Source organism: Falco cherrug, chromosome 10, assembly GCF_023634085.1.
Source record: "Falco cherrug isolate bFalChe1 chromosome 10, bFalChe1.pri, whole genome shotgun sequence".
NCBI lineage: Eukaryota > Metazoa > Chordata > Aves > Falconiformes > Falconidae > Falco > Falco cherrug.
Window position 1 is genome coordinate 38,284,351 of NC_073706.1, and position 121,896 is coordinate 38,406,246.

General features: G+C 49.4%; 3 protein-coding genes and 1 pseudogene across 3 annotated transcripts; all 4 read right to left on the reverse strand.

The window, feature by feature from the left end:
- Nucleotides 1-14,261: 14,261 nt before the first annotated feature.
- Nucleotides 14,262-17,039, reverse strand: LOC129736959 (E3 ubiquitin-protein ligase RBBP6-like). The gene is made up of 3 exons (XM_055722581.1): nt 16,710-17,039; nt 14,380-14,479; nt 14,262-14,271 (listed from the first exon to the last, which is right to left on the reverse strand). Exons 1-3 carry the CDS (start codon nt 16,873-16,875, stop codon nt 14,262-14,264), a joined length of 276 nt encoding a protein of 91 aa, XP_055578556.1. The 5' UTR covers nt 16,876-17,039.
- Nucleotides 17,040-22,283: 5,244 nt separating this feature from the next.
- LOC129736960 (E3 ubiquitin-protein ligase RBBP6-like) lies at nt 22,284-28,396 on the reverse strand. Its single transcript, XM_055722582.1, has 9 exons — nt 28,367-28,396; nt 26,331-26,419; nt 26,135-26,222; nt 25,147-25,286; nt 24,064-24,233; nt 23,176-23,279; nt 22,562-22,726; nt 22,390-22,449; nt 22,284-22,295 (listed from the first exon to the last, which is right to left on the reverse strand). The coding sequence occupies exons 1-9, from the start codon at nt 28,394-28,396 to the stop codon at nt 22,284-22,286; spliced, it is 858 nt and encodes a 285-aa protein (XP_055578557.1).
- A 1,499-nt stretch (nt 28,397-29,895) lies between these two features.
- LOC129737010 (E3 ubiquitin-protein ligase RBBP6-like) lies at nt 29,896-35,156 on the reverse strand. Its single transcript, XM_055723040.1, has 3 exons — nt 34,827-35,156; nt 32,497-32,596; nt 29,896-29,953 (listed from the first exon to the last, which is right to left on the reverse strand). Exons 1-3 carry the CDS (start codon nt 34,990-34,992, stop codon nt 29,896-29,898), a joined length of 324 nt encoding a protein of 107 aa, XP_055579015.1. The 5' UTR covers nt 34,993-35,156.
- Nucleotides 35,157-51,011: 15,855 nt separating this feature from the next.
- Nucleotides 51,012-118,836, reverse strand: LOC129736961 (hydrocephalus-inducing protein homolog; annotated as a pseudogene).
- Nucleotides 118,837-121,896: the final 3,060 nt, after the last annotated feature.

A 121,896-nucleotide genomic window follows, 5' to 3' on the forward strand; every position in this document is an offset into this window, starting at 1 on the left:
ACGTGTTTATCCGTACTCTCTGTTCCTGTCCATGCTGATAGATATTAGTAGATGATTCTGATGAAAGCAGTACAAGGTTAAGTGGCATAGTAGTATATAAATAAGCTGTGTTGATCTGTAGCCCCCAGACAAATATCAAAGAAACGGAGCCAAAGCCATAATGACCCTGATAAATGTAATGACCTTTTCATACCAGGCCCATAAGTAGCATGTCTCAAGTAGCAGTGGTCAGTAGGTGCAAGGTACATGCATGTACTACTATACAAGGAGAGAAATGGTGCCACCTTTTAGTTAGAGCGTGGAAAATTACGCGCATCGATCAGGCCCAAACTATCCCAGGAAGCAGCCGTACCACCGATATGGACGACTTAAGGCAAATGTATTTCCATGGGGAAAAAATCACAGGCCAAGTCATCAAGGATGTCAACATTCTGTATTTCCTAGATCCAGGAGTGAAGCACAAGCCAGAAATCCTTAAGGGGACGTGTAAGATACACACGTCTGTTTACCACTGCCATAGGTGTTCTGCTGCAAATTATGGATAGTACAGATAATTAAAAAAATTAATTTCAGTAGTCATAACAATTTCTGTTACTGCCAAGGAAATACAGTTCTGCAGGAGACTTTTTCTTCCATTAGTGTCACAGGTATAAAAGCCCAAATGAGGCAGATCTGAGTTGAAACACAGGTTAATGGGGAATCACCATTCATTGTTGGAAAAAGCAGGAAACGTGCTTTTCCAAACCCAGTCGTGAACCACGATGAAACAAAAGCCTTCAGATCCTTTCCAGCTTTGAGGTAAAAGTCTTTGCCCCTCCTTTCTCCAAATCATTCTGCACACTGGACTTTGCTTTGCTAAATCTTGTATTCTGCTAGAGGAGCAGGTTGCAGCTCATTCACTGGAGACAGTATAGAGTACTAATGACAGTTTTGGCATAAGAAAATCGGGGATACTGACAACCTTGCAAAAAAAGCAGAGCAGTGGGGAACAGCTGTGCTTACTGACTATGCCAGTTCTGTCCATTACTGGTTTAAACAGAGAGGCTTGTGTGTATGTTTGACATTATCCTTCAGCAAAGGGTGTCCCACTGGCAGAGGTTTTTTGCACCACTTAGGGCCCCTCTTCCAGATAAGCTTTGCAGATCTGACGGACCAGTGGGTCAGATCCCTGTCAAAAAAACACAAATGCATTTCAGCTTGAGAGTGATCACAGAGAAGAGGTTCCAACTGAAGCAGAAGCAGGCACTGTAGCCTTTGCCTCCGCACATGCCTCTTTATAAAAGGAATAACCATGAGCAGAGCCCCCTCAATTCAGAAGGGGCCACTGGAAAGGAATCTTTCTTTGTTTTGGAACTTCTGAGCTGCACCTCTGCACTGAACCCCCTGGCACCTGCTTGACTTCCAGTCTTACAAATCAGGTGTAGTCTCCAGGCTGCTGGCAAGTTGTCCACCTGTAGTGAAACTGGAGTGCCAAACCCCTTCATTGCAACTAAGCCCAAGACTGAATGCATCCAGCCTCTATGGGAGGTGCTATTTCAACAGCTGGCCTCAATAAGGTAAACGAATTACAAAGGCTAAACTCTGTGAGAAATAAAGTCTCTAAAAAGGGGTTAGTTTACTTCTGGTGGATAATCGGTTGTTTCTTCTGCATGTGATGGGTTTCTGGCCTAGTCTTGTATTTTCATACATTCAGCTTTGCTTTAGTGTTCTCTGTACAATACTACTGCAGCTTGCTGGTGCGGGAAGTCAGAACCTACAGTGTAAGAGGTACTAGAATGGAATTACCATCACAAAACTACAAATCTCTGTGAAGAGCAATGTCTGGCAAATATCCTCTGTTTTTTACCATTTGAAGTTTTAGGCTTGGCTTTGCAAACAGGCAGGGGATTTCAGATCCAGAATCAGTTACTGGAAATCTTACCCTGTGGATGGGTGGCCTAGAGTTTTGTTAGGCTTTAAATCTTTTGTATCAGTAGAGAGGGGAAGAGAGGTCCTTAGAGAAAGAGGAGTCTTTTCAGACAATAAAGATCCAAAGTAAAACCCTAGCATAATCTGCACAAACAATGCTCTAACAAATTAGAATTTGGAACAGACTGATAAACTTTGTCCAGCGATGTTTGCATGCCTCTGGTTGAGTAATCCCATGGTCTTAATGTAACCTCAATCAGTCATCCTCTCCCCAAACAGCTTTGTTACCTTCTATTTTGCATCGTGCAAATTTGAGATATTAGGAACTTTGGACAGAGACCATGTAGTGCATTTGTTTGAAGGCATTTGGCACATTCCTGAGAACTACAAAGCAAGCTTGCTATGCCAGGCAGCCACAGACTATGTAACAGCAAGCCCGTTTTCCTAGCACTTTTCTTCCTCAGCAATCCTGAACAGCACAAATTGAAAAAAGAATCATATTTGGAAGTACCTGCTACTGAAACGAAGCCACTTCCAAAAGGCTTTGCTTTTGCTTTGAGAAGTTTATGTTAGTTAACTAAACACCTAGAAGCAACAGCAGGAGGGATCTGGGAAAAGGTATCGAGCAAGATACAGCCACTTCTTCTCCTATGCATGCATTATATTAGTCTCTTTTGACCTTCAGTGTTACGCTAGTGCATTAGTGGAATCCCTTACATAACAACATCAGGACAGGACTCTTTAATTTCTCTTGCCTTTAATTTCACATGCAAGGGGAGTTCAGCGAGACCAAACACAGGTCCCCAGTTTGGAATCTGGCAAAGGCAGCTCCTTTGGGAGAAGCTGCAGGGGTATTAGATGGGCACGTGGGGCTCAGCCCTTCTTTTCATATTCCCCTTGCTGCAGGGGGAGGTCTGTAGCACAAGTTTTGGTATCACAAGACGGCACTTACAGTGAAAGTGGAAAAAAAAAAAATCCCCAATTGTTTTAATGCATCAGCGTGCCAAGTGCAGTTCTGGTCACGTGTCCACATGCTTATGGGAAAGTGCTCCCGCAACAATAAATGATCTCAGTGGGAGAGAAGTGAATGTGTGAATGTGAGATAGATACACATCAATGCTGTGCGCAGGTTTAGACAGACAGTGGCTTTTTAAGAAACCCCTCTGTTTCTGTGTGGGGGCTGGAAGTGCACACCCCAATTCTGCATAGGAAGGAGGATTTAGTACTGGCCTGATTTTAAAGCTTTTGTTATTTCTCTTTTGAGCAGGTCTAATGATTCAAGATTTGGCACTTTCTCTTGCTGAACCCAATGTCATGTCCTAGTGCCAGGAGAAACTGTAGGCTGTAGGAAGTGCTATCTTCCGGCAGAGATAACAGACCTGTCATCTTCCTCTTCATCAATGAAGAGTCCAGTGGTATTTTTCGTGAGAAAGTAAACCCCTGTTTATAGTATCCTGACCGAGACTGTGTGTGGAAGTCTTGTGTGTGTGTGTGTGTGTGTGTGTAAGAAACCATCTCAGTTTCCAAACTGCAGTGGAATCTCTCCTCATTTCAGACACATCTTGCTTTGTGCACATACATTGATTTGTTAGGGTATCTGAGGAGCTAGTTCTCTTGCTCATTAGGACAAGATATGTTTATTCTTTTTGTTATAATTCTTATAGCCTTTTTTTTCCTCTCTTTGAAGTGCTGAGGTGCAGTCACTCTTATTGGCTGTTTGTGGACAACGCCGTGGTTTGGTTTGTGCATTTTGCTCCAGATGAGGTCAATTTCCTTTTGGGGAAAAGTATTACTGGGAGGAAGCTTCTTGTGACACTTTATGGATGCTGTGGACCTCAACTGTTGGGATGTAATGATGTTAAATAATAACAGCAACCGTTACTCTTCCTCTGCTGATCATTTTTGGAGCAGTGCTCTGCTATTGTGCTTCTCTAGCTGTCCCTCCTCCTCTCCTGTTCCCCTCTGCCCATCCCTTGGCTTGCACCTGTACGTCCCACTTGCCCACTGTCCAGGTACCTTTGGGGAAGCACAGATATGTCTATAGTCCAAAATCCTACTGTGACTTGTTGAAAGTGTTCCAGCAGTGGTGAAAATGCTACATTTCATAGCCAACTCAACAAAAAGAAAGGGCTTTGCATGGATGACTCAGTTAATTTCCCTTTGCCTACAGCAGAAGCAGCTGAAGGATTTCCAGTTGGTTGCCCCATTAGCCAGGGTGTCTCACTGCGGGTCTATTGAAATTGCACACATAGCAGCAGCCATGGCTGTTGCACCGGTGAGCTAAAGAGGGCACTTGAGGCTTTCGAGCAGCAAAGACAGAGTCCTGAGAATAACATACGGAAATCAGGCAAACCATCCCTGGCCTGCTGGTCTTAAGTCTTAAGGTTAAGTCTTAGGGTTCAGTCTTAAGGTTAAGTCTTAGGGTTAGATCTTTAGGTTAAGACTTATGGTTAAGTCTCAGGGATAAGTCTTAAGTTTAAGTCTTAGGGTTAAGTCTTCAGGTTAATTCTTAAGGTTGAGTCTTAGGGTTAAGTCTTAAGCTTAATTCTTAAGGTTAAGTCTTAGGGTTAAGTCTTTAGGTTAAGATTTATGGTTAAGTATCAGGGATAAGTCTTAAGGGTAAGTCTTAAGGTTAAGTCTAAAGGTTGAGTCTTAGGGTTAAGTCTTCAGGTTAATTCTTAAGGTTGAGTCTTAGGCTTAAGTCTTAAGGATGAGTCTTAGAGTTAAGTCTCTAGGCTCAGCCTTAGGGTTAAGACTTAGGGTTAAGTCTTAAGGTTAAGTCCTAGGGTTAAGTCTTAAGGCTGAGTCTTAAGGTTGAGTCTTAGGGTTGAGTCTTAGGATTAGGTTATTTGGTTAAGACTTAGGGTTACATCTCAAGGTTAAGACTTAGGGTTAAATCTCCCCCAGCCGGAGGGCCTCCCCCAGCCCTCAGCAGCACAGGGGTGTGGGGGCAGGAGAGGAGAGGAGGGTCTCCCTGAAACCCCCATCTCAGCTGCTTGCCTCGCCCTGGCCTCCAGGACAGCAGGCACTGGCCCCTTCGGGGACCTGCTGGCAAGAGTCCCAGGGCACTCCCCCTTCCCCTTCTGGGGATGCATCCCATCCGCGCAGCGATGAGCAAAGCAGCAGAGAAGAAGCCAGCAGTGGCCCCTCTCCCCCAGTTCCGACACCCACATTCCTCCCTCCCTCCCGGTTCTTGAGCCATATGCCAGCCTCTTCCCCAGTTCCCAGGGCCATACCCCTCTCACTCCCCGACTTGTGCAGCGATGAGCAACCAGACACAGAAGAAACCAGGTGTGGCCCCTCTCAGCATCCCCAGTGTTTTTATTTCAGGGGGGCCCTGGGGGGCCCGGCCGCCTCACTCGGTAGCAGGGCAAGGGGAGGCGGCGCGCATGGTCCCCTGAGCCCGGCTCATCCTCCAAGAACCTGCGCAGCCACCGCAGACCTTCGCTGATGTCTGGCAAGTGGCGGAGGGGGCTGCGGTCTCTGTCCTGCGGGCTGGACATGCTGTGGACGCACTGACGGGGCACGGGGGGGCTGCGCTCCCCAGCGCTGTCAGAGAGCCTCCGGCGCCGGGGACCTCCAGGGCCCCACTGCTGCTGCTGCTGCCACCGCCCCTGCCACCGCCCCAGCTCTACCTGAGGATGGAGACGGCTGTGATGATGGCGAGCTGCCCCATTGTGGTCCACCTGTCCCTGCAGGCGGCGGATGGCCACGATGCGCCCCCGGCAGATGGGGCAGGTGGCAGCGACGGTGGTGTCAGCCCAGTGCTGGATGCAAGCGTGGCAGAATGCATGCCAGCACGGATCCACAGCAGCGGGGCCCTCAAGGGGACCCAAGCAGACGGGGCAGGTGTCCTCCCGCCGGGAGATCCTGGCGGCTCCCAGTGCTGCTGGCTCATGCCTGGACGCCTCCATCGCTGGTGCTGGAAGTTGGTGCCCTGTCAGCTGCTGGCGGCACTTGCTATCTCACCTGCCACTGGCAGGGCTGGATGGGTGCCGCCAGCAGGACTCGAAGGCTCGGGTGCTGCTGGTGGGACGTGAAGGCTCGGGTTCCACGGGCAGGACTCTCTGGCTCCTCAGCTGCTGGCAGCTCTCAATGTCTGGCGTGCTGTGGCAGGACTCAATGGTTTGGGTGCTGCCCACAGGACACTCTGACGCTGGCAGTACGTGATGCTGGCAGTGTTGCTGTGCAGCCCAAGTGAAGTCAAGGGGTGACTGTGACCCTCTGGTGACATCACAGTGCTCTCAGGGGTGCACCTACAGGCGCACCCAGGTGCTCGCCCAGCCTCAGAGACAGACCCTGCGATGCAAAGCCCCTCCGGCAGCGTTGCTTCACACTTCCGTGTCTGCTCAGGCCCCTTTCAGGCGGTCCCTGCTGCCGCTGGTGGTTGTGCCAGCATCACACGCTGGTGCAGCAGTTGGGGCTGGCAGAGCCCTCTGGGGGCCACCTGGTGCCAGCCCCTGTTGAAGGAGGGCCACCCTGAGCCGCATGGATGCTGGGCACCACTGGAAAGAGCCAGGCTCCAGCTTCTTCGCACCCTGCCTTCAGATAGTGATCTATATGGAGAAGGTGCCCTGGGCCTTCTCTTCTGCAGGCTGAAGAGTCCCATCTCTCCCAGCCCCTTCTCACCGGAGAGATGTGTTGTCCAGATGGTTGGCATCAGAAAGTTTGTGAAAAAGAAATATCACGGCCCAGGCCTTCCCTAGAGCCCCACACCCACCATAGAAAGCCTTTGGAGACAATTGATGGAGAGGCACGTCCAGAACTCTCTCCTACCTCTACCGTGGGCCAGAGGCAGTGCTAGACCTCCGCCTCCCTCACTGGTGAGGGACTCCAGGACACATTTCACAAAGGTCAGAGGCTGCATCATCATTCCCATGCTAGAAAAAAAGAGCTGCCGAGATCAATCCCACTGTGGGCAGTTTCTCTTCTGTCTGTTGGCTCGCAGTTCTCACCCAAACTCTCGTGCTGTTCTGCACTGAAGCTAGGCAAGGTCTGGTCCTGACTTTCAGGACCGCCCCAAGTCCTCTCAACTCAGCTGGACGGCACCATCAGAACTGGGTCCTGTGACAGGTCTCCCGGTCCCACAGCAAGATGTAGGTGCTCCCTCCAAACATTTGAGCCGAGTTTCATTAGGCAGGAGCTGCAGTTTTCAGGGTATGTCCCTGCCACGCAAATCCATTCCTGACCCTGCTGCTGCTTGCAGCGTTATTCAGGTGGCAGAGAAGGGTCCGGGAGCTTGGATTGCAACCCAATGCCTACTAATGAACAGGCACCACAAAGCCCCTCTCTAACCACTGCCAGAGCAGAGGGATGCACAGACCACTCTGCAATCACACCCAAGGACACAGCCAGAAAAAGAAAAGCTTTTTATTTCCTTTTTTTGGGTTGGGGTTTTTTTTCTGTAAATATACAATTACAGAAACCTCTGTGTAACATTCTCAACAGGACAGGCAGCTCCGCGGTGCTGGGGGCGAGCACAGGCAGCCAGTTCCTGGCTCTGCCGAGCTGTGCTCCGGAGCTGCCCCTGCTCTCGGTGCACGACGCCCCGCTCCTCGCCCTCCACAGGGAAATCTGGCCCTCCTGCTGTCAGGGTGTTGCCTTTTTGTAGGTGACGTGGAGGTGCTGAGCCACGGGCTGCATACCGTTACAGAAACAGCAGGGAATAACTGCTGCATCCGTCACCGCATCTTTACAAATGGGACATAACAACTCCTCTGGAATGGGATCGTCTGAGGAGGAGGAGGAGGGCTCCTCTGGTAAAAAGGGAGGCTTTCCTTCTTCCCTCTAGCATAAGCTTCCCTGGAGGAGAGGGGGGTGAGGAGAGGAAAAAGACAAAATTGAAAGATGGCTAAAGGAAAACTTTTACAAGCTTTGGATTTTATCAAACTAAGGTGATAGATGGAAGCCTTCTCACGCCACATTGGCCTTCTACAACGTAGGCATTTACGCTAAATGACTTTTCTAGAGCCACAATTTCAAAAGAAGGAGGGAGGAACAGTTTTCCTTCTGCAGAACTCTCCTATCCATTGGTTCAACTACAAAATGAGCTCAGACTGGAAAAATAATTGCTTGGCAGCTAGAGAGCAGGGGAAAGGAATCCCACCTCTCCTTTGCCAGAGGGTAAATGTAAATTGCTGGATCAGGGTAAAGTTCGTCCCCAAGTAATTTCATTTTGTAAATTAAAGAAGTCTGTGCTACAGCTTCTACAAGAGGAGATCCACGATAGAAAAAGGGAAGTGCTACCGAGTGCATTTTCCAGCAGCCACTCTTGAGAGCACACAGTACGAATTTCTTAGTTTATAGCTACAGGAAAACTTCACTAAAAGTTAGAGCAGGAGAAATCTCAGTCCAACAGCTATTTATTAAATTTTGCAAGAAGCCTTTGAAACATAAACCAGAAACAAAACGAGTTTTCAAAGAGAATGATGCCAACTGGAAACGCTACTGAAATGCCTTGCAGAAATACAGGTTTTTAGCATATCCCAAGGTCAGCCAGCTTCCAGGGGCATGAACATTAAGACCACCCTATTTTAATATTGTAAAGTATTGCAGGTCTTAATGTTAAGATACGATGATAATGTTTCCTCCCTCGTAATGGCAGAGGCTGGCCACCTTGTCTACGTTGCCACTCAGACATTTTTACATGGTTTATCTCATGCACTTTTTGGTCAGGCCAATGAATTCCACACTTACACATTAATAGTTGGTATTGCATTTTTCCTAGCCTTTGTCAGCATGGCACCCTTTGTATTGGGATCTTTCACCTCCATCATGAAACTTGTTGGAATTCCTGTGCTTCTTTTAATCCCGGGAAGAGACTCAACATTTTTGCCCTGTTAAGAATGGAAATGCAGACATCTCTCATCTTAAGACCCACACTTAATATGACATTGCAGTGGTTATTTTAAGCACTGAAAGCCTTTAATCCTCCCCTTTTGCCTAGCATAAGGGTTGCTCGACTGAAATATCTACTTTCTTCGGTGAATATAGCCAGGGCGTACCACAGGTTTGAGCAGTGTTTTGGACTCAGTCATTCTTTGGCTTAACTTCAGGACCCTTCAGGGTGAAATAGCCCTTTTCTCACCATCTGTTCGGAGCAGAGACACAAACCCGCTGCCCCTCCAAAATGCTTTGCAGAGTGAGAGCTTCATTCAGGGCTCTGAATCAGTCCCTGTGGCTTATTGATGCACGGACTCTGAGAGCAGATTGAAGACTTGAAGACAATCAAAGACACCTCAGAGACACTTTACTAAAATCAAGCAAGCCTTTTTACCTTTACAGCGGGCTGACATATCAGCCTGTGATTGTGCTCAGTAATTTTTCTGTTGCAGACACAGCAACTTAGCAACTGCCTTTACCTACAAGGCCACGAGCTCTGCAGACAACTCCGTATCTTGAAGTTTCTCTTCTTGCTCCCATGACTTCCTCCCAACAAGCATAACTGTGTCTCTCTCCCAAGGTCAGTTTTTGCTCACTGATGCTGTCGAGCTAGCTCGAGAAATATCCACAAGTCCCTGGGGAAACTTATATTCACCATCTATGTTGAAGGTTAATCATAGATTAATAGCAGTATTGTCTAGGTTAAAGTAGCAAGATTAGTTGTTAGCAGCAGTGAAAACACAGGTGCAGCAATAACAATATAACCACGTCCATTGTACAATTCTTTCCGTGATTGATTTAGCCTTCAACTGAGTTAATCAGTAGATAAAAATAAATGGGTATGTTAAACAGTAAGTAATAATCAAATAAGCCTGTTAGATGATTATGATTAGATATAAATGACTTTTATGATTTTGAGTCAAGAAGAGAACAGCGTGACCTACACGGTCAACAATTGGATTGAATGACGAGGATCAGCTGATGGATGAGAATTAAAAGTACTTTTCGGCTGACCAAGAAGAACAGAACAATGGAAAACATGATGAAACTTTAAGTGGACTCTTATGACTGGACTTCAGGGATTATGTAATTGCTTTAAGAAATCTATTTAAGATGCAAAATGAAAAATTTCAAGTTGCCACTCACTGAGGTGATGCCCAACTCTGTATTGTGATTAAAAGCAAACCTAGAGAAACCCATTAGGCTTGTGGAAATTCTTTAATAATCCATCTATGAAAGCTGAATTCGTCCCTCTTGCATATACATTCAGTGACTGATGTTAAAGGGCATGAATACTCAGCCAGAGGCTTCTGGTAGTTAAAACTCACAGATATTCAATAGAGGGGGTCAACAAAAACATCTTGGTTTTATAGGAAATACTAAAAACTTTGAATGGTCATTGAACAGAGTTAGAAGCAGAAAAATTTCCAGTCCTACTGAAACAGACAAAAATAGGTGTGAAAGTTCACTGAGAAAGATCTATGGACATCTTTAATGACTATGAGCTAGAGAAAAGAAAATTTCACATTCAGAATTCCAGGCTTCCCTTGAATATGGAAGGGCTTTGCAACATTGCCATGTAACCTCAGTATTTCACTCCAAGAGAAACAATTCTTACTGGGAGTGTTCATGTCTTTGTCGCATACATGCCAAGGTAAAAACCCTAAAAGGTTCAGTAACACCAGAAGCGCCCCACAACCTTACCCATTTTGTTGGGCAGTTCTTTCTATCGTGGCCAGGTTTTCCACAACGAAAGCAAATGTTAGATGGTGGAGGTGGATCCCAGGGGTCTTTCATGTAACTAGAAGTTTTTTGAAAAGGAAAAAAAAAAAGCAAAACGTATGCATGCATCTCTCTTCTTAAAACAAACATCTCTACAATGTTCCCATAACCTTCAAGTAACATACCTGACACTTCCTTGACTGGGTTGTATTCACAGCAAGACTGTACCATCATAGCCTGTACCTTATCCTCTTTGGTAGCATTGTCTTCAGCCAGGTTGTCAGTCTGTTTAACAGGTACTGATTATTTGACACTCATGTTAGGCTACAAATAGGCTCTCTTTGTACCTTACATAAAGACTTGTTTAACCAATCCAGTTTTCTTCCAAGCGGACTGAAGCTATGTGTAGAAAAAAGCACACCACCAGCATTTTGAAGCTGGCCTTTAAGCTCCAGACTGGTTGAAGAAGCTAGCCACGGTACATTTAACTGGGATGCATGCAAGTAGCATTAGTTATGTTTTGCAGCATTAAAAGGACACACAACTTAAGAGTTGTGGCAGATGCTTTTGCTTGCTGAAATTCAGCTTCAGACCCAGAAGCACTAAAAGGAATCAAGCTTTTGATAATCCCTTAGCAAGGGATTTAAGAATTTTCTGTTGGTACTGGATTTTCTGTTGGTTTTTGTCTGCCCACAAGCTCTGCTTCTGGCCAGGAAAAGGAGTCCTTAACAGCAGCTATTGCCAAGTGCAGTGGAACTGCAGGTCCAACACGTACTCAGAAGCTGCTCTTTGTTGATCTTAAATGATTCCAAAACCATCCTCAGCACTCCTTTTCAAAACAATCGCCCTTTGACACCCAAAAGGAAACCTTTGGGATCAACGTGTCCCCAGGGAGGGCTCGACACAAAACCTCTGCGCAGACCTGCTGCCCTGTGATGCCTGCCAGCAGAGCTGGTGACGCGAGTGCTCCTTCCCCGTCTCCGTTGAGGATACTAAGGTTAGCAAAGCCCTCCTGTTTGTCTTGTTGACAGGCGTGCTCAGCCTGAAAGGCGGTGAGGGAGCGCTAACCGGCAGCCCTGCCAGCCAGCCTGAAGGGCAGGGGGGATGTGAAAAGCAGCTTGGGGCCGCCTGAGAACTAGCACAGGCATTTACGGAGGGAACGCGCGGGAGCAGGGTGTTCTCTCGCTTTCACTCGCTGGGAATGTGCAATCCATTCCTTCCCCCGGAATCTCTCACCTCTAAGTGAGAGACAGTCAACGTTTTAACTAATGTTTTACAAAATGCCTCTTTGTAAATACCTACACATACATACACATACACGTTCTGTTAAAGTCGCAAAGAGTATGTTTCCCAGAAAAGAAGTACCTGAATTTTGAGAAATTTTGAAGACTCTTTGATGGCCATCTGAATTGTGGACCGCATCATCTGATTTGTGGACCCCATTTTAAACTCTATTTAAGGAAAAGGAGGTATGGGAATGATACCACTATGGAAACAGACAGTTAGGCATTTCACAGGAGTCAGAAAATGGTGCGTCAGCCACAGCTGGTGACTACCAGCTCCAATATTTTGAAGATTAGGAAACTATTTCAAAAAACTTGTTGACAAGTCTTTCCTAGAATTGTAATGCTCTTTCTAAGAAATCGTTCACGCAGTGCATTGCAAGCGTTGAAAAGCCCCTCATTCTTCTTCCTTGCAAAAAAAGAGAAAAAAACTGTTTACAGTTCTCTTCCTCTTCATTGTACTCCTCATTGTCATCTTCACCACTGTAGATGACAGTGGTGAAGACGTGTATCAGTGCAGAGCGTGTTGGTCTTAAAATATTCTCTGGAATTCTGCGTGATTATTTATGATGGGCTGGATGCAGAATCCCTTCCTGAAGACCCCGTTGCAATGGGGCATCTACAGCAAAGAACATTCTATTTATTTGGTTAGGAGGGAACTAGAACATGAAATCCAGGTTCAGACCAGCAGGCACAGTTTTTAAATCATTATCAGGCTGAAGGAACACTTAAATGGACAGATTATGCCTTTTAGGAAAACTTGTCTGTGGTGGCTGGCAAAAACACTTCTTCCAGCTACAGAAAATCTGAAAAAAGATGGACATGACCTCCTCTGCATGGACAGGGGAGGCACTGCTGATTAAAGCCTTTAGATAGCATACAAAGCATGACTAACCCCTGATTTCTCATTTTTATAAAAAAAGGAGTAGTCTAAGGAGTTCTATAAAAAAGAAAGAAATGTTGTGGTTTATCTGTTTTTAAGCTTTTTGTGAGCTTTCCCAATCTTAATGGCTGTCCATTGCACGTCTAGTTAGAGCTCACAAAACAGAAGCCACTCTGTGTAGCTGTACCCTCAGCCCTCTGCACTACTGGCTTCTGCAGAAGCAGCAAAGGCACAAAGAAAAAAAACAAAACTCCGTTGGTGAGGGGTGTATGTATTTACCTGACACAATGTTATTATTGTCCAAGGAATTGCATTTTAAAGACCGATCTTCAGTTTTTGAAAATCACAGGCCGTCTTTACACTGCAGCACAGTGAAAATGTCACAGAGGTACCTTGGTGCCAAGAACCCAGCTCATCAGAGTGGTGGGCTTCTCCTCTGCCTCATTTAACCTGCTACCTCACAGACCTTGTGCTGGCCAAGTTCCGTGGTTCCCAGTGATGATCCCAGATTGACCGGAGCCAGATCAGGAGCTTCTACCCATTAGGTCTTAGGGTTGAGTCTTAGGGTTAAGTCTTAAGGTTAGGTCTTTAGGTTAAGACTTATGGTTATGTCTCAAGGTTAAGTCTTAGAGATAAGTCTTAGAGACACGCTGTAACTCGCCGGTATACTTTATTTATTGAGAACTAACATTAGAAAGACACGGCATAACCACAAGTCAATAATATCTACTAATGGTGGAGGAGAGGTCTGTCTTGAAGAAGGCTGGAAAACATGACCATTCAAACCATGCTGACGCAGCTGATACAGAACTGGACTGGACCAATACATCGATGACAGCAACAATGCTGTAGTCAGGCTTACATTTGAATATCTGCAATTGTAATCAGATCTCTGTCCTCCATAAATCTGAGGAATACAGCAGTAATACCTGGAGCACAGAGAGCAGCTTAGGGTGAAATCAAACTTAGAAAGGTAACTACCAACATTTGGGAATGTGCCCAACTGCTTTCTGAGCTTCAGGTTTGGAAAAGATCAACTGCTCCTTCACCGTCCTGGCACAAAAGGCAATACGCTTTAGGACGTTGCTCTTTTTCTCTTGCCCGACACAGGCATTGTCTTTAGGAAACTAATAGGAATCACTTAAGAATGAAACTTCTTGTTCGCACGGTTTGCCAGCTGGCCACTCTCAGTCTTTCCTCTGGAGACAGCATGCAGCCCCGCCACCCCCACCCCTCTGGGGTGTAAGAATACCCTGCCCCCCCGCCCCCAAACAAAGGAAGCAGTCAAACACTGGGACTCGGACTGCTGGCAGATGGGAACCAATTACCAGTTCACACTGCAATGTGTCTCTCCGTTTACTCTAAAAGCAATACAAGCAAAAGCATAAAATAAGGAATCTCTCTGCATAGAGGAAACAGGATGGAGAACTTGACTCTCAGAAAAACCAACCCCAAGAGCAAACCCAATTCAAACGTCTGAACAGCTACCACTGTTGGACTTTGAATGCCACGTCCCAGCGGGCTGAAAAATCTAAGTCTGCTTTGGGACAGATACATTCAAATCTGCCCTGTCACAACACAATTTAACAGCAGCTTTAACAAGAAAGAGACAACCGGAATGCCTCCGTAAACCAACAGCCACAAAGAAGGTGAACACACTGAAACCCCTCCCACAGAACACAACGCGTTACGGCTACTTACCCAAGGTCTGTCTTGCCGGTAGCTTTAACTCCTCTAACAGGGACTCTCCTAACAGTTACCGATGAGTGCCTTGGAATCAGGGCATTGTCATCTGTGTATTCTGAAAACAACATCAATACAGAGAAAGCATCAGTCAGTTCGTAAGAGTGATATTAATATGTCATGACATAGCACTTCAGGGAACCCTTTACGGATAGAAAAGCAACATTTTACACACAGCGTCATGCTTTTATCATGTCCACACACTCACGGTACCTTTCCAGAAATCTTCAGGTCTGATAGTCAAACACAAGCAGCAAAATCTTTTCCATTTGTTTTGAATCGTTTCAATGCCAACAGCAAAATGGTCTCTAAAGTCACTAAAGCAGAGTCTGCTAAAACATGAGGCTCTTTCCTGATCTAACTTTCATTGCTTTTGCTCCTGTTAGCTTACAAAACCCTAGAACATGTCTCTATAATAGCGAGCACGGAAGAGGACACCCCCACCCCGCCTCCCACCTTTTAAAACACATCCCAACCATCCATTTTGCCTTCCCACCATCTTCAAAAAGAGTCCACCATCTCTTTTTTTTCCCCCCAGTGATGTGTAAAATCCTGTTTACTTTTAGCTTCTATTAGCATTGCTTCTATTACGAGATTTCCGTGATCACGCGGCTCGGAAAACTCTGAACAAGTTGGCCATCTTCACTCAAGGTTCACTGAAGGGTCTTTCCAAGATCATGCCAACATTTAGTCAGGACTCCTGCACAAAGTTATAAAACCCACTACCATATCTCCACAGGGAGGATCTCCAAGAACCCCCTTTAGGCAGAGCATCCAGGCCTAGTTCTTTCCTTCATCTTCTGAAGGTGACTTTAAGCACGTAGATGCTGTCCAATAAAAACGGAAAGTCACGGTTATGTATAAAACCCCAAAATCTGGCATACACATAAATGACACCGAAATGTATTCCTTAGCTTTGCTCTGACAACCGCTGGGGAATTTTTGCATTTTCACAGGGAAAACACCCTTACAAAAGTTCCAGTAAGCATCTGTGTCACAACCTGTACGTCTGCCTCTACCTGCGTGTCTGTCTCTACTGCTGTATATGACACGCGATCCCGTAACACCCCCAAGACCCCTAACACCGTGCTGTTAAGTCTGCTCACAGATACTCTCCTGAACCTACTTTACCTATCTGTAGGTAAACAGTGTCTTTAGGTCCAACCACTTGAAAGGCTGGGGCCAAAGTTACAGTTACCGCAGCAGGCATGTTATTCTGTTTAAGTTTTAATACATCAAAGAGGAAGAGGAAAAAATCCTATGAGTACACATTGTAAAGACAAGACTGTTGTGGGAATGTCACAGAACCACAGGAAAAAAGAAAAAAAACCCCAACCGATAAAATTTGAATGTTTAAGGAATGGAGATGGTTTCCAAGTCTTTGTATTTCTGACAAGTCATATTCCAAAGTCTTTAATCACATGCAAGCTTTGCCAGACGGTAGATTACCAAACTGAAACAGCACACTAAGTAATACAAAACCATTACCGTCTCTGAGAATCAAGCACCATTTCTCAGATTCAAAAGAACTTAGGGTTTCTCTAAGAACATTTCTAGGTATATTCACCATAACTGATCTGCCATAAAACTTCAGTACTGCCCTGACACCGTTTAACACGCAGTACCACGACAAAAATGCACCGTTTGAAAGAAATGAAGAAATGATGCTCAACAGCATCTGAATGAATGTGTAGCATGGTGCAGCAAAGAAGCTGTATTAGCAAGAAATGCCAAGTATACTTTAGACAGAACACTCGTCTACAAGATGGCTTTCCAGGGTCTGCATAGATTCTCACTCACAGATACACCCTTGATCCAAAACGTTGCTACTGAGCAGTTTCTGCAGCAGCCAAGCACCGCTTTTCCAATGCGGTGGAGTAAAAGTAGCTGAAGACAAATTTCAGTCACCAAACCCACTTTTTTTTCCCCTTTAAATTAGCCACCCACTCCTTTTCTATCATGTTCAGCCTTCTCTGCCGGCTTTCAAAGAAATCTGGCAGGTCTGTGATGACAAGGCATTGTCCCACATTCCCTTATCGTTTTACCTAGAAGGGTTCCCAGAAACCAAACCTCTTCCACGTGCGGTGTCGCACACGGACCCCGTACGCTGCTGTGCCTGGCTGCGCACACAGCCCTGACGGCAGCTGCCAGCGCACAACCACGGAAGAGCAGCTCTGAGGCCCCAGCACAAGTCACCGCTGCCGGCCGTGGCCCAACCGCCTCACTGGCCGCCTGCGCCATCGCCAGCCGGCCGGTCCCCGGTCCCCGCGCCCGCCGCCCCCACGCACCTTCCATGGTCTGGGCGTTGGTGACCTGCAGGTCGCAGTGGGTCGCCTTCAGCCTCTCGCGGCCCATGATCTGGCGCCTGAGGTCGCGCAGGGAGATGTGGGGGCCGTGAAAGGTGACCACATCGGAGTTCAGCCTGGAGGAGAACTTGTAGTGGACACACGACATGGCCGGGGCCAGGCGGTGCCCGCTCCGCGATGGCACCTCACGCAGCAGCTGGCCTCGCGGCCCCCACAGCAGGTCAGGGCCCACCGAGGGGCTGGGGCCAGCAGCGCGGGCTGAGCCCGCCGGCTCCTCCTCGCAGCCCCGGTGGGAGGACGATGGGGACAGGCCCTGGCTCGGCCTCCGCTCCCTCCTCGCACCAGCGCTGCCAGGCCAAGCTGCTCGCTATGGCAACCCAGGCGGCTCCGCATTGTGACAGAGGGGCTCAGGGGGCCACTCAGCGCCCCTGGGGGAGGGGCCTTCATCAGCCCCGCCTGGGCCGCCGGTGTCCCTGCTGTCCCCCAGCCTGTCACCGCCCCGTGCCCTGTCACCCCCCAGGCTGTCACGGCCTGCTGTCCCCTCCTGTCACCCTCGATGCTGCCACTGCCTGCTGTCCCCTCCTGTCACCACGCAGGCTGTCATGGCCTGCTGTCCCCTCCTGTCACCCCCCAGGCTGTCACGGCTTGCTGTCCCCTCCTGTCACCCCCCAGGCTGTCAAAGCCTGCTGTCCCCTCCTGTCACCCCCCAGGCTGTCATGGCCTGCTGTCCCCTCCTGTCAACTCCCATGCTGCTACTGCCTGCTGTCCCCTCCTGTCACCCCCAAGCTGTCCCCAGCCGCTGACCCTTCCCGTCACCCCCAGGCTGTCCCCAACAGTTGTCCCCTCCTGTCACCCACCAGGCTGTCCCCACCAGCTGTCTCTCCCTTCACCCCCCAGGCCTGTTACTACCAGCTGTCCCCTCTTGTCACCCCCAGGCTGTCCCCACCTGCTGTCCCCTCCTGTCCCAAGGCAGCCTGGGGGAGATGCTGGGGCTCTGCCGAGTGGCACTTGGCTGCCTGCACCGCAGGGACAGCGCAGGAAGGGGACATCTCAGGGTGTCGCAGTGTTGTCCTTGTTGTACTCCTGCATGGTATTAATGATGGTTCCTTTTGTAACTGGCTTTTATTCACTCTGTCTGACGGGGCTTCCTCTGGTAGAACCAGTGCCAAGAGGAAAAAAGGGCGCAGTCCAGTCGCAACGGGCGCGGTGCACACTGTCATCTTTTGTAATGCTTCATAAAATAGCTTTTATTTAAATTCTGTATCTGCAGTATTTTTTCCAAAAATGTTCAGTTAAGGGAAGACGAGAGAAAGGGTGAGTCCACTAGCACGAGCGGGGAGAGCCATGTGACCTTGACCTTGAGCGGGGATAACCACGTGACCTTGACCTAGAATGACAGCCCCGACTCTTCTCTCTGCCTCTTCTTGGATATGGTGCTGATCGTGGGTAGGAATGAGAGGGGGCATGACTAGATGATTGAGAGCAGCAGCGAGGGTGGGAAGGACCTGATCTTGACTTGCAGTAGGTATGCGAACTTCTAGAGCGAGAAGAACTGGCATAGGGAGACCTGGACCTTAAAGAACAAAACACAACACAAAGGAAATGAATGAAGTTAATTCAAAACAGTCACTCACACCATTTTTTTTTCTCCCAAATTTGTTTGGGTTTGGGGTTTTTTCCTCTCCATACGCTTATGTCAAAGCTTCTTTCAGCTGCTGATATAATGCTGCTGCAAACCGAAGAGCATGGCGGCGTGTAAAGGTTTCTGCTTACGAGCCAGAACGGCTGCTGCTGTGGTAGTGTAAAAACACGCAGGAAGGGTAAGTCTGTTCCCACTCACTTCTATCGCATGGACTGCCCTAGCTATGGATGGATTTCAGGGGTGTCTACTGGTCTCTGCTGGTACATGGACATGCAGATGTCTCACTACCCAGCATCCACCTGCAGCGCACATCACTCTTGTTGCCGTAAGATGCAAAACAAGTGAGTCTTAATGGCTACAGCGCAGTATCAACTGTCAGGAAAGCAGGGTTTAGCCTGGAGGCAGTAAAGCTCCATTTGAAAATGCCAGCTTAGTCTATTTAACTTCACTACGTATTTGGCAATTTGTACAGCATGCAAAATGCCCCACTTCTAGCCAGTGGTAGCCAAATTCTGCACATACCTCTAGCTCCAACCAAGGCCGGTGACTGCATTTCAAGAAAAATCCTAGCTAAAAGCTTCTAAACTCAGTCTCCAGTAAGCTGACGGAATGCCACTACTCTGGGAAAGATACTGACAGCATTACTACAGAGAGCTCTTCAGATTCCTGCCCAAGGGCTTTTTAAGGACAGAAGACAGCAGCTATCTTTAGATTTTTCTTCACGAGTTATTCCACGTATGTTCATTCCTCCTCCAACTTAAGATTTCCTTACGCAAGTCTGATCTTTTAATTTGTAAGAAAAATTTAAGGATGTCAGCAGAATCTGAGCAAAAGGCGCCAGTTTGCAGTCCAGGTTGCAATCCGTCTGTGCGAGATTAGACGACAGAGGCAACAAAGGCAATTCCTCTCACGTATCTCCTCCAAAGTGCTTTGAGGTAACAGTTACAGTCAGAGCACGGAGGCACAGGAATCCACACCTGTCCAGTTTCTAGCCTCCTCAGGGCTGTCAGGAGGCGAAGGATGTCACTACAGAGAAGCTTTGGCAAAAGAGACACCTGTTCCTTCTCAACTGCTGCCCAGTTATAACTATCAGTCACCTGTAATCCCTGCCATCTTTGAGCTAGTGACCTACATGTGGAGCTCCCATCACTGCTCGTCCCTTGAACCATCCAACCCACCTCAGGATAGAGAGGTGGACTGGAACTCCTCCTGATTCTTCTAGACAATCTGCTTCTCCGTTAGGGACATGCAACGCAATTACCTGGGAAATGAATGCCTGCGCTCCTCCTGAAACTCCTCACGTGCCACCAATTCCATAGAAGAAGTGTTTGTGAACACTTCGGGTCTGGGCTTTTTCTCTTCCCTGTTAAAATCAGTTTGACCATTATTACAATTATAGTTGGATATTTATTCCAAACAGACACCAAAATACAAAACACGGCCAAGATGAGAAAATGTTTACTGCATGTAATGCCAAACACGAACATCCTAGTCAAGCAAAACGAGTTTAGAATTCCCCCAGGATTCAGGGAAAGTTCTACAACTCCATTTGTCTTGCTTGAGTTTTGCACATTTACCATCTGCAATGAAAAGGTCTGTTGGATAAAACACGATGCCATTTTTGCTTCTGCCAGATGCACTTTAGTGTAACTGCAGTCCAAGGTGCTAACGAAATACCAAAGCGCAAACCCGTGCAACTTCCTGGAGCCAAACACTTACTCCTTTTGAAGTCTCCATTGTTCCCGTAAAACTCCTCCCTAGACAAGGGAGGCCAACGGCATCCTGGCTTCTGCCTGAAATACGGTGGCCAGCAGGACCAGGGAAGGGATTGTCCCTCTGTACTCAGCCCTGGTGAGGCTGCACCTCCAACACTGGGTTCGGTTTTGGGCCCCTCACTACAAGAAAGACACTGAGGTGCTGCAGTGTGTCCAGAGAAGAGCAACAAAGCTGCTGAAGGCTCTGGAGCACAAGTCCTGTGAGGAGCAGCTGAGGGAACTGGTGTTGGTTAACCTGGGGAAAAGGAGGCTGAGGGGAGACCTCACTGCTCCCTGCAACTACCTGAGAGGCAGCTGTAGTGAGGTGGGGGTCGGTCTCTTTTTTTTCCCAGGTAACAATTGATAGGAGGAAAGGAAATGGCCTCAAGTTGCGCCACAGGAGCTTGAGATGGGATATTTGGGAAAATTCCTTCACCAAAAGGTTTGTCAAGCGCTGGAACAGGCTGCCCAAGGAAGCGGTTGGGTCACCATCCCTGGGTGTATTAAAAGAAATGTAGAGGTGGCGCTTAGGGACCTGCTGTAATGGCAGACTTTGTAGGTTTAGGTTAACTGCTGGACTCAATGATCTTAAAGGTCTTTTCCAACTAAACCTAAATGACCCTGTGATTCTATAAAGAAAGTGCTGGTGTCGCTGGGAGGGTATTTGAATGAGTCGCTGGCCGTGCTGTTGGCTGATGACATGTTTGCAGGAGCTGGGGGATATTCTGGAGCGGGGCGGGGGTATACCCAGCAGATGGAGGCTGACCAGGTGGAAACTGAGGAGGTAGTGGTGGTGGTGGTACCGCCAGCGGGAAAGGAAGCGCCTGGGGTGGGGGAGGATGCAAGGGAGGTGGCGGCACAGGTACAGAGGCTGCTGTTGATGATGGCAGTGTCGGGGCCTGAGTCCTCTGGGTACGTGTGCTACGTGGATGTCCTCCATTTGAACTCCCAGAGAAACCCAAACCCGCGTGTTATTGTCACACTCTGCCCTGATTTTAAAGAGGAATGTGAATGAAGCGGGAGCACGGTGGCGAGCCCTTCTTGTTCTCAACCTGAGCATTTTTCTGGCAGCTTCCTGTCCATTTGAGCCTACCCTCATTTCTGGATCCTCACACTTGCCTTCCACATCCTCACCCCAAGTAGTTGCCTCAGGCTTCTCCCCCTACATTCAGCTTTGTGACTGTGGGCAGAGGCTGCCCATGCTTAAAGGAGACTCCTATCTCCCAGGTGCCAGGTGCCCACGGCTCCTCTGCCACTCCTCGATACACTTCCTACTTCACACTTCCGAGCTTCAAAGTACTGCACAGATATTAACCAAGCTTCTCTCCAACTTCCTTTCAGTTCTTCCCCACAAACTTCCTAGGTTGTTGCCTCGTGATGATCTGTTTGGCCTGGTCTTGTCCCTGAACTGTTCTTTCCTTGCTTACTGAACCTGAGAATTTTAGGTATCTCTGGGACGGATTGCTGTGTTTTCTTTTGATTTATCTTTAAGATTTTATAAACACGATGCACACTTATAATCTATCCATAACAAATACATACCAAAAGGAAGAACTAACTGGTAGGGCAATAACAGCAAAAACAGATTCCTCTCTCTCCAACGGAGAGAAAGCAGCTTGGCTATTTGAGATGACTAGACTAAAGAAATTCAAAATGGTCATAAAAAAACAGCACTGACTCTTCCAACAATTTGCTCCATCACTAAGTCATTAAGAATCAAATGTTGGAGGCTGACTTCAATTGGGAAATCAGTTTCTTCAGCCCTATCCAGCCAGTAAGTAATTCGAAAGGGTGGCTTTGCACCTCATCCTGTCGTTATGTTTAATTTTGATATATACTTACGGTTTCCTCCAAAAGCGTTTCTTTTTCAGAGTCTACTTTTGGGTCACATACTGGAGTTTTATTTGTAATCGTTTTACTGCAAGCACAGATCCCCTTTGTTAGAGCCAACTCAAGCTGAGCCACTTAAAAATGAATTGCCACTTGTATTCTCCACAGCTATCTGTGCATACGCATTTCATTATAAATCAGCTACTGTAGAAGTAATGTAGGTGTTACAGCCTGGTTTAACAGGTTACAAGTCGTCAGAGACTGAATTTCTGTGAAATACTTACAGTCCCCAGCCTGGTCTGCCGCCTGCTGAGCGAACCGCACTGGCTCTCATCGGATGACCTTTTGGAGTGGGGAGAGGAAAAAGAAATAAATCCCATTCAGTTCATCTGAAGATAATTTTTTTAGAAGAAATTCTAAAGTTACGGTCACTCACCAGGTGTGGGTATTTTTTGCTCTTGGGGGCCCAGAAGACATGGTACTGCCGGTTGTCTTGCTACAGGAACCGGAAAGCCCTTGTGAATAAATGCAAACAGTTGGAAAATAAGCTCTAATAAATACTGTATTTCAAAAGCATATGTTGAAATAAAACTTAACAGACCGCTGACTGACAGAGAGGAAGATTTAGAAAGTTTGGTGGCAGTCACCTGAGCAGCAGGTGTCACAGTCACAAGTGGTCGTGCAGGCGGTGACGGCGGCTGTCGCTGCTGCTGCTGAATCTCCTTATGGAGCCCTGTTGTGTAGCCGGTTCCATTGTGGAAGTTGTTCACAGCCTAGAGGCAGAAGAACATGGACAAAAAGATCAAAGTGTCAGATTATGATGACAATAGATGAAGAAAAGCCTCCACAGGGTAAAATGACTTGTATAGTCCTGTACATGCTATCAAGCCTAGAGTAAAGCAGCACACAGAGATAGGAACACATCACATGAAACACTGCTATTAAGGACTGGTAGCTCAGAGTATCTGTAGTTAAAGGACTTCAGTGTTAACAGCGAATCTGAGAGGCAGGCAAGCGTGTTTAGACAAAAGTTTGACCTGAGTTTGCCTGATTATCTCTAAAGAGTTGTCAGCTTCTGTAACAACAGACAATGCATTTGAAAAGTAAATGCAGCCTTATTCAGTTTATCCTTCTTTAAGGAGATGTCAATAATTTCCTCCCTTTCAGCTTTTTACAAACAGACTTTCCTTACAAACAGTTGATGAAAAAGTCACCACGTTACCTGGCGCAGGAAGTTGTTGGCAACTAAAGCGTCAGGAGAAACACCTGTCTGATGACACGCCGGGCAAGTATGTTCCTCCGATTCCAGTAAAGCTGTTCTAATACCTGTGTGTAATTAGAAGCGTCAAAATAGGTTTCAGCCAAAGTAGGGAAATCTTTGGGGTTCTCATCAATTATAAGAACACACAGACGATTAATGGCTGGATATGGTCTTGAATGGAGAGCATGAAGCTATAAATGTTCATTAGTGTAAAAAATGCCCAGTATGCAGCAAATCGCTATACAGTTTTGACATTTCCCTGTTGTAACAGCTGAAGACCATAGAGTGGGCTGTGTCCTGATGTTTGGACTAGTCTTTTTTCTACTACCGAGTACAGCAAGAAGCCACCAACATCAAGGCAAATGAACAAAGCACATCTCAAAAGGCCATGAGTCGGTTCGAGTTTTGAAGGTTTAACCAACTCCTGTGGCAAAGAATGTAGATTAAATGCCCGACTGCCTGTTTGTGGCGGACCAGAGTCAGTCACCAGAGCTGGCTCTATAGTTGTGTATGAGAGAAAGAGCTGTGGACAAACTACGTGCATTCCATATCTAATACTGTATTCACCTGCACAATTATGCACTCTTCTCGTACTCGACCTTCCGCATGTGAAGAAGATTTGACTAGATACACAGAAAGGGAAAAAAGCTCTTTGGCCTTTGGGTTTGTTTTTTTTTTTCCCCCCCATTACGGAGAAGAGGCCTTTCCTACTCCGGGCGTACTGAAGTATGAAATAGACCTGGTAGCACAGGTGATCTCCTATTCCTGCTTTCAGAAGATCTGATGTGGTGTTTTGGATTAAAAAACACGGGAGGGGAGTTTACTCCTTACATTACATTACGCACTTACATTCGTCACAATAACTTGCTCCACAGCATGGAATAAGCGCTGCATCCGTCACTGGATCTTTACAAATGGGACATAACAACTCGTTTGGAACAGGCCTGTCTGCGGAGGAGGAGGAGGGCTCCTCTGGTAAAAAGGGTGGCTTTTCCTTTTTCTCTCTAGCATAAGCTTCCCTGGAGGGCAGGTGGGGAAGGAAAAAGAAAAAAGTGAAAGATGGGAAAGGAAAAATTTTCCAAGCTTTGGATTTTATCAAACAAAGGTAATAGATGGAAGTCTTCTCACTCCACGTAGGCTTTCTACAACGTAGGCATTTACGCTAAATGACTTCTCTAGAGCCACACTATCAGAAGAAGAAGGAGGGGGGAACATTTTTCCTTCTGCAGAACTCTCCCATCCGTTGGATCAACTACGAAATGAGCTCAGACTAGAAAAATAATTGCTTGACAGCTAGAGAGCAGGGGAAAGGAATCCCACCTCTCCTTTGCCAGAGGGTAAGTGCAAATTGCTGGATCAGGGTAAAGTTCGTCCCCAAGTAATTTCATTTTGTAAATGAAAGAAGTCTGTGCTACAGCTTCTACAACAGGAGATCCATGACAGAAAAAGGGAAGTGCTACCGAGTGCACTTTCCAACAGCCACTCCTGTCAGCACACAGCAGTAATTTCTTAGTTTATAGCAACAGGAACACTTCAGCCCGTTTCACACATGAGATTTGTTAAAAGTCAGAGGAGGAGGAAATCTCAGTCCAAGGGCTATTTGTTAAATTTTGCAAGAAGCCTTTGAAACATAAACCAGAAGCAAAATGAGCATTCAGAGAGAATGATGCCAGCTGGAAACACTACTGAAATGCCTTGCAGAAATACAGGTTCTTAGCATACCCCAAGGTCAGCCAGCTTCCCGGGGCATGAACAGTAGGACTACTCTATTTCAATATGGGAAAGTATTGCAGATTTTAAGGTTAAGATACGACGGTAGTGCTTCCTCCCTCGTAATTAGAGGCTGGCCACCTCGGCTGCATTGCCACTCAGACATTTACGCATGGTTGCTCTCATTCGCATTTTGGTCGGTCCGATTAATTCCATACTTACGCATTAATAGTTGGTATTGCGTATTTCCCAGCCTTTGTCAGCATGGCACCTTTTGTGTTGGGATCCTTCACCTCCACCAGGAAACTCCTTGGAATTCCGGTGCTCCTTTTAATTCTGCAAACAGGCTCCACATTTTTGTCCTGTTGAGAACAGAAATGCAGACATCTCTCCTCTTCAGACGCACACTTAAAATGACGTTTCAGAGATAATTTTAAGCAGCGAAAGCCTTTAATCCCCTCCTTTTACCTAACATAATGGCTGCTCGACTCAAACTCCTGCTTTCCCCAACGAGCATAGCCAGGACGTACCACAGGTTTGAGCAGAGTTTTGAACCCAGTCGTCATTCTTTGGCTTAACTTCAGGACCCTTCAGGGTGAAACAGCCCTTTGCTCACCGTCCGCTCAGAGCAGAGGCACAAACCTGTTCCCCCTCCAAAGCCCCTGGGCAACGTGTGAGAGCTTAATTCAGGGTCTCCAAATCAGCCCCCATGGAAACTTACATTCACATCTATATAGGAAGGCTGAATTCATCCCTCCTGCACGTACATTCAGGGACTGATGTTAAACGGCATGAATATTCAGCCAGAGGCTTCTGTAGTTAAAACTGACAGATACTCAATAGACGGGGTCGACAGAAACCTCTTGTTTTTAGAGGAAATACCAACAACTTTGAACTGTCATTAGAAAGAGTTAGAACCAGGAACATTTCCAGTACTATTGAAATAGATACAAATATGTATGAAAGTTCACTGAGAAAGATCTATGGACATCTTTAATGTCTGTGACCTAGAGAAAAAAAAAGTTTCACATTTAGAATTCCAAGTTTCCCTTGAATTTGGGAGGGCTTTGCAACATTGCCATGTAACATTTCGCCCCGAGAGAAACAATTCTTACTGGGAGTGTTCATGTCTTTGTCACATAAATGCCAAGGTAAAAAACCCTAAAAGCTCGGTAACACCAGAGGCCTGCCCCAATCTTACCCTATTTACCGGGCAGTACTTGGCATAGTGGCCAGGTTTTCCACAGCAAAAGCAACTGGATGATGGTGGAGGCAGATCCAAGGGTTCCCTCAAGTAACTAGAAGGTTTGGGGAAAAAAAGGAAAAGGTATGCATGTGTCTCTCTTCTTAAAAGAAACATCTCCATACTTTTTCCATAACCTTTGAAGATCACATTTGATACTTACTTGGATGGATCGTATTCATGGCAGGACTGTATCATCATCGCCTTTATCTTATCCTCTTCGGAAGCATTGGCTTCAGCCAGGTTGGCAGTCTGTTTAACAGGTAATGGTTATTTGACACACACATTAGGCTACAAATAGGCTCTCTTTGTACCTTACATAAAGACTTGTGAAGCCAATCCAAGTTTTGTCCAAGCGGACTGAAGCTATGTGTAGAAAAAAGCCCACCAGCCAGCATTTTGAAGCTGGTCTTTAAGCTCCAGACTAGTCAAAGAAGCTAGCCATGGTACATTTAACTGAGAAAGATGTGTGCAAGTAGCAGTATTTACATTCTGCAGTGTCAAAAGGACACACAACTTCAGAGTCGTGGCAGTTGGTTTTGCTTGCTGAAATTCAGCTTCAGACCCAGAAGCATTAAAAGGAATCAAGCTTTCTATAATCCCTCAGCAAGAGAAAAGATTCTTTTCAGCAGACATCTGACCATCATGTGCTGTAGGCAGTCCAAACCGCATGGTTCCGCCCCCTCCCCCACCGCCACTCGCTTCTTCATAGGAAGTGACTGAACTACAATTTTTTTCCAGTTGTCACTGTCCTTTTAACACGCAAATTGTAATATAAACCTTACGCAGAACTAGATCTTCGAACTATGGAAGCCAGATGGGTTTTTTTACACAGTACTTCTTCAAATGTTTCTATTACACACTAGTCCAGATACAAGCAGGGTCAAAGGGGGTGACTGTAAATTATTTGGAACTTCAAGCACCTATCCTACAGACCAACTGCTCATGTTTTCCTTTTTACATGCATTCACTCACGAAAGCAACCAACTAGTTTCCACATGTTATTTCATCTAGCTGTTCCATATACGCAGGAACATAATCCAGATCTCCATCTATGAAATCATTTCCAGTAACATTTGCAGAGAACTTTTATAGACACTTGACTGATTTGTCTGAACCCAAATGGTTTACAAAACACATCCAAAACCCACAACACATTTCTAGGAACAGACCACCATTCAAATATGGCATTCAATACATAGTCATAACAAAGCAGAAAAGTTCTTACTACACATTGCCTCCTGTGCCAGCCTGCACTAAAGAGGCTAGGGTAACAGTTCGGAGCTGCTTTGTTACCTATCTCCGTATTTCTGAAATCTTTGAATTTCTCAAAAGCTTGGACAGTTTTCCACATTTTAGAGTAAATTTCACATGACTTTACAGAACCAAGGGACAGCCCTGAGGGAGACCAATGTCTTTTGGTGGCTGCTTCCCAAACTAATTCTGCACACACCTCCACCCCCACCCCCACCCTGCCGCAAAATGTTAATTAACACAATTAAATTTATTAAGAAAATAAATAAATGCAGCGAGCGAGGGAAGACGTTCCCAGTGGGAAGGATTTCTTTCTCTTGGACATGAGCTCTGGCCTTCATTTTCAGAGGAAAGAACTAGCTCCTCTGCGTTAGGCCCTGCCTTCTCTAGTCTTTGTAACTTTAAAGACTATGCTTTTAATCACTTCTGTGGCTAGCACTACGCCTCTTCACCAAGTGCAATCACTAGTGTTTCCCGAGACAACGTTACACGTTGCTGAGCACAAAATACAAGCAGTTCCATTACAAAATATGCTTTCAGGCGGTCACGTCTGCTGATGTGCCTCGCATAAACACTGGCACAGTCCTATCAACAATTAGGTGCACTTGCACACTTTTCACAGTCTGCATGTAAACAAATTAGGTTGCGTCGTCCTCTATCTGTATGCCACAATTCAAGCAGTCCCGCACCATTCAAAGAATGGATCTGTAACTGTAATGACTAAAAATTCAAAAACAGCCATGCAATTGTCCATGTTCCAGAAACACGTCTGTTCCGGCTGTTGCAAAGGCCCTAGAAATGTCCATGACTTACAGCCAATTAAATCCTGCTGTAAAAATGGTGTTAGTTTCCAATGAACAATGAGCGGGACGTATGAAAAATGGTAAACAGCTTCTGAAGTGCTGCTTCTTTGTGTCTTGCAGATGAGTAACACTGCAGCATTACACTGAGGCCAATAAGGTGCTCCCCTTCCATCTTCCCAAGCTGGGAACTACTCTCTACAGGATAGTATCAAAGTAACATTTTAAAGTTAGGAGAAACACTCTGAATTATTAACAATTAATGTTTTGCTCATATTACAGCAGTTATCCAGCTAGAGAGCACAGTGTAAGGTTTGAAAATACAAGGATACACACCCACACCCACCCCTTTCTTTTTAACACGATTTCACAAGCAAGTACATCTAAGCATACCTTAATAAGCTGGGCCAGAGAAAGAGGTGCGGAAGGGTCGCCAATCTATTCAGAAAAATTAAACACATACTCAAGTTCTACAATCAAAACAGAGCAATAGTTCACCCCTACTGCTGTATGAAAGCCTGCGCTATATCCTCTGAGTGTCACTGGAAGAGCCACCTCCAAGCCAGTGGAATTTATACTTGTTCAAAACAAAGTCCAAACCTTAAACAGCTTAAGTATGCCTACGTTGTTAATGAGAAGAAACTAAAGCAACCAACCCCTCCTGAGATCAACCTATTGCTCAGAATACCTCAGAGGGGGACCCTTGTCAAATGCTCACAACTGCTTAAAAGACGGAGGGTTAAGGAAGCTGTCCATTTGCAGCTCGAAAGGATCTAAAAAAATTATTTCCGTTTATTTGAGTAGGAAGTGTCACTACAGGAAACATTGTCAGTGCAGTTTATAAATTAATCAGTTAATAGCTCATCATTTACTAAATGCACACAAGTATGATTCATGAATGCAGTATAGTTTTTGCGCTGTCTTTCATTTACTTTAATTAGACCCCAAGTTCACGAATTTCTAGATTAAGTTATCCTAAGAGCTTACAAAGTGATCAGATCCAGTGACCTAGAGCTCATGTAATGCCTCACTCCATTCTAGTGAAGAACAAGCAGTTATAATTACAGATGAAAACCAACCACCACCACAAAGTAATGTTTGTACTATGAGGGCTATTTTGAAATGCATCGTTGCACGTAGCATACCCCCCAAGGGCCAAGTGGAGATCTAGGCCATTACTAGTCAAGTGTCTCCTCGAGTTACTTATTCATGTCTTAGCAGCAGAACAACAGTGTTTTCTGACCGGAAGAAAAATGCTGCCCCTTTTCCAAATGTAAATTCAAAGTGGTGGCGTACTGAAGAGTGGCACCAAGTTCAGTGGTGCAAACCTTGAACCTACAAGCTCTAAAAATGAGCATACATTATCGGTACAACACACAGTCACACAAGAAATATTCTAGCCTATTCAGTACGAAATGCAATGCGTTACTAGGCACAAATACCATTATTCACATTAGAACCGCGCAAATGTTGGCATTGCTCAGTTTTCACTATGCTGAATCAAATACATTGGATTTACAGCATACACTATGTTTCACTGGAAAATATGTTTGAGATATATATATTATAAATATTATATATAAAACATATATATTTTATATATTTTTATATATATTAAAAAATTAGTACAAGGCTACATTTCTTAGACTTAGGTGCAGCATGTAGAAAAAAGTTTCAGCTTGTGTTTTTACATACCTCTTTTGATGTTCTACTCGCTGGCCCAGTTCGATTTCTAGAAGAAGAAAGAAAGATGATCAGAACTTAAAATAAAGCACTCGTAACCAACATAAAGCAGGGAAAACAGTTTATAAAACCTGAACATCAAAACATTGTGTACTGGTAGTCTTATGAATACGGAAATTTATTTCTATACATAAAGTGTGCTCTCCTGGTGCATTCAGTGCAATTGAAATAAAACCCAAAATCCCATTCCTTCTTTGCCCCCAATGACTCTAAGATACAGAATACAGCAGTGCAAGAAGAAGTCCTCAGATATTTTCTTTCTGCTCTCTAAGTACCAAAACTGTGAAGACTGTGCTACATTTTTCTGTTCTTAAATAGTCAGCCATCCAAATACAAAGGCACCTTCAGGCAATCTGTATAGCCCCACTACCACAAATAGGTACCAGATAGAGCACTTTGGTTTCTACACTCCTCTGACAAAACGAGAACAGTTGTCTGTAGAAAAGTGTTTCTTGGTGGAAGCCCAAGCACTGTGTTCAGGTACCTACCATACTTAGCCTAAAGTGACTACAAATAGCAGTAGAAACATCACCTGAAAGCAGTTCCTAGGATTTTCTGAGATCGAGGAGGCCTGTGTTAAAAAAATAAGAAAAAAAGTCTTGATTACCAGAACTTCCTTTAAGATCATCTTGAACATGCTACAATATTTTAGGGAACACTTATGACACGCAAGCCCTTGCCGAGATTCCACATACTCATTGGTCTGTACCTGCATGCTACTCATGAATCAAACATGCAACCGCCCATCTAGTTAACAAACAATTCATACCTCATCCAAAGCGTCCCACGAGCAGAGGCAACCCAAAGGCTGCTGTGCAAGTCCTGCACAAATAGAAAGGCTCATACTTCCTGCCACTGCTACACCACCACCAGGCTCGCAAGTACAGCCACGTACCTCCTGAAGATGAGGAAGCGCGAGGAAAAGCTTTAGATTACCACACCATGGTTTCTTCATCCACTTGCCTTGAGGAAGATACTACAAGGTGACTAACGCATTCCTGAAGGCCTCTCCACCATGACAGCATGCATTCACCATTCCCAAACATTAACAACTCTACCAGTTGTTTCCACAATGGTTCCAGCTGAAGGAATAGAAAGCTGACCTGCCTGATCCATTTGCAACTTTAGCAGAGCAGCGGCATTCATCCCTTATCCCCACGTGCAGGTGCTTCTTGGATCTTTGATGCTAGTGGCACCTAGCTTCTCATTTTAGGGCAGCATTCCAACACCAGGAGAGGGTGTCATCCAACCAGAAATGGAGGCTATATTGACAAGACAGCACTAAGCATCCCGATCTAAATTAACCCCCCAAACAAGGCCATGCTTAGCAGCACAGTGCTGTGGCATCCAGAAACTCTTGGTAGTGCCTGAAAGCACTAATATGCCCAAAGCTTACAGGAGAGCCACATAAATTCAGGGGGGTTTGCTTGCAGATGCTTCATGGGTACTAGGATGCTGCTGTACTGTTTGTTTGAGACACGCTGAAACTCGCCGGTATACTTTATTTATTGAGAACTAACATTAGAAAGACACGGCATAACCACAAGTCAATAATATCTACTAATGGTGGAGGAGAGGTCTGTCTTGAAGAAGGCTGGAAAACATGACCATTCAAACCATGCTGACGCAGCTGATACAGAACTGGACTGGACAAATACATCGATGACAGCAACAATGCTGTAGTCAGGCTTACATTTGAATATCTGCAATTGTAATCAGATCTCTGTCCTCCATAAATCTGAGGAATACAGCAGTAATACCTGGAGCACAGAGAGCAGCTTAGGGTGAAATCAAACTTAGAAAGGTAACTACCAACATTTGGGAATGTGCCCAACTGCTTTCTGAGCTTCAGGTTTGGAAAAGATCAACTGCTCCTTCACCGTCCTGGCACAAAAGGCAATACGCTTTAGGACGTTGCTCTTTTTCTCTTGCCCGACACAGGCATTGTCTTTAGGAAACTAATAGGAATCACTTAAGAATGAAACTTCTTGTTCGCACGGTTTGCCAGCTGGCCACTCTCAGTCTTTCCTCTGGAGACAGCATGCAGCCCCGCCACCCCCACCCCTCTGGGGTGTAAGAATACCCTGCCCCCCCGCCCCCAAACAAAGGAAGCAGTCAAACACTGGGACTCGGACTGCTGGCAGATGGGAACCAATTACCAGTTCACACTGCAATGTGTCTCTCCGTTTACTCTAAAAGCAATACAAGCAAAAGCATAAAATAAGGAATCTCTCTGCATAGAGGAAACAGGATGGAGAACTTGACTCTCAGAAAAACCAACCCCAAGAACAAACCCAATTCAAACGTCTGAACAGCTACCACTGTTGGACTTTGAATGCCACGTCCCAGCGGGCTGAAAAATCTAAGTCTGCTTTGGGACAGATACATTCAAATCTGCCCTGTCACAACACAATTTAACAGCAGCTTTAACAAGAAAGAGACAACCGGAATGCCTCCGTAAACCAACAGCCACAAAGAAGGTGAACACACTGAAACCCCTCCCAAAGAACACAACGCGTTACGGCTACTTACCCAAGGTCTGTCTTGCCGGTAGCTTTAACTCCTCTAACAGGGACTCTCCTAACAGTTACCGATGAGTGCCTTGGAATCAGGGCATTGTCATCTGTGTATTCTGAAAACAACATCAATACAGAGAAAGCATCAGTCAGTTCGTAAGAGTGATATTAATATGTCATGACATAGCACTTCAGGGAACCCTTTACGGATAGAAAAGCAACATTTTACACACAGCGTCATGCTTTTATCATGTCCACACACTCACGGTACCTTTCCAGAAATCTTCAGGTCTGATAGTCAAACACAAGCAGCAAAATCTTTTCCATTTGTTTTGAATCGTTTCAATGCCAACAGCAAAATGGTCTCTAAAGTCACTAAAGCAGAGTCTGCTAAAACATGAGGCTCTTTCCTGATCTAACTTTCATTGCTTTTGCTCCTGTTAGCTTACAAAACCCTAGAACATGTCTCTATAATAGCGAGCACGGAAGAGGACACCCCCACCCCGCCTCCCACCTTTTAAAACACATCCCAACCATCCATTTTGCCTTCCCACCATCTTCAAAAAGAGTCCACCATCTCTTTTTTTTCCCCCCAGTGATGTGTAAAATCCTGTTTACTTTTAGCTTCTATTAGCATTGCTTCTATTACGAGATTTCCGTGATCACGCGGCTCGGAAAACTCTGAACAAGTTGGCCATCTTCACTCAAGGTTCACTGAAGGGTCTTTCCAAGATCATGCCAACATTTAGTCAGGACTCCTGCACAAAGTTATAAAACCCACTACCATATCTCCACAGGGAAGATCTCCAAGAACCCCCTTTAGGCAGAGCATCCAGGCCTAGTTCTTTCCTTCATCTTCTGAAGGTGACTTTAAGCACGTAGATGCTGTTCAATAAAAACGGAAAGTCACGGTTATGTATAAAACCCCAAAATCTGGCATACACATAAATGACACCGAAATGTATTCCTTAGCTTTGCTCTGACAACCGCTGGGGAATTTTTGCATTTTCACAGGGAAAACACCCTTACAAAAGTTCCAGTAAGCATCTGTGTCACAACCTGTACGTCTGCCTCTACCTGCATGTTTGTCTCTACTGCTGTATATGACACGCGATCCCGTAACACCCCCAAGACCCCTAACACCGTGCTGTTAAGTCTGCTCACAGATACTCTCCTGAACCTACTTTACCTATCTGTAGGTAAACAGCGTGTTTAGGTCCAACCACTTGAAAGGCTGGAGCCAAAGTTACAGTTACCGCAGCAGGCATGTTATTCTGTTTAAGTTTTAATACATCAAAGAGGAAGAGGAAAAAATCCTACGAGTACACATCGTAAAGACAAGACTGTTGTGGGAATGTCACAGAACCACAAGAAAAAAGAAAAAAACCCCCAACCGATAAAATTTGAATGTTTAAGGAATGGAGATGGTTTCCAAGTCTTTGTATTTCTGACAAGTCATATTCCAAAGTCTTTAATCACATGCAAGCTTTGCCAGACGGTAGATTACCAAACTGAAACAGCACACTAAGTAATACAAAACCATTACCGTCTCTGAGAATCAAGCACCATTTCTCAGATTCAAAAGAACTTAGGGTTTCTCTAAGAACATTTCTAGGTATATTCACCATAACTGATCTGCCATAAAACTTCAGTACTGCCCTGACACCGTTTAACACGCAGTACCACGACAAAAATGCACCGTTTGAAAGAAATGAAGAAATGATGCTCAACAGCATCTGAATGAATGTGTAGCATGGTGCAGCAAAGAAGCTGTATTAGCAAGAAATGCCAAGTATACTTTAGACAGAACACTCGTCTACAAGATGGCTTTCCAGGGTCTGCATAGATTCTCACTCACAGATACACCCTTGATCCAAAACGTTGCTACTGAGCAGTTTCTGCAGCAGCCAAGCACCGCTTTTCCAATGCGGTGGAGTAAAAGTAGCTGAAGACAAATTTCAGTCACCAAACCCACTTTTTTTTCCCCTTTAAATTAGCCACCCACTCCTTTTCTATCATGTTCAGCCTTCTCTGCCGGCTTTCAAAGAAATCTGGCAGGTCTGTGATGACAAGGCATTGTCCCACATTCCCTTATCGTTTTACCTAGAAGGGTTCCCAGAAACCAAACCTCTTCCACGTGCGGTGTCGCACACGGACCCCGTACGCTGCTGTGCCTGGCTGCGCACACAGCCCTGACGGCAGCTGCCAGCGCACAACCACGGAAGAGCAGCTCTGAGGCCCCAGCACAAGTCACCGCTGCCGGCCGTGGCCCAACCGCCTCACTGGCCGCCTGCGCCATCGCCAGCCGGCCGGTCCCCGGTCCCCGCGCCCGCCGCCCCCACGCACCTTCCATGGTCTGGGCGTTGGTGACCTGCAGGTCGCAGTGGGTCGCCTTCAGCCTCTCGCGGCCCATGATCTGGCGCCTGAGGTCGCGCAGGGAGATGTGGGGGCCGTGAAAGGTGACCACATCGGAGTTCAGCCTGGAGGAGAACTTGTAGTGGACACACGACATGGCCGGGGCCAGGCGGTGCCCGCTCCGCGATGGCACCTCACGCAGCAGCTGGCCTCGCGGCCCCCACAGCAGGTCAGGGCCCACCGAGGGGCTGGGGCCAGCAGCGCGGGCTGAGCCCGCCGGCTCCTCCTCGCAGCCCCGGTGGGAGGACGATGGGGACAGGCCCTGGCTCGGCCTCCGCTCCCTCCTCGCACCAGCGCTGCCAGGCCAAGCTGCTCGCTATGGCAACCCAGGCGGCTCCGCATTGTGACAGAGGGGCTCAGGGGGCCACTCAGCGCCCCTGGGGGAGGGGCCTTCATCAGCCCCGCCTGGGCCGCCGGTGTCCCTGCTGTCCCCCAGCCTGTCACCGCCCCGTGCCCTGTCACCCCCCAGGCTGTCACGGCCTGCTGTCCCCTCCTGTCACCCTCGATGCTGCCACTGCCTGCTGTCCCCTCCTGTCACCACGCAGGCTGTCATGGCCTGCTGTCCCCTCCTGTCACCCCCATGCTGTCCCAATCTGCTGTCCCCTCCTGTCATCCCCAGGTTTTCACGGCCTGCTGTCCCCTCCTGTCACCTCCCAGGCTGTCATGGCCTGCTGTCCCCTCCTGTCACCACCCAGGCTGTCACTGCCTGCTGTCCCCTCCTGTCACCCCCAGGCCTGTCCCTGCCTACTGTCCCCTCTGGTCACACTCCACACTGCCACTGCCTGCTGTCCCCTCCTGTCATCCCCAGGCTGTCACTACCTGGTGACATAAGCTACATAAGATAAAAAAGAAAAAAAACAAAACGAAAACCTGCTTAGGTGAACACCAAAACACCCATGACTTTCTCAGACTCTTCACTACCCCACATGGGAGTCAAGGGACAGGATCTCCCAAAGGCTCTTTTGCAGGCACTTCCTGAAGACACCCCCACCCCCCACCCCACCCTGCTTTTCTACAAGTGCACAAAGAGGTGAAGAAGAGTTTCATGTTTAAGTTAAAGGAGGCAGTTTCGGAAATTAGCTTAGGTGAAAAAACCAAGGTGGTGTACTCATGGATTTTCTCCTCTGCAAAGCCATGAAGAAAACATGAACCGCACTCCCCAAAGGCAAAGGAGCAAACTGAGGGAGAGCAGCTCATCGGCGCCTTTCAGAGCTTCAGCAGTCTGGGGAAATGGGAAAAAAACCCATACAAAGAGAAACAGCAGCCAAGAAGCACTTTTATAAAATGTATATTGGGGCCTGTTCCAGACCTCAGAATGACTTTCAATATTGCTTTGCATGACTATTAGACCAAGGCCTAAAGTGGAGTGATAGCTTCTGCTTGCCGGGGCATGAGAAGATCCCTCAAATGAGCGACACAGTAACAAGTAAACACCAAAGGCAACAGCGGAGCTTACCATTTCCCTCCACTGGCGACCAGCTGTGCAGTAAACCAGCTTAACCAGCCTCCCTAAGGATGGCTCTAAAGTCACTGAAAAGGAAAAAAAGAAGGTAAGTTCCTAGCCTGGAATGCAAAGGCACCATCTTGGCTCCCAGGCAGGTGGCACTGATGGCCCAGCAGGGTCATGTCCCCACGTTCCAGGAAAGATAAAAAAAGGGCAGGACGTGTTTGTGGGGTGGGTTTGATGCATCCTTTCCGTTTGGTGAAAGCCTGAGGAAGGATGTACCCCACGGTGGGACCGGTGGCACTTTAGACCTGAGGTTAAAAAAGTGCTGCACATCAGTGACACTGCCCAAGCTGCTTTCACCACCAAACAATAAAAGATTTGCTTTCTCCAGTATGGTGGGAATGATGCCATAAAGTCGGTCATGGAGAGAAACCCTCTAAGCCTTGCTTGCAAGTTTCAGAAGGCAGGCATTCTTTATGGCAGTGCTGGGAGCACGGGGGAATGTTTCCTCTGAGCGTGCTCACCCAGTTACTCGAGGGCACGCACTATGGACAGCAGAGCACTTGCACACTCATAGCGCATTACACATGCATTTTCAGTCAGGCACGGGATGGGTTACAAGTTGCTTGCTTTAATACAAATGAGCACACACCCTCAGACAGCACTGCTGAGGTTTTTTACTAGCTCCCCATGCTCCCCAAGCGGGGCCTTGCCCTCTCTCGGGGGGCTATCTGAGTCAGAGGTCGCGATCTCCCCCCACAACAATTACCTCTGCCCGACTTCCAACCAACATTCTGCGGATCGCAGCACTCTATCGGCTTGTCTCCTCCTGTGGCCACAACGTCCTCACCCAGAGGCTCTTTCTGCATCACTGAAGAGAACGGAGATCTTTTCCCCACCCATTCTTTGTTCCCCATCCTTCCCAAGGCTGACTCCCTGGATGAGAGGTCCCTTAATTTGTCACTTCTAACAGCTTTAGAGAGTCAGCTTGGCCTAACCTTTGTGCGCAGGTGTGTTTAACGTAGAGCTAAACACCAAATCAGTGTGGTAACTGGGGAGCTCAGACATCTTGTCCCTTTGCCGAGCCAGCAGCCTTCCCTTAACAGAATCCCTGGACATAAACGTATATACAGTGGAATCTATACGGTGGCATCAAACGTCCGCCCAGACACCACATCCGTCCCTAAAATCCTTCCCCCCAAACAACCCTGAAAGACTTCCCTTGACCCCCTCCTCCACCCTGGCTGTTCCTGAAGTCATCCCCCACCTCCACCTCCCCGCCCTGTCCCTAAAACCTTTTCCCCCAGACCCTGGTCCAGTCCTCCCCCACCCTCGGCCCGTCCCTAAAATCCTTCCCCCAACCCCCCGGTTCTTCCCTAAAGGCCTCCATTAACCCCCCGTCCGTCCCTAAAACCCTTCCCCCAGGCCCCCCAATCTGTTCTCTAAATAACACACACCCTCAACCCCCCCCACGCCCCCACCCCCGGTTTATCAATACACACACACACACCTCCCCCCACCCCCCACCCCCCCCACACCCACTCCCACAAACACACATCCTTGCCCCACCCCCACACACCCCGCTCCATCCCTAAACACCTTCATCCATTCCCACCCGTCCGTCCCTAAACCCCTTCCCCCCGACCCCTCCCCTGCCCCCGTCCCTCTGTCCCTGGCACGGCCCAACTGCCCAGCACCACCAGACCACTCTGGCCCAAACACCGTAAGGCAATGGTTCCCACCTGCCAATAGCAAGTCGAGGAACATTTTTTCTTCTTAAATAGAGAGAGTTTTACTTCATACGATGCCGACTACGCCAAATTATGTTTTGCTGACTGACTGGATACACAGCAAAGCTGAACTCTACATCAAATATAATCAAATCTATCAAATATATCAAATGATGGAATATATCAAACGCAGTTTCTTATATTACAATAAAAGAAAATAGCATGCAATATGATAAAAGGAACCAGTAGCAGTTACTGTGAGCAATATGATAAAAGAGCAACAGAAGCGAAACATCCAATTGTTATTCCAAAGTGTTAACATGCCTAAGGAAAGGAGACATCACCAATTCCCACCCCAATTCCCTTCGGCTGGGAGCCCCCTTGCAGCTGGTGCCAGGAGTCTCTCGGGAACTGGGAAATTCCCCTGGAGAAGGTGCCAGGAAGGAATTCTCTTGCTGCTTCCCACCGTGCATGGCAGCCATGTGAGGCACAGCGCAAGGGTTCTGCTCCCTGCTTTCTGTGGTGAGAAAATTGACACAGCACTTTAGAACTCATACAGAAGCAAAAAACATGGCTTGGGAAAGTGCAGGGCTGCTCCCCTGGAGAGGGTTCCAGGCAGGAATTCTCTTGCTGCTTCTCACCCTGCCCTGGCAGCCATGTGAGGCACAGCACAAATGTGCTGCTCCCTGCTTTCTGTGCTGAGAAAACTGACCTCTTTTCAGTGGCAATAATGCACAGCCCAAAAAACTCACCTTGACAAAGTGCAGCAGTGCTCCCTGGAGAAGGTGCCAGGCAGGAATTCTCTTGCTGCTTCTCACCGTGCCCGGGCAGCCATGTGAGGCACAAAAGAAAATTTCTGCTCCCTGCTTTCTGTGGTCAGAAAACAGAACCATCACTTTTGAAATGGTGCAGAACCAAAAAAAAGTCACCTTGTCCAAGTGCAGCACAGCTCCCCTGGAGAAGGTGTGAGGAAGGAATTCTCTTGCTGCTTCTCACCCTGCCCGGGCAGCCATGTGAGGCACAGCACAAAAGTTCTGCTCCCTGCTTCCTGTGGTGAGAAAATCGACCAAAACCTTGTGCACTCATGCAGAACCAGAGCTCACCCTGTCAAAGTGCAGCACTGCTCCCCTGGAGAAGGTGCCATGAAGGAATTCTCTTGCTGTTTCTCACCGTGCCCGGGCAGCCATGTGAGGCGAAACACAAAAGTTTTGCTCCCTGCGTTCTGTGGTGAGAAAATGGACCTCTCACATTTGCAATCATGAAGAGCCAAAAAAACCCTCACTATGGGTAAGTGCAGCACGGCTCCCCTGGAGAAGGTGCCAGGAAGGAATTCTCTTGCTGCTTCTCGCCCTGCCCTGGCAGCCATGTGAGGCACAGCACAAATGTTCTGCTCCCTAATTTCTGTGGTGAGAAAATTAACCCCTCACATTTTCAATCATATAGAGCCAAAAAACCCTCACCTTGACAAGTGCAGCACGGCTCCCCTGGAGAAGGTGCCAGGCAGGAATTCTCTTGCTGCTTCTCACCCTGCCCTGGCAGCCATGTGAGGCACAGCACAAAAGTGCTACTCCCTGCTTTCTAAAGTTAGCAAAATTGACCGTTCACAGTTGCACTGATGTAGAGACAAGACTTTCTTACTCAAAAGCAAAACCCAAGAAACCACGTACCCCTGGGAACCCCCTTGTCCTTCCGTGTGGCTGGTGACTTCCCATGGCTCTTCCACAAGGCAGGACAGGTAATCATGAATTTGGAAGCCCACGTAAATTCACGTACACTTAGTCCTCTGACAGTCACTACTTATGGGCCAGCGGTCCTCTCACCCCTCCACAGATCTGCCTGTTAGTCCTCTAGCAGTCATTCTCCATGGAGGGACCACAAGTCCTCCACACCTACCCACCAGCTCACCAGAAATGAGTCAGACCACGCCAGAAGTGACACTGCCTGACCTGCAGGAGATCTATTAGACCACTAACGATGGTTTCAAGACAGAAAAAACACCACCATCCACCAGCACAGCAGAAAAACAACGAGAAGAAACATCATACACAAACCAAAGGCACCCATCCAAACCCCACAAAGGCAAAATAGCTGAAAAAAGGCACTCTCCACAAAAAAACCCCACCACACAGATCACAAGATAAGATAAAAATGCCATAACCCCAGGAACACAGGGCCAACAAACACAGATTCTGTCCATAACAGTAACACACTTTGACACTAACTCGCTTGACCTCTGACATACTTGACCTTGTTGCCCCCAAACCACAGCACATCGTACCCCTAAGGCAAGACAAAACGGAGCACAAAGTCCCTGAAGATCTCCGCCAGGGCAAAAGCAAAGCACAGAGCCACACAGGAGGGTGGGGTTGGAAGGGACCCGTGGAGGTCCTCTGGGCCAAGCCCTCTGCTCCAGCACGCTCGCCTCGAGCAGGTTGCTGAGAACTGTGTGCCCTTGGCCTTTGAAGATCCCCAAGGACAGAGACTGCACAACCTCCTTGGGCAACCTCTGCCAGCATTTGATCGCCCCGAGGGGGAAAATTTGCCATTTCTATCTCTCCTTTCACTGTACCGCATTCCAGAACAGCCATGAGATGACAAGCTCAGGCTTGAAAGCCAGTGCTGTGGCTGGCCTGAAATTCTGTCCCCCTTTTTTTCATCCACTAGTAGCTAAAGGAGGACAAAGAAGGATTTCTTTCAAAGGAGAACGTCTCTTTTCCTCTGTCCTTCTTCTCTACCAGTGATCTGGATTCTGAGTGCTGTGCCACTGTCCTAATGGCTGGGATAGGGATACTTCTTGTAGGACAGGGAGGAGGTGACAGTGGAGATGATCAGGCTGGGGAAGCTGAAGGAAAACGCAAGCAACTGGAGTTGCCTGGAGCAAGAGTGGCCAGCTTCCGAGCTAGGTCACCTCGTGTCCTCAGCTCCCATGCAGGAGCTGAACCACACACATGGACTGCAAAGCAGTGTGACCCATAGAAAAAAGTTTGCTTGGCTCGGGATCGCCCAGGGGCATTTAACTGCAATTCCGCCCTTGTCAGCAGGAAGGAAACATGCCCTGCAAGCACACACTGAGGCACGACACCTTGCCCGGGGCTAAAGGGTACCTCAGGAGACCTACATGGGACCCCCCAGCACCTGGATTGCTGGCTGGAGGATGGGTAGGTCAAAGGACCCTGATGGGAGCCCTGCAGGCTCTCATACATTGGACCAACGGGCACCTTCCCTTGTCATACAGAGCATCCTCTCGGATGCTCTGGACAGTTTCTGGTAGATCTCTGGAGAAGAGCTTCTCCCCAGGCCTCTCCCATGGGCTTGCTCACCCCCGGAGCCCTTCCCAAGCACAGCCCCAGCAGGTGGATGCAACCGGCGTTGCAGGGAAGAACAAGCAGCAGGCACCACAGTCAGCACTGCGGGAAAGCTGGGACCCCAGACACCCACCCAGGCTCTCCAATCCCAGCCTGGCCCACAAGAGTGCCTTTATCTCCCTTTCCCAGAAGTGCTGAATTCCCCTTCCAGCATTAGCCACTGGACCCACGCTGCTTCTTGCTGCAGTGTACAACAGCCACAAGAGAATTTGCTAGATGTCTCTGATTTCCTGCATTTTTCCTGAACAGGGCGGGTGTGTAACTCTCTGAATCACTTCTGTTTGAAGCAAGGCATTGCTTAGGGTCAACAGTGAAACGAGACACGGGCCATCAAAAGCTGACTACTTTTCCCCTTCTTTGCCATGGTCACGGCCTACCCCACAGACTCGCCCCTGGCCGTGTCGGCCACCGGCTGGGTGAAGGTCATGGCTAACAGGGCAGGGGCTCCTGTGTGGCGCTCATCCAGCCCTGATTGCCAAGGGTGAAGCCCTAGCACCCAGGTGGAATAAAGCCTTCCCAAGCAAGGGTGGTGCTCCAGGGGCACCACAATTCCTGCCGAAGCTCACCACACATTTCATTTCCCTGTGGCGCCTGGCAGGACACGAGCGGCTCTTGACTGCTGCTAGTCCCCCCGTCTTTTGGTAAAAATGGAAGTTTTTCCTCCTGCTGGGCCGGCTCCAGTTCCAGCGCCTTGGGGCCTGAGGCCTGGCACGGCCTGTGTGCCAGAGGCCTTCCGACCGCTAGGCCGGCCTCCACCAAGAGGAGTCTGCCTCAGGCCACAACGGTCACCTCTAGGAAAAACGGCTTCTTTTATCGAGCAGGACCCTGTCCAAACCCCAGGGCAAAGCGCTGGCCGCAGGCGCAGGGAGGTGGCCCTTGCCCCCTGCCCTGTCCTGCGCGGGGCTCCCCGGGGCGAGGCAGGCCCGGCCATACTGGAGAGGGCCCCAGCCCCGCCCCGCAGGCCCCGCCCACTTTCCGTTGGGCTCAGACCGTTGGTCACGGGGAGCCCACGGCCACCACAGGCAGCAGGGCAGAGCCGTGCTGGCACGCAGCGGCGCTGGCAGGAGGCAGCCTCTGGCCCAGCAGCGCTGCCACAGCACCAGCACCCCGCTTCCCAGCCTCGCCGTCGCCGGCTGGGCCCCCTCCTCGCTGCACGGCCAGGGCCCTCCTCTCCCGGGCAGGATGGGCCAGGCCAGCTGCTGCTGCGGCTCCAGGTGGGCTCCCCCCGGGCTCGGGGACACGCGGGCACAGCTGGGCCACGCAGCACTGGCGTTGCTCACGCCCGCCGCTCTCTGCTCTGCAGGGAGGCTCTCAGCGACGCCGAGCCGGTGCTGAGCGCGGACGTGCGGCTGACGCGGGGCCGCAAGAGGAGCGAGAGGCGCCTTCTGCTCCTCCACGAGGAACTGGTGGTCGCCAAGTTGCGGTAAGACCCTCAGAGCCCAGATCCTTGCCCCCAGCCCCGGCCCAGGGACACCCTGGCACCAGCCCCAGGCCCCGGCCCCTCGGTGCTGGAGGCACCAATGTCCGTCCCAAGGGCAGGTGGGGGACAGGGCTCTGCGCGTGGGGACCCAGCCCAAGGAGCCCCCCTCCAGCTCAGTGCCCGCCTCTGCTCTCTGCAGACACGGCACCAGCCTGCGCCCACAGCTCCGCCTGGCGCTGGACCAGCTGTGGGTGCTCAGCAGCGGGAAGGAGGCTGCGGGGCAGGATGGACAGGAGGAGGAGGAAGGCACCGATGAGGACAGCACCTCTGTCATCCTCGCCTGGCCCACCGGCTCCTGCATCGCCACTTTTGGGTGAGTCGTGGTCGGGCAGCAGAAGTTCCCAGCCGTGCCCACGCCATCCCATGAACACAGGCCTCTGCCTTGCGTGCAGAGCTGGGCAGGGAGCAGGCAGCCCGGTGGCAGGGAGGGAGGGATGTGGGATGTTTCCCCATCCTGCATCCCCTGGTCACCTTTTGTTCCGCAGAAGGGAAGGGCAAATGCAGCCGCTCAGGCAGGACAGAGCGACCCAGGGCTTGGACAGCACCTCTATCCTGCCCCACAGCACAGGGCTGTGCAGGCACCCACCTTTGCCCAGGGCTGGGGGCAGCACGGCCTGACGCTCTCTCTCCTCTCTATCTGCAGATCCCAGGCACTGAAGGAGCTGTGGGTGGCCACGCTGCTGGGGTAAGCCGGGGGGATGCTCCAGGAGAAGCTGGATGGACGGGGGAACACAGCCCCCAGCTGGGGAAGGTGCCCCCGTGGCTGCGAGCAGCTCTCGGGCACAGCTGCCTGACAAGAGACAAGAGACGGCTTGGGGCTCACCCAGCTCTCTCCCTCTCCCTTCCCGGTGCACAGGACACCAGAAGGACGCAAGGGAGCCCGCGTCACCCATCTGACATCCATCAAGCTCCTGGAGAGGGAGCTGAGCCGCCGCCACGCCGTGAGTGTCTCTCTGCTCTGGGCCCTGTCCCCAAGCACTGCTCCTGCAGCCGAGCAGCAGAGCCATGGCTGCTCACCTTCTTCCCCTCCTTCTCTCCTGCCCAGTGGAGGACACTGCGCGCCAGGAGCCTGGAGAGGCTGATGGGGGCACAGGCAGAGGTGAGAATGGCTGCCTTGCACCTGCCTCTGGCTGCGCCGGGATGCGCAGGGACTGGGGTGAGCTTGTGCGGGAGGGACAGAGGGTCTGATGGTGCCACTCAGGGAGCAGAGAGTTTTGGGAAGCCAGCAGCACGCCAGCACGTTCTGACTGGTGACACTGGGAGGAACCCTGCCACATGGGGAAGAGAGCCCGGGAGGGCAGAGGGTCCCAGCTCTGCCGCGCTCAGGCTGCTGGTGGCCCTTTCTGCTGCGGGGCTGCTCTCCAAGCACAGCCCGATTCTTGGTTCTTGCAGGCTCATCCCAAGCAAGGGCCTGCGACGGCCCCATCTGCAAACGCAGGGGGACTTTGCCCCGCACCAGGTGAGTTTGGGAAAGCAAGGCAACCTCCTGCAATGCTGTGCTCACTTGTCCCGAGTGTCGCCATGCAGGTTGGGCAGCCCACGGAAGGATGTCACCTGGACGGACAAGGACAACTGCTGGGCAGTGCCTGCTGGATATGCTTCTGCGGGGACACGGAGCCTCTGCTGCTGCCCGCAGCTTGCAGGAGGGCAGGGCGAAGGCTGGCACAGGCTGACCCCGTGGCACGATGGCTCTCAAGAGCCTCTAAGTCAACACCTCCGAGCCAACGCCGCGGTTCCAGCTGCTGCCTCCCTGCCCATCCTGCCGCACCACACAGCACCGTGCTGCCGGCAGGGCAGCGCAGGGCAGGGCAGGGCAGGCGCTGGGACCGCTGGCCTGGGGTCTCCATTGGTGGTGTCTTACTCTGTTTTCCTCTGCAGCAGGAGGGAGCAGCAGCGGGAGCAGCACCAGCAGGAGGAGGATGGGGCTGCCCTGGCCCTTCGCCCTGCGGCGCACCCCGGCCGCTGCCCAGGCGCCAGGGCAGGCGGGCTCCAGCTGCAGCAGGGTGCTCTTTGGGCAGCCCCTGGCAGCCCTCTGTGGGGAGGACAACACGCTGCCCCGGCCCATCCAGGTAAGCCAGCCTGGACAGACGGGGTCCCCAGCCCTCCCTCCGGCTGCTCTGGAGAGGGCCTGCGTGTCCCCAGCAGCTGCGGGGACAGGGCACTGGGCTCTGCACCCCCAGAACCTGCTTCTGGTCCCAGACCCTTTGTGGTGCTTAGGCAACCACGTCTGGGGCAGAGCTCTGGTCCTTGCCACCGCTTGGTTCTTCAGCCAAGCAAGTGGCCTCCTGCCTCTCCTGCAGGAGCTGCTGGCTGTCCTGCACCAGCAAGGACCAGCAATGGAGGGGATATTCCGCAGAGCTGCCGGTGGGACAGAACTTCGGCAGCTGCGCGAGGCCCTGGACCGCGGCAAGGACATCGATGTAGGAAGCCAGCCTGCGCTGCTGCTGGCCGTCATCTTGAAGGTGAGCACTTCTGACGTGCAGCTGGAGGAGCTCCTGGCTGGCCTGCAGCGTTCAAAGGCTCACCTGCAGCCCTTGGCATTGCAGGACTTCCTGCGAAGCATCCCCACCAAGCTCCTCGTCGTCGACCTCTACGAGGACTGGATGGCAGCCATGGAGAGGGCCAGCAAGCAGGCCAAGGTGGAGGAGCTGAAAGCGTAAGTGTGGGCAGCAGCCTGCCTGGTGAGCAGGGACCGGGAGAGTTCTGGGACCTGCCTGCAAAGGCACGGGCTCCTCAGAAAGCTGTCTTTTCGGGCAGCTGCAAAGCTGTGCAACACGGCCGCTGGCTCCCACCCGCCTGGGGCCAGCTGCGGGGACGGCTGTGGGCACCCTCTGCTTCATCAGCCTTGTCTTCCTCTTCCCTCAGGGTGGCCAACAAGTTGCCTGCGGCCAACCTCCTCCTCCTGAAGCGGCTGATGGCCCTGCTGCAGCACATCGGCCACAACGCAGCCACCAGCAGAATGAGCTGCAGCAACCTGGCCATCTGCGTCGGGCCCAACCTGCTGAGCCCACCCAACGAGGACCTGCTCCCGCTGCAGGCCATGCTGGCGGTGACCGAGAAGGTACGCCCTACCCAGCAGCCAGTGCTGCCTTCCCGGCCCATCGGAGCTTGGCTGTTGCGAGGTCCCTGGCTGCCTCCTCCCTTGGGCCAGTGCTGGTGGGCTGGGTGCCTGGAAGAGCAACCCCCAGCCGCAGCCGCCTGCGCAGACGAAGGGTCAGCAGTGGGAAAGGCTGCTTGACACGTCTGCAGGCACCTGGCTTGAGACCAAGGCTTTGATGTCTGCAGGTGAACGTGCTGGTGGAGTTCCTCATTGAAAACTGCGGGGACATCTTTGGGGAGGAGGTGGCCGGCCTCTCCCCTCCATCAGCCGAGGAGGTGCCAGCACCCATGGACCGGGGCACAGGTAGGAGGCGGGACTGAGGCTTGTCACAGACACTGGGGCTTGGGATGCCAGAAACCTCAACGCTGACGAGACAAGTGGTGTAGGGCTCGGCTGGGCTTTGCTTAGGTGTTCTTGACTTCCAAGAAGTCGCGCTGCTGCACGTGCTTTTGCTTTCCAGAGCTGCGGTGCGAAGAGCAAAGTGGCCCTGCAGGCACAGCAGAGACCCAGCATCCGGCAAAAGCCTTTCTGGATGCAGCCGCCTCTCTGCTGGGCATCGACAGCGGAGCTGGGGGAGACACAGGGGCAGGGCCCAAAGCGGCAGAGGTACGGCAGCTCCACAGACGCTGGGGCAACATGTCTCAGGTGGGACAGTAATTTCCCAGGAGGCCAAGCAGCCGCTGGGCCTCCTCCTGGCAGCCGCTCTCTTGTGCCTTTGGGGTCCCTCCTCTCCCCCCAGAGTGGTGCGTGTTAAGGAAAACTGGAAAGGCTGTTTCTGGAATGCACTTCATTAAGTGTGATCTGCTTCATCAAACAAAACATACCTACAAAATACCCACAAAAGGACAGAAAGGAGTAGCTGCCACCTTGAGAGGGCTTTTGCTCAAATCCTACTCCGTCGCAGCTTCATCAAGTCTAGGCTGCGTTGGCTGGACTGTGCAAAATGTGCACGATGCAAACCAGCATCTCCTCTGTAGAGCTCATACAGCAATTTGGCAGTCAGGCCCTCACTACCCCAGGCTGTCACTTGCCACCCGTTACCTCCCAAGTTTCTGGTTTAGGCACCTCCAGATTTGCCTCCAGGCACCCCCGAGGGCACGGCAGAGTCCCTGGCACGCCTGCCACAACTGACCAGCCTGCCCCAGGAAACCAGGTAGGAAGAGCTCCCCTTGCCTGACCTGAGAGCTCGCTGCAGGGGCTTGGGGCTTTCCCCATCTCATCACGCTGTGGGATGGAAAGGTTTGCAGGCTCCCAGCAGGAGAAGGAAAAGTCAAGGAAAAGGAAGAGAAAAGAAGCCTGGGCAGAGGAGAGGGACAGCCAAGCACAAATAAAAAGGAGAGGAGAGGAAGTGATTTTGTGGACCCAAACCTGAGAAAATGCAGGAAGCTGCAGCACCTCAGGAAGGCCAGGTGCGTACCACGCGCTGCTGCCCATCTTTCCCAGCCCTGAACACGGCCCTAAGTCAGCCCAGCTGGCTGGCAAGGGCCGGCGAGGGCTGGTGCTGAGCAGGGTTTGGGATGAGCCCCACGGCAGCTCCCCGGGGGCTCCCCGTCGAGCCCTGCTGCGCGGCACAGGGGCACTGTCAGCATCCCTGCGCACGCACAGCTCCCTAGGGACATCACCCCTGGGGAGAAGGCACCGGAGCCGGCCTCGAGTGGAGGCCAGCAAGAGCTGTCCCTTCTGGGCCATGAGGAATTCCTCGGAAACAGCGTCCCCCAAAGAGGGGGGAACCAAATCCTGCCTCTTCCTGCCTCTGGGGGCTTATCAGAGCTTTCTGACTCTGTCGTTGCAGGTGCCGACTGATTTTCACCGGCTGAACAGCTGTGACTCCTGGGCCCCTGCAGCTGCTGTTGACAATAAAAGAATCTTTTCCCTCTCCTGACTGTGTCTGCCATAGGGTCTTGTGGAGTGGGGAGCGCTTGTGCTGGGGTGGACCCTCGGGGAGGAGATTGGGATGGTCCCTTGCCCCAGCACCCTTTCCAGCGGGCATCGGGGCTGAGCTGAGGGGCTTTAGGAGGAAAAGCAAAGCACAGAGCCACACAGGAGGGGGGGGTTGGAAGGGACCCGTGGAGGTCCTCTGGGCCAAGCCCTCTGCTCCAGCACGCTCGCCTCGAGCAGGTTGCTGAGAACTGTGTGCCCTTGGCCTTTGAAGATCCCCAAGGACAGAGACTGCACAACCTCCTTGGGCAACCTCTGCCAGCATTTGACCGCCCTGGGGGGAAAAATTTGCCATTTCAGTCTCTCCTTTCACTGTACCACATTCCAGAACAGCCACGACATGACAAGCTCCCTACAGCTCTGGCAAAACCAAACTGGGTGGAAATCAGAAACTGGTACTGCTGTATAAGCAGCACAGCCTTTAAACCCAAACCAAGGGTTTAATTCTAAAGGTCAGCTGTTGGAGCACCATGAGGCTCTGGTGGGACAGCTCTGGAAAGAGTTAAGCCTACGCATCTTCAAAAGTTCTGCTCACCTTGGAAGAGGCCACATATGCAGGGCTAGCGCTGCCCGTACCCTGGAAGGTTAATTTAACCCTAATTTCTAAATAGCACTGCAGATACCATTTGAAGGGCACAGCACTGTCTGCCTCTGTCTCACTAGGAGCAAACACTGACCCGCTGGCTAATTATTCAGCTGCTTTGGGGGGGCGGGGGTGGTGGTGGTGGTGGTGGTAATTTGCAGTAGATTTAAAAACCACCCTCTTGCCAATTCAAGTCTGCTCCGACTTCAGTGAGAGCAGCTGGGGAGAACTGCAGTCAATGCTGACATGCTCTTCAAAGCCTTCACTGCCCCCAGCCTGCACGGTTTGCTCAGAGAGCAACAGAATTGCCCGTCAGCCAGAACAAGGAACAGAATCACTAAAGCAGCATCCCCTCATCGGCACTGTTTTTAAGTTTATCTCCTCCGTGTTTTGCTGTCTCTCCATATGGCCGTTTTGTTAATAAAGGCAGTGTCGCCAAAGGCTTGAGGTAATAAACAATTAAATTAGTAAATGAAAAAAATTGTGTGCTAGAGGGGAGAAGCCAGTATGGGAATGGGAACTGCGTGTTCTGCCCTTGCTTACACCACACCTGACCAAGAGCCTTTATACATTGCCTGAAAAATCAGTTATCTGCAAGTGAATCCCAGTGACAAGACAAATAGTTACAGCTTTTTTTCTTTTTTTAAAAAACAAACAAAACTTGGTCTCTTCTGCAAGGTCAGCTCCAGTTGAATGTGACAGCAGCGCATCCCTGGGAACGCCGAAGGGGATCTGCACTGAGCCACCAGGCACCCTCCTGAAGACGAAGCAGCTGGCTGTACGACCGCTGCTGGAAACCAGGCAGCAGCGAGCTTCACCTGGAGCACAGGGCTCTGGATCAGGGAGGTCAGGGACCAGGCTGAAGGAGACAGGACCCCGCATTACGACTGTCATGAGAAGAGGAAATCCCAAGGAAGGTCTTCTGCCTCCTCCCTCGTTACAAGGCGCTGGGAAACCATTTGCGCCCTGTGGCAGCACATAACAGACCCAGCACGGGGGTTATGCAGGCAGAAAAAAGCTGCCACTGATTAAGAAAACTTACACCCTAGGCCTGTCTCTTCTTTCCTGATCACAGAGACGTGACATGCAGCTGCCTTCTGTGATGCCAAGAGATGTCAGCCTTAGCAGCCACATAAAACATCTCCGAGAAGACAGCATGACAAAGAACAAGTAGGAAATGACCTAAGAATGATGCTTTTTCCTTTCTGCAGGGAGAGCAAACACTTCCATCAGTCCATAACAAGCCTTTGGCACTTGTCAATACGGCAAAAATCAGGCACTTAGGGAGGCAGGAAAAGAAGATGACAATGGAGCAAGGAGGAGAAACAGCCACTTTTGTCAGCAGGTTACATCAGCCCCCAGCTAAGCTGCAACAGCTCCTTCATGTTGACTCATTCCTCCAGTCTTTTTTTACCCAAGACAGACACAAATCCTCCCCTTGCTGGATCCAGAGGATTCCCTAACACGCTGGGCTGCCTGGCAGCTGGGAAAGCAATCTGACAGGGAAAAGCACACCCGACAGACACAGGATTTGACAGTGTGAGCACAGGACGACACACTGGTCCCAAGGGTCGCAGATCTGCAGACACCCTGGCAAGCAGGGATAAGCCAACCGAGGACGCAGGTATGCAGTCCCTACACCCCTCTTCCAACCCAAAAAGCCCCGTCTCAACACACAGATTTGGCGGGTTTTTACTTATTTTCTTCTGGTGGCAGAGATACTCCCTCCCTGCTGCTCCCTGCAACTGAGAATAGAACAGACACAACTCACCCAGCAGAGAGGAGAGGGGTACAGGGAAGCTGGTGCCTGAGGGGGACTGCAAGGAATTCCTGAAGTCACTATCCCAAAGTGAAGTTCACCACAAATCATGCTGGCTTGCTCAGGTAATGATCTTGTCTCCCACAAAGCCAGCAGCAAGCTTGCCTTAACAGGAAGAGCAATTATCACTCGAGGGTTAAGAGTACCACCGGGGTGGCAGCACGGCCACCTGCATTACAGCATTTTCCTTTTCTGTTTCAAACAAGACACCAGCCTTTCGTTTGCCCTGTTGCCGCCCCTTAAATTAACCTCATTCAGTTTGTCAGGCTGTCCGTCAGTCTGCATAACATTCCCGATGCAACGCTCCTGTGAAAATTTCAGTCGATAACTCGCCCTTTCAATTGGGGACCATGATCTCTGAGCCTCACAGCCACCGTTTGCAGATTGGCCAACAAATGGGAGACAGGGAAATGACGGCTCACCCCCCTGCAGCAACCTCCAAGCAGGAATCAGAGCAGCGGCTTTGGCGCTTTAGAGGACACAAGGCTTGGGTTCAGGGACACGGGGGAATGAAGGATGCCCGTGTCACCCATCAGCTGGGCTAAGGCACAGCGCAGCCTGCTCCGCTCTCAGGTGGACACGTGCACGTCACCCTGACACCCGACTGCATCTCAGGCTTTATCTCCACAATTATTCAGTCCCCTCTGCTTCCCGTCAAGGAGCTGCCAGGCAGCGTAAAGCAGCCAAGGGCAAAACTTCAACTGGGGCAGCAAAAGAGCGGCAGAGCAGGCAGCTGCTGAGGGCCAGGGCGCAGCTCGGGCACATCTCGCCCACGCCCGCGCTGCTCCCATCAGGCAGCCTCAGCAGCACCGTGCCCGGAGTCTGTCTGAAGAGCCTTTGGTGAAGCGGCTGATGGAGCAGGTTCCCAGGACCTGCCTCCTGGCACGTCTCCATGAGAGCAGCAGCTGCCCTGAAAAGCAGAGATGCGCACCATGGGGGAACTCAGCCCCGTGGAGTCAGCAGGGGGGATCATCACACACACAGTCACAGAGCGGCTGGGGCTGGCGAGACCTCTGGAGATCATCTGGTCCAAGCCACTGCTCAAGCAGAGCCCGTCTTTATTGCAGGGAAAGAAACCGTCCCTGAGCCGCCTCGTGTTACTGCTCTAGTGACTGATCAGCCCCAGGACTGGCAGAGATGGCGGTGAAGCACGACAGGCTTTATTGCCCAGTCCCATGGGTTAGGGCCCTGAGGCAACGGAGGGGCAGATGTACCCTGCAAGCCCCCCGGCTACACCGCGAGCTGCCCGGGGAGGAGGGAGGCATTGCACCGGGACAGCAGGACCCGAACAGCTCTGCGGGTCACTGCCTGCGACAGGCATGCAAACCCATCATTTCAACACCAGTACCAGCCATCCCTGGTGGCTTGCTCTCGCCACAGATGGAAAGCGGGTTTTCATGGCGGATTCAAAGAAAGCTGCCCTGGGAATCCCTCCCCCACTTGGAGGTTACTGTTGTCCCCCAAACAGCTGGAAAAGCAGCAAGGAGGAAATTCGCCCCCCTCCCCCTTGGCCCAGGAGGCTGAGCCTGGCCTCTCGCACGCTGCCTGATGCTTTACCCGCAGACCCAACCAAGCCCACAGAGCCAGGCCTGGGTGAACCAGCTCCACAAATCCAGCCCACCTAGCGTGGAGCAGAACAAACCTCCTCCCAACCCTGTTTTTAAGCCCCTCACAGATCCCACCTCCAGTGAGCGGCACATCCCACCCAGCGTCCGCACAGGAGCCCTCCCTGGCTGCACCAGCCCTGCCCCCCCCTGCCAGGGCAGCGACCCAACCTCCTCCTGCCACGCAGCTTGTCAGCTGCAGCCTCCATCAGTTCAACGGCCTTTCCCTGCGGCTGGCCTCCGGAGATGCTCTGCAACGCGACGGAGCCCACACGCTCTGTAGCTACACAACCCTTACCGTTATATTTTTGTGCAACACCACAGCTGGTTGGGCCCCCAGCAGGTGTGAAACTCACCTCACCACAGGCAGGCTGAGGACAAACTTCACACCCCAGACTCTGTCACAAACAGCAGTCTGACACAAAGCAAACGCAGACCTAATGGGGAAAGCGTCGGGAAATCCATGCCCGTGCAGGAGCAAAGGGCCACAGGGGCCTCTTGATCTCAGAGCTCCAAAGACACGACTCTCCGTTAAATACCGTCCAGAAAACAGAGGGAAAACTTGTAAAGATGATCCAGACTCATTTCTGCACAAACATCTATGCAAGCTGTCTATTTTACTGAGGGGTGCCCCAGCTAAAACTGCCCCCAGAGCCAGGCTCCTCTCGCTGCGTTGGGACGGAATATCTTGCTTTCTCTCCGAGACAGCAATATGGGAACGTTGCATGTAAAAATCAGGCCACAGGCTGCTACAGACCAGTCAATTTTCATTGGGAAATAGTCCCACAGATACTTACCATCTCTACACAGAAGGAAGCAGGGATGACAGCCTGATTGGAGAGGTGGAGAGTTTTGGACGCATCTTGTAGAACTTCAATACTGCTGGAATTTATCTCACTCAGATGCACGTAGACAACCCGTTCTTCTCCAATGCTCACTAAACAGATATTCTGCTCCAGGAAGCAGGTAGGAAAGAAAAAAGAAAAGCAGGGGAAGTTAAAAAATATGAGACGGCTCTAAGTGTCCTCCTCGACTGGGCGATAAGTACGGCTGTTGGAAGTTTTCAGTGTTGCAAGGCTGAAACAGAAGGCCTGGGGCAAGTGCAGGCTCGGGAGTGACCCCATCTGAAAGCCACAAGCTCCCGTTCTCAGGGGACAGAGAAACCCTGGGTCCCACGCTCTCCTTTCCAGACCTCCTCCACAGTTAGCTCTCCTTTCTCTGCCTTGTGCCTGCTCCCGCTCCTTCTGCCGCTCAGCCTTGCCCCAAACCTCCCTGACCGCTGCTGCTGCACAGCGACACTTGGACAGTTACTTCTCTGACATTCCCAAAAATGCACCTCTGAAAACCAGCACAAGCCAGAAGCGAAGCAGGCTCTTCAGAGCAGAGATCGTGCAAGTTATGGCCTCTGATGTGTGCTTATGTGTATTCCTGGTATGGCATGAATAACAGGCATTAATTATTCATTACATCATTCAAGTGGTGTTTTTTCTCTTGACAGTCAGAACCAAAAGCTTTCTCCTTGCAGAACTGGCACAGACTACTGGAGGAGGAACACAGATCCCTTTGCTAAACCACCTTCCCACATCATTAAAAACAACGAGAATTTGTGCACTCTTGCAGTGGATTTCACTGGTTCCAAACACCTCAACACTTCAACAGGATCTGAATGCATAGAACTCCCAACACTGACCAGACGCCGTAGGATTCACTGGAGGGCACAGAGTACGATTTAACCGAAAAAGAAACCAGCTTCCACGATGTAAAACCTTTAATGATGTCTGGCTCAAGGAAGTGGTATTGACCGCTGTCAGAATCACCAGCCCAACTCAGCCAGAAGCAGCAGCATCCAGAAATGCTCATCCCTTGGCAGGGCACTGCTGCGTGCAACTAAGAGCCAAAAACCTCACCTACCAAGGCTGGGGCCTCCAAAATAAGGAACTGAAGCCATGCACGATGATGCATGTCTGGGCGATGCTGCCCAAAGCTCCCGGGAAGGAGGAGCTGCAGGGAAGAGCTGCGCCTCGCCAGCCAGCTCAGCTTCCCGGTGACAGCGGGACAGCAGCAGCAAAGGCAGGGCAGAGCCCTTTGGGGATGAGCGGAACAACATCTGGAGGATGCCCAGGAGAGCTGCCTTCTGTCAGCCTGTGTACTAACACCACGCATCCTCACCACCAAGGAGAGGGCTTCAGAAACGCTACCCCTTCATCTACAGGGTTCTAAAAGGGACAAGGAAAATGCCATGCAACAGCGTTACAGGCAACATGGCACAGGGAAAGGCAGCAACAAGCGATGGCAGCTCTGCCACCAGTAACGCCAGCGCTGGGATTTACCAGCTCCTTCATGCAGATGACACACGCCAGACTGGAGCTGGCACGCGTTCACCTGCAAACAAAATACCCGACAACGGAGCTGTGGAGGGACTCTGCACAGCCTGGATGAAAGATCTGTACCACGTTCTGCCTGAAACGGTGGTAAAGACCAGGCATCGACACTGGGCACCCCAGCCTAAGGCAAGAACGAGCTTTGAAGTTCTACTGGAACACACTGCAGCGATTCCCAAGGTCAGACTTGCAGCCGTACGGGTAGGATCTGCCACCAGCGCAGGACACGTAACAAGACAGCCAGCTCTTCTGCCAGCCCAGAAAGCTTTGGGTGCGTCAGCTACCAGGGAACTACTGGAACTGCACTGCAACCAGAAGACAGACCTATAGAAAATGCAACGCATCTAGTCCTTTCTTTAGGCACAGCTACGCTTCTCCAGCTGAAATGCTCGCCCTTTGGGCAAAACATTGACACGTTCACGTCCAAACAGAAAAGATTAAGGTAAGGTCAACTTTCAATTTATAAATTGTTAGCCCAAGCGTAAAAGCTTTTCAAGGTACCTGTAGTTCAAAATCCAGCTGACATTTAAACAACTGGTTATTCCAGTGGGGAGAAACCCTCCTCTTTCGGGGAAGCATGCCTTCTGTTTGCAAGCAACTGTTTTGTCAAACGTGAGACTTCCCTGCAAAGCCTGCATTGCCTGGCCTTGCTGTTGACTGGTTTACATGCACATCCCCAGCAGCCAGGGTTGAGATGACCAGTGGCATCCAAGGGATTTGGCATCATCGTTTCAATTCGGTTTATAAAAAGTTTATATCCCTGCAATTGTTTTCAAAATGTCAGCCTTCCTTTCTGTTACAGAAAGCTTCACGTTCTCGGGAATCCTCTGATATCCCCTTCCGTGCTCAGAGAGAGGACAAGACATTTTAAAACAGCTGCTTCAAAAGTTAGTATCCTTTTAAATTAAAGTTTAATTAACTAAATTTGTTCTCGATTTCAGCCAGTGGAAGCCAGGACACCAGATACAACGTTCTCTTGCCTACACTTTGTTGTTGCTGCTGTATATGCCTGAATGCAAATGTCCTGTAGGAGCCTTTAGTCCAGGAATGCTTTGCCTCACCCCTTTTCAAGCTTGGTAGGGAAAAAAAAAGAAAAGAAAAAAAAGCTTGTGCTCCAGATGCAAGCAGTGTGGAGTCTCATGCGTCTTTGGCTGGGGCTTTTGGCAAAGAGATATGATGGATATTTCTCAGGCGGGATGGACCTGACTTTCAGGAAAGCTTAAATCCAGCTTTACAGAAATCATCATTTCAGCACGGTCTCTTACACCGCTCTTGCTTTAGTGGTATTCAGCGATGTCCCCGTGCGCTCCCGAACAAGAGTTCTAATGAAGCAGCGGTTGCTGCTCATCTCGTAACGCAGGAGAGCGAGAGACCCAGGAATTGCTCTGGGTTTCAGACTGGGCTTGTTATCCCGCCTCACACGTCCGTAATTAAACACCATCTCAGACACTTAGATTTCCACCTAAGAGGACACCACCCTTCTCTAGGCATTAGCTGCTACTTATGCCATGAATCCCTTCTTTCCGTGTCCGCACCAGCCACGTATTGTCACGTTCTCCTTTTCCCTGGCAGAACCCCTGTACACTTTATGCCCAACAAGATGAGTCACACAAAGGCACGCATCTCGCCTAGCACTCACCAGCGGGGATCTTTCATTCCCAAACACTGAGACACTAGCCACAGTGTCCTGCCTTCCTATCGCCTGGGCTTCCAGCGTCAACGGCATCTCTACCGAGCTGTGAGGCTGGATAATCCCACACGGCACAGGGCTGGAGTACCACACAGCAGCATCCTCCTTGTGCTCCTATAAGGGACAGAATCAAAGACAACTTCAGAGTGACCTCTGAGGAAACTCCAAGCTTCTTAACATCCACCACAATGGCAATTCACCCACATTTTTAAAAATCCCTAGGAGAAAGCAGAAAGGCACAACACAAGGAGCAAGATTTGTATGGGCCTAATTAGCATCCTCACAGGGTCCAAAAGCTGCTGCACTCACAAACGCCCACTCCGGTGCTGGCGGCCTCCTTGCAGCAGCTTTTCACAACCCTCCAAGTTCTCCTGCATGAAAGCACCCCAAAGACTAGAACCGAAACTGCTTTCTGAAGAGTTCAAACCGCTCCTGAAGTTCATATTCAGGTAGCTTCCCGTTCTCTCCAAAACTTTAGGTTTGAATATAAAACAGCAAGGTCTTATCCAAACCCCGTTTTTTTCCTAACAAACCCCTCGATAACGACGTTTGAGGGCAGGAGGCGAACACGACGCCAAGCCTGAGGAAGGACTCCATAGCAGCCTGGAAGATCGCTGTCGTTCACAAGGGTCAGCATCCACTCGCAAGGGAACTTCAGAAAGCACCGTCCAAATGTCAGAACAGGGCTGAGCACGTGCAGCGGAGGAACGACACATCCGGGTGAAGAGATGACCAAAGGGAATTAGAGACACTGAGAGAATGTAGAAGTTGTTTACTCCCCAAACAGCATGAAACAGACACAAGGCATTTGTCTCTGCCAGATAGACATTTCCTACCTCTACGGCAATCGATCACCTCTAACTTCTTCTTACTCAACAGCCTCTTGTAAAGGAGGGGCAGCCCCAGACTCCCGTGGCAGAGGCTGCCCAGTGCCCTGCCCCAGTGCTCTCTCATCAAGCTTTGCCCCTCCCTTGCCCCAGGAGGCCGGCAAGGACCCTCCCACAGTCCCAGCAAGGCACGAGCTCTGCGGGAGCCTTCCCGCTGAGGACCAGCGCTCCCCAAAGCTCAAGGAAAACAAGACTCCCGCATCTCAGTAAAAGCAACTCCCTCCTCTCCCGTACCGCTCTCGCCCTGCCTGAAACCTCAGCCGCTTGCCCCCGCGATGGAGGGCACCAGCACCGCCTGCCTCTCGCAGTGGGTGACCAGCCTCTCCCAGCTCCTGCAGCTGCCTGGGTCCTCCACACACCAGCCCACACACTGACTCTTCCCATGCCCACTCGTTTTACAAAATTGCAGCCCAGGCACCCAGTGGGTGACTCTGCCGGGGAGAGGGAACAGCACCAGCAACTGCGTCCCTCTCGTCATTAAACTGGCACCCGCTGCGGCGCAACGGCATTGAACGACGCTGCAGCTTTTGGCTTAAGTCTGGGAACGTTCATGCTCAAGAGAACCAGAGAAACCTGAGCTCACCTGCCACACCAAGGACTAGTTTCCCCTCACCACTCCTGCCGTAAGCCCCTTTCCCATTTGCACACGCCTTCACTAACTGAGCCAGACCCCAGCTTTCAGCAGGCTGCTCGCCGCCTTCCAAACAAATGCTGCATTTTGGGCCAACCCAGCACAAGCCCACCGCTTGCAGGGAGAAGCAGGGGCAGTCCTTTGGAGATTCATTACTCCTCACGTCCCAGACAACAGGCCAATAGTGAATATAATCACTGCTCCCTTAAAAATAAAATAAACCAAAAAAAAAAAGACAGAGGCATGGCCCTGAGCACTGAGCACAGGTGCCTCTCAACATGGGCTGCTTTCAAAGCACGGCTGTGCTCACAGCGAGCTGGGCAGAACTAGCTCGTTAAGCAACATTTCTCATTTGGAGCTGAAGCCAGGACACCCCACGCCAGGCAGCGTGCTGGGCATGGGTACGCGGGGAAAGGTGGCCAGCTGCAAGGAAAGCGCCGGTACCTGGCTGTGAGAGGCACGCCAACACCTCCTGGCCAACACCATCCACGCCCACCACCAGCGCCAGCTCGTATCGCCCCACCGTGTTGGAACACAGGGTGACCTGGTAGAGGAGAAGAGCGTCAGATACTTAATCACTGCCAGAAGCCATCAGCCACGCATGGTGTCCTCTGGCTCTCACCCACGGTCAGGAAAGGGAGCGATATTTTGCCTTAGTTCTCCTGCTGGTCCACGTGTAGACCACTGTCTTTCCGAGTAACAAAACTCTTCTGGCGATATCCGATTTATTAAGTACGCCTTGCATACCAGGGCATATGTAAGCTAAATTAAAGCACAATTCATGTTCTACTTGCCACTGGGACCAATTTTTACTCTCGACTACAACAGCATAAATCCAGAGGAAATCTGTTGACTTTCACAGAATGAGTCCAGCTTTACAGTGGGAAGCCGAGGGCAAAACGTGGCCCAGCAGCAGCTGTGCAGCTCATGGCTGCTGGAGCTTTTCCAGTCCTCGCTGCAGTGGATGCAACCATTCTGCTCCACACGAGAGGAAAGATAAGACCGGGAAGAATAGCAAACTGCTTTATGCAATGACATCTTTCTTTTAACAGTCACCTTCTGTCCCCATCCTTCCTCGGCCCACTTTAAATCAAATTGCTCTAAGCAGCTCAGACACACACGCATGGCTTCTGTGCTTCACCGTAGGGTACACGATCCTTGGCTTACAACTTTGGAAACAAAACGGTGCTCCGCCCCAGAGTACCCCAGCTCACAAAAACCTAACACGAACACCGATCTCTTACTTGCGTTATGCCCAAAGCCAGCAGCACTACAGCCCTCCTGCGCACCAGTGAAGCTTCAGCTCCACCTGCTGAAGCACGTATGGCCGGGCTCGTGCCATACCTGGATACCCAGGGCTCCTTGGGAGCGGATGGTCCCCTTGCAGGGCATTATGGTGAATTCAGTTGGCTTGATGTGATGTTGGGCTCCCTTTCTCCAGGACGGGCAAGTGTTGTCTGATATCTGAGCAAAACTGGTGACGCTGCGCTGTCCTGAGCCTTCGCCAGGGATGCGAAGGTTGAAAGTCATGGGAACCAAGGAGGTGTTAGTGAGGCGACACGGCAGGGTGCGAGGAAAGCCTGGGAAGGTGAGACAAATATCAGTCAAGTCCCCGGCTATCCCGTGATTCCTGGTGTGACTCTCCTGTTAGGATAGACCGGTGCTTGTTGTTTATCTCTTTTCAGTGTGAATGAGAGGTAATGGAGAAGCTCAGGGAGGAGTGAGTTGTGACTGAAGTTGCTTTTTCCATGGATGGCACAGCTTGCTTCCTTGGCAATGGGCAGTGCCGTTGGTGCTGAAGAGCTGTCTCTACCTGTGAGGAGCTCTCTCACCTGCCCCCAAACCAGCCCCAACTCTTTCTCACTGATCAGTGTGCACCCAGACAGAGCATTTATTCTGAAAATTCAGTCTGTAAAATCCCCCATTAACTCCATGAACATTCCCCCAGTTTTCAATATATGAAAGTAGGGCATTGTCATGTAAGGAAAAGAAAGGATGAGACCGGGCACTACAACATGATGCATTGCACTCTAATGCAGTTTCTCTAGGCAGGACCCTTAAGGCATCTCCTGTTTCTGGGCAACCAGACTGAGCACATGACAACTCGGCCCACCTCACTGCAGGCAAACCTGATGCTTCCTTAGAAATGAGCAGGAACTGTGTCTCACCTTACCTAACAAACGGGGACATCACATCCACACTGCCTTTGATTACTGCCCACAAAGCCTGACATCACTTCAGCTCTGACACTTGCTTTCCACAACGGAAAACCAGTGGTACAACCACACTGGGTGAGGGGGTGGCTGTTCTGCAGAGGCAGGACACCAGCCCGCAGCTTGGTCTGGAGCGGACACCAGCTCTGCCAGAAGACACCTCCCATGCCCTGCTTACCAAGTGCTATTTGAATAAAGACAGGGAGGAAAACCACCTGCAGACACAGCAGATAGTTCCTCTGTGCCCAGCAGCAGTGACCATTGCCCACCGCCAGCAATTACTCCGGCAGGGAGGCGGGGGTGGGGCACAGAAAGGACATGCACCGACTGACCCACTGCACAGCCCCAAATGGGACCGAAGTCACCAGATGCAGACAACAGCCAGCAGCACAGTGACAAGAAGCAAAAATACAATAGCTGCCTTCAGCTGAAAAGGCCTTGTTAATGAAATCAGATTAAAGTAGGATGAACCTCCTATTACACAACCGCATTTCTGCCGGTGCGTTTCTTGTGGGTCTATTTATTCAAAAGGAAGCAGAGAAGTGGCCGAGTGGTGATGCAGGGAGAGGGGGAAGTGGCTCAGGGAAAGTATTGAGATTTCCTAGAAAGTCCACGAACCGCATGAAACCACAGAGGCATCCTGGGCACAGAATGATCATGGCCCTTCAATCAATCCCCAATTGATTTCACATGTAAACTTTAGATCATCTCAGTACAAAGCCTTTTCTCTGAGACTCGAGATGGAGAATCAGAATCTGCATTTCAGTGGAGATGCTCTGGGTGCTCAGCCACCGGCTCCGTCAGTGGAGCAGTGCTTCGGCTGGGGAAGGAGAAGGAGCCCACATCTCTGGAGACATCACTGCCCAAACCAATGCCGAGCTACTGCCTGGCCTTATTACCGGGCAGGTGATAACGAGGAGCCCTCACAGCACAAATTAACAGCTCACACTAAAGGTCAAGTGGGTAAGTGGTGTCCTCGCCTTGCAACAGGAACGTTCACCCTGAGCAGCCACAGGCTAGCGTGTGGCTCCAACTCCCTTCTCCTGCAGCCCCATCCCCTGGGCCCTTCTGGGACAAGGGCTTTCACCATCATTCTGCCGCCAAGGATTGGGAGGTTGGGGCTGAGCAGGCTCTGAGGGCACCAGGAAAATACTGACTTTCTATTCCTTTGGTCCTGTTTGATCTCACGGCAGCAAAATACCACCTGAGCAAGCGGCAGCCCTGGTTCTAACACCCTGAAGGCTGCTGTGGAGGAACACAAGTGACAGACGCTCCCAAAGCGCTTCATTTCAGTAAGGCACAGACCTCCCCACCAGCGGTCCAAGCCCAGGGCACACTCACCAAAGGAGACGTCGCCGAATGGAGGGAAGGTACATGGAAAGGGAAAGTCGGTCCGATGACACAGCCCCTGTAAGGACAAAGGCAGAGGAGGAACTGGCTTGGTTAAAAAGAACTGCAAAGTGTTCGGCTTTCGTTACCACCGGGACGGATAGAAGCTGGTCTCAGCAGCACGGTGGGTTTCAAATCAACCCGTCACCCCTGCGCTCGGCACAGCATCCCTGTGCACAGGGGCAGCCAAAGCAACGTGGTCAGCAGGTGGCAGCTGCTGAGGTGGCTCAGGGCACCAGGGCAGGCAGGGTACACCCCCAGGTTGCTGCTGGCCCAGTGAAGGACCCTGAACAAGTGATGGCTCTGTGCCTCAGTTTCCCCACCTGTCATGTGACGGGCAGAGCTGTCCATGCAGAAGCAGGTTCATTGTAACTAGCCCTCTCAGCCACAGGTTCCCTGCTTTGGTATCTCTTTGCTGGAACTGGCCTTTCCACGGGCTAGATGGACATCTTCCTCAGACCTTATTCCACACTACCATTATGCGTGCAGGATTTTGAGGCACGAATCCACAGGAGCCCCAGACATCTACTGAGAAACGCAGCACAAGTTCTACACAGTGGATGGTGGAATCTTGGAGGAAAGTATCAGCTTGTCACCAGTGCACCGGCTGACACATCCAAGAGCAAGACTATTTGCACCACCAAACATGAGTGTCCTGAAGCCACCACACCAGCCCGCCCATCCCTAAATTCAGAGATGTTCCAAACTCCCAAACTCACCAACATCCACTGAAATCAGCACTTGAAGCTGCACAACATTCATTCATTTCATGGTTGATGCCAATCAATGCCAGCTCTGCCTCTTGGTGAAAAAAACAAATACAGATCAAGGAGCACAGTGACCCGTGCCTCCTAGTTTTATTCACAGGACTGCCACCGGGTCTCTCGTACACATGAACAGACCCCAGCCTCCCGCAGGAGGGACCTGCACTCACCCGTGGTGTCCCAGTTCCAGCATCCCTTTCTAAAGAGCAAAAGAACAAGCGTTCAGGACCTCGTCAGGTCTGTTTCCAAGCAAAGAGTGATCACCTATGGTTTGGGCATCTTCTGACTGCACAATCAAAAAGCACTCAAAATCTGACTTTCAGGAGTTTCAATCCCATGCTAATTCTCGATTCCTGGAGCTGAATCCGTTCCTGAGAACAAGTTAGGTAGCAAATCCCTTCTGGCAATGAGGTTCCCTCTCCAAGGACCTCACGTAATCAGACTTAACCTGCCAAGCCCCAGCATCCTACTCTGGATGGAGCAAAGGGAGCAGACATGCTTTCCGTAATAGCACTTGCCAAAAGACAACAGAAAACTGCCTCCAAACCAGCCACAACTGGGTCTCACACTGGGAAACTGCCAAGGGTGAGCCTTGCAGCGAGGGGGGAAATAACTGCCGTTTCTGCTGAGCACACAGGAGCTGTGCTCAAGGAAGTCAGACCTGAAGGACTGCCCAGAGGGCTCGGCCAAGCAGCCAGCCCAGAGCCCTGTGCGCTACAGCCGGTAACAGCGCAGCTTGCAAGAGAACGGGGGAAGAGGGCAGTCTTTATGGCAACAGCCACATCTTCCAATAGTGCTTCTGAAGGGAGATCGGGGTCCTCGCAGAACAGGAAGGAGCACAAGGTAGGAGAGGAACCACCTGCACTCCCACCGCTGTTCCTTCCTCTGCAGCCCCATGTCCCACCAGCCAGCTCATCTCCACTCAAAAGAACTGGGAGTTTTTCCCTCCCTGGAGAACTAAATCCAGTGCACAACCCCCCCTGAAGAGGGAGGCTCGGCTTGCCCCGGTGGGTGGGCATCTCAAAAGCATTTGAAACAAACAGCTTGAGTTGTGGGGCTGGAGAATGAGAGATAAGGGCTGGACAGGGGTCCTTGGAACAAAGGCAAGACAGAAAGCAAGGAGGCAGATGCCATCTCGAGGAGAGGAGTCTGCAGTGGGAATTACTGTGGAGGCACCCCCCAGGCTCCTGTAACCCTCCTCACCTGACGGTCAAGGTCACGGGCTCAGGGGACCCATCCACACTGAACCGGAATCCTTCTGTGAACTGCCCCAGGGCGGTGGAACTGAAGGAGATCTGGATGACTTGGAGGACATCTGGTAAAACGATGCCCTCCTGGGGGAGAAAGGAGAAGCAGGAGCCCAGAGCGGTCGCTGGAAGGACCAACTTGGAGGGGGCATCAATGACTCCTTTGTTAAACAGGATCACCTGCAGCAGCAAGAAAGCAAAATGGAAATACATGAGGAATCTTCTTTCCTTACAGAAGGCTGACTTGTTTTCTAATTAAACTTCTACAAAAGGCAGAAGATGCTGTGTGCTGCTGCTTGGCTGAAGCCAAAGAAAACACAACAGGACAGTTTCTGCCTTTGGGTTTTTGCATGCAAAAAACCCCAGTGATAACTTCACATAAACAGAGTCACTCTGGGTTTATTCCACTGACACAGAGCAGTCCGCTTGGACTTGCAGGGCTGAGGATGTGCTCAGCATCACCAAGGCGATGCAGACCTGCCCCAAAGAGCAGCAAAGGGCGGTCGCAGCATTACAGCGAATCGTCACCTAACTGCTCCCGCTCCAGATGAGCCCAGTCCTGCCAAGGGCAAAACACATTCAGCTCCCGTTACAGCCAGCAAGTTTACTGGATGTAGAAAATACCTTGGGACAGCCCCATAACCAGCTTCAGCAGCACTCCCCGACTCTGCTAGGGTACGTCAGTGAGGCGCATTTTGTTCTTTTCTTTGATCTGAGAGTCTCTTTGTCTTTGCTCAACCAGACATGTCAAGAAAGGATGAGAGTGAGGGGCATAGCAGCTCCACCTGCTCTAAAGAATCTCTTTCATAAATATTCACAGCCATCATCTACTAATTTACCATTATTTACTGTTCCAACAAGCTACACAATCCTGCAGCATTTGCTGAGATTCAGCAAGAAATGCCCACACCTGCCTGTGAGTATCAGCACACTGGTGGTCACCAAACCTACCCAAAGCAAAGCTCTACAGTTTCCGAAGGCTGCAGGTGAAATCCGGCCATTTCTGTGGACTTATCTACCTGCTTGGCAGTTATTTTCCCTAAGTTTTGTCCTCGCAAAACCTGTCAGAAAAACTGAGACAGAAGCAGAGGTACAGCCCTTATTTTTTTAATTTTGCAGCTGCTGTTGAAAACATTCCTGTATTCAAATTCTGCACTGGTAACTTGGAAACTACTCATATGTTTTACACCTTAATTACAAATTGCACTTAGGGATCCTACACTGAAGTTTACCTCCAGTCTGGCTACTTAATACAGCACTTGGAGTATCATCTACTTATTCACATTTTCTCCAGTAATGAAACCAACACATTGATATATATAGAATCAATAAAGAATCAGCATTAAAAAATGCATACATACAGTGCACAATATTTTGGCAAGAAAACACCTTAACGTGTCCTTCCCTGCAACAGTCAAGCTTTTGAAAGTGTCTGGCACCATGTACTGCCTCATTTTCTACCGCCTCCAGTTGCTGTATCTTGGGGGTTTTTTTGGTTGGTTTTTTTTTGAGAAAACTTGCCACCATCGGCGGGGGGAGGCAAATACCCAGAAAGCTCCTTTGCTTCATTTCCAGAACTGCCCTGCTCTGTTCATAGAGCCAGAGGGGCACCAGGTCTGAAGGGTGGCAGGAGGCTGCTCAGCAGGGACAGCGCTCCCGGTGCCTGCGCGGGCAGCTCTGCGCGGGGAGGCTGCCCGGCTTCCCTCCGGCGCCAGGATCCAGCAAGTTGCGCTTCACTGAAAGGTGTTTGCAACGGACTCGAGTCGGAACACAACACCTTTGTTCCAGCTGCTTTTTAACCGCCAGGGTACCAGGGCGCAGTGCATCTAGGGCTGAAACAAAAGCCTCTGGATCCTGACCTTTTTGACCCGGTGTTGCTATCATGTGTCAAGGGCTGGATTTTCTGCATGAAGCCTCCCAGCTGGTCTCAAAGGGAGGTTGCCAAAACGCAGGGATCGGGGCTTTGTGGACAACATACACACCTTTCAGACCCCATCAAAACTATCCAGATTCTGCAAAAACTCCCACATTTAACTTACATCAAATAATGCGTGCACATAACTGCCTGTGTTGCCAGAAATCCAGCAGGTGCACAAAGCTCACTGCTGCCCCAGGGGCCATCAGGATCCACCCCAACCCCAGCAAGCCCCACTGCTCACCTCGTAGCTGGGGGCTGATGCAACAAAAACCTTCCCGATGTCCAGCTGGCCAAAGCTGAAGCGCAGCTGGGGCCCTATGCCGCTCCCTTTGATGCGCAGGGGCAGCCTGGTCTCACGGCCTGGGGAGAGGTTGCCATGTCAGTACAGAATTCCTTCGGTTCGCCTGGATTTTCCAGGCAGCCTCAGAGCCAGTCCCTGACTCCGGGCTGGGTGGCACCAGCACTAGATGCTCCGCGAGAAGATACGGGACCCTTCTCTTCCCTCAGCACATCAACTTTGCGGCTGGTTTCTAACTTCTGACGGAGCCCTTGGGCTGGTTTGTAACTTAGCAATCAGTTTGCACCCTCAGAAAGTGATGCTGCATATAAAACATGATTTCTGAATTCCTTCCCATGCACTTAAACGAGCTTTGAAATCCATTCAGAGAAGGCACAAAGCTCACAAAACAGAGCCGGAGAGAAAAATCTGCTGTCTGTATCGCTGCAATCGGAGACGACCGCACGGGAGCTGAGAAGTATGAGCCCAAGCAAGGCAGAGCAGCCTGCTGACAGCGATACCCCAGCAGCCTGCTGACAGCGACACGCGCACCCGAGCGCTGCCTCAAGCAGGCAGAGCATCTCAGCCACCACCTGCGCCTAACGTAGGGCTCCGTACCAGGGTGCTCCAGGGCTCACCGCCTGCAGCAGCGCCTTGTTAAGACGGGGCTTTACGGTCTCCAGAGAGCAGCACTCACCTGTTCCCACCATCAAACCAAGAGCTCAGCTTTGTAAAGACGCCCCACCTGAAGCATACTGAGCAGTTACGGAAAACCAGCCTCCTCGCTACTGAAACCAGATAAGCTCTAAGTGTACTGCTAACACACATATCCCTTGCTGCAAAGGCAACTGAGACCACAAGGCTTACAGCTGAACTCCAGGATGCTGAGTTTCTTCCTTAAGTCTGCTAAGATGGCATAGTGCGGGATCTTTCAGTCTGAAGCCTTTCTTGAACCACTGGAGCAGCCTAAAGTGCCTGAATTCTAGCTCAGATTTTGGCTTAGGTCCCCCTGCTGTTATAGATTTGCTAATAAGTTAAGATTGATTGACTTTATTTGATTGATTATTTGATTTTATAAAATCAATCATGTAATAGAAATATAAGAGGATAAGAAAATATATTTTAATGAAACTTACAGTTATAGTAAAAAGCGGCTATAGAAAACCCTCTGTACAGCCCCGTACCAAGGCCGGAGGAATTGGTCAGAATCACCTAGTAGGAATGTTTAGAACTTAGATAACAGACTTAAGATTTGAGATGATTGTTTATATGTAACCTAGGAGGATGTACTAAAATGTCAAAATGAGATTTTATGTGAACTGGGAAGAGTTGAGTGAAGCAACCCATAGTTGCCGGCCAAGAAACAGTTACCTCAAGTGGCAGGTAATTCCGGCAGGGGGAGATCGAGACCACCGACTCACATACCACCTACCCAAATCGTACCCCAGACCCATTTCCGGACCTTTCTAACCTTTACTGCGCAGAATCGGGTACGAGAGGAGAGTATGTTAATGATTTATGGGAAATCTTACGATTATGCATGGATATTTAATGAATATGTATGAATGAGTTCTATACAAGGTGTATGATTTTGAACCATGGTGTGCGTCGATCGTGAGGGGACTCACTCACGCACCCGGCCGTCCATAAAGAAATGTCTGCTTATCTACATCACATTGGTGTCGGTAAGTTCTTCATTCCGAGATTTCGGTAACAGTTTTGGCGACCCAGATGGGACCTCGCTGAAGGAGACCGGAGGAGTCGGGGACCTGATCGGTTCCAGCCGGCACCGAGGATTTCTCGGGGATACCCATCGATCCCCGATCCGTAAGGCTCTTCGCGACGTTCCCTGGATTTTGGTAAGACACTTCTTCTTGTAATTGTAGTAAGTGGGTAGGAGTCCCACTATAATAAGTGTATGGTAAGGAGTGGGTTGGAGACCCACCAGTGGGTTTGAGTCTCACTGAGTAAGTCTGCCTGTCAGACGCGGTGAGAGCTGCGCAGGGTTGGACTATAAGGATCCTTGTGGAAGAGGAAGCCTAGGCGCCTGCCCGTAAGACATAAGCGAAAGCTATTGCAGGGTTGGACAAAAGTGGAAACAAGAGAACCTACATGCTCTAGTGTTCTCTAAGGTAGTGCCTCTAACAAGAAGTTAGGAGGGGTTTTTCTTCTGATACAGAATTGTTTATTGTGTCTGTGTATCGAGAAGAAAATTAAGAAGTGTATAATATTGTGTTTTATGTCTTTGTTTAAAGTAACAATTGTGGAAAAGTGTGAGTGTGGCTGTAAGGGTGAGACGTGCAATTAAGCACGAAAGCGAGTGTGCAGCATGGATCCGCGGATCGGGGAGACAGAGTTGAATAATTGTGTATTGTACTGTGAGTGATTATACCATGGCATCTAAGTTAACTCGGTTGTTTAAAAGTAAAAGCATGCGTAATCTTGCTGTAAATGATAAAATCCCGAAAAATTCTCCATTGGGATGTTCATTGGCACATTGGGGAGATTTATATGAGGATTTGCCAAAAAGCCAGATGATTGAGTATTGTAATAATTGGTGGCCTCTGTATACATTGGAAAATCAGGAAAAGTGGCCCATAAATGGAACACTGAATTATAATACTATTCTGCAGTTAATGTTATACTGTAAAAGGGAAGGGAAATGGAGTGAAATGCCATATGTGGATTTGTTCTTTTACCTGAGACAGAGAAAAGACTGGCAGGATGAATGCAAGTTAACTGATGGAGATAATTTTGTGATGGCTGTAACTGCTGATAACAAGAAAGTAAAAAGGTGTTGCTCAACTTGTGAGATCGGGAAAGGTTGTTTAAAGAAAAAGATTGTCACTGAGAGTGATGATGGACCAGAATTAGATATATCCCCTCTTAGGAGAGAAAGGAATCAGGGTCGAGAATCTAGGGCACGAGAACAGGCGATTGAACCGGATAGCAGTGGAACAGGAGATGTGGAAGAGAGATTATCGGAGATTGTAATTCATACTCCTGTTTCACGGAGAACTCGGCAACAGACACAGACTATAGCTCCCCTGCGACAGGGAGTTGGTAGTGATGGACCGGTCTATGTGAAAGTACCTTTTACAGCTATGGATTTGATGACTTGGAAGCAGGCAGCAGGAAATTATAGAGAAGATCCTGAAAAAGTGGGCAAGGTGGCAGATACTATAACTAGAACACAGAATCCAGACTGGAATGATTTACAGGTGATCCTGGATAATGTGTTAGATGATACAGAGAAGCAAACGGTATTAAAAGCTGGTAAAGCTCAGGCAGAGTTGGATGTGATGAGTGGAATTACAGGTGGAACAATAGAACAGAATTTTCCATCTGGGGATCCGCAGTGGGATCCAAATAATGTAACACATAGAGAAAGACTGAGACGGTATCAGAAATGGGTTTTATATGGGATTAGACATGCCATGCCTAAATCTCTGAATTGGTCTAAATTATATGAAGTAAGACAAGATAAAAATGAATCTCCCTCAGCATTTTGGGAACGATTAAAGGAAGCTGCCAGAAAACATACTGATTTGAGAGTGGAAACAGAGGCAGCACAAATGCAACTGGCTTTGATTTTTATGGGGCAATCGGCACCAGATATAAGGAAAAAACTCCAGAAACTGGAGGGAGAGAATTCAAGGAGTTTGAATACAATGCTGGAAGTCGCATGGAGGGTATATAACAACAGAGAAAGAGAAGAAAGAAAATCAAGGAGAACAGATTTATTGGCAGTAATGACAGGAACGGTAGACAGAGGAAGGGGCAGAGGAAGAGGACGAGGATTTAATGGGAGGGGAGGTTGTATGCACTGTGGCCATCGGAAATTTAATACCCCCTTAGGAGTAAATCAGTGTGCTTTGTGTAGAGAGGAAGGACATTGGAAAAAGGATTGCCCTAGAAACAAGAGTGTTTCTCACGACCTTGCCAAGATAATGATTTTAGACGACTGAAGGGGACCGGAGGGGAACCCAGCTGAACCTCTGGTTAAAATTTAGCTGGGAGATAAAGAAGTTAAATTTTTAGTAGATACAGGAGCGACATTTTCAGTATTAAATACATGTAAAGGAAAAATAGGAACAAAACCAGCCAATATAATAGGAGCAACAGGGAAAGAAGAGAACCAGGCCATTCCTACAACACCTAGATTTGAAATTTGGAAATAAGATAATTACACATGAATTTTTGTATGTACCAGAATGTCCGATACCCTTGTTAGGAAGAGATTTGTTGTCTAAATTAAATGCACAAATTGTTTTTGATGAAGGAGAACTTTTCTTGAAAATACCCGAGTCAAAAACGGGAGAAATCTTGATGACACAAGAAAGAGTAAAGGAACAAGAAATTCCACCGGAGGTGGATTTGGCAGTGATCCCTACTGTATGGGAAACAGATATTCCTGGTAAATCGAAACTAGCAGAGCCTGTTAAAATAGATTTGAAGGAAGGCGCAGGAACAGTGAGAATTAAACAATATCCAATCAAACCGGAAGTGAGACAGGAATTGAAGAAATTGAGTGATAAATTTTTGGAGTATAACATTTTGGAAGAATGTGAATCTGAGTATAAGACTCCTATTTTACCAGTCAGAAAACCCTCGGGTGAATATAGGCTGGTACAAGACTTGAGAGCAGTAAATCAACTAGTTAAGGACATTTATCCTGTAGTAGCAAACCCTTATACACTGTTAACAGCATTAAGGGACACTTATCAACGGTTTACAGTGCTTGATTTAAAAGATGCTTTCTTTTGTATACCTTTGGAAAAAGAAAGCAGAAAACTGTTTGCTTTTGAATGGGAAAATCCTCAAACCGGGCGAAAGATGCAGTTGACATGGACTAGATTACCCCAAGGATTTAAAAACAGTCCAACTATCTTTGGAAATCAATTAGCAAAGGAACTTGAAATGTGGAAACAGGATAAATCAAGAGCTGGGCATTTACTTTTACAATATGTGGATGACATACTGATTGCTACAGAAGAAAGACTTACCTGTATACAGGTGACTATCGACCTCTTGAATTTCCTGGGACTAAATGGATACAAAGTGTCCAGGAAGAAAGCCCAGACAGCCTGCCAGACTGTGATATATCTGGGCTTTGAGATTTCAAAAGGACAACGACAATTAGGAAAAGATCGCAAAGAAGCTATTTGTGGTATACCTGAGCCGAGAAATATTCATGAACTCAGAGCATTTTTGGGAATGAGAGGGTGGTGTCACCTTTGGATCATGAACTATGGGCTAATAGCTAAACCCCTGTACGAGGCCCAAAAGAACCCTCCCTTTGCATGGGGCCCACAACAACAAAAGGCTTTTGTAGAGTTAAAACGTGCCTTAATGTCTGCACCTGCCTTGGGACTGCCGGATCTAACCAAAGATTTCCAGTTGTTTGTTCATGAAAGGCAACACCTTGCACTGGGCGTGTTAACCCAGAGGATAGGAAGCTGGAAACGACCAGTCGGATATTTCTCTAAACAACTGGACACAGTGAGTAGAGGGTGGCCAAACTGCCTTTGAGCAGTGGCAGCAACAGTGATGCTCATACAAGAAGCTCGGAAATTGACTTTGGGAAGAACAATAACAGTCTATGCCCCACACATGGTGATAACTGTCCTAGAACAGAAGGGGGGACACTGGCTGTCTCCCAGCCGAATGATGAAGTACCAGGTAGTATTGACTGAACAGGATGATGTGATTCTAAAGACAACTAACCTGGTAAATCCTGCAGTATTTTTAAGTTCCATACAGGAAGAAGGACGACTGGAGCATGATTGCTTGGCTGCCATCGAGTATGTTTATTCCAGTCGTGAAGATCTGAAGGATGTACCACTGGAGCGACCAGACTGGGAACTGTATAGTGATGGAAGCAGCTTCATGGAACAAGGAGTCCGATACGCCGGATATGCGGTAACAACAGAGACTACAGTTATAGAAGCAGGAGCATTGGCGAGTACCATATCAGCCCAAAAGGCGGAACTCATCGCTTTAATTCGAGCCTTAGAGATAAGCAAAGACAAGAAAGTAAATATCTGGACTGATTCAAAATATGCCTTTGGGGTAGTGCATGTCCATGGAGCTTTGTGGAAAGAGAGGGGGTTATTGTCCTCTCAAGGATCAAACATTAAGCATCAAACAGAAATTTTATGATTATTGCAAGCAGTTCAAAAGCCAGATCAAGTAGCAATCATGCACTGTAAGGCACACCAGATTGGGAATACAAAAATAATAGCTGGGAATAATTTAGCTGATAGAACAGCAAAAAAGGTAGCAAAGAAACAAGCATTGCAAATGGCAATAATTCCTTCTAAAACAGTAACCCTTCCTAGGGAAAACCCGAGATATTCAGAGGAAGATGACAAATTGAGTCCGTTATTAAATGCTAAGAAAAACTTAGCGGGATGGTGGGTAACTCCTAATGGACAGGTAGTAATTCCACCTCTTGTGATGAGAGAGAGAATTCAAACGAGACATCAGGAATGTCACTGGGGAGCAGAAGCCTTAGTAACATCTTTACGAAAACAAGTAATATCAGTTAAGATGTTGGGAATAGCTAAAATGGTAACTGCAAAGTGTGAAGTATGTTTGAAAAATAATCCAATGATTAAGAAAAAGGTTCAAATGGGTAGACTGAAATCTGGTGTAGAACCTGGAGATGATTGGCAAGTAGATTTTTCAGAGCTACCCAGACAAAATGGGTACCGGTACATCCTGGTAGGGGTTGATACTTTTACAGGATGGCCAGAAGCCCTTCCCTGTCGCACTACACAAGCAAAAGAAGTGGTGAAGTGGTTATTACAAGAAATAATTCCGAGATTTGGAGTTCCTATTGGAATTTCTTCTGACAGAGGTCCACACTTTGTTGCTGAAGTAGTCCAAAGTGTTAGCAAAGTATTGGGTATTAATTGTGACCTACATTTATCTTGGAGACCCCAATCTAGTGGGAAAGTGGAAAGGATGAATCAAACTTTGAAACGACAAATAAGTAAAATTTGTCAAGAAACCAGTCTAAAGTGGCCTCAGGCGCTTCCATTGGCATTATTACGTATCAGGGTACAGCCAAAGAGTGGAACCTCACTCAGTCCTTATGAATTATTATATGGAAAACCATATGAGTCTCCAGAACCAAATCCAAACGTACATGTAAAAGGAAAGCAGGATGTATATAACTATTTGCTTTCTCTAGGAAAAACTCCGGCTGCAATTCGGAGTGCAGTAATTTGGAATAGACCTTTATCCCTGGAAAATTCAGTGCATGATTTCCAACCAGGAGATTATGTCTATGTGAAGACCTGGACCTCTGAACCTTTACAGGAACGTTGGAAAGCACCTTTCCAAGTACTGTTAACCACTTTTACGGCTATCAAGATAGCAGAATCGGATGCTTGGATCCATTATACTCGAGTGAAGAAAGCACCTATTCCATGGAAGATTATCAACCGTGACCCAAAGACTTTAAATTTGACTTTGAAAAATGTCTAATTTTTCATATCAGGTTATGATCGTTCTTTGGATTCCATTTGGGTTGGTAGTGTTGGCAGGATCATGGGCTGACTTGGTGGACAGGAATGAAAGACAAATAGAGACAGAACAAGTGATTGAAATTCCCAAACAAACGGCTGAGGAAAATTTGATGGTAGGATTGATTAAAGGATTTGCCAATTTACAAAATGTTATGCAGATCACTGCTTGTTTACCAATACCGAGGGCAGTAGGTGAATCTATTCCATGGGGAATCTTAACCATGAATCTGACCAAATTAGAATATGAAAATGAGACAATGGATTGTAAACAAGAACCTAGGGAAACTTGGGAATTGCAAAAGGTTAAAGTTGGGGAAGAATCACCAGTATATTCAACCATTTGGGAATGTAAAGGATGATTTGTAGCTAAACCGGGATTATATGGAGATTTAGGGAACAAGGGATGGTGTTACTAGCCTAAAATGGCTACAACAAACACCAGTGTATGGATAACCGAGACAAAATGTGAGAAAAAGAATCGAACCCTACAGGAAAAGGAAATAGTTTGGGATTCGGTTTGGTCTATGACCTTATATTCCCATTTTCAGTATATGGCAAAAACTCCTTGGTGTTTTACCTGGGATGGAAAAGTGTTTTCAGTATTACCCTGGGTCAATGATAGATCAACTTCATTGGGAGAAAAGGAGAATAAAATAGTGCCATGGTGGAAATGTGAAAAAGTGTATGATTGTAGCAATGCAGACTTAATAATTCAAAGAATCCCTCCTTTGGCTGCCGCTTTAAAATATGGTTGTTTTTGTCGAGGTCTTAAGAATACTCTCAATCTATCTAGCGCCTATATACCCAGAAGAGGAATTATGTTTAGTTGTAGAAAATCTACTATTCAAAGTCCAGGACATTTAATTTGGGCATTGAGTGATGGAACCTGGACAACTCATCTACCATTAGATGGTAAAGTGAAACAAATAACGTTAGGCGTGCCAACATTGTGTCCGATTTGGAAGAAATCACCGTTTAGAGGATCTCTAGAAAATTTAGAACTGAAACGAACAAAGAGATCTGAGACAAATGATGGTACTTGGAATGAACCATCTACAGGAGTGAAAATTGGCTGGGCAATTGAATCACTTTTAAATCCTATAGCATCATATAGAAACAGAGCATGGCTTTATAAGTTAACTGGTCAAGTGGAAAAATTAGCAAACGTTACCAAAAAGGGGTTTAAGGAATTGAATATACAATTACAGGCAACCTCTAGAATGACTTTACAAAATAGAATGGCACTAGATATGCTCCTACTTAAAGAACATGGAGTATGTGGATATCTCAAAGATAAACTGGACCACTGTTGCATCCCCATTTCAAATGTCACACAAGATGTGGAACATGATTTGGATTTATTAGATAAAATTGAAAAAGAAACAGAATCAATTCAAGAAGATATGTCAGAAGACTGGTTAGGGAAAATTTTTAACAAATTAGGAAGGAACTTGAGCTCTTGGATACAATCCCTAATCAAAACTTTGTTTCTGTTACTGATTGTCTTTTTGATGATCATGTTGGTATATGCATGTTTGAAGAAGCAGTTTACCAATAGAATTGCAATCAATCGTATGATCATGAGAGAAGTACCAACCAGTCCACCAAGGTATAGCCCACCACCAAAATATGTTGAAACAAATGATATGTAAATAATGTGAAAGTATTGAAATAAAGATTTTCAACACTTTCAAAGGGGGGAAATGTTATAGATTTGCTAATAAGTTAAGATTGATTGACTTTATTTGATTGATTATTTGATTTTATAAAATCAATCATGTAATAGAAATATAAGAGGATGGGGAAATGTTATAGATTTGCTAATAAGTTAAGATTGACTTTATTTGATTGATTATTTGATTTTATAAAATCAATCATGTAATAGAAATATAAGAGGATAAGAAAATATATTTTAATGAAACTTACAGTTATAGTAAAAAGCGGCTATAGAAAACCCTCTGTACAGCCCCGTACCAAGGCCGGAGGAATTGGTCAGAATCACCTAGTAGGAATGTTTAGAACTTAGATAACAGACTTAAGATTTGAGATGATTGTTTATATGTAACCTAGGAGGATGTACTAAAATGTCAAAATGAGAATTTATGTGAACTGGGAAGAGTCGAGTGAAGCAACCCACAGTTGCTGGCCAAGAAACAGTTACCTCAAGTGGCAGGTAATTCCGGCAGGGGGAGATTGAGACCACCGACTCACATACCACCTACCCAAATCGTACCCCAGACCCATTTCTGGACCTTTCTAACCTTTACTGCGCAGAATCGGGTACGAGAGGAGAGTATGTTAATGATTTATGGGAAATCTTACGATTATGCATGGATATTTAATGAATATGTATGAATGAGTTCTATACAAGGTGTATGATTTTGAACCATGGTGTGCGTCGATCGTGAGGGGACTCACTCACGCACCCGGCCGTCCATAAAGAAATGTCTGCTTATCTACATCACATTGGTGTCGGTAAGTTCTTCATTCCGAGATTTCGGTAACACTGCCATCCCATTCTACTCTTGTACGGAAAGCGAGTAGCACAAGGAGCAGAAGATAGCCCCAGAAGTTGTACACAACCGTCACTGTGGCTTTTGTGCAAAACTATTCCTCTATCCTTTGAGCTCCTTTTGTGTGACACCCACCATTAACTAAAGCTTAGGGACTGAAAGTTGATTTCTTTTTTTATAAAAGTCTGCTGCTTAGTCATTCCAGAATGTCCAAACCAACTTCTTACTGCAAAGAGCAGCCCACGTGTGACTAGATCACAACTCGGAAAAAACCCTCCTGGAACAGCCTTTTCAGTGATCCCTGACTTTGGGCTTGCAACCGTGGCACGGGGATGTTTGATCACATCCAAAGCCAGAAAGGAAGAGCTAGGGAGCTTTTGCTGAATTCAGTGGTTTTTCAGTGGATCCAGCCGAAGCCCAGCTGACAGCAGAGATGAGTTACACTTCACAGCTCAGGCACGCATCAGAGGGCTGTGTACTTCTATTGCACAGACACCCGAAAAGAGGCAGTACTGGGTGCTCGCTGTTCAGAAGATTTTTCCATCTTGCATCACATGTGGCCTAATTTTCATTAAAAACTTGATGTTCTAAACCATCAAAGCTCTTAGGAAATGACAAAGATTTCCAAGGGACAAGTTTTGCCCATAATCATGGGTGAGGCATGCCCCACGGCCACTATCATCAAAAAAAATCAGTGGCCATTCTTTCCCTTCTGCAGCAGGCCCTCAGCCTCTCCTGGAAGGTCTGCGGAAGCTATCCTTTCTTCTGCCCCACCATTGATGCTGGAACTTTAGGAAACCCTGGGAGTTTTACGCTCTCTCCTTCCAGGTGAACCTCAGAGAGTGCTCTCCTGAAAGGAGGAGGAGCAGAGTAAAATACAGACCATTCAGGACAGCCGAGAGAAAAAGAAAGAAAAAAGAGAGTATGTCCCGCTCCTCGCTAGCAGCTGGGGCTTCCAGGAGCACCCAGCCGCTGGCCAAGGCCTGGGTACCCCGGGCTGGGACCGTGTGATGCTCCCACCACAGCATGTCCCAGAGCACATGGACCAGGGCATGGAGGGGCCGCAGCCTCCTTGTCCTCAGTCCCAAAGCCACACCTGGTTCTGTGGAGTGAGAATTCGGATCTCAGTCGGGTTAACACCTTGGCACATCATGGAGGGATTACAACTCGGCATTCAAAGAAACAGGGGTGTGGGTGGCCCAACAGCACAGAACTGTTTCCCAAGTCCCTAACTTCTGCTGCTTTCTGGCACTCATCTTTTTGCCCACGGAACGTCCCCAGGTTTCGAGATTGGTTTTGAACGTGACTCTCATCCAACCACATCAACACAGAGATCCAGTTTTACACGATGTAGGACACGGCAAGTGAAGGAGGGATCAGCACTTAGGATTTTGCTTCTCCCTGCAAAAGCGGCTTAGAAATGGGTTTTGGAAGAAATCAGATGTAACCCAGTACATTTCCACATCCAGAAAAAAACAACAAAAAAAGAATTTTAGGTGATTGAGCCCCCCCACCATGTGCTTCCTTCCAGCACTCAAGAGCCATGGCTTTATTTGCATGAATAACTAAGAAAGTTCATTTTGAGCTTAAACAAAACAAATTTCAAACCACTTCTTAACCGCTGGCTTTGCAAGTTGCACAGTGCTGATGAGTTCTGTAAATCACCTGATCCAGAAGCGTTCGGCTAAGCAATTTATGGAGGCAACTGCAAAAACACACATGGAGGCCAGCCACTTCCCCGTGGGGCTCGAGATCCAACTGCAATTTCACAGTGCTGCACTAGGGCAAAGCTACTAAATATTCCCTGCAAGGGGCACACGCTGTCTGCAAATCGTCCTCCAAAGGGATCTGTGACTGGCATGCAAATGCACGAGGAAGGCTGTCACACTGCTCAGAGTCGTCAAGAAGCAAAATTAATGACTCCCTAGTTAAAGATCACGGGTTTCTTCTTTAAACTCTTTTTGCACCCTGGGACAGTCTCCACCCTGACGATACAGCGGCTCAGCTCTGTTTTGTGAGGGATGGGGGGTAGGTGACCTCCTTGAGGTCCTCTCCCAAGGGGCCCATGGAAGAGTTCAGATCTCCTGAGGGACCACGAGGGTTTTTCCAGAGCAGGCTCCTCTTTCTAAACACCGATCGCTTGCCCAGCTCTGTTTCCTGTAACTCCCAGGTTGCATGTAAGTAATTTTCCTATTTCTCTGCCACAACAACAACAAAAGCTCTCCAGGCACAACCCCTGGAGATCCCTGCAGCAAAGTGATGGACAGCCCCACCACCACAGCAAAAATCCCAGGGCCAGGAGCACAGCGCTGAGCCAGGATTCCCTTGGGAGCAACTTTTTAAATCAACCCTTTCCTTCCACAGCTCTAACAACTGCAGCTGGCGGCCAGGAAGGCGGTTTGTTAACACGAGCCCTGGTTAATTACTGTAGGTGGCATCTGCCAAGTAAACCCTGCGCAATTACCGTATCAATAAAAAGCTGTTTCATGGCCTTTGTATCTGTCAGCTTGGAGCAGTAAGGAATGGCTCGAAGCAGCTGGGTTAGTGATCTCAGCACCCTCCAGAACGGGAGCCTGGCTGCTGGGGACCACGGGCCTCGCACCTCCTTCCTCTTAGATGGGGAAAACCAGAGCGTTCCCTGGATGGAAATCTGACAGGGACCTCCCACTCCTGAAAAACACCTCAAGCAGCACCACACGGACGGAGAGGAAGGACAAGGTAACCTGAACCACGGAGCTTGCTGCAGGCATTCCCTGCCCCGTGCCAGCACAGCAAGGCCATCACCTCTGTAAGGGCAAAGGCGGCGTAACTCGGTGGGTCAGTGATAACCGCTCCCAGAAAAAGACCTGACAGCACTTCTGTCAGCCGGGAGGAGCATAAAGCTTGTCTAGCAGGCTGCTCGCACTCTGACTTCTGGGGAGGGTGCTCACCCTGCTGAGGACAGCGAGCCCTGTAACACGCGACCCAGATGAAGCATAGACTTGAGCCACGAGGTGACGATTCCCACGCAGGGACAGCAGCACACGTGTGGTACGTTCACAGACACCCTGCGCTCAGCAGGGCTCAGCCACTACGGTCTGGCAGCGCCTGGAGAGCGGGAGGTGACCCAGGGGCAGGGAGCACGTTTCACTCAGCTCCTACCGCCTCAGGAGCCCGATGGTGCATCCACGTAATAAAGGCTCATCCTGGAGGTCTATAGGGGCTTAGTGCTCGTCCACCAAAGCTCTTCTGCTGTGTACCTCTCTGCCTTTACAAACACCTTGCAGCACAACGAATGCATGGTATGAAAGCTCGCTGCTTTGGCTGCTCTGCGATCAGCGGTCGGAGCCAGGCGCGCTAAGCCCTGGCTCTGCACAGACCAGCTGGGAGCCACGGGGACAGCAGGAAGGTGCTGGCACTGCCCTGCTGACCACCGGCTCTTCCTAGGAATTCCGTGGGAACCAACTGGGCTGGAAGAGTATTTGTGCCTCGCCTTTGCTGTGGGTAGCAGGAGGAGGAGAAAGGAGCTGTACCTGAGATGTCGCAGCAGACTGTTGATACACTCTGGCTTCTCGGGGTTTGAAGATCACGTAAATTTCAACTGAAGAATTTGGCCAGACATCTCCCTCCTAAGACAGGAGACAACAAACCATTTACCTTCAAACGTTACATTTCTTGTTTTCAACCACAGCCCTGTAAGCCTTTATTTAGAGCATCAATGACGAGCAAGGAGCAAACAACACTTACAAAATGTGTAAGACTTTGGAAGCAGCTGTGAAAAAAATTAAGTCCCTTACCTTAACTAGCACCCGGTAAAGGCTTGCCTTTTTTTTTTTTTTTTTTTTTAATTAGGGCTATAATAAAGGACCTAAACTGGCTGGCTTCGGCATATCAAGGATCTCTTCAGAAGTGCCAGCTGACCTAAAGAAAAGATACGGTTTCCTTCCAAACCTTCCCTTATATCCCTGTGTCACTACAGCCATGTGAACACGTCTTCTCAGATCAGAAGAGATTTAGCAAGTCAAATGGATTTTTCCATTCTTAGTTACAAAGACAGAAAGAAAGAAAACCATGCCTGCCTTCATCATTGCAGAAGAGATCCGTAAACCAGCTCACAAACAAAGGCAAGGTCCCGTCAGGGCTGGCTACCCCGGCCAGGGCTCACTGTCCAAGCCTCCCTCTGCTTGCAGGCAACAACTGGCAGAAGAGGAATATCAGGGCTTTGCAATCTGCTCCAGCTGCCTGCAGGTCTCCACAGGGGGTATGAGACATTGCCCATGACACAAAGCCCTAGTTGTCCTGGCCTCCTCCCGTTCCTGCATCACCGCTGCTGTCGGAAGCGGAACCGGAGCTGGGTCAGTGCCCACGTGGCATTTCTCTGACACTAGAATGTGATCCTGGCTCAAAATAACCCAAACCGAACACCAAAATGGTGAACTTCCGCTGCACAAAAAAAATCCAGCTTCAGCAAGAACCTGGGAGAACCCTGCAAGCGTAAATCTTCAAACAGCGAGGGAGTGGCGATGGGTCCCTGCAGGTGTTATTCCCAGCGGCCGAGGCCCCAGCGGGATGATTTGCCCAACACCACCGAGACCACGGTGATCGCTGCAGTGTTGCTGGCATCTCTCTGTACGCTGTATAACTCACCAGATGTCCTGCCATGCTCCAGGAAGCCAGTCAGTGGTGCAATAAGATCCTGGTAAGGGACATATCTCCCTACATCCAGGGTGCTGCTGGATCCCAAGGCACAGTCAGATGAGACTGCTCTAAGGCATCAGAGGAGACAAGCCTACGGACGAGCAACACAACCCATCCATTCATATGCACCCGCACAGCTCTCTGCAACAATCCTAACGCAGCATTATTGATGGAGCCTTGCACTCATATCCTCACTCCCAAGGAAACCTGCACCAGCAGTTAACAGACTCAAACCTCTTGAGCTTCTGACATGAAATCACCATTCTCCAGGATTCAACGTATTTGGACAGAAACTTCAGGCAGTACGGCCACAATCAGCTTCCCTGTATTGTCAGTGAAGCTGCACGCCAGACTGTTTGACTCAAAGGGAGAGGGCAAGAAGAAATCATCAGTTACACATTATTCTACTATTCTGTGGCTAAAAAAAAATTGTGAAGGACATGACTGTTTTGGGAAACCTTTGCCATTTCTCCCTTCATTACTGCTGTATGTCAGACCATAAAACTGGAAAATATTGTGACCTATTTCTCCTGGGAAATGAAAATAGGCTGTTGGAAAGGTTCCTCACATTCCTGCTACCCCACGGGGAAGAAAGAATTGCTGGTTAAAAGGATACACTTCACTACTCACCCTTGCGGGCTACTGCTACATAGGCGTACCAGCCCTAGGACACGGCAGGAGCCAGCGGTCTGCCGCGGCTAGCATATTCTCCGTAAGATGGCAGTGGAGTCAGATCATGGAAAACTACCGTGGATGCTTGCCAGGGCAGAAATGCAACTATGCAGTGCTGTGAACACGATACTGCAACACTTCTGGCTTAATGTCAGCCTCAGGCAGGCTGCAGCTGGCAGGTGGCATAAAATACAGACGGTGGATGTATGATGATCCAGCACAAAAACTCCTGCTGTTGTGCCCTGGCTTTGCTACAGCATATGCCGACGTGATACCCGAGGGGACGGCACACCATGACTCACCGCTACAGAAGTGACCTCAATAAGGAGACCAACCATAAATAGATGCAGATCCTATTTCCCCTCCCTCAGCCCCTAAATAATGCGAATCTCCTCAACCTCCACCAGCCTGAAAAGGAAAAAGCTGGTCTTGGAAAGTGGGGCACCACCAACTGTCGGCCTGCTTTGTTTGGTGGAGGGAGAAGGTGATCCATGGAAAGGAAATCACTGCTCAAAGCACACCAAAACCCCCAAAGGCAGAGCTGGCAACACAAGTACTGAAGTGACTCCCCAAAGTGCATCCTGTTAGTTCAGGGCACTCAGGGAAAAGGCAGCGCCAAAGCCAGTATCTGCCCCTTCCCATCAATAACCGAACCCACAGCGAGCGGAGGGATGGACCATAGCTCCCACTGGAGATGGCGCCTTCTGCCAAAAACCAGAGTGCTCTGCAGTCCCCTCTCATTTGGATGGGGACCAGCTGGGCACCTCAGCTGAGGTGGACGTTTGCAGGAACAAATATCGCTGTTATCTCCTGGCCCAACCTCTGCACCAACAGCAGTAGCACTTGCGTAACCTGCACATCTTGAAGACCACCTCCATTGGCTCAGAGCTGGCACGTGGCACTGAGGAGTCGCTACCAGGCAATGACAAGACAGTGATGACTTGTCAAGGTAAGAGCAATGATTACAAATCCTTTTCCTCCCTTTCCTCTGGTTTCCATTTCCAAGGAGTCAGCTCCCACGTGTCTGTACTGTGACTTACAGCTAAGCTGTGGTGGGGAAGGTGCAGCAAAAAGCAAGGACTTTGTCCTTTGAGAGCCACCTGGGCTTCTACCACAGATGCTTCTGCTGACATACCATGTGTCTTTGCAAAAATAAATCAACTTTGAGATGCACTCAGGAAGTCAGAGTTACAGAACAGCTTGTTTCCCACAGGCTTGGACGGCTGCTCAAAACGTTCATGGTCACAGGCTGACTGCAAAACCGCTCCTCCTCTTTTCTCTTATTATTTTCATCAGCAAGTTAACCTTATACAGGCTGAAACAGCCTGCTGCAGCTTCCACTGAGAGCAACCCCTGGCAGCTAACGGCCCGCTTACACAGCAAAGCTGCTGCACAAACCCTGCAAAGCCACCCTGCCCAGAGAGCCTTTCCAAGGCTATCGTCCCTCCAGCGGCCTCCTAACCTCTGGAAACCTCCAGCCACTTGTTCCAAGGGTTTGATTCTTTCTATAGGGTGCTCCCAGGCACCACAGGTGATAGGTGAGAAGAGCAGCTGCCGCTTTTGGCCAGAAGGTCTGAGGCAGCAAGGTCCCAGCTCTGGTGGGGCCCCTCCAGCAGATTTACACGGCGCTGCAAGAAGGGTCTCTGTCCACGCTACAAGTTACGGGACTCTCACCGGGGAGAAGGTTGTGGAAGTCAGCAGCAGTGGATTTTTAGATTTTACATTTGATAGGAAAAAAGACTAACATTTGATGTGAAGACACCCGTACGCCAGGGGGGAAGACAGACATCAGCAAAACTATGAATGTGAAACCCACTGGTCCATAAATCATGGAATTAATGGAAATCTAAAGACTGATAATGCTGAACCAGCCAGGAGGGGAACGACTCCTGTAGTATCCCACTTACACCCAGTCCTAAGCAAACTGTAACATCAACACAGCCATTCAGGAAAGGTTTCCACTCAGGACTTGAGGCCAGGCTACACTCTGGGTCCGTACAGCGCTACACGGAGCACCAGGACTCAGCGGGCAGCCAGGCTGCTGGACCTCACCCTAATGCACTTCAGGAGCCCAAGAGCAGGTTAAGCTCGTTATGGAGACCTAGCCCAGTCGTAATGAAGCAGGAGCCCTGCGACATGCTCCAAAACCAGCTGGCACAGCTCAGGCGATCGGCTCCCGCTCTCTGCAATACCCCTGCTGCTCCGACACAGGCTCTTGGTCCCATCATGCTGCTCTCAGCTGCAGTGGTGTGAAACTGCAGCTGTGCTCACATGGGGGGCTCTCAGCCTCATTCGGGCTATAGGAGTAACCAAGAAGAGAACAAGATCCCCTTCCTTAAAAAAAAAAAATAATAGTTTCACCTACTATAAAAGAAAGAAGAGGCTCGGATTATTCTAGCGTTTGCAACAGGATGAGAAGGGATTTTGCATTGCTCAGGCAGCAGGCATTCTTCATCTCAGACCATGCAAATACTCAGTCAGGGCTCTGTTTCGTTGAAGGACATGAGGTTTTGATTGCGCAAACACAAAAGCAAAAAGTTTTCTCCAAGTCTGCAGTGAAACTCAAAAAGTTCGTTTAAAGCTGCCAGCCTTGCGTGCAGGCTCACAGACGATGCTGGGAGGGAGAGTCACACATGGTATAAATCCAGATTATATGAAGGGATTGGTCTTTCCGTGATTAAACGGGCTGAACTTGGCCTCCTTTCCATAGAGGACCTTTTCATTCTTCAATAGGTGAACTAACGCCCATGGTTAATCCCCATGCGCTACGTGTAAAGCCTGCCCTTATATATAATAATCAGTACCCCTGAACACTGTAAGGACACTTATGAAGTGCCCTTAATTTACAGCCCTTGCAGCAGAGCTCAGCTTTAGGCAGGCTCTCGCCGCCTGCCAGGAGCTCACTGTTTAGAAACGCTTTTTGCAACAACCTCTCCCAGCCTCACTAGAAACCTCATGTCTTCCCTCTCGGCACATCAAGACGCTGACGCGGGTATCTGCCAAGTGACCTCATTCAGGGAGGAGGAGGAGGAGGAAGAGAGGTTCTCAGCTATTGCTTACCACTGGCTCAATGGCAAAAATATCACTGGAGAAAAGCATAGAGTCTTCTCGCACCTTTGCCCTCTGGTTCTGGAAGGCACGGGAGAGAAGGGAAAGGCGTTCTTGGAGCGTGGGGTCCATTGCACGCTGCTTGAGAAAAGAATCCCTCTCATTCTCCTCCTGCTTCTGCAGCCTGAGACAGCCCCTGCAGCCATGGGGAGACACAAACCAAGCAGATCATTTAATAAACAACATATTTGCAGAGACTGTCGCGTAAGCGCAGGAGCAGCCACGCACTGGGGGAGGAACAGCAGGAGCAGCTCAGCAAGGGGCTGACCCCAAGCCACGGGGTCCCAAGCAGATCAGGTTATCACTTGTTCGCTGGCACGGCAGGTAGTTTTACGCCACACTCACGAGCTAAGAGGAGGTTTTTGAAAGCTAGCAGCCCTCAGGAGAGCCTCCTGGCTCAAAGCTACTGCCACGACTAATGGACAACCCACCAACACCCTCAGATGGCTTTTCCTCCCGTAGAGGTGCTCTGGGGAGATGGATGAAGATGAAGGAGCACACACTGCAGTGCTTCGCTGGCAAGGGGAGAGCAGCTGGGATTCAGCTGCAGGTTACCAGCATCACTCTTTTTTACCTTCCCTTTTGGACTGGCAGGGATAAGCAAACTAGATCTGCTCCACCGCCTACACTGCCATCCAGCAGAGGATCCCAGAGCATTTGAAAAGCCAACTCACGGACTTTCAGGCATTGCATCACTTCAGTGAAATTAATGGGTTTATATGCATGAAGACAGAGGCCCCGAGAGGTGAAGGGACTTTGCCTAGCATCACCCAATAACGAAGGCAGGACCAGCATCTCTGAATGCAAACCCTTACATCCAGCCTTGAACCACTGCAACATTTTTCTCTTTTTGGCCTTCTCCACAGAGCTTTGACACAGGTCACCTCTCCCTCACTCGGTAGTTGTAGCAGCAATCATTCTAGTGTTTAAAGCTCGCAACCGAGAGGTGAGAAGGGAGCACTGCTGCAGAGCACTTGCTTCCCAGCTGGCACGTGGATGTGCCCCCTTCACGCTCCAGTCCCCTGGCCACCAAGGACCAGCAGGTGACTACTCGAGGGGGATGAGGGGAAGGCTCCATACACAGCACATCAGGGCAACGTGGTATAAACAGGACCGCAATCACCACCCAGCTAAATTCCAATGCATTTAGAAAGGAAACACAGCCATGGACATTACTAGCAGCACGCAGACAGAGCCTCGGGCAAATGCTGTCACCAGTGCCAAAAATACTTTCTTTGGCTTGCTCCCTGTGGAGTGTCATGAGAAATGTTTTTCCACGGCTGACCTACAGCGCTGTGCATGAGGGGGGCTTCCAGGCACCGAGATGAGCAACCCTCAACTAAGCCTTCATCAACAGACAATAATTCCATTGTTGAATCCCAGAAAGTCCTGCAGGAGGGAGACAGAGCAAACCCCTGGGTAGACCTTGTGATGATCCAGGTCTTTTGGGGTGACAGCCAAGCGCAGGGTGCTGAACTGCCTCCTCCCATTGGAAAGGTCCTCTCTGCTCTGACATCTCAAAAGCTTCTGCTACAGCAGCACAGAGGCCTCGGAGCTATGACCACCCCTAAGACTGCAAGTAAGGAAGAACAAAGCACTCTGCTCAGAGTACAGAACACGAGCTGGCATAAGATCAAGTGCCATTGGAAAAAAATGGGTTGAAGTTAACTGTGGGGAAACCTGGTTGCTTCTGAGGGGAGAGAGGATCACTCAGGGTCCCATCTGAGATAGGCAGGTGGGAAGAGATGCTAAAAGAATGGCGCAGGGACGTACTAAGAGAAGGTCATGAGACTTTTTCTGTTAACACACTGATCTTGCACAGAAGTCACACACTGCGCAATTAAAAACAGAGAAGAGTGGAAAACTAGTTTTGGCCTTCAAGGCATTTCTGACCTAATTACACTGAACTTTATTTGCTCAGAAGCCCTCAAAAAGTTCTCCAGCTGAAGGCAGTTTCCTGACCAGCTCTGGGTTCAGACTAACTCCTATACACCTACAGCCATTCAACTCTGAGAAGGCACACAAGGACTCCCTAAATCACCCCAGCTTCTAAGTGTCTTTTCCAGTGCATCCCCTTGGGCTAGAAGTGTTTCCCTGCTGCCCCAAATGGAATTTCAAAGCTTCAGAGACACCCTGTGGAGAGCCTGCCCCACCTCTCAGCACCACGAAGACACAGGTGCTGATGCCCAAAGGCACTTCCAAGTCCTGTGCTGCCCTGCCTTCCCCGCAGAACCCTCCACCTCCGAACTCTCCGAGCCCCGGAGAAGGGGCAGGGATACCTCGCTGTGCTGGAAGCCGGGACAGCGCAAGGCAATTCAGCATCCTACAGCCGGATGGCCTCAACGTTCGGGGCCAGCAAAGCACCCTGCCCTGCGCACTACTGGACAAGAAGGCTGAAGAAGGTTGCCATCTTATCAAAGCTGGAGGGGAAGAAACTGCAGTGAATATCACAGCAGGTACGCTGCCTGCAGCTGTTAGGTGCTACCGCTCAACGCAGTCCCAGGTAAGGAGTGCCGACACCTTCCTCAGCCTCACAGACCCTCTGCGAGCCCAGGGACCTGGCCTCACTGACTTAGGGCTCCCACAGATGGGAATTTGCTCTCCGAGGAAATGCAGCCTTTCCTCCCCAAAACATGAGCTGGAACATGGATGGAACCGGAATGGGAAGCACTGAGCTCCATTACCCTGAAGCCCAGGGGGGGACACCCTGGTGTCGTGGATGGTTTACTTGTCCTACGCCATTCAAAAAAGCACCAACATCCCTCTGAGGCCGTACGTTAGTTTTACCCTTGGGCAGCGTGTCTTACTGAAATGAATCTTCCCAACGAACCTCAGCTTCTCCTGATCCTCCTCTTCTTGACTAACAAAAGCCTTCCACTGGAGTGGGCTATGACTTTACTCCGATTGTGGATGACCACGGATCTGTGGTTTGACAGCGTGATGTAGGTCTTCCCAGCTGTCAAGGAGTTCCTGTCTAGCCTGATGTTGACATCTTCAACTACTGCAAAATGAACTCCACGAAAACTATCATCATCTCGCTGTCTAAACCCATGGCCAGGTGGGTCTTGAAATAATGGGTATAGTTCTGATCTTAAAAACCAGGCTGAAGCCTTTGAAATTTCTGCCCTTCTCCGAAGTACAGAGCAGCTTCTATACGAAGACTGAACAGGATTCCTCAACCTAGAAACCACACAGGAGATAGGTAGGTTTGTAGAAGTATGAATGGCCTGGGAAAAAGTGAACAAGGAAAAAATTGTCACAATTTGTTGTAAAACAGGAACCCGAGGGCCTGAAATGGTATTAGTTAAAATGAGAGAAAAGTAGTTCTAGTACTTTTCCTAGGAATATTCCTTCCTTTGGAACGTACTGCCATAGGTGCCTACAGGCGCTCATCGCTATAAATCCACAAAGCAACTGGACAAAGGCTTGGAAGGTAAAACCATCAGAAGCGATTAAACAAAGACGTGAATAAAGCCTCCAGCACAGAAAAATGCTGCCTCCAAGGCCCACGAGGGAGAAAGCATATGCACTGCCTGCTTCTACACGCTTTGCTAAGCATCCCCTACTGCTGCTCTCCTGGAGAGCACTTACACTCCCGGCTGCAGGCACCAAGGACGCTTCTGAAGGCTGGAGGGCTTTGCCGGAGCACCTTCTACCACAGAGAGAAGGATCTGGCATCGTGCTGACTGTGTAAACCCACAAACCTCCCGGTACAGACGAGAGCGTGCAGACGCCAGCGAGTCAGGAGGGAGCAGCAGGTCTTTCTGCCAGGCAGATAAACCGACACAGCAGAGCTGTCAGGGTTGGCCCAGGGCAGCTGCAGGCTTCACGGCCTGGGTGCCAAATTAGATGTGACATTTATTTAAGACTCTTGATGGTTTACTATATAAGTCTGGAGGAAAAGAAAAAAACAACAACAAAACAATCTCTGTACTGTACCAGCAATGTAGCCCTAGGTATTTCACCTGATGGGGTAATGTCCATGGGTCTGTGCTTTGGGACGCTTTGCTGCCATGAAAGCACATTTACTGAATCCAGACGTACCTGCCCTATCGTTACTTACACAACACGATGATCTTATTACAGGCTGTCAGCTCTCTCATTCTTACATGCTTTTGACGTATTTCCCAGAGACAGCAGGACACAGCTCACTCTGCAACCTGAACAAAGCAACACCTGAACTTGAAATTAAAAGAGAGGCTTCTTACACAGCAGTAGAGCAGGTGCTTTGGGCTGTGCACTCCTGAGCGATGCTCTCTGAGACAGCGGGAACACCACCGTGTTTTATTCCAGCATCCATCTGCATGGCTATGGCCACCGGTATCTCAGCACATCATGGTAACTTTTAACTATCTGAAAGTAAGAAACCCAGCACTGGGTCGTCCTCTGGGGGGCCTGTTGTGCAGGAGGAGAGGGAATTTACAGAAGAGCTAAAATATCTTTCCGAATATTAAGCAAACCCTTGAACAAGATTTCAAAACAAATTTCAGGTTTTATGAAGAATGCGTTCCCAGCATTCAACAGCCAGTACCTTCCTCCATCGATTACTGCTCTAAATATTAGGAAGCTGGTAGCCAGATGGATTAGACTGAAGAGAAACAAAACAGCACTCTGCTGCCTTTCGTCCTCACCGTAATATTCTCCCTCTATCCCTGTAACTCCCTCCTCGCTGAATTTGGATTTTAAACCTTTTTAGGAGTGCATGACAGTCAGGTTCAGAATATTTGGGTAACAGGGAAAGCAAGTTTAAGTTAATTTGCCCAGTTTGTCAGAAAACTATGCCTGGCTCTCACCTCTTCTAAAAGAGACAGGTCCTGCTGCTTTTTCACTGAAAATACAAGCAAGCAACGAAAGCCGAGCTCTTCACTCAGAAGTGTCATTGTACCTCCACATCGACCCTTTGAGCAGTTCTTTTGCTCCTGCTACTATCACGATACCCAACTGCCTCACCATCACCAGCATATTCTGGTTTTTCAAACAGCATGCAAAGGTCTGCTGGTACCACTTCACCACCGGAGAAGGGAGTCACTTCACCAGGCTAACGATCTCTGGAAAGCGAGAGGAGTCCCCTGCGGCTGGATCCAGCCCTCCCCACCATATGCTTTTGGCTGCACCTCCCACAGAGCTACCTCGGTCAGAGTCAGGAGCGCTGCTCTGAGCTGTTTTGCTGTCAGGAAGCTAATGGCATCACCTACAAAGTGTGCTGGGTCTCTGACAAAGGCCACCTGTCAGTCCCCACGCTCGTATTTCCAGCACTAGAGCAAAACACAGGGCAGCGACAGTCATTTTTAAGTGCTTCTCGGAGGCAGTGCTCATGAGCTACCTTCAGACATCATTAAAACCATCGTGCTAGTTACTCCAGCCCTAGGAGCAGCTTGTTTATAAACCTCACCATTAAATAACTGCTGCCAGCACAGGGGTTTCTACAGGACCATTGCCCAGGCTACAACAAAGCTCAGGGCACCCTAATCATCACTGCTGCCACAGCTGATGCTGTCAACAGCTAAAGCCCCCAGCAAAGCCCCCTCTGAGCCCATGCAGCCCATCGCAAGGAAAGGATCTGCTACCCCAGAGCACTGCAAGCCACCGTGAGACAACAGATGGGCAGGAAAAGGGAGATGGAGAGCAATGACCAGCCACAGCGTCTACGGGACAGGTCGCAGGCTCTTCAGACGGCTCTCCTGCACTTAGGAGTCACCTTGCTTTCCACCAGGCTCCTTGCTGTGCATCCTCCTGTAATGGAGCACCCAAAGGATTCCCCATTACCTCCTCCGCACTGTGCTTAGGAAGGGCTGTTGGCTTTCTTACGGGATGAAATACTCCAGCGCAGGAATATCTGGGAGCCAGCACAGAGCCTTTGTGCTGCCCAGTGTGAAGGAGCCTCGCAGAATGGACTGAAAGGACAACGAAACTGTTGGATAACACAAGACAGCGCTGCCGCATATCCAGGATGCCGTGGGCTATATATAATCATTATTGGTACTACAGCCATGATACGCTGGGGTTGCTGATCACTGAAACATTGCTTTTGGCCCACGGGGAAAGACAGGGCAGGAACCTTCCTTCTGATTGCCTGGCAAAGACATGCTTAATACGCCACTTCATAAATCAATCACCCTTCAAGCTACTCTTCTGCTTCTCAGCGAACGCTGATTGATCCACCAGGAAAGGAGACTAATGAATGCTCAGTTCTGCCCCGAAACGCATCCAGGGTTCATGGCACCTAAGAACATACTAGTGATTTCCACTGATGATAGAAGAGACAAGCTGCAGTCCAGGATGCCCTGCAAAGACATGAAAACTACATTCTCCCAGAAATCCTTCACAGGCTAAGAACGGGATAGGCGGCGTCACATGGAAGTCTGCTTCTGGGGATGAACAAAAGAGCCAAAAGGAGACTTTTAACTCCAAATAACCCTCCGAGCACCCACCCCCAAGCCGTGCTCATGCAGTCAACGCCACGGGTTGCTTTAGCAGCTTTTTTGTCAGAAGGGGTGTTACATAGTTTGGGAGATATAAAGCCATGACTAACAAAAAAAAAAACGATCAAGCAAATGAAGCACAAACTTAATTCCTCTTCTTCTACCCTCAAAGCGACAGACCATCGGCTTTGAAACAGAAGGCCCTAGAGAGGGGAGAAGGCCATACTCTGTTTGCAAGAAATTTAACAACCTTATCTAAAACAGTATATATAAAGAAAAATCATTGTTACAGGCAGTTGTGGAAAAGGGGAACAAAGACAGGAAACAGTTGTTAACTGTTAGCTGATCTGACATAAAGGAACACTTTGGAGAGCAATTATACTCACCCATCAATCTAATTGATTTGAACCATAAAAGCCTATATAACCAATTATTTGTATAACGTATTAGTTACCAATCCTCAGTCCGCTGCAGCACTGCTACGATTAAGATGCAAAGTCAACATATAATTGCACAAACTCCTATTTACACCTTTTTTTGCCTACAGTATATGCCACCCTGCACTCGCTTTGAAGCAGACGTACAAGAACATAAAAGTCCAACAGAAACTAGCCAATCCTGCTGGGAATTCTCACAAGTGAAGGAAGAAAAGCACAACATGCACCCACGACCTGAGGCAAGCAGAAAGGAAAATCCCTTTGCAAAGTTCTTAAATGCCTGGCAGTCCAAGGAAAAGCTGGAGCAGCCTCTTGTAATAACCACGGCGTCAGAGCCTGGCTTACACCTTAGGATAACACAGGAAACAAGATCTTTAAAAACTCACCAAACAAAACAAGTTTGTCTGCATCTGCTAGCACTAAACACAAACGGAAATAATTACATCAGTTCACGCACTACAGTAAAGCTTTGGAGCCAAGAGAGGCTGCTGCTTAGGGAAGCAGAAGGTTTCCCCACCTCCCAGCACTGGTAAGAAGCCACTACCAGCCTGCCTGGTGTTGAAGGATCGGAGAATTGCGCGGCGATGAAGAGCTACAGACCTGACCAGCAGTGGCACACAGCGGTGGCCACCAGAAGCTATGGGGCTGTTGCCGTGAATTTAGCTCGATAGGAACCGAACACACTGCGACATCAGAGCCGCTGTGAACGCTCACACCAGACCAAGGTTAAAACCAGAAATGGTTTTGGCATTCCCACCCTGGTACCCTGCACGACACAGGCACAGCTCCGGTCAAGATGCAGCGAGGCAGAGGGTTTGCTCAGGCAAGTCCTGAGCCTCCTCCGCTCCGGCTGGAGTCAGCACAAACCGCGAGGGCTCAGCAACCTGAGTGATCTCAGGAACGTGAAACGCAACACAGCAAGGGCTCAACTTCAGCTAAACCCTGCTGCCTATCCACATCCATCCGTGGGTTTGCAGAGAGAAAAGACAAAGAAAAAGGCTTGATCTAGAGGCTAAGCCAATAGGATTTTCATTTTGTTTTCAAACAAGTTCCTGGAAGCTACTGATGGCAGTGCCAGCCTGGCAAGATGACAGGACCTTCGGTAGAAAGGGGGTTCTTAAAGGAAAGAGAAGAGAGGCATGCAGAGGTGGTTGTCTTCTCCAAAGTCTGCACAAAACCACAGACTAATATCACAGCAAGGTAATGTTTTACTCTTGCGAGTAGCTGAGATGCCCAGAGGTGATGGCACATCCGTGCTGCCGTTACTCGTTCAGCCTCAAACATCAATAAACACGTAGGGCTGGGATTTAATGAGCTTCCTGCGTGTGTACAGTGGCCACTAACACACCGCCAAGCCCTTGCAGAGGTGGCCTCATTTACCAACGTAAGCTGATCCAGCTAAGCCCAGCATCAATTTCAGCTGAAGAAAGGGATTCAGCACCCCAACACACCGACATTCCCGGCTGGGAACCCCATGCTGATCTGTGCAGGAGCTGAGCAGTCAGCAACGCCCCTGACAATTCCCCTCGGCCCATTTGCAACGCGATGCAGCCCCTACCACAGTTTCCCACCGCGGCCGAGATGCACAGGCTGTGCTTGCCCTGCTGCCAGCCGAGCACACCCGGTTCTGTAGTTACCGTCATCTTCACCAAACCCAAATGGCTCTAACACACCACACCAAACTCTCTGTCGTGCCACAGGTGACTGAAGAGCTCCACATCAGCTCCCTAATTAATCGTGTTTCATATGCCTTGGTTTTTCCTGTGATCTCATGCCTCATTTTCCCCCATTTGTGATGAAACCTCGGTGCTTTCTCAAGCTGGCGGTTATCACTCACAGCTCCAGAGGCTGCTGCAGCACAGAGAAGCTGCCTGTGGTTAGACCGAGAAGGGCAGAGGCACCTCAGGGCAGTGGCTCGGGCCATCCTGCGTAGGGCAGAAGACCCAGATCCTCTTCTGACATCCCCTGCCACCCTGAGCATTGCTGCCGCACTAAATACAGTGATCCCCAGCCAGTTCTTCCAGATCTACCCAAGAAATTCTTTTGTTATTATTTTTTATGCTTACGTTGCCCTAAGGAGATCTTGTCTATCGTGCAAGTGTCGGTGCTGGCTTAGAGGAAGGGGAAGATCTGAGGCCAGCTCATCACGCTTACTGACCAACCCAAACCACACATCCCAGTAGCTCTCCGGTGCTCAGTACCAAACCCCCCTGCAGCAGCCCCCCGCGTGCGGGCAGCCTAAGCAGCAGCTGCTGGCCAGCCTTCGGGACTGGGGGGCTGGCGGGAGCCTGCCAGGGAGGAGACGGCTCCGGCAGGGCTTGCTTCTCCACGCTGCAGGCTGGAATCACCACCCCTGACGCGTTTGACAAACACACAGATGTGGTGCTTCGGGACACAGTTTAGTGGTGGGCTTGGCAATCCGGGGTTAAGTTGGACTTGGTCATCTTCAAGGTCTTTTCCAACCTCCATCATTCTATGATTCTACGAGGCTGCTGGCATTTGCCCCACGCCTAGCAAGCAGCAATGGGGAGGAAACGGTGCTGGGGACCCCCTGCTTCCAGGGCCAGGCAGCAAAGCTCAGCGGCGGGGGAACAAGGCAGCCAGACCCCTCCCTGACCCAGGGCAAGGCAAGCTCTGCTCCACATTGTCTCCAGCTCCCAGCGTGCTGCACTGAAGAAGCCTATTTAGCTGCTCCCTCCTGCCATATAGGAATAACCTGAATCTGGCACAGAGCAAGTTTTGCTGCCCAGGGCTCAGGAGGGGAGACATGACTTCACCCACTTCCTACGGGGACAGGAACTGAGCCAGCGCAGGAAAACTCACTCTGATTAACAACCACGGAGCCAGAATCAGACCCTGCTCGCACTTTCTACCTGCCCTTGAAGTAAGCAATTGAGGAGCCGAGGCTGAACTCCCCCATCTGTGCCCTGGGCGTGCAGAACCACAAAGGATGCTCTGAGCCTGGGTCTGCCATCCACAGCAAACAAGCCAAGATTTGCTTTAGCACAGCTCCTGCTCAGCAGCTGTCAGCCCTCCTGCAAGCTGTGTGGGAAGTTGAGGGAAAACAGGGTATTCATCTGCCAAACACCTAGACGGTTCCTCAGCAGGCTTTTAGCACAAGGCTGGAGGCTTCCAGCAGGACTAAAACCACCGAGAACTACTCCTGAGCCACACACGTTACCTCTCTTCTGGGGAAACCGCTTTTTGGGGCTCTGAACCAAGGGGAGACAGAAGAGTAATGGAATAGGCAGTTCTGCTTGAGGGCTGCCTCCTCTTGGGTGTGCTGTCTCCTAAAATACTCCTATGGGTATGGGTTCTGATCTCCCCCCTCAAAGAGGGTGAGATCCTGCCCCAGGCTTTTGCTTCTGCATTAGACTCACAGAGCTACTGAAAGAGAGCCATCCGCATCACTACTTTTATTACTGACAGCAATAAAAGCATCTCAATACATAGCGTCCGTCGGCCACGCACAAGCTCAGTGGTGCTTTGCTAATTACTGAAGTTTTCTGTGCTGACAAAGAGATGCCAAGGGATGCAGCAACCGATGGGGAAAAACTGCACAGAGGAATTTCAATACCGCACCACAGATCCCCTGGGCTAGAAGCGTGTTGTAGCGCCTTGCCACAAGGGCCAGTGGGCACTGGAGGCACCCACATACAGGCACAGGATCTGGTCCTACACCTTGAAGACCACCCATCATACTATACTAGTACTCGTTGGAGACAGGAGCCTAATGTGAGTCAGCATTTAGGGAGCTCTGAGTAGAGAAGCAATTCTCCTTCCACAACTCCAAGCATCTCGCCGGCACCTCCTGTCTCTGGCAGCCTTCTTCACCTGCATGGAGCACCTGCCGTAGACGTTATTGTTTTGGATGGCATTGGACTGGTGGATTTGCTTTGCACCTCTGGCACACCTCTGGGAACCCGTCATGCATCTCCTCAGCCACGTGTCCCTGAGCAAAGCTCACCTTCCCACACCAAGCTGGTGCTACGCTGCCAGGCTGCAATAAATGTTGTTACTGCAGCAAACTGGGTTTGGTGTACAATCAGCAGCACTCAGGGCAAGCAGCTTGGGCATCATCTCACTTGAGCAGGACTTGACAGCTGAAAGAATATCGAAACTTTATGAATACTGGATTGGTTGAGACTAGGACTTACCTCCATAAACTTATTTTCCCACATCCACACGGTCCACACAGGGTGGGCTGAACGTCATCTGGGAAAGGCCAAGTGACCGACAGGACTTTCAGTGGTATTGAAACCTTTTCCAAAGCTGTACGAGTGCTTCGCACGCAGGTTTCAGAAACCCTTTCAAGTACCATAATCTGATGTTAAGGTGCTGGACAGGGATATGCTGGAGCCCAGAACATCCCAAGTCACCCTCATTTCAGTACGAGCTGGGATTTTTCACACCCAGACACATGTACACAGGCGAAAAGGAGGAGTTTAGGCATGTAAAGCACTGAAGGACAAGTTTTCATTGTAAATCATTACGCTCATAGCAGCAAACATTTTCTCCACACTCATCCATAAATTTGTAGCAACAGAACCGCCACCACACACACAGTCTATCCAGGGGACAGTACCTGTGCTCCTAACCAGCCCAAAAGACACACAATTTAAATCAACCAAATCATACGCTAAGGGAAAAATTGTGACTTGTTCACATGGAAGAGCTCCATGCTTGCTTAAGCAATGCTAGGGACAGATCTGACCCAGCTTCAGCAGAAATTTAAGCAATGTTCACCCGATCCTGCGTAAGTCACCCTAAGAAGGGTGTGATCCATTGAGAACGACTGCTGCCTGCGAGCAAGTCAGTACTGATACACAGCCAAGCGAGGGAAACGCCTCCCAACACCTTAAACTGCTGTTTTGCTCTTAGCACTTCTGTTTCTTAATAAACACTCTGTTGGTGGCTCTGAAAGAGCAACCCGGCTGCTTTCTGTACGCGCGTCACAGGGAGCCTGCCGTGGTGCCGGACACATTAGCCAGGGCTCGCCACGCGAGGTCAGGGAACGCTGTCTGGTGCTCTGCACTACTCCTGCAATAAACTCTGCACCACACCTCGAAAGACTGATTGATTACACGTTTCTACTTCACTTTAGCAATTCATCTCAGCAGCCTTTCACTTACCTGTACGCTTCAAAGCTAGAGAGATAATCCCTTCATTATCCCCTTGCTCTCCTTCGCAATTCGTAGTTTATTTCAAAATAACTGCAACATTGTACTGGCAGGCAGGAATGAAATCCTGGGTTCATCTCCCAGGGAGCTGCACGTGTTCCTGGGAAAACACCCATCTCAGAGCCAGCAGAGAGTTTATCCCCGTGGCCTACCCACACAAATCACTTTTGCAAAGATTGACTATGGGGGAACCAGCTGTTTCAGTAAGAACAAGACTCTCAGGTTTTTCAAAGCGAGCCACGAAGATCCTGGCCCTAATTATTCGCTCACTCTGTTCCGTCACAAAGTATAAACCCTACGGCCCTAATCTCCACTGTCACTGCTCATCTGCCCCAGAGAAATTCTAGCCCTCTGAATTTTATCCTATAGATTCTGTATAGGCATACAAATAAGGCACGTTTTTGTGCTTCCCTAGCTGATATTTCAGTCACCCGTCCTAGAAACTGTTACCCAAAACAATAAGCTCCTCTGAGTGAGCATCAACCATTCTCCGTGAATATGTCAATAACTGGAAAACATTAGACAAAGCTGAAATAAGTCGTGAGGCTACATAAGTGTTTGGAAGATACAGGAGCATTTGTAACTTCCACAAACCCAAGACAACTAAAATGCTCTTTGCCGGGCTAAAGCAGCACACAGTATCCCCTCGGTTAGGACACCACACTTCCAAGGACCAACGCTGAGGAACAGGGACAAACCAAACCTCCCTCTCAGGCGAGAGGAAACACACGCCAAGTGCCTTCACGCAACTGAGGAAGCGCCTCGTTCGGCACCACAACATCCCCCTGCTGAGCCAAGGCCGACAGAAGCATTCTAACATGGCGCCTTTTCCTAAAGATATTCCCCGCTTACTCTTCAGTGAAGCGTAAAGCTGATGGTGTTTCTGTGGCCTGACCTCAGCTTCTCCTAGCCTAATATAAATGTTACACCTATCTCGGGAGGCAGCGAGCTCTTCCTGCCAAATCCCAAGAGCCCTCAAGTCCTGGCTGCATTAGTCCTGATGTCGTGAGCTGTGGGAGAAGGCAAAAAGAAAGAACAAGGCTCTGCGGCAAAACAACGTAGAAGCAGTGCAGGGGACAGATGTGTAAGAGACAGCGGCATTGGAGCGAGTCTGACAGAGGCACGCATTCCCACGTCGCGCTTCAAACATAGCACCGCCAAGGAATGAAGCTTCACACGTGCATATGCACACCGTAACGGAGAATCAAGGTTCCTCCCGCCTCCGACTCAGCAACTCCCAGCAAAACCCGATTCCAAAAAACCTCATTCCTGCTTGAGGGGATGCACTTTAAAAGCCCCCTAAACACCAACTATTTGTCACTTTTCTTTGAGGCAAAGCCGGGACAGGGGAGATACACCTGGAGAGGCAATTAAGGTGACCGGGACAACAGGGAATGATGGCAGATGGCAGTCATGGGGGGTGCTGGGTGGAGAGCACCCAGCCGACACCAGCATCCCCCAGGGAGAGACCGGCACACAGCCACACAGAACGAGGGCACACGCAGCCTTTGCCCCTTACCTGCTCACTTAAGCACCGAAACATACAGAGGTTTTGAAAGAAAAGGTTTTAGAAGTAGTCTGCAAAGCAAGCTTAACATTTTTCTGCTTTGAAAGGTCTCTGTTTTGAAGGACGCAGAGACTGGGCACCATGCAGTGCCCAGACCTTACCTGTGTCATAGTGAACTGTCAGGGGCCTGGAATAATCACCAGTCTTCTCTGGGTGGAAGTCCACCGTTACTTGCATGGCATCGCCAATCCCAAGAGTCCCAGCAGAGGCATCAACAGAGAAAGGGCTGCAACACGGAGAGGCACATCAGGATTATTGTGGGACCTTTGGGGACTACGTTCCTTCTGCCGTCCAGCTCACTCCAGCTCACCTGTATTAGCAAGGGGCCAAGAAACCACAGTCAGCAGCAGAAAAAGAGAACATACAGGGCCAGGAACTGAGCCACCGACCCAACTCCTGAAGAGCTCCAGCCCTCAGAAGATCCTAAGCGATAAAATGACCTCGTCTCCCCCATACCCTGCATCCAGTTTTCTGCAGCAAGGCTCAAGAGTCTGACTGCTAGCGATACGATCGGAGGAGGGTTTTTGAAGGGCACGGAGATGGCAAGAGTTATTTGCATGCACAACTTGACACTGAGTTCCTCAGGAATCCGTCTTTTCCTGCCACCTATAAACCTCAAGAGATGCAAATGTCAAGGCAATACCTGTCCCAGTGAGATTACAGCCTGGAAATCAGACAGGGAGAACAGAAGTTTATTCTTGAATGACCGGAGAATAATTAGACTTTAATGGCAGAATTAATCTATCTTTCTTTTTTTTTTTTTTTACCTTGAAAGCATCCTGGTTTTGCCTCAGAAAGGGCACATTTTATCAGCATTTCAATGAAAGCTGTTCTAAGCAAAGAAAAATCTGTACGAGTGCAAAGGCAGATTAGAGTGATACAGAAACAAGAAAACAAGACACAAAAGGAGTATCCCATTTACAGCCTGAACAATTAAATCTCTAGCTAAATGAAGCACCGCTAGCAGGAGCATATCAAGGCACCTTCAACAGGAGGTTTTCTGCGTATTCACAAGCAATGCAGTCTGGGGCTCTGGGTTGTAATCCAGGCTTGGTAACTGTTTGCTTGGCCTACTAGAGAAATTCTGTGCAATGTGTGGGAAATAGTATGAAAATGTGTCGGTGTACTTTAGATTTAACAAGAGCAATTATGATTTGTCGCCAGGTAAACAGCTCTCAGCTGACAGACACATAATTCAGTCCTTTAATGCTCAGGGAAAAGTCAGATGCAACATGTTTCTGCATAACAGCAGCTGGGCTTTGCGGCTCTTGTACAGCCTCACTTAGAAAGCAAAAGTTATTGGATTTAGTGCTTTGCTGGTGGTCAATTTGTCACCTTAAAAATATTTTCTGCAGAGTTTTACAGTGATTGGGGAGTGCAGCCCACAGAAATAATGAGAAAAAATGGAGCCATGCGCAAGCTTCGCTTCGCTCATGGAAGCAGTGACAGCTGATGAAACTGCTGGAGTTCCTGCTCGTTAAGGAGACACTGATGCAATTGGAGGCCTGACCTGCTCCCATCACGACTAGCAAGAACATCGCCAGTGACTAATGGGGAAGCATTGGGCCCGCAATGTTCACGTGCTGGACCTGAGGCTTTTGAGAGGGAGGAGGAAAGCCAAGGCGCCGCCAGCCTCAGAACCGGGCTGCTCTACATGGCCCTGCACCTGCGCTGGGGGTTGTGCCTGGTTATACTGGGCAGGGCTCTGCTGGTGCTTGGCGGGGATCACTGCCTGCTGTGGGAAAGGCACAGAAAAATTCCCCCCCACCTCTTTTAGTTTGTTGTTTTTACCAGAAACATTGCCAGAACAGAAAAGCTGCCGGTTAAGGGCCACACTTCAGCACTACCTCCCATCCCATGCCCTTCCTACTCCATCCCCATGTCTGCATACCCCTGCCCTCAGATAGCTGGGATGGGAATGACACTCCTGAGGATGACTTCAGGGGATGCCCGAGAAAGTAGATACCTTCACATCTTCAAATTACCAGAGAGGAGGATCCCACCGAGGTCAGGACTCATTCTCAGGACGGAGAAACAGAGCACAAGTCAGACACCGCACCTCCTGCCTCCCACCCCACGCTGTACCCACAGGACAACTTGGTTCCTGATGTAGCAGGAGCTTGGTATCCCTCACGTAGACCTGCTTCTCCAAGACCCAGAGGGATGTAAGGTCCGTGCTTCACCTGAACTCTGAACTTCAGTCCACATCACTAAGCTGTTCCCTGCAGCCTACAGATAAGAGATGCTAAGGAAATGTCCCTGACACACTAATAGCCACATGAAAACCACTGCCAACAGATGAAGCTGGCAGGCTCAACTTTGGCCTTTTAGCCATTAATTGTGAGCTGTTCTTTACGGTAATTCTTGTCCTGTTAGATCTACCCTTGTAATGAATAACTACTGCTCCTGACAAAACAGGAAAGATAAGGTTTGGAGGTTTATTAATAGCTCTTCTTCTGACATGCTTTTCAACTACGTCCATTTGTACGTTTGCTTTGTTGTACAACATCTAAACTTTCACAGGTCCAGATCTCCCAACGGTGCCTTGCAATCCCCAGCTTGTATAAACTCATCTAGCCGCACCAATCTGAGGGAGACCTTCCCAGCAGAACCTGCTGAGATCTTGCCCGTAATTGCCCTTCAGAAAGGGAACAACACCAGATTAGTAAGCAATTTCATTGTGATCTGCCTTGGCGTTTACATCTTGCTTGCTTTCACCAGGCATCAGCTCCCCAAGCTGGGCAAAAGTTAAATCCCATGAGGATACCACGGGCAAAATACTCCTGACAATTTAGCAACCAACTGACAAGTGAACAACGCTGACAGTTCTGTGGCTCAGGCTTTCCCGACTACCGCGCTGCCTTTCCTCCTGGAACCATACGTTTAGTCAGTGCAGCGTGCAACGAGGCTGCAACATACTTCGTCCCATGGTATGTTTCTCTTCTACAGCCAAAACCCCTTTACTCCTCTGGTGCCTTAATTTGCATTATAAAATCATCTGAGTTTGTGAGAATTGATTTCATTAAAAGCTGCCTCCAACCCCAAGACCGACAGTAAAATTACTGGTGATTGAATTGCCCCCTCTGTCAACTAAGACCTATCGCAGGAAAAAAACCCCAAAGATCACTTAATCTTGGCATACGTAATTTTTTGGTAATGGTATAAAAGCCAAAGTCGAGCACTGTAACCACTCCAGTAAACACAGTCTGTTAGGTCAAAGCATCCAAGACTCCATCTCCATACTGAAAAAATCCTGCACAGAGCCAGCATCTCACAAGCTCTCTCTTTCCCTCTTTCCCTGCACGTAGGCTCTGTTGTCACATCCCTGTACATCCCATGGTAACTCTCCAGCCCCACACCTCCATGTAGTATAATGGGTACTGCAGGGAGGGATGCAAGGCGGCTCCTGGCACTGTGCCATGTAGGATCATTTCCTGAGCTTCCAGAGCTTAATGGGACATTCCTAAATGGACCTTCTCAGACAGATCCTCTCTAACCCATAGCACAGCACAGCACAGTGTAACGTCAGGAAAAGGCAGTGCTGCACTGAGATCTGCTTCCAGGCACCATTTTCAACTGAAATGTACTGGAATGACATTTATCTCCGTGAATGCCGTGGAGAAGAAACTCACTAACCAGCCTTAACAATGAGAACGGCAGGAAAAGACTTTTTATATTTATACTATTGTTATTTTTTTTTATTACTACACTATGCAGTGAACAGCTGGGTATGGGCATGCAGGGGGAGGACAGGCACAGAGCCAAGCTGCATAATGGGGAGTGCTTTGGTGTCAGGGTTCCCACACACACACACACACACACCCTTTACGAAAGAGGAGTCAAAACGTGTCCATGTTTTCTGGTAGATACCACGGCAAGGGAGAGTTCTGAACAAGCAACAGCAGAAGGATGCTGAACTGGCCCCGTGGATTCATTTGAGAGCTCTGCCGTGGAGTAAAATACACCATACAAGTCCTTAGATAAAGTTGTAAGAGGCAAGGAATGTCCTTATGAAGTGACCCGCTGCAAGAGCAGAGCTCGCAGTACTGACCGAGAGGAAAGGTTAGCATTGGAGATGGGCTGAAAAATGCACTGAAGGTGAAAGCTGGTAGGTTACACTTGATGCCAAGGGAATTTTGAGAAAGGAGGCAGAGAGAAGTGATACGAGCGGCGCATTGGACTAGGAAACTGTGGCGCCTGCAGCTGCCTTGCAAAGGGGCAAGAGCCTGAATTCGCCCAGGCCAGAAGACAGAAGTTGCAGCAACTAAGAAGTCTCAGTTGTGCAGAGAGAGAATGAAGGACACAGAGGCCAGCTGATGGTCCGCAAACTTTGATCTCTCATTCCCTTCTACTCCACTAAGCCTCCTCCCCCTCTCACGTGCACGCATGCTTACACATAGCGGCACACAAAACTATTACGTGATATTGATGTTGGCTTTAACACAACACTACATCCGTACTCAGCAAAAGTTAAGCACACACTAAAGCTGCTTCAGTTCTCCACTAAATAGGAAGAGACTAAAACAGTCCTGAATGTAAGTCTGTAAGGCTGGCACTCCTACCACCTATGCCATAACTCTTAAATACTGCGTCTCATATCTACACATTAAGCTCTCCAGGACAGGAAACATCACGCATTAATGTCCAAAGCACAGGTTTAAGTGTTTGTGATGCTGAACAATCATTACGGGAGTCATTCAAAAGAATGCAATGACATTAAACTAAAAACTTCCCCTGTCGTTAATAATGATGCAGCCTTGGTCACAGCCTCTAACGCAGGGAAATTAATCCCCTGACATGAGGAGGAAAACGGTCTCTCCCGCGAAAGCCTCTGTAAGTAGAGTTGTTCAAAGACAATTAACAGCTAATGACCTACTCGCCTGTGGAGCAGTGTATTGGTGAGACTCTCCAGCCAACTTGTCATGCCAGCTGGGAGGCCAGTTCTTTTCTGCTGGGGCTGCTGGAGCCACTGAGCTCACCTGGGACCTCGGGGCAGGCACCTGAGCAACTTCTCACAGCACAAGCAGCAGGGAACCCACTGTCACCCAGCGCAGTCCCCAGCACTGGCTGGAGAAACCACTCCTGGCACACCATGGCCTCATCGCACAGGGAGAACGTGGTTGTTCTGCTCCCAGGCTGCAAGGGGACGTGGTGACCTGGTCAAGAGTGGGGAGCACTCGGATTTTGAGTGGAGGATACAAGCTTGGGGGAGTACAGTCGAGATACTGGAGGGCTGGGCTGCTATTCAGGGGACACAGCAGAACCGCATGCAGCCGAGGGATGGAAAATGCAAAAACCTGTATTTGGGATGGAAGAATCCCTGGCAGTGCAGGCTGGTGGGCACGAAAGCCTTTCTACAGAAGAGGAGCTTAGGGGCTGGAGCACAGCACATACAGGGAGATGCTGGGATAAATGGCTTTGCACAGCCTTGAGAAGGAAAGACGAAGGCTGGTATCACTTGGTCTTACTTTTCGTGTTGAGTGCACACCTGATCAAACTTTGACACTGGTCTTGCTTTGAGCACTGTGTTTGCTCACATGATCTCCAGAGGTCTCTTCCAAAGTTATTCTAGGATTTTATCTTCTCCAGCAGCCCAATTCCATTTCACGTGTTCCCCAAATTTCTCATATTATTTCCTATACATCTGTGCATATATATAGGCAGATGGTAGGCACACAGGCATTAGAGGAACTCAACCTTTAAGAAAGTTCCCAATGAGGAATTCATTATGACATTTCGCTGAACACTTAAAGCAAAAAAAAATAAAAGAGCAGAAAGACAGGAACCTCAGAGTACTTAAAAAAGAAATCTGAATGAAAGTGGGGGCGACCTAATTAGAATAAAACGCTGCTTATATTCAAAGATCATCAGTTTGAAATTTCAGACTGGCTTTCAAAAGTTCATAACGAAATGGAAGAGATGACTGATGCCTTTGGCTGACATGGGAAATCTTACCAGCTTTTGATCTCTGCGCACACGCAATCCAGTTATTCAGAATTGTACTTTCTTGTGTAGTTTGAAATAAAGCTTTCGTAACGCTTCCCATCCCTTTGTTGCAAGTCAGGACTGAAACATTCAATTGGTGAAGTTCAGCATAAAATCCATATCAAGCAGGATTCAACGTACGCCGTATCACGCGATAGAACAGTTGGCAAGGACATTGCCAAGAGATGCTACACACGACTGGGTACTTGTTTTGGTGGTGACAAGTAGATCTGGAAATCCCAGAGGGAAGCTGTACAGGGATTTACAAGTTCCTGCCTATGTATTTCCACAGTGAAAAGAAGCAGCCTGCTTGAACAGCATCCTGGAAGCCTGCTTCGACAGCCTTGCCAGGCTTTGGTAGAAGCCTCTTGGACCTTCGCATTTCCCAGGAGAAAGAGCAAAGAGCCTTCTCTTGACCCCTGTTTTCCTGGGGAAGAAACCGAAGCAACTCAGGTGCACTAAGGCAGATGGCACGTCTTTGCTGCATTCTGGACCTCAGCTCCTACACCAAAACCTCTGGGACCAAGCAACACGGAGCTAACTACCAGCCAGCTGAAGTGGTTTCCTTGCAGGTGCAGTTTCCAAAACGCATTACCCTCTCCAGTTCAGCAAACTGGAAAACCAGTGACTGTCTTCTCAGACCAAGAGGAACAGTACAGCTGTCCACGACACAGCACACATCAGGCGCTTGACCAGGAGACTGCCGAAATGCCACGTGCTTGTGGCCTCCCAGGGAATGGGTATATTTGGCCAATAGGGCCACATAACCATTTCAGAAGGTACTGAAGATCAAGGGGGTTGCTGGTAGCTACTACAGCATGCTAGAGCACTTTCCAGGAGATCTGAGAGAGACAAAGCTCTAGAAAAGGCTCCCAACCCACGCACCAGGCATTTGCTGCACCTTTTGCCTGTGCGCCCATCGGCATTCTGCTTTGGGGCTAAAGTGCAGGTTTGAAGCCGCTGCCAGCTCATCTCCACTTAAGAGCTCATTCTAATGAAGAACAGTGGATCCCAGGGACCAGATCAAACCTACTGGAAAACCAGGTTCTGGACCCCACAGGGTTTTTGTCAGGGTCTCAATACCAGTTGCTTTGATCTATCATCTCTGATTGCACTTGCTACTATAGACAAACTGCTGGTAAAGCTGATGATAAATTCTTAAATGTCTCTTCCACCAGCTCAGAGCTTGCCCATTTCTTAACACTGCCTTTGGTCCTCAGGAACTGAGCTCCTAGAGCTGTCGTCTGCCACGCAGGATCTTACACAGCCCGAGGGCAGTCCAGCTGCCTTCCTACATTTGCTCGTTCAATCTAACAGAATCAGTCTTGCACGACTGTGCACTGAAGACACCGTTGCACTATAAAACTCCACTCTGCAGCTTGCAGAGTTTTAGCAGAGGCTGCGCCATGCTTCAAACACTATAATCAACAGCAAACCCCACGTGCCCTGCCCATTTCCAGCCACGGCAGCAGTACAGCAGCTCACACGCTCTGGCTCCTTTTTGTCGCTGTTTACCAACTGTATTATCACACAACAGTGTTTTGCACAAAAAGAGATGAGCTCCCTACCTCTGAGGGCTGATGCAGTAGCGGGCCGCCCCGTTACCGATGTTGCGAACCAGCAGTGTTTTCTGGGTGCTGTACTTGACTGGACAGGCTGAGAAGTTCACCTGGTCGGGGAAGTCCAGGATAGCTCGGGCACCTATAGCTCGGAGAGGCACAGCAAACTTCTCCCCTTTCTGTGATGCAGATGAGCTCGTGGAAATAATCCTGCGGGGAAAGAAACAATCTCAGCACAATGCTTTTAGTACTTTCCCCACGGCAGAAGGAAAACTGCTGTTTTCTATGGCTGTAGCAGTATCATTCAGTAACGCAACAGTACTTTTTACCTTCATGAGCTTTCATTCCAGTAGCATGACTTGCACAGGGTCGTTAACTTGCAAAGGAGAAACAACCCCATTGATTCACCTGCTTTTGCAGCAAGCTGGCAGCACCACAATTATCTGATGCTTTGATTCTGAGACACCAGAACAGTCTCTTCATGCAAGGGATCACAGCACTAACGCAACCTGCTTCGATCGCCACTGCAGACTATTGGAAGCACCACTGAGAACCCAGCTGTGCCACAGCACTAACTCCAGTGCCAGCAACGCGGCGACCTCGTTGAAGCTTGGCAGGGGATGCTCAGGTACACTTTCAAAAGGACTTCACCACATGCATAGTCAATGGTCAGTCTTCGGTGAAATACTTCACAAGCTGGACACGGTAATTGCGGCAGCGTCAGGGCAGTGCAGGGTACGGCTGTATTTCCTGCCCCTTCTCACAGCGTTATAGGGCCAAGGCTGGGGACACGCACCCTTCAAAAGCCACCTGATCCATCTCCCCACACCAGAGCTGGCTCAGCTCCAGACCCAAACTGTTTTTGCGAGAGGTTTCACAAGTACCTAGAAGTGCTAACAGTTCCACCCCTGCCCTCAGCAGCCTATGCCACCTCTGCGCTAGAATTAAAGGGTGTTAGTTCTTCCTGTGTCTGAACTCCGTTTCCCTTTACATCTCACCCAGCCTCAGGGGGCACAGGAGACAGCTCTGGCTGATGCCGTAATCACACCCCTCTGTAAGGTCTGTTCTAGAGGAGTAAGTGACGGCGTGCCTGGTTAGCACACCCACCCCAGGCAGGCGGCATCGGGAGCTGCACACGGGGGACACTCAGACACCCCACCAGAGCAAAGCCGGCTGTGCAGTCCCAGCCACTGCCTTCTGCAGAACAGAGCCAGGCAATCCCCCCCGCGCCCCGGCTGTCTGGCGTTTAGCAGCAGGAAGGCAAATCAAATTACCAAAATCATGTTACTGTAGAGATGAGCAGAGCAGTCTCCAGATGTATGGCGTGGCATCGCTGCGCTGGAACTATCACCTTGCCCCCACTGAAATCAGTGGTAAATCTGCTGCCATAGGGCCAGGAGCCATTACCCCCAGCAGCGCTCTTATGGATGAGCTGATAAAAACTCTGCTTCTCGTCACTCACTGGCTGCCCTGATTTTTTCCTCAGTGCTTTTAATTAATTTGATATTTTTATCACTGTTGAAGCAGCAAGCGCTTTAGGATTTTAATGATTTAGGAATTGCATACAGCAGCAAACTCCCTTCAGCAGAACCGATCCAGACTCCCCCACAGCTGGGATTTCCTGCTCCTGTCCCCATCCCCTCCTGGAAGGGCCCTAAGGCAGCCAGCCCAGGCACAGACACGCACCTATTGCTCTAACGCAAGCGCTGACAGCCAGCGCCTCACCCACCACCCAGCACCTCGCCTACCACCTGCTCAGCTGGGGTTTAAGCTTGTCAGTACAGATGCTGCCCCATCCAAGACAAAAAGAATAATCTCCTTTTCTAGACATCTCAAATATTCACCCTAGAAACTGCAGAAGGGCTTTTGCTTTTCCTATTTGGAAGGTAAAATACTAGGAAGGGAACTGCAGCAAGCAACCTGCATGATTTAATACCGCATTTCAGGAAAGCGTTTCATCTTCAGCAAGTCGTTCTGAGTTAGCAATTTTGTACTCAATCTTGCAGCCTAAGCCCTCTAAAATAAAAGCTATGGGCAGCCCATATGAATTTAAAGCACCTATTATCTGGCTACTTCACGTCCTGCACTGTTTCGATCCTCAGAAACTCATTAGCAAATGAAGAATGTTATTTGCTTTTGTTGTTGTTGTTCTTTTGGCCACACTACTGTAACAAAGGCATTGCAAAGCCAATTGAAAGCTACCTGCCTTATTAAGTCTTGGCATGCCATATTTGCTTAGCTCCCTCTTCCAGGTGCCAGGTAGGCAGAGGAGGATGCAAGTTCAGATCAGCAGGAGGATAAAGAAAAAAGGAACTTCAACAACTGGAGCTACTTGGAGCAAGTAAAAGGAAGTAATTGTCAAGGTGTTGTCATTGCTAAGGAGCAAATGGATCAACAGCAATGCAATTAAGAGCCCAAGAAATAAATCCCCCCCTCCCCCAAAAGCAAGCACAGGCAGCCTTCCCAGCTCCGTTGCTGGTGAGGGGCGCTGGGACCACCTGCACAGCAATGCACAAGGGATTTCTCCAGGGACCTGAGGGCAAGGCTAAAGCAACAAGGATTTGGTTTCACAGAGACAACCACGACCTTGAGAGAGAAAGATGCCTCTCGCCATTCATGCAGATGCACATTATGCTCCAAGCCCCCTCTCCAGGGACACCGTGGGACATGGCATCCCGTGCAAGGCTTGACTCAGCACTTCAGAGCGGGCTGACCCTTCAGCCACGCTCTACCACCCCACCAACGTGGGACCTTGCACCAGGCTGAATGCAGCGCCAGCCCAAACAGGGGGAAACCCAAGGCAAGAGGGGTGCTAGGCAGAAGCTGGCTGTTTGTGCCACTGTGAACCCATGGTCCCTTAAGCTTTTGAAAGCCGAATTGCCCTCCCTTGGGGGCAACAGGTTGCAAAGTCTCTACTTCAGCACTGCCTCGTGTTACCAGGGCACTAACCCTGCTACGCACTTGCTTGCAGCCTAGGGGCACAGTTGAGACCAGTTCAAAATGTTGTTCTGCTTCGCAACTGCAAACCCTTAGCAGACTGTTTAAGACCAGGTTTCTAAATAAACGTGCCTGGATGACAGAGGGGTTGCATCCCATCTATGCTTTAAAGTTTGCTGTGCTTAGACACAGCTTCAGGCTATAGGTTTTCATGAAAATACGACTTCATCCTGCATACAACTCCCCTCTCAGTTTCACGGAAGATACAGACAGTTGTACGATGGCTCCCCTTCTCGTGCTCCCCTGTGACAAGCAGTAAATTACAAGCTCTGGCCTTCCAGGTATCACCACTGGCGTCTGAACTGGCACCCACTGAGACTGAAGCAGCTGCTCGTCTTGGGTGTTGTTTCAGGCTCTTTGTAAACTCAGGCTAACAGTAATTACTGTCGCAGCAATATCAAGCCTAACTGCCCAGAACCCCAAACTCAGATGTCAGTTTCCCTGCATAACCTATCCCAAATGCTTCACTGAATTCCTTGCAGCAGCCAACTTGCAAAGAAAAGATCCTTGTAGCATGAGGTAACACAGCAAGCCAAGCAGGGAAAGCTCCTGCTGAAACCCTGATATAAAAAAAGGCTGGAAAATAAGGGCCGTGACAACAGAGGAGAGACCAGAGGATGAAGATCCGTTCGCAGCAGAGGGGGTGCCCCTGCGCCTGCCCCCCTCAGCCGCCGGTTCGCAGGAGTCTTTGAAATGAGTCACTTGGCTTCAGGTTCCTGTGGCGCCGCGCCATTTGCCTTGGTCTTCTGCCCCTTTCCTCCTCACAAGAGTCATCTTAAAAGTATTCTTGGAATAGCTTCTGTGCACAACAAAACATCTAGCAGGGCTGGGCTGAATTTTAAAGGACTTCATTTCAGTCATGCAATAACTCACTGTCCTGTCATATTTCAGAGTAATCAATGTGCATTAATTCAGTCTCCACTGAGCATCAGCAATGAATTTCACAAACCTCACAGACTGAACTTGCACTGCCTGAAAACAGTGCACTGCTACAGTGAAAAGAGCAAGAGGACAACACAGAATAAGCTCTGCTATGGTTTTATGTGCTTCTTGCTTCCTTCTTCCTTTACAATAAACTACTAATAAGCCTGAAGGACGCACAAATGGAAGTATTTCTGTCTGTTGTTTATCTGCCGGTCAGTGCCACAATGGTTTCCAGTTCAGCAGAGGCCGTCAGACCATAACGCAAGAACACACGGGAACAGGGGCTGGCACGAGAACACCCACGCTGTACAATGGAGCCATAAAACAGAAACGTGCAAATCAGAAGCAGCAAGAGTAACAAACTGGAAATGTTGCCCAGCAGAAAAATTAGCAGTTCATTTATAACACGAGTGCCAATAAACCAAGAGGCGCGTCAGCTATTCCTTTTCTGACAGTCTGACCACGTGGCACATTCCCAAATGACTGCGAGACAGTAGGAAACTGCTCATTTTCCAAGAAAGGGCTACGTGGCATTTCAGCCACTAACAACTCACATGGCCCTATTACTTAGGGCTGAGGCACAATTTTACTCCTTTCAATCAGGAGTGACTTCACTGAAGTCAGACTTACGCCAGGGAAGAACAGATTCAAAGCAAGAGAATGACACAAACCGGCTCCTCATCAGGAAGACCCAGACCCCACTTCACTGGGTTACCCACAGTCCCTGTGGATCATGCAGTATCAGAGATGTAGGAGTTATTCAAAGGCAGCACTCCTGAGCCTTCCACAACTAACACACAGATACTCTGCAGGCAAGCAACTGCAAGCCCAGCACAGGTGGCTTTACAGAACCATCTCCCAAAGCCTGCCTCTTGGCTAAGGGCTTTTCAAGGTGCTCTGCACATCCTGACCATGCTACTGATGCATTTCTAGCTGAGCGACAGCACTCCGGCACTTTCCTGACTCACACTCCATCAAGTACGAGACAAAAAGTTCGATTTATACAACATTCTGGTTCTGCTGTAGAGTCCCCATGTGCTCCTCACCAAGCAGCCCACATCCCTCTCCCAATGCCCTGCAAGGAGCACAAAACCCAGGTCGGCAGAAACCGCCAGGGTGTCGCTCAAGCTGTGCAGAGGACCTCGCTGGCACAGCTCCCTAATGCCACACACTCACCAGTTCAAGGGCAAGACAAGGGACAAAGTACTGGACATGAGTGTTCCTGGGAGTTACCTCACCCTACTTCTATTTGGGGTGATGTTCATGTGTTGCTCTGCTGCTTCTCTGTAGTTGAAGAGCAGCTCTTTGCCCTTCATGGGAACCGATTTACTTCCATCCCAAAAATGAATGCTCATGAATACTAGTCAATCACATTTTAAAGGAAGCAGTGTCCCCTGCAAAGCCTACCTCGGTGAGATTAAGCTCTTATGTCACTTGGGCAGTATGGAGAACTGCCCTAAGCCAACATCATTTTAACCTTCCATACGAATGACGTAAAACAATTTCTCAGTCCCTCCGCAAAGCAACAGATCATTTCACAAGCATGGGGAGCCAGGCACCACAGGGCATTTCCTCTCTAGTTTGCTACAGCCATGCTGTTTGAGGATAGGACAGGGTGTTCAACTACATCTAAGCAGCAAACAGAAGATGAGAGAACAGCTGTGCCCAAAGAGAGCCTGCACCTCTGGCCTGGCACAGAAACACCAGCTGGCTCAGAGCGACCCCCTCACCTTGCATCACCCACAAAGTCACGCAAAGAACTGTGCCAAGAGGCAGCAGAGTGCTGGTGTAAAGAGTCAGCCTGTCTGTCTGTGTTCCCCTGCAGGGCTTCCTCCCTTCCATGCCAGGTACTAAACCCTTTTGCGTTAACAAGCCTCCAGGTAACACCGCCGCCCCTTCACATCACGGCACAGTGCCAGACTTGCCAGGGCCACAGCACCGATGTTCCAACCTCCGAGCAAAAGCATGGCACACGGGGCAGGGAATAGGTGCCAGCTGACACAGCAACCACAGCCCCATGCACGCAGGCACAGCCACACCAGCGTGACTGCCCAAAGGCTCCAGGCTAACACTCTGCCTGCAGATGCTACCTGCCCCTTCACTCCTGTGTGCGCTCCAGATGCCTCAGTCCTCTGCAGCACACCAGCCTCCTGCTGGTTAAAGACATCTGGAGCTCAGCGTGTCTGGGCCAGGCTGGCTCCCTGCCACGAGCACAGCGCATCTTCTCCCCTAGAATCACAGCTGGAGCACAGGTGGGCAAGTATCCTCAGGGGCAGCACAGCGGCAAGGCTGGAACACAGAGGGTATGAAAAAGCATCACCTTCGCTCCAGCCCAGGGTGAGGCAGGGAACTGGTTGCCAGATGGGAAAGGGGAAAGCTCTCTGGATCTAGCCATTCCCCTAGCGTTTTCCATCATAATTAAGCCCCTAACATCGAGTAGAGAGGTGCGATGGCTAAACACCTTACCAGCACCCCTCCCTGCCATTTCCCTACTGTCCCACGTGCGCCTTCCCCTGAAAACGCCCAGGAAAGCACAGGGAGGGAACGCACAGCTCGTCAGTCCCTGCTGCGGTGGCATCGCATGGTGCTGCCAGCCAGGATGTGACCAGCTGCAGGCTGCCTGACCACAGCCTAGAGCAAACCTCGCAGCACGGCATGGGCTATGACCGGTGTGCAAGAAAAGTGCCGGCTTCAGACAGAACGTTCCGCCGTCTCACTACTGCGGCCAACACGATATGCATTCAAGAAGCAACTCCAGTTTTCAAAGGTGGTGGTCCTCACTCTAATCAGGCTCAGCTTTGGGTCCTCCAAACAACAGGTTTGTATTTATGCAAACAGGCTTTTGTATTTATAATTATCAGAGCAAACCCGTAATTATGCAGCAATAGTCAGATACTAGAAACCAACACCATGAGAGGCCACCCCACCACACAGTGCACTCTTATCCCTGAAGCCAACAGACATGGCATTAAACGTTCCAGCACCAAAGGATAATCACAGTCTGAAGCATAGAAGAGCCTCCAGCCTATGACAGCATCATCTTCACCACAGGAAAAGTTTCCCCCAGCTGCAGATCCAGTGCAATGCCACCGAAACCAGGACAGTGCCTCAAAACCCACAGCAGATGCCCTGTTCTGAACCCAGCCCCGCAGGTTCACCTCCCACTGAAGGCACACACCTCTCGGGACCTCCATCTCACCTTGTTCTCATCAGGGGAGAAAACGATGCGGAAAGTCGCAAGCATGCCAGGCAGTACCTTGCGGCACACAGCATGGTGGCTGATCAGCTTGAAATAAGGTGAGCTCTCCAAGATGACCTTCACCAGCCCAGGAACCTGCAGAAAAGAGAGGAAAGTATGATCTTGCAGCTTGTGGAAACAGGAGGAGAAGAGGCCTGGTGATACCACCTTCACAAAGCACTTTTAGCTCTGGAGGTACATGCACGTAACACATAAGAGTGAACATTAATCCCTTCTGCCTGGGCAAAACAGCTCGAGGCCAGAGGCAGCAGGGCAAGGAAGGAAGGGCCAAGCCGGGAAGACACCAGCAGCACGGCGGTATAATATCTGAATCAAGTCACCCGTGTATTCAATAAGCCCAGAGAATCTGCTGGCTTCTGCCCGTACACATCCAGGCAGACATGCCCCTAGAAGGGGCATGTATTATCTGAACGCCAAACAGTACGTGTTAATCCTGGCGGAAGGAAGAAATTCACTTTAACGTGCTGGGTTTGAGCGGGGCAGTCAAGCTGCGGTGCTACAGTCATGTAGGCAGACCAGCAAGAGGGGACCACAGATACTGTGGCCTTACTGGGAATAAAAGCAGCAAATGAAGAGCAAAAGGAGGAAACACAGGAAGACAAAGAGACAACCCCAGAAACAGAGAGATGGCTGGGAAAATCCAAAGGGAGCTGGAAAGAAGCAAGGGAGAAGCACAATATGCTACAAGGAAAGGCTGATGCAGAGGATGAGAGCCAGCAACCTGGCCAAGTGATGGAAAGCCAGGCGACCCCCCAGGCTGTGCCTATCAACTAGGGGCTTCAAAGGCATTTTCTGCCCCGAGATACATGACTGGCACTGCCTGGTGGTGGTTTCATTATTAAAAGCCAACCTCTGCTCTCCGGAGGCTCCTGCTGCCTGTGACTGTAGCCAGGCAGCTGCCAGCGCGGGCAAGCCAGATCCCTGGGGACCCCTGCCCACCCCCAGCAGTCCCTGCAGGCACCCTGCTGCACGGTTCTGCCCTCTGGGGCACCACCAGCACACAGACAGCACACAGGCATTTTCCTAGCACATAGAGAGCAACCCCTGAGCGCCAAATCTCAAAGTCTGAAGCAGGTGATTTGGACTGGTGGGCAGCTTCACGGATCAACAACAACCCCACATGAGGCTTGGAAAAAATGGAGGCTCACTCTGCGCCACCCACCCGAGCCTGGTAACCCGTGGCCAAGGCAGTCCTGAACTCTCCAAACGCCCTTGGAACCCAGCAATGTCCTGGGGCAGCGAGTTCCAGGAGCCAACTTCACAGTGCAGACAAGCATTTTGGTCACCATGTCCCTTAGAAGGGGAGCACGTGTGGCTCAGACCTTCAGCAAAAGCCACCCAGAACATCTGAGGGTGCTGAGGAACAGCCTGAAAATAGAAAAGCAATTTTTACAACACAGGTAAGAGCAGGAAGTATATAGTACAGCACTTCTGTAGTTGCATGATTACAGAGCCTCTATGCGGAACATATTTTGCTGTCAGCTGGATTTTTATGGGGCAGACAACTTCAGGCTACCATGCAGTGTAACTCGGTATGATTCAGAGGAATGTGGGAAACTGGCACGAAAAACTTGAGACGGAGCACAACGTTGCTTTTCTCCAGGACATCGCCAAAAGCCAACCAATTTAGAATATAACACCCTCGCAGGATTATCCTCTCTGTCTTTCTGTATTTAAAACATACCAAAGATTTTCCTGGAGCTTATCTTACTTTTACACCCATGCTCTCCAGTGGTTGAGCTCTAACTAGCTTCAAAACGACATTGTTTTGGGAAAAAAACCACAGTTCACACATTGCCTCCCCCTTCACAGGGCACGTAAATCCCAAGGTGCAGCTTTACACAGTACAAGTTTATTATCATTTACTGGGAATGGCAGAAATGTTAATGCAGATGATCTTTTCCACTTGAGGAAGCATGAATAGAGCAAATTAACTGTTTGCCTGTTGGCTGGTACTTGGCAAAGATAAACATTTTGAAGTGCTGCATGGATAATGGAGCAGGTGAAGCCAAAGACTCAGTGGGAATGAAGCACAGAGTAGGAAGAGAGAAAGTGAGGACTGAGGCACATTTTAATCAGGGACGAGGATACCTACAGCAAAGACTGCCCAAAATTCAGCGCAGATCACACCAGTGGCATCCCCCGGGTGCAGGCACACATGCTGCATCTTATCAATGTTCCCAAGTTAAATGCCAGACCAGGAATGGTGCAGTACTCTCCCGGAATAACTGAGGGAGCACACCCGCATCCTTCCTTGCCAAAGGGTCTTCCATTTTCACCCATATCCCTGTCACAACCTGTTATCTCAGGAGATACTTGGACTTGCTGTTCTTCCACCTGCAATATGCCTCGACAGCTTTTTTTTGTTGTCCACCTGTTTGCCCTCCCCAACAGGGAAATTTGGAAACGAGGCGAATTCACCGTCTCTTGTGCACACTTCCATCTTCCCATCCCACCCTGCCCTCACGCATACCCCTTCCTCTTCATTACAGAAGAGTATCCTTAATTACACCCCTCTTTCTGACCTGTCTCTACTGCCCGTGCACTTACTGCTATGTATCAAGAGAAACCCCTGCGTGTATGAAAGTGCGCAGGGAGAGAACACCAAGCTCAGCTCCTTTCCTCTCTCCTGCCTTTTCCCACCAGCTTGCCCTTGGCACATGCCTCATTCCAGCAAACGTTTCCCCAGCTGAAGTTCAAAAGGTCCCAATTTCCCTCCTGACAATGGAACAAAACTGCTGACATTTTTCAACTTTTCCATTCTCAACTTTCTTGGGAAGTCTCAAAATGATCGTTTTTTTCAAGTAAAGGTGGAGACCTTTGAGGGCACTTTACTCCAAACAGGCCGTGGCTCTCCAAAGGGGAAGCAGAGCATCACGTTGTCTCAGGAAAACCTGAGCAGAACCCAATTAAGCTTAGCAGGAGCCTGAAGGGGCACCTAAAGGCCTCCCGCTGCTGCTGCTAAATCAGCCTGCTTCCACTGCTGTTTCAAAACACCTTTCCTGAAGCGCTGTTACCACTAATTATAACTTACTCCAGCATAAAGTGGAGAAGACCCCACCCCGAGCTCTGACAGCCCGTTCAGCTCTCTGTGCAGCTCACCCAGAGGCAGAGGTGCCCTGTGGAAACTGAGATTAACCACGGAGCCACCAGGACGCGGTGCACACTCGAGGGAAAGCACGAGGGCAGGGAAGAACTGTACAGCCCCCAACATTCCCACCCGTGCAGGGCTTCCACGGGGAAAGGTGCTGACCAGAAAAGCTCCTTTCAGCTAGGTACCACCAACACACAGCCAAAACCAGGGGGAGAAACCTCAGCATGGCAAGATTTCCACCGTCTTGCAAAATAAAGGCGGTGAGACGTTTTATTCTGGATGCGCTGTGCTGCAGCAGGCGACTGGCTGTGCTGTGCACCGCACGGATGACACTGCTCTCCAGTTCCAGCACAGGGTTAAACTTCCACATCCCAGCACTTACCTTGTCCACGTTCCTCAGAATCAGTGGCACTTCATAGACCTCATCGGGGACGTAGCTCTGAAATACCACCTCTGATGGGAAAGGCCGGAACAAGCTCTGTTCCAGGGCAACTGCCGAGAACTGGAGATGCAAAAGAGAGCAGAGAGTTTCAGCCGCGGGGAGAAAGACTCATCGGTGAGAGAATACAACACTGGCCTCCAGCGAAGGACAGTCCCTTGGTGAGTACGCCTGCCCAGCTCACGCTAGGGGAACAGAAGCTCACCCACCTGTGTTCTGAGCAGATCAAAAGTTTCTGGGCCACACTAGAGCAGGCTCAAGCGAGCAGCTCTTTTGGCAGGTGTTTCTCCAGGTCTCCTTCTCCAACAGGCAAGGCAGCACTTACCTCCGGCAGAGCCCTGGGCTAACACGGTCACACAGCTCCAGAGCACTCACTGCAAGAGCTGTAAGCACTCGTGGAGCAAGGGAAAGCCAAGAATTTACAGGAGACCCCATGGGAAACAATTTGGGGATCATCTTTACATTGAGACACAGAGACCGAGCCCAACACATCCTCAAATCTCTTTTTTGACACACAGCCCAGAAACCAGGAAGAAGAGAAGACAGGCCAGAAAGGAACACCGCCGTTAAGAAAGCGACAGATGAGGTGGTAAGTTCCAGGTACTTTCCCAGCATCACTGGGCAATCTGAGTAAAGCTGGACTTGGCATCTCCTTTTCCCACGAGCTTTAAATGGATGCTTCATTATATTCTATTATTGCCATTTTCTTTAATACCACTACAGAAGCAGGTCTGAAAACATACAGAAACAGCAAATGCTTACAGCGCCGAGGCGTTACTTTGAGAAAACTCCTCCCTGCTCTGCCTCCCCCCTTCCAGCTGAACTCTTCACACTCACAAGACACAGGCACGTCTCCTGCTTCTCCACAGGAGTCAGGGTCGTGCTGAAGCCAGCGGCCACAGCACACGGCCCGTTCTGTGTGCGCTCGTCCGAGGCGTTCCCAACCTCACGCGCTGTCTAGGGCAATCCTTAACCAATTTGCTACAGGTCTCTCGCTGGCAGTTTTCCACTCAACAGCCTACCTCAGTCATCTACCCCTTTGGAACGTGTGTTATACTAAGCAGATCTGTAAGAAAAGCAGCTTTAAACACACGTGTAAATAAACATTGATCCAGATAAAGCACACCCACTCCCCTCTGCCCAGGGCCATTCCCCTGTGTACCTGGCAGCCTGAAAAATCTAACACCCTGTACGGGTCCCACTCGTTGTTCCAACCCAAAGCATTCATGCAATTGCTTTAGCTACACCTTGAGTAGTTACCGTAGGCCCTCAGCCCTCAAAGGCCAACGCTGCCACCACTGAGGGCATCCTATGACCCCAAGTGTTCGACAGAGACTACACCAAACCAAGGGCTGGCTATTTCAGCAGGAAGGTGGGAAATTGCAAGCTTGCATCCTTGTGGCCCGCCCCAGCCTTCCCCCAGTATCATGCTTTAGCCGCAGTAGCTCATCTCCAGCAAAAGCCACCAACTTCAACAGAGGTTGTTTATATGGGCTTAGCGCAGGTCAGGACTTCAACATCTCACTGGGGAAAAATGTTTTACCTTTCCCCCAGCAGAAGGAACTCCACACCAGCAGCAGTCTGAAACAACAACAGGACTTAGTCACCAAGGCATTTAGATAAGCTGGAGGCAAGCCTGTCACAAGCACGCGCTCTCTTCAAACGTCACATCAAACAGCAAGGAAAAGGGCAAGAAAAGGCTACCTTACGATGGGAGGCTTCGCTCATGTCTAGAATCTGGATAATCTGGGGTCGCCGCATCTCCCGAGTGCTGGCCAGCCTCTGCTTGGTGGTAAGAGACATCTCCTTCAGGAGGGCAGAGGGAGTCAGCTGAAATGCAAAACACCAGCAAGAGCTACAGAACTGCCTTTATTCAGAAAGGCTTTTCTTCTTCAAGAGCCACCGATGAATAATTTGTGATCATAGCCGCTAGGATAGTCCTGGAAGTCCCATAACTACCTGTTGAAATATTTACCATTAGTAAATTAATGATAGAGAGCGCAATACACATGCTCCAAACAAGTAGCTTTGTCCCGTTAGCTTCTCCTTCGTGATTTGATGTGACATGTTGGGGGTTTTGCTCTTCGGGCATTTGTTTCCTTTCCAGTTTGGCCGGAGTGAGCCAGTGACCTTTGAAAAAGGTTGGGAGGAGTTACCAGAAATCCCTTAACTCCACCCTTGCACAACGCTCACAACCACCACACATGTGGAGATGTCACTGCTGGGTGAGTCAGGAAAGCAGAAAATCAGTGTTGTGCCAAGACTGAGGTGGAGAGGAATGGCTCCAAGTTTTAGTTATCTCTTTTGAATTAGCACTTGTTTTCTCTGTTTGGGCCTCCGAGACCCCTCCACAGAAGTATGCAAAGGTATCTCCTCGACAGAGCTTCAGCACCAGGTCATCTTCAGCCAAGTGAGCTCTGGTCAGCAAAGGGCTGTCTGAGGATGGGGAGGAGGAATTGCCCTGACTCCGCTGCTGTCTGCAGCGCTGGATCTGTGCTCCACACGGGATACGGGACAGAACAACTGTTTTGGAACCTGTTCCATCTGGGACCAGCCATACCTCTCGAAACCTTCAAGCAGAGTTTGAGCAGCCCACCACGTGCCCAGCTGCCTGGAGGGCAGGTATGGTCAGAGCAGCGCTGGCAAGCATCCCGAGGTGACAAAACGTTACTGCCCACACAAAGGGGGCGGAGAGAAGCACACGCTCACGCTTCAGCTATTCCGGTGCAATGCCCGGTACGTTCATTTAAATGGCTCCAGTGGCACATCCAGACACAACTCTGGACTTCCCCTGAAGCAGCACACAGTCCATCCCCTACCGCACCATGGTCACCACCTCCGACAGAAGCATGGCAGCAGAGAGACGGGGAGGTGGTGTCCAGCTTCACAGTGCTGCCAGACAACAGGAGGGGCAGGTAGAGGAAGGACGCGGGGGCAGTTTCCAGCCTTACACAGCTCCTACCTGGCCGCAGCAGGTACTTACAGTTGCAGGCTTCTCTGTCCCTCTGGCTAGCTTCGGCTTACGAGGCACTACCACTTGGCTCGGGAATCTACCAGCCATCCTGGAGGACCCCGTGAACCAGCGGGGCTTTCCAGTGGCCATGCCTCAGTTGACCTGCAAGGAACAGCAACGGGACTTGGAAAATCCAGCATCCCCTTCCATGGCAGACCCAAAGGAGACAGCTGTGTCTCCGGGCTGTGGCTCCTTCATAACTGGAGAGCAGCCGGCATCCCCACCCTGTTTCATAACTAGACCATATTTCAGTGGCAGAGTTAAGACTGATAGAAGTAAAAGCCCAGAACAAACACTCCAAAACAGCCTTTTGCTGTGGGCGCAGTCCCACAAGCCACAAACACACATCAAAGACTGCGGCCACTTCTCATCTTCTCCCCCTCTTCCATGTATTTTGGAACTATTTGCTGGAATTATTATCCAAATCTCTATTAATACCCAAACTGTCCTTTATTACTCTTTAAAAGTTTTTTGGTGGGAACAATGTCACTTCACTGCTTCATTTTGCAAAAACAGCTGACCCGATGTGACTTTGTGCCTGACCCTACTAAGTGCTCAGACTATTATGAACAACCTTAAACCCAGGGATCGCTGCTGCCCCAAGCATCAAAATCAGACTGCTCTCCTACTTTGCAAACCAAACGCCCATCCTTTGTGCAAGGAGGTTGGTGATGTTTTTAACTAAGGGACCATAGAGTTCAACACTCTGATTAACAACTATGGTTTCTCAAAGCTAATTTGGTTAGGTTACAAAACTTATCCAGCAAATATGACTCCTTCCAGGCATGAAATTACCATGCCCAAGAGCCTTTCTCCATGGAGAATGAGGGCCTTATTTTTTTCACTTACTAACACCCAAACTCTAGGCTCCCTACAGGCATGAAAAGCTGTAGCAGCAGAAATAAAAGCATGAAACCATTAAAGTCGCATGAGCAATTAGCTCAAATAGAAATACAACAGATGTGACAGCTTGGCCACTTCAGGCTATCCTAATGGCAGTTCCTCTCAAGCATCCTTATCCTGCAGGCAGCATGGCTTGACAGGTCCATGGGCCATCCTTCTTCTATCACCAGCCTGCTGACAACCTCCCCATCTGTCTCTCAAAAAGTGGGTGTGCAAGAAAGGGAAAGAAAACACCCCCAGAAAGTGGGTCTCAAGCACCGACAAAAGTCAAAGGTGAGTATGTACAGCATTTACTAAGCACTACTTTGGACGAGAAATCGTTTCCCCTCCCTTTCTGGCTAACTGGACCAAGGAACAGATGGATGTCCCCGCCTCTTTTTTTTTCTGGGACTTGAAAGACCAGTGGCCTCAAACCCAGCTCTACCCTAAAATTATTTTACATCCTGACAATAAGTAAAAAATCACAGATCCTACCCCCTCCTGCTTCCTCCTGTTCCACATCATTTTTCTTCATGTGGACTTGCTGTACACAGCTAGACACCATTCTATGCAAAGACCACCATTCCCTTCCCCTCAAGTTTGACCCACATCCTGCAAACGAGGCAATACTTTCAGCTCATTACTCCCGAAACAGCTACAGCATTGCGCATGTTCACGGTACCAGGCCCTTCATAGTTTCAGGGAACAACAGGGTTGCCATTTCCTTTTGTCCTTGCCGGGAACATGAAAGAACAGCACGGTCCTACGGACACAAGGGCATGCTGCAGCTGGAGCTCGGATTGAAAGCCAGAAATAACTATTCGTTAAGAGAGAAATCTAATGGGGATGATACAACACTAATCTGGGTATCAGTGCTTTATTACTGGGTCTTGAGAGTAACTGGATTATTTGTTTAAATTTTCTAACTATAATTTCACTTCACTTGAAACTAATCCTGCTCATCATGCCCACACCAGTTATTTCCAGAGGGCTTCCAGTCTGCATGCCCCCATACCAGTCCAGCAGCTCCCCCTACCCTCTAGCCCCAGAGTTAGGCACTTCCACAGCCCCACTTCCCTGGAGCCTGCAGGGACCAGCCTCCTGCATTAGGAGGAAAGCAGCAGAACTAAGAAAGCAGCCACATTCTCCTGTGGGGGCAGGACAAAACAGCAACCGCAACACAGCCCACCTCCAGCCACCACCCCTGGCTGCTGCACGGGGAGCTCCATCTTCCCCACCTCAGAGAGCCCTTCACCCCCCCCAGAAATTAAGGACAGACTGCAACTGCCCCTCTGCTCCAGGCTCAGGGCACAGACGGCTCGGGCACCTCGACTGTGGGTTCAGAGCATGAACGCCCCAACCCTGGGCAGGGGAACCAGCTGCGCCAGGACACAACAGCTACCATCACCTCAGAAAAGCAATGAGGAAATATACCCAGGGCTGGGGTACAATTCCTGACGTGTCTCAGGAAACCCACATGTGCCAGAGCAGGGTGCCAAGCTCCAGCCCCCTCCCCCACGCTCCCTTTACTCCAGTACCTACTACTATGTACTGCTCTGCTTTTGTGCTGTGCCTCACATGGCTGCCAGGGCAGGGTGAGAAGCAGCAAGAGAATTCCTGCCTGGCACCTTCTCCAGGGGAGCAGCGCTGCACTTTGCCAAGGTGAGGTTTTTTGGCTCTGCATGATTTCAAATGTGAGGGGTCTGTTTTCTCACCACAGAAAGCAGGGAGCAGAACTTTTGTGCTGTACCTCACATGGCTGCCAGGGCACGGTGAGAAACAGCAAAACAATTCCTTCCTAGCATCTTCTCCAGGGGAGCAGCGCTGCGCTTTCCCAAGGTGATTTTTTTGTTCTGTGAATGATTCCAAGTATGAGAGGTCAAATTTCTCAGAACAGAATGCATGGAGCAGAACTTTTGTGCTGTTCCTCTCATGGCTGCCAGGGCACGGTGGGAAACAGCAAGAGAATTCCTACCTGGGATCTTCTCACCATGTCCTTGCAGCCACGTCAGGCACAGCAGAAAAGTTCGGCACCCTTCTCTCTGTGGTGAGAAATTGGACGCCTTTACATTGGCAATCATGCAGAGCCCCAAAGAGTCACCTTGGCAAAGTGCTGCACTGTCCCCCTGGAGAAGGTGCCAGGCAGGAATTCTCTTGCTGCTTCTCACCCTGCCCTGGCAGCCATGTGAGGCACAGCACTAAAGTTCTGCTCCCTGCTTTGCGTGGTGATAAAATTGACCCAAAAATTTTGCACTCATGCAGAACCAAAGCTGAC

Coding starts and splice junctions, on each gene's coding strand:
- LOC129736959 (XM_055722581.1), bottom strand. CDS start 16,875: ATGTCGTGTGTCCACTACAAGTTCTCCTCCAGGCTGAACTCCGATGTG. Junction 14,480..16,709: donor CAACGCCCAGACCATGGAAG/GTGCGTGGGGGC, acceptor TGTTGTTTTCAG/AATACACAGATGACAATGCC.
- LOC129736960 (XM_055722582.1), bottom strand. CDS start 28,396: ATGGAAGGGGAGCACCTTATTGGCCTCAGT. Junction 26,420..28,366: donor AGCACCTTATTGGCCTCAGT/GTAATGCTGCAG, acceptor CCTGTTAAACAG/ACTGCCAACCTGGCTGAAGC. Junction 26,223..26,330: donor CATGAATACGATCCATCCAA/GTAAGTATCAAA, acceptor CAAACCTTCTAG/TTACTTGAGGGAACCCTTGG.
- LOC129737010 (XM_055723040.1), bottom strand. CDS start 34,992: ATGTCGTGTGTCCACTACAAGTTCTCCTCCAGGCTGAACTCCGATGTG. Junction 32,597..34,826: donor CAACGCCCAGACCATGGAAG/GTGCGTGGGGGC, acceptor TGTTGTTTTCAG/AATACACAGATGACAATGCC. Junction 29,954..32,496: donor ACCGGCAAGACAGACCTTGG/GTAAGTAGCCGT, acceptor TTCTTCTTCTAG/AAATCGAACTGGGCCAGCGA.